General features: G+C 39.3%; 2 protein-coding genes and 1 long non-coding RNA gene across 5 annotated transcripts; 1 reads left to right on the top strand and 2 right to left on the bottom strand.

Annotated features, from left to right (window-relative positions):
* Positions 1-34603: 34603 nt before the first annotated feature.
* On the bottom strand, positions 34604-90694 carry LOC140503333 (uncharacterized). The gene is made up of 3 exons (XR_011966774.1): positions 90598-90694; positions 56247-56453; positions 34604-34950 (listed from the first exon to the last, which is right to left on the bottom strand). It is a non-coding gene; the product is annotated as an uncharacterized lncRNA (long non-coding RNA).
* Positions 43664-44110, top strand: LOC140503330 (ubiquitin-ribosomal protein eS31 fusion protein-like). The gene has a single exon (XM_072607215.1). It carries the CDS (start codon positions 43664-43666, stop codon positions 44108-44110), a length of 447 nt encoding a protein of 148 aa, XP_072463316.1.
* A 2443-nt stretch (positions 90695-93137) lies between the features above and the next one.
* SLC27A5 (solute carrier family 27 member 5) lies at positions 93138-106489 on the bottom strand. Of its 3 annotated transcripts, none has more exons than XM_072607209.1 (10): positions 105879-106489; positions 104100-104309; positions 101572-101730; positions 100524-100648; positions 100038-100232; positions 99692-99782; positions 99329-99527; positions 99067-99164; positions 98249-98379; positions 93138-95583 (listed from the first exon to the last, which is right to left on the bottom strand). In XM_072607209.1, the coding sequence occupies exons 1-10, from the start codon at positions 106456-106458 to the stop codon at positions 95326-95328; spliced, it is 2046 nt and encodes a 681-aa protein (XP_072463310.1). In that variant the 5' UTR covers positions 106459-106489; the 3' UTR covers positions 93138-95325. The 3 variants fall into 3 exon arrangements, with proteins under 3 accessions (XP_072463310.1, XP_072463312.1, XP_072463311.1); XM_072607210.1 differs by lacking the exon at positions 93138-95583 and adding an exon at positions 96015-98125 and having other exon boundaries at positions 105879-106488; XM_072607211.1 differs by lacking the exon at positions 100038-100232.
* Positions 106490-106850: the final 361 nt, after the last annotated feature.

Genomic DNA, 106850 nt, shown 5'->3' with positions numbered 1-106850 from the left:
CGAAAACAAAGGGGAGAAGTGATCACTTCTGCCTAAAGTTTGTGAATAAGGAGAGAGAGCATGAACTTAGTCCAATATCTAGCCAAAAGTTGGGGTCAGGTGGTTTTAAGGCGTTCAGAAGATAGATGGATGGCAACTGGAAGGGAAAAACAACCAGAGAGACATAATATGTTGAAAAACGTGAAGGTCTTCAATGAGAGAGGAAATAATAAGGGGCTCTGTTGCCCAGCTGCTCCTCATAAATTTGAAGAGGGTGCTGGAGCACTGTTAAGAATGGGAATTGAGTCATTAGAGCCTACACCTGAGAGGGCCTGCAGGGGCAGTGTGGGAAGGACACACCCCTAAGTGGACTTTATTTGGACATTTTGTTTTGAATTAAAGAAGGAGAAGCTGGTTGCTCACTCCCCAAAATGCACCGCCAAAGAATGATGTTGCTATGTGTTTGAGAAATGTAATTATTTTGTAGGAACTATGTTGTAATTACTAAAGAAATGTTAATGCCTATTCAGATACAACTTGCCAGTGTGACCTGTTTAAGTCACCTGGATTTGGGATCTCAGTGTATAGTGCCTCTATTTGCTTTGGGGGGATTTATTTTCTTGCAATTCCAGTAGCTATCTCCACTGTTTTGGCAGGTCTTTTTGGATGAGAAGTCTGATTTATTTTCTTATAATTCCAGTACCTTTCAGCACTGTTTTGGCAGGTCTTTTTGGATGAGAAGTCTGGTTTATTTTCTTGTAATTCCACTGTGTCAGCAAAAAACAAGTAAATTGCACACAAACTTTACAACAGAACAAAATACCCTTAGCAAAGTAAAAATAAAAAAACTGAACTGATGAAGTAGCAACAGCTCACACAGTGGTATTCTGACTTTCTAGATGGATAAATTTGTATGCAAAACCTTGAAAATTTAGACAAAGGCAAAATGTTATACTATGGCCAAAATTAAGCTGGAACATTGCTACTTTATCTTTATATAAAGGAAAAATATTTATAAAAGAGCTACGAAGGTTCATATGTCCAGTGTTGGGCCCAAGAAAATGTTTTACATATCTAAAAGTGGTGGTGACAGAGTAAATACACTGCTCTCATGATATCTCTTTCTTCCTTTTGTCTTAATGGTATACAGCTTAGAAACTATGTGGAAGATACAACCAAAGAAGTGCACAAGAGAGAGCGAGTACAATCCATATACGCATGGAGTACACACATGGATGAGATAATGAACACAGTTGGATACTAAAGTTTAAGTCAATTTTGAATTAGACCTTCCTAGACCACAAGTTGAACCTCCTAAATAATTCCCTTCTCTGTGAATCATCATAGCTCTCATCACTTTGTCTCCACAATGAAGTGACAAGTCTTCTGAAGCTTTCAGCTAGGGAGAACTCAACACCTATCTCCAGATAAATGTAGTACATAGCATTAAGGTATTTTAATATATAATTTTAATATTTAATAATTAATAATTAATTTAATAATTAAATTTTAATAGTATTTAATTTAATTACTATTTAATGTTTATTTAATTAATTTAAATTTAATTAATTAATTTAATATTGCTATTTAATGTTGATAAGGTATAATACCTATTTTAATAATACCTAAATTATTTATATAAATAAAAAGCTCAATAGAATAATAAAGAAGGAAAGACTTGTAACCACAATTGCTAAAAAGGATTTTTCCAATGACATTGAACATGCCCACAATCAGCAGAGCAAAATTGGTATGGGCTGTAGGGCCCTAATACACAAAGTCTCATCAAGGACTTGGAGATTACAACTAGATTCTCTAATAATATATTCTACCATTGTGATATTCATTGCAAGAACTGCTATTAGTTAACAAGTGCTAGATCTGTAGAAAGTCAAAGAAAACTACAAAAGAAAATACAACTTAATCAGTTACACAAAAGTCCAATCAAACTAGCCACATCAAAATAGGTACCTGAAAACACAAAATCTAGATGCTTACATTTCTAATTTCAATTCATCTTTTTAGCATGTTAACGCTGACCTATTTATCACAATCCATACAGAATGGAATCTAGAATTTCTACAGTTTTAGCCTTTGCTTTTGCTCCTAGTCACGTCCCCTGCAAAGTCTAGCAGTGACGTAAAAAGACCGGAAGGTTCCATAGCACTCTCACTTCAAAGAAAGGAGAGGAAGTGGACTTGAGGATTGTTTAAAAATCTACTATACCTCTACAGCCTTGTAAATTACCGTTCTGGAAACCAGCAGAATTTACAGTTCTTAGTGGACTCTTTAAATTTAGAGTCCTTTGGATGGCAGACTCTTCAAAGCTAAATCTACAAGCAGGGATACTCAGGGTTCTTCAGATCATTTTCCAAATAAATGCCTTAAAAGACTTTGTGCCATCATTTAAATTTGTTCTGTTGAAATAATATTTGAAATAAAATTCCATTTCTCCTTGTACAGTCAAGCACAGTTCCCAACTACTCAGCTTGCTTACTTATCCACAATGCACTTAAGGTTTAAAGTCCATCTAAAATATACATAGAACAATGAATTTTCAAACACCTAGTACAAAACATTCACATATAATGACATTTTTTCGAATCTTTTCTCACCTGTTTATCATGCTTGAATCCTGAGTATACAGCAGAATTTCAGAGATATAAGGAAATAGAGCAGCTCATTCAAATACTTCAAATTACCCAGCATGTTTATTATGAATACTCTCCCCAACTTATAATTCAATCTGCTCATAAAGCCATTTTCTGTCACAGCAGCATTCAGCTCCACATTTGTTAGAACTACAACTGGGATATGTGTAGAAACACCCCAGGCAATCTGTATTAAGGCAATCACAGGGAACCATTCCATTGAGCATCAGGTGGCTGTGGCTATCAAAGACTTTGGTCTTTGGCGGTATAACTTGCCTGTCTGAATTGGTTGCCTTAGTCTGCCTTCTTTTTACTCTCTTACCAGTTTCTGTAGCAAATTCACTTTGTTTTCCTGGATTTGCAAACTGCAAGGACTGCATTGCTTTAACAATCCTTCCCTTGTCCAGTGCCCATCCCAGCTCCTGCTGTATCATCCCCTGCCACACCAGGCCTTTCCCAGCCATGAAATAATGACTGTAACTCCCCATGCATCAACCAGCAACATGACCAGCTTGCACCATCTGCCTCTGTCTAGAGGTAATGCCTGTATTTGTTCCTGGATCCATGGCCATTTAGAATGTAAGGCCAAGGTTCCTGGAAGGGTGCATTGTAATGGCAAGGAAAATACAACCTTCTGCTATTACTGCTGTAGTTTAATCAAGTGTGTCTGAATGAATCTTGCCTTTATCAACCAAGTAAGTGTCTTTGCTAGGAGTAATGTATAGAAACAAGAATTTCTTTAACTAGAAACAGTATATGTATATGCATTTTTCATTATTTTAATGTTATGAAAAATGATTTTCGCTATCCAGTAATGGGCCTGGGAGGCTATGTAAGAAGGCCCATATATTTTGTTAAGTTTCTAATGAGGCACAGATTCTCAAGAGTTGTGATGCCCTCTGGCTCTAAAAAATGTCTAAATAATCTGAGAGTGAGGTTTTATTTTGGGGCTTAGCTTTGGAAGAATCTTTATGTGCCAATTTCTTTAAAAAAGAAATTGACCTGCAACAGATCATGGAGAAAGAATTTGAGCATCATTAGACACTTTGAATTTGAGAATCATTCTTGGTACAGTTGTGCACTGATCCCTCCACTCTGGAAAGCAATATAGAAGTATATATAGAACTATACCCAAAGAGTTATGCAACTTTGTATACCCAGTGATTCATCAATACCATTTCTAGGTCTATATCCCGAAGACATCATAAAAAAGGGAAAGTCTCCACATGTACAACAATATTTATAAAAGCTCTTTTTATTGTGGAAAAAATTGGAAATTGAGGGAATGGTCATCATGTACAGGGTGACTGAAGAAGTTGTGTCATATGAAAGTGATGGAATACTATTGTGCTGTGAGAAGTGATGAGCAGGCAGATTTTAGAAAAAACCTGGACAGACTTACATGAACTGAAGCAAAATGAAGTGAACAGAACTAGAACTTTTTCCACAATAACACCAACACTTTGTCATGATCAACTATGAATGATTTAACTCTTCTCAGCAATATAAAGATCCAAGATGATTACAAAGGACTAACAACTGAAAATGCTATCCACATCCAGGCAAAGAATTGATGAAGACTAAATGAAGACTGAAGAATAATGCTGTCCCATTCCTTATTTTTTGGCATGGATTTACCCTTTTAGACTTTTTCTTCATTCGCAATATGAATAACATGGAAATGTTTTGTGTGATGACACACGTGATAGGATGGGATTCCCTCAAGAAGTATAGGAGTTTTTCTTGTTAAAGTCTCACATGACATCATGTGAGAAAATGGTGATGAAGGAGATAGTGACAGCAGCCACCTAAGTGATAGGAGATAAGGAAGGGAGATAAAGTGGGAGTTGACAGCAAATGGCTTCAATTTTATGTTTTTCAATATGAATCAGGATTCTTAGCTGAGAGACAGAGGGAGGGGGAAGCTATGGGAGGTGAAGTAGGATGAATAGTTTTGACAGAGCCTCTGGAGAGTAGGATAATGGGTGGATAAGGGAGGTATAAAAGGTTTCACCACAGCAAAGTCCACTTTCATTTTGTCACATCTAATACTAGGGGTCTTTCAGAACAGGTGTGTGGTTTTGACCATCTTCTTTCAGCAGTGTCACAACCCAGTCTAATTCTCTGTTCCTCAGAAGAGTAGCAGAGTTCAGAGTCTGGGGAAGGGGGTAGTAGGATGCAAGTACTTTTGAAAAGTAAAAGAGTCAAAGGAGAGAGTAGAATAAACGGGGGCATGGGGTAGGATGGAGGAAAATGAACTCAGTTTCACAACATAGCTATTATGAAAGTTTTTTGCACAACTGCCTGAATATAACCCATGTTGAATTGCTTGCCTTCTCAGTGAGAGTAGGGAGAGAAGTAGGCAGAGGATGTGGACAATTCATGCCATAAAGAAAGACTTGAAGGTAATCACTCAAAGAGGAAAAGCAGGTAGAGGGGGAGAGGTGGCATTATTGGAGCTTTACTCTCATCTGAGCTCAAGAGGAAACAACGCACATATCTGATGAGCTTTAGAAGTCTTCTGAACTTTATCTGCAAGGTGAAGAAAGAGGGAAGAATGAAGAAAAGAAGAAGGACAGGAAGAGGATGAAGAACAAGAAGAAGAAATACATGACAATTTTGTTGTATATTTGAAAGGAAAACCAAGATGTATTAGTGGATTTGCATTTTTTCTGTACAATCCCATTTTGATTTACAATGACAGGGAAATATTTGTTTTGTTCCATAAATTTAAAAATGAAAAGAAGAAATACATATGAAGGGAATGCTTCATTCAAAAATGGACATGATAGCCAAAAGTGATAAGGACTTGACAGAAATAGAAGAGATCAAGAACAGAGGGCAAGAATGTACAAAATATCTATAGAAGGAAGATCTTAATATCATTGAAAACATTGATTTTGTGGTTACTTCTCTAAATCCAGACATCTTGGAGAAGGAAATCCAGTTGGCCTTAGGAAGCATTGCTAACAGTAAGGAATTAGAGGTGGTGAAATTCCAGCTGAGTTATTTAAAATCTTATAAGATGATGCTGTTTAAAAAGTTGCACCCAACATGCCAGTCAATTTGGAAAATGCATCAGTGGCTAATTTATTGGAAAATAAGTTTCCACCCCAATTGTAAAGGAAGGCAAAGTCAAAGAATGTTCAAATTATCAAACAAGTGGGCTTATTTCATGTGCCAGAAAGGGCATACTTAAGTCTCTCTGCAAGGTAGGCTTCAGAAATACGTAAACTGAGAAATATTAGAAGAGCAGGCTGCTTTTCAAAGAGGCAGAGGAATCTGAGAGCAAATGACCAACATTCACTGGATTAAAGAGAAAGAAAAGGAGGTGCAGAAACACATTAACTTCTGCTTTATTTTATATGTGGTAATCTTTTACCCTGAGAATCAAAAGAAAATATAATTAGTCCTCAAAGAGAGAGTACCAGATCATCTTACTTGTCTCCTGGGGAATCTGTATAAGGTTAAGAAACAACAGAACCAAAAATGGAAGAACTGATTGACTAAAGGTTGGAGAAGATGTACAAGGCTGTATATTGTCACTTAATCCTGTTTGCCTTACTTCCTCATCTGTAAAATGAGTTGGAGAAGAAAATGGAAAGTCACTCCAATATCTTAGCAAGGAAAATTTTAAATCTAGTCACAAAGAATGTAACATGACTGAAAATGACTGAATAAAAGCAATAAAAGAACAAAAATCTAAAATTATCAGCAAGACTTATCTGTAATGAGGATGAGCTAGAAGCCTGCCCAGTAAAGGAAGGATGTCCATCACCAACACTACTATCCAGTATTGTACTACAAGTGCTAGCTGCTGCAATAAGAGAAGAAAACCAAATTGAAGGAATCAGAATAGGCAAGGAGGGAATAATCTATGATTCTTTGTAGAATATATGATGGCTTATTTGGAGAATTAATTGAACAGTTGCTTGAACCAATAAACAAGTTCAGCAAAGTTGCAGGACATCAAATAAACCCATATATTTCATCAGAATGTCTACATATTACAAACAAAGGGAAGTATGATGAGATAGAATGTGAAATTCTTTGTAAAATAACTTCAGAAAGATAAAATATCTGGAGGTTGCCTTGCCAAGAAAAACTCAGTAATTATTAATGAGAGTTGTTTTTCTCAATAAGAAGAGGAAATCTTGGCACAGATGGATGATCCCCCAAGATTTTGTCATAGCAGATTTCAAAATATTCAGAGGCAAGAGAGATAAGAGTAATCCTATGGAGAAAAAAGACTTCAAAACAAATAACCATACGAAGGATGGAAGATACTCAAGGATTTAATTCTCAGGAGGAAAAGGGGAACAATTCCAATGGGGAGGAAAAATGGGATTTTGCCAAAGAAAAGGAAATAGTTTCATGTGGAATTCATCAATTAATTGAGATCCGATTTTTTAAAGCTATTTTTCAATTAATGAACATTTCTTTTTTCTTACTGAAAGCCCCCCAACCCACCCATTAAAAACAGAAAAACAACCTCCTATTAACATGTATGTAATCACATTAAACAAATTCCTACACAGTTTTGCCTCCAATTGAATATCTCATTTGCCATCCTGAGTACATCACCTCTGCCAGGAGGTGGGTGGTCAGGTTTGTAATTGCTCTCATGGATCTTGGTTGGTCACTGCATTCAAAATTGTTTTGAACTCTCTCAAATTTGTTTACTCTTACAATGTTTTAATATTGCATTAACTATTCTCCTGCTTTTGCTCACTTTGCTCTTTTTCAAGTCACACCAGTTTTCCTAGGTTTCACTGAAATTGTCCTACCCAGTACAGTACCTGGTACATGGCTAGTGTTTAATGAATGCTTGTTAAATTGAATAACTTTCTGTTTTTCCACATTTATTTATCTCTCCTTTAAAAATGATCCATTGTGAGGAAACTGATCACTTAGAGTAAGCAATCTCCAACATTCCTTCCAGCTCTGACATTTTGCAACGTTGGTGAACTTGATTCACAGAGAAGGTTAGAGCCAAGATCGGTGAGTAAAAGCAGGTACTTGCATGAACTCCCACCCAAACCCCTCGAAATGCCTGCAAAAATGACTCTAAACTAATTGTAGAAAAGTAGAGCTCACAAAATGACAGAGTGAAACAAATTTGTATCCCAAGACATCCCAGAAATTCAACAGGAAGGGACTCTCTCAACAGTGTGAGAGAAGAACATAGTCCAGCAAGGGCCTCACTGGGACAGACAGGGCCCTAGCAAACCCAGAGCAAGCCTCAGGGCACTTAATCACTGGCAGCCATGGCAGTTTCCAGACATCTCAACCCACAAATCCCAAAGACAACCTAGAAGGTCTGTAGGACCTGGGTGAGAGGAGTGGAGTCCAGCCCCAGCCCCAGTGTGGTGGCAGCAGTGGCTGCAGCAGTAGCGACTGCTTCCAGAACACTTGGCCCACATATAGTGGGTGGATATAGCATGAAATTAGAGGAGGACTGCAGGAAACTCTTTGTTAGTGGTGAGGCAGGATTCTCTTGCTTTGTCCATGCTTGGATCTGGCTCACAGTCCTGGGGGCAATCCTGAAACAAGGAGAATCCCTGGCATGGAGCAGCTTGTGGTAGCAGTGAATAGGGATTCCTCTTCCCAGTTACAAGGCTGAAAAGAGTACTTGTGGTCATTCACAGAATAGAGCACAGAGCAGGAGAGGAGTGAACATCTCACTTTTGATCATACAATTTTGGAAGAATGAAAAATTTACAGGCTCCTAGAAATATTTCTGAAAATAACTACACAAAACCTGTATGATCTGTAGAGCATGGAATAGTACATGCTCTACACTGGAAACAGGGTCCTACCTTACTAAAGAGTGCAAAATCAAGTAATTGGCTGAGAAAATGAGGAAAAAGTTGAGGGGGGTTCAAACTAAGAATATTACTTTGGTGACAAGGAAAAGCAAAGCATACAGCCAGAAGAAGACAACAAAACTGAAAGTCCTACATACAAAACCTCCAAGAAAAAAGATGAATTGGTTGCAGACCATGGAAGAGCTCAAAAATGATTCTGAAAATCAAGTAAGAGAAGGAGAGGAAAAATTCGGAAGAGAAATCAGAATGATGCAAGTAAATCATGAAAAAAAGAGTCAACAGCTTACTAAAGGAGACCTAAAAAATGCAGAACAAAATGACTCCTTAAAAGTACCCTAACCCAAATGACTAAAGTGGTCCAAAAAGCAAATTAGGAGAAGGATGCCTTAAGAAGCAGAAATGGCCAAATGGAAAAGGAGATCCAAAAACTCTCTGAAAACAATAATCCCTTAAAAATTGGAATGAGAAAATGGAAGCTAATGACTTTATGAGAAGTCATGAAATTATTAAACAAAATCAAAGGAATGAAAAAAATAGAACACAATGTGAAATATCTCATTGGAAAGACAACTAGCCTGGAAAATAAGTCCCTGAGTGAGAATTTAAAAATTATTGGAATGTCTGAAAGCCATGATCAAAACAAAGAGCCTAGACATAATAATGATCAAGGAAAATTGCCCTTATATTCTAGGACCACAGGGGAAAGTAGAAATTGAAAGAATCCACTGATCATCTCCTGAAATTCCAAAAGAAAAACTCCTAGGAATACTGTAGCCAAATATCATAGTTCCCAGATCAATAAGAAAGTATTGGAAGCAGTCAAAAGGAAAAATAATCAAGCACTGTGGAAAGACAGCCAAGATGGCACAAGATTTAGGAGCTTCTACATGAGAGAATAGAGTGATTGGAAGAATATATTCTGGAGGCCAAAGGAGCTAGGATTAAAACCAAGAATCACCTATACAGCAAAAATAAGTATATTCCTTCAGGAAGAAAAAGTGAATATTCAATGAAATAAAGGACTTCCAAGCATTTTTGATGAAAAGATCAGATCTAGATAAAAATTTGACTTTCATATAAAAGAATCTAGAGGAGTATGAAAGAGTAAATAGGAAAGAAAAATCATAAGGGACTTGTTAAAGTTGAACTATTTCCATTCTTACATCAAAATAGGATACGGATAATTCATGAGACCTTTTTCAGTATTAGAAGAGTTGGAGGAAACAGACACACAAACAGAGAGAGACAGACAGACAGACAGACAGAGAGAGAGACAGAGAGAGGCAGAAAGAGCACACAGGGTGAGCTGAATATGAAAGATGATATTTAAAAAATAAAATTTGGGGATGAGACAAGGAAGTACCAGGAGACCAAGAAAAGGGAGGGTCAAGAGGGTAAATTACCTCATAAAAAAGAGGCAAGAAAAGAATTTCATACTGGAAAGGTACAGGGAGATGTGAAGAGGAAATGAGTGAACCTTACTCTCATTAGATTTGTTTTAAGGGGGCTATAAGGTACACAGTCAATTGAGTATGAAAACCTATCTTACCCTACAGCAAAGTAGGGGGAGGGGGATAAGAGAGGAGGAAGAATAGAATAGAGAGCAAATAGGAAGAGGGGGTAATCAGAGGCAAACACTTCTGAGGAAAGACAGGGTCAAAACAAAATGTAATAAATGAGGTGCAAGATAGGATGGAGGGAAATATAATCTTTGCAAAATGACTATTATGCAAGGGCTTTGCATGCCTACATAAGTATAACCTATATCAAACTGTTTTCCTTCTCAATAAGGGTGGATGAGGAGGAAGGAAGAAAGAGAATGTGGAACTCAAAGTTTTAAAAAAGAATGTTAAAAACTGTTTCTACATGGAACTGGGAAATAAGGTATGCAGGAAATGGGGTACAGAAATCTGTCTTTCCCTACAGGAAAAGAGAAGGGAAGAGGATAAGAGAATGGGCAGGAGGGGTGAGATGATGGAGAGCAGATTGGCAGATTGAGCTTAGATAATCAGAATGCACACAATCTTGGGCAACTGGGAAATAATTCTTGTGGAGAAAATTTGGAAGTCAATACCTTGTGGAAGTGAATGTTGAAAAGTAAAAATATATTAATAAAAAGAAAAACAGTGAAAGCCAAAACACTACAGGACAGTCATTATGGAATTTTCTCCCAAAACACCTCCCGTGAATCCATCCATGTTTCTTATCTGACTTGTAGTAGGTCACTATAATGACATCGTTATTCTTCATCACAAACTCATTCTGACAAACTTTGAGGCACTTTATAGTGAAACTCCTTGGTAGTAAGAGTCCCTCAAAATTGACATATTCTGATGTCTTGTCCTTGCAGTATAAGGTTTGAGGTTTCTGTACTGTCTTCTTTGCAGTCTCTCCTGAATCCAGCCATCTGGGAATTTTGTCTTCAACTCCTTGTCAAAGGTGGTCCAGTCTTTGACAACTCTTGGAAACACTGTCCTCATCCAACCTGCATTGGGTTCAAAAGCCTGAAAATGAAATATCTTATCATACTGGGTCTTATTGAACCAAAACTGAACTTATAAGGGCAGCAAAAGGACCATGAACTGAGTACCTGGGAAATTTTCCAAGAGAGGGATGGAAAAGATTAGGTAAACAGTTTACATATATTTTCCAAGTTCCAAAATTTCCTTTGTTTTCTATAGAGATAGCAGGATCTTTGAAAATGTAGGTGAATAAATAAGGGGATATACTCTCCCACATTTCATTTGCACTAATAGGAACTACTTCCCAGGGAAGATATAATGAAAACAGAGGGGGTGAAATAACCACTTCTACATAAAGTTTATGACTAAGGAGGGACTAATATCTAGTCCAATTTGGGGTCAGTAGGTTTCAAGAGGTTCAGAAGAAAGATGGGTGACATGAAGTAGGGAAAGTCAACTGAAGAGAGATGATGGATGGCAAACAGTGTGAAACTCTTCAAGGAGAGAGAGAGCATCTTACTTATCATATTCCCTCTGGATGGGAGTGGGGGAAGGAAAGGACACCATATTCAAGTTTTACTCTAATTTAATTGCTATCCTCTCCTGTCCTGCATTTGGCTATATATATGAGTAACACATTCTAACCCACGGCATTTACCTGGCCTCTTCCTGAGATTTGCTTTTCACTAAATTTGTGCAAAATAGAATTGACAAAATAGAATGCAATAACTCCACAAGTCAGCAAAATATATTAAAATGAAATGAAAATATTTTGCAATAAAAGGAAATGTAAAAAAAATCCATTTTGAAAAAATAATTGACCTGTAGCAAAAAATAAAGAGAAAGAATTTGAGACCCTGTGGACATCTTGAATTTCTTGGTTTTTCTTTCAAAGAGTACTGGTTTTGAGGGAATAATAAGATGAAACTGAAGAGATCTATTCAGAAAAGAAAGGGAAAAAAAAGAGATTATATACAATGTTGATTATCTTTTGAATGGAAACTCAAAAGAAGATGTCTCAGGAATGTGATGGTGAAAATGTAAAGCTCCCAAAATGTCATTAAAAGTACTACAAACATAAAGAAAGAAGAAGTCCAGGTATCATGGTAGTACAGTAAAGATGTCAAAAGATCTGGTAATTTCTGTCTTAAGTGAGTGAAGATCTTGGAATAAATACTCTAAAAGGTATAGTGTGTGAATTTACAACCAAAGATGATTTATTATTCCAAGCTGAGCACAATCCTAAAATGATCAACGGAATGAAATTCTTAACACATATGCAAAAAAAAAAAAGCTAGCATCGAGGAGGAAAAAGGGGAATCCTCTTTGTCCTGTTTTTACATTTATCTAAATGCTTCTGTTCCTTATTTTTTATCAGCCCATGACCTACCATTGCATTCATAGCTTAATTTTTTTTAGCTGCTCCACAATCGATGGTTATCAACATATTTTTTTTACCAGAATGAACTTGTAAGAAGACATGTTTTGAATAGGTACATCAGACAACATAAAAGGAAGGAAATGGAAAATAAATGTTTATTAAGTGCCTAGCATGCATTAGATACATTATTAAACATTTTAGAAATGGTATCTCATTTGAAGCAAATGATAATCCTGTGAAGTAGCTGCTCTTGTTCTCTGCATTATAGAGTTGAAGAAATTCAGAGAAAAAGTAGTACAGTGACTTCTTACAGAGGTTAGAAATGTCTGAAGTTAAATTTCAACTCAACTTCTTCAGTCAAGGCCCAACTTTTCAATCACTGTGTCACCTACGTAGCTGACATGAGGACCTGGCCATCTTCTGCTCTCTGACTCCATGCATCAACCCTGTGACTTCCTTGACCAAAGTAATCCTCCGAGATGACCATGGCCCTCTATGTGTTATCTTCACTCATTGATACATAAGGTACTTGAGGGCACAGACTGACTTGTTCTTTTTATACCCAGGGCTTAGCATCATGTTTGGTGAACAGGAAGCATGTAAATGTTTTTTCATTACTTTGGTTCCTTTCCTGAGTCTAGGAAAAGCACTTTCCATCTTCAATCTTCATGATCTACTTTCCTGGTGACCTATGAGTGTAGAGTGTTTCACCCCATGCTGCGTGTTGTGTCACCTTTTCTATCTCTCTTACTTCTCTGGCCCCCTCACTCATCTAATTGATCAATAAAAAATTCTGAAGTGCCACTTATGGGCAAGACATAGTGATAAGCAATGAGGATGCAAAAAGAGAGAAAGACAGTCCATTCCCTCAAGAAACTTAGTATCTAATAGGGAAGACAACATGCAAACAAATAATAACAATCAAGGTAAGTATCAGATGAAAAAGAAATATTTCACAGAGGAAAGGCAATTAAGCTGGGCTGGGGAAGACTTCTTGTAGGAAATAAGATTTCAGTTGAGAAAGAAAGTCAGAGCAGAGTAGGCATGACAAAGTCAAAAAAATAGCTGGAGCTGAGATAGAATGGTTTACTTAGTGTCACAGCATTGAAGAGGACATATTCTGGAACAAAGTGAACGAAGACTGGAAACATAAAAAGGAGAAAGGTTATGAAAGGCTTTAAATAACAAGCAGCACATTGTATTTCTTTGGTTTAAGGCTCTATGAAATGACTGTGGTTTTCTGGGGTTCTGTGGGGAACACAGTTTATAGGACATGACTGCAATAAAGAAGATGAAATTGAAAAATGCAACAAAGAGGACAATCACTTGATGGGGAAGATATATAATGGGTTCTTTCAAGAACTAGACAAGTTATCCTTGTTAAGGAGTCTCACACTTCATCATGTGACACAAGAGTGATGGAGGAGATAGTGACAGAAGTCAACGGAGTGATGGAAGATAAGGACAGGAGTAGAAGAAAGTCCACAGCAACTGGCTTCAAGGTTTTTTTTTTTTTTGTCAAAATGAGGCAGGATTCTTACCTGAGAGACTGAGGGAAGGGGGAGCCATGGAAGTTGGAGGAAGGATGAAAAATTTTGAAAGAGCCACTGGAGAGAGGAATAATGAGTTGATAAGGGAGGTAAAACAGGTTACATCAGAGCGAAGTCCACTTTTACTATGCCACATCCAATTGTAGGGACCATTCAGAACAGGTGTGTGATTTTTGTCCATCTTCTTTCAGCAGTGTCACTGTCCGATTCTCCGTTCCTCAGAAGAAGAGCAGAGCTCAGAGTCTGTGTCAAGGGAAAATCAGACTACAAATCAGGTCAAAATTGAACTATGAGAAATGTCATTTAGGAGAAAGAGACCTATCTTTGGAATCAGAAACAACCCAAAGCAAACACTTCCCTGGGCATTCTTTATCATCTTCTCTCAGCTCAGTTCATATTGTAGGTATTATATAAGAGTGTTCACATTCCTATGTCATCTCCTCCTACTGTCCTCAGAGTTCCTAAGAAGTAAAGATAAAACATATTCCACAATATTTATTGCACTGAATGTAGTAAGGCATGGCTATTTAAAGGTAATGAAAGTTTTCTGAGTACAAGAGGAAGCAACAATATTTGTATAACTATGTGACCATGTGGTTTTGTAAGATCATGGAAACCTTCTAAATGTAACATCCTCATGATGTTTTAAGAAGAGCACAGGATTTGTATTAGAAGACCTGTGTCAAAACCTTTGGTCTGCTTCTGAATCCACCTTGTATAAATCATTTCCACTCTCTCTTCCTTCAGTTTCTCCATTTCTCCCTCTCAAAAATATGGGTATTACATTTGATTGCCTACTGCAATTCTTTTTTAAGATATCTGACAGACATTTGGAGGTGCAAAATGAGAGAACTTCGGGCAGGACAGGTAAATTCAAGAATCATCAGCATTACTATTGATGGAATTCTAAAGCAATCCCTCCACTCTGGAAAGCAATGGAGAACTACGGCCAAAGGGCTATAAAACTTTGGATACACTTTGATCTAGCAGCATCACTTCTGCGCTGGTATCACAAAGAGATCATGAAAAAAGTAGAAAGGATCCTCATGCACAAAAAAATTATAATAACTCTTTATGGTGGCAAAGAATTGGAAATTGAGGGGATGCCCATCAATGAGAGGATGACTGAATAAGTTGTGGCATATGAATGTAATGGAATACTATTTTGTAGTAAGAAGGAATGTGCAGGCTGATTTCAGAAAAACCTGGAAGATTTATGTGAATTGAAGCAAAATGAAATGAGTGGAACTAGAACATTTTTTGTATTACCAGTAACATTGTGTCATGATCAGCTATGAATTAGTTTTTCTCAGCAAAATATTGATATGACATTTACAAAGATTTTGCAACTGAAAATGCTATCCACATCCAGAGAAAGAACTGATGGAATCTAAATGAAGATTGCAGCATATTACTGTCACCTTCCTTATTTTTTTGTTTGTAGTTTTCCTCTTTGAGCTTTTTTCTGCATTCACAACATGACTAACATGGAAATGTTTTACATGATTTCACATATATAACTTATATCCAATTATTTGCTGTTATATGGAAGAGACAGAGGAGGAGGGGGAGGAGAAAAACTTGGAAGTCAATTTTTTTAAAACAATGAATGTGGAAAATGATCTTCACTTGTAATTTGAAAATATATTAAAATTAAAAATAATATTTAAAAATAATTTAATTAGAAACAAAGTTAATTAAACTAAAATAATATCATCAGAGCAGAGACACTAATTAAATATTTGGGAACTGATGAGATCATGATGTCCAACAGTATTGAGGGAGAAGAACAGAGAGACCAGAACAAAATGCTTAGGTATGCCTATAGGTAGATGGTGTGATCTGGAAGAAGATATTGAAAACGACTGAGAAAGAGGGACTTGAAAGGAATGGTAAGAATCAGGAGAGAGGACTGTCCTGAAAACTAAGAGAAAAAAGAACATCAAAGAGAAACTGTGATGCACAACGTCAAAGTCTGGAGTGAGGATGAATAGAATGATGACGGAGAAAAAGACTATTGAATTGTAGAGAGACTTTGATTGTAACAAAGTTGGATGACAAACTGTAAGGTGTTAAGAAGAATGAAAGGGTAATGTAAGTGCAAGAATTCTTATAGAGAGCAAGGATTGATATAATGAGTGAAGTTTTTTCAGTAGACCTTGAACACAGGTAGATAGTAATACATGAAACAATTGAGAAGTTGAAATTGAAAAATGCACCACAGGGAAAAATAGCTTCATGGAGAAGGGATAGAATGGGATTCCTTCAAGAAATAGACAAGTTGTTCTTGTTAACGAGTCCCACGCTTCATAATGTGACACAAGCATGGTGGAGGAGATAGTGAGAGAAGACAGGTGAGTAATAGGGTGTAAGTAATGGGGTAGAAGAGAGTTCACAGCAAATGAGTTCAATTTTTTCTTTCAAAACGAGGCAGGATTCCTAGCTGAGAGACTGAGGGAAGGGGAAGCCATGGAAGTTAGAGAACAAATGAATAATTTCAAAAGAGCCTCTGGAGAGAGGGATAATGAGTTGATAAGGTAGATATAATTGATTTCTTCACAGTTATGTCACATGAAAATGTATGGGTCGTTCAGAACAGCTGTGTGTTTGTGTCCATCTCTCAGCAGTATCATTGCACAGTCCAATTCTCCATTCCTCAGAAGAGGAGCAGAGCTCAGAGCCTGCATCGAGGGAAAATCAGACCCGAAATCAGGCCAAAATGGAATTATGAGAAATGTCATTTAGGAAAAAGGGACCTATCTTTGGAATCAGAATCAATCCAAAGCAAACACTTCTCTGGGCATTCTTTATCATCCTCTCTCAGCCACTCAGTTCAAATTAGAGGCATTATATAAGGGTATTCACATTCCTTTCTCATCTCCTTCTCTTGTCCTCAGAGTTCCTAAGAGGTAAAGATACATGTTCCACAGTATTTATTGCACTAAGTGTAGTAAATCATAACTATTTAAATGTAATGAAACTTTCTGAGCACAACAGGAAACTCCAACTATTTGGTTTTCAAAGATCTTCAAAAACTTGCCATCACCATGATATTGTAAGAAGAGCACAGGACTTGTATTGAAGGACTTGGGTCAAAACCTTAGGTATGCTTCTGAAACCACCTTATAGAAATCATTTCCACTCTGCCTTCAGTTTCTCCATGTCTCCCTCTCAAAAAAAAAGGGTACTACATGCGATCTTCTGTAAGGTCTCTTGCACTGATTATTTCTATGACCATGTGATAACACTGAAATCCTGAATGAGATAACCTCATGGTTTCACTGCATGTTCTGAGTTGACATTCCATTGAAAGGAAGCAATAGGAAAAGACAGAAAGAGAAATAGAGATATGGAGAGGTAGAAAAGCCAGAAAAGAGGCAAAAAGTTCAAGATAAGGAGAGGTTGATTTTTTCCTGAATGGAATAAAAATTAAAAAATAAAAGTTTCAGGAATGTCAAAGCCAAAATGTGAAGCTCACATGATGTAAGAAAAAATAAAAAGACTCCTAATGACCTGGAAGGAGTTCATGTATCAAACAACAAGAGTCAGGATCACAAAAGGTCTGATAGCTTCTATACAAATGAGAGATAATCGGAAAAAATATTCCAAAAGGCAAAGATGTAGGCCTTCAATCCAGAAAAATCTACTTGTTCAAGCTGAGTAGAATCCTAGAAGGAGAAAACCAGATCTTTAATGAAGTAAAAATCTTTCATGCATTACTAATCAAAACTTCAGAGCTAAGTAGAACCATTGGAAGGAAAACACAAAATCTGAGAAATACAGAAAAGTAGATTTATATGAACATTTTAAAGTAAGTGTGTGAAAACACAGGGAAAAGAAAGAAGTGTCCTTGCAGAATCTTAAATATTCAAATGGTATTGATTGCTAAGATAAGCATGAGCAACTAGCTGGTATAGTGGATAAAGAGCTGGATTGCAGTCAGGAAGACTTACTTTCCTGAGTTCAACGTGGCCTCAGACACTTGTGTTGCTTGTGGCCCTGGACAATTCCCTTAAACTTTTTTGGTTAAGTTTCCTCACCTGTGAAATGAGTTGGAAAAAGAAATTGATAAACCCTCCATTATCTGTGTCAAGAAAATCCCAAATGAGCTCATTATAGGTTGGACACAATGGAAAAAATTGAATGGATAACTCCACAAAACAACAAAGTTAAGCAGAGGACTTTTGGAGTAGATAGATGATGTTCTGAGGATGTGAATAAGGGCATGAGAATGGATGGCAAACTGGATAAAAGAGTGTAGAAAAAAAAAGGAAATGTGTAGAATTTTCCAAATTCCAAGATAGAAGTGAGACAATGGATATCAGGAATTAGCCAAGTATGAGTCATCTTAAGACCTGAAGGAAATGAAGAAAATGAATAAAAGACTTCTCCATCCAACACAGGGCTACAAAAGGACAGCCACAATCCTGCAGGAATCCTGTAGACAAGCCAGGAAACATGGAATGAAAAAGGCAAACCTACCCTCATCCTTCACAGAAGGTAAAGCCCAGGCCAGGAGTAGCTAAGTTTTCTGGCAAAATTCTATGTTTTGTTGACCTGAGAAGACAATAGCTGGGGAATGAACAAAGTGAGATCCCAATTGACGCTTGAACAAGAGTCGCATGACTCGATTTGAGGACTAATGCAAAAGAAAGAGGCAGAAAACCATCCACAAGAAAGAAAGTCAGATGATTCAGGGCCCCACCAGAATGATTGAGAGACCTCTGGGATTTCCAGGAACCAAGATGGTGAAGTAAACAATAAGTCACTCTCAATTTCCTGTACTGAACTTGAAAACTCAGTAAATACTGACTTAGGAAAAATTCTGAAACACTGGAGGCAATAGAAAGGTAGGATGCAGCAGATTTCTTCTTAGCTCAGGGGATGATATTTCATAATGCAAAGGAACTTGGAGTACAACAAAAGATCAATTGCCCAGCAAAGTGAGCATAACATTTCAGGCAAGGAGATGGACATTCAGTGAAATAAGGGACTTCCAGATCTTCCTGATGAAAAAGTCACAGATCAATAGAAAATTTGACGTTCAAATACAAGACTCAAGAGAGGCATAAAAAGGTAAACAGAGGAGGAGGGGAATTTTTGTTCAATATGGACAAACTGTTTATATCACTATAGGGGAAGATGATACTTTTAATCTTGAGAATTAGATATTTATTATAATATTTAAAAAAGAATATACATATATAGAGAGAGTGGATATAAATAAATGACATTATGGTAAAAAAAAATATGATTTAAGGGTGCGAAGGGATTGTAACAGGAGATGTGAAAAGGAGGAGGCAGAAAAAAGGTAAATTACATCACAGTAAGAAGCACAAAAACATATTATAGTACAAGGAAAGAGGGGAGGGAGATGAGCACTCTGAGATTTACTCTCATCTGAATTGGGTCAAGGAGGGAACAACAAACGCAGTTAAGTATAGAAACTTAACTTGCTCTATAGGCAAGTAAAAGGGGAAAGGGGTAATAAAAAGGGAGGGGAGGGAAGGAAGGAAAGGAGGGAAGATATAGTAAGATAAAAGGGGGAAAAAAGGAAATGGTCTGATAGAAAGAACAGAAGATTAGGGGAAACGGTGGTCAAAAATTAAAACTCTGTTGAGGATGGGAGGAGAGAAAGGAGAACTAAAAGTATAAACGGGGAATAGGATGGAGGGAAAGACACAGATAATAACATTAACTGTGAATGTGAATGAGATGAACTCTCACATAAAATGGAAGCAGATAGCAGAATTAAAAAACATAATCCAACAATATGTTGTTTCCCAGAAAAACATTTGAAACAGGGGGATACACACAGGGTAAAAGTAAAAGGTTGAAGCAGAATATATTATACTTCAGCTGATGTAAAAAAAATCAGGGGTAGCATCCTCATCTCAGACAACGTAAAAGCACAAATACATTGAATCAAAAGAGATAAGGAAGGAAACTATATCCTGCTAAAACGCACCATAGACAGTCATTACTAAACATATATGCACCAAGTAGTTTAGCTTCCACATTCTTAGAGGAGAAGTTAAAGTAGTTACAGGAAGAAATAGATAGCAGAACTGTAGTAGTGGGGAACCTCAAAGTCCCCCTCTCTGAACTTTATAAAACTAACCTCAAAATAAACAAGAAAGAAGTTAAGGAGACAAATAAAACTCTGGATAAGGTAGATATGATAGATCTCTGGAGAAAACTGAATGGCAATAGAAAGGAATATATCTTTTTCTCAGTGGATCATGGCACATATACAGAAACTGACCATGTACTAGGCCACAAAAACCTCACAATCCAGTGCAGAATGGCATAGATGGTCAATACATCCTTCTCAGATCATAGTGCAATCAAAATTATATGTAATAAAAGACATGCCATGAAAAGAGAGACCAAAAATTAATTGGAACCTAAATGATCTAATTCTAAAGAATGATTGGGTTAAACAAAAAATCATAGAAACAATCAACAACCTCATTCAAGAGAATAACAGTAATGAGAGAACCCACCAAAACTTAAGGGATGCTGCAAAAACAGTTCTTAGAAGGCTTATATCATTGAATGCTTACATGAATAAAATAGAGAAAGAGGATATCAGTGAATTGGGCATGAAGCTGAAAAAGCTAGAAAAAGAAAAAGTTGAATTTCCCCAACTAAATGCCAAATTGGAAATACTGAAAACCAAATTAAAGATTAATAAAAATGAAATTAAGAAAAATGTTGAACTAATAAATAAAACTAAGAGTTGCTTTTGTAAAAAACAAATAAAATTGATAAAACTTTAAGCAACATGATTAAAAAAGAAAGAAGAAAATCAAATTACCAATATCAAAAATGAAAAGGGTGAGCTCACCTTCAAAGAGTAGGAAATGAAAGCAAAAATTAAAAAGTTTTTGGTCCAACTCTATGATCATAAATTTGACAATCTAAGTGAGATGGATGAATATTTTAAAACATATATGAATTGACCAGAATAGCAGAAGAAGAAATTAAATACTTAAATAACTCCATATCAAAAAAAAAATTGAACAAGCCATCAATGAACTTCCTAAAAAAAACATATCTCCAGACAGATGAATTTACAAATGAATTCTATCAAGCATCTAAAGAACAGTTAATTCCAATACTCAATAGACTGTTTGGAAAAACTCGTTAAGAAGGAGTTCTAAGAAATTCTTTTTCTGATACAAATATGATTCCAACACAGAAACCAGGAAGAGCCAAAACATAGAAAGAAACCTACAGTCCAATTTCTGTAATGAATATAGATGCAAAAATTTTGAATAAGATATTCACAAAAAGAATACAGCAACTAGTCATGAGAACAATTATAATGAGGTAGGATTTATACCATGAATGAAGGGTTGGTTCAATATTAGAAAACCTTTCAGTATTATTGATCATATCAACAACAAAACTAAGAGAAACCATATGTTTGTCTCAAAAGGTGAAAACAAAGCTTTTGACAAAATACAACATGCATTGATAATGAAAAGATTGGAGAGCATAGGAATAAATGGAGCTTTCCATAAAATTATAAACAGTGTCTACCTAAAACCATCAGCAAGAAGTGTATGTAATGGGGATAAGTTAAACGTATTTCCAATAAGATCAGGGGTGAAACAAGGATGTCCATTATCAATACTATTATTCAAAATGGTACTACAAATGTTAGCTTTGACAATAAGAAAAAAAAGAAATTGAAGGAATTAGAATAGATAAAGAAGAAACTAAATCATCACTCTTTGCAGATGATATGATGATATATTTAGAGCATCCTAGAGAATCAAGTGAAAAATTACTTGATACCATAAACAATTTCGGTACAGTTACAGGTTACAAAATGAACCCCCATAAATCATCTGCATTACTATTTATTACTAAAAAAGCCCAACAAGAGACAGAAAGAGCAATCCTATTGAAAGCAAGTGTAGACACAATAAAATAACTGGGAGGTTACCTAACAAAACAAACTCAGGAAATTTATGAACACAATTACAAAACACTTTTCACACAAATAAAATCATATCTAAATAACTGGAAAAACCTCCATTGTTCATGTGTAAACCAAGCAAATATGAACAATATGACAATTGTACCTAAATTAATTTATTTATTCAGTGCCATGCCAATCAAAATACCAAAAAAAATTTTCTGAAGCTAGAAAAAAATATAAAAATTCATCTGGAAGAGCAAAAGGTCCAGAATTTCAAGGGAATTAATGAAAAGAAATGTTAGGGAAGGTGGCCTAGACCTACCAGATTTCAAATTGTATGATAAAGCCACAATTATCAAAACCATTTGGTACAGGTTAGGAAATAGAGGAGTAGACTAGTGGAATAGCTAGGTATGCAAGATACACTAGTCAATGAGTGTAACAATCTATTGTTTCATACAACCATGGACCCCAACTTCTGGGAAAAGAACTCACTGTTTGACATAAACTGCTGGGAAAACTGGATAATACTGTGGCAGAACCTGAGCATGGACCCATGCCAGACATCATATACAAGAATAAAGTCCAAATAGATACATACTCTAGGTATAAAGACTGATACTATAAATAATTAGTGGAGCAAGGAACAGTGTATTTGGCAGATTTAAAGAGAATGGAGAAATTTATTTCCAAACATGAGATAGAGAACATAATGAAGAGCAAAATGGGTAATTTTGATTACATATTTGGAAAGCTTTTGCACAAACATACCAAATGTAACCAAGATTAGGAGGGAAGTCAAAAACTGGGAAAGAATTTTTGCAACTAGACCTCATTTCTAAAATATATAGGGAACTAAGTCAAATGTACAATAATACATGTCATTCCCCAATAGAAAATGATCAAATGTTATTAACAGGCAGTTTTCAGAGGAAGAAATTAAAGGTATCCATAATCACCTGAAAAAAATACTCTAAATGACTATTGATTAAAGAGATGCAAATCAAAACAACTCGGAGGTACCACATAAAACCTATCAAATTGGCTAACGTGACAAAATAGGAGGATGATAAATGTTGGAGAAGACATAGGAGAGTTGGAACACTAATTCATTGATGGTGGAGTTGTGAGTTGGTTCAACCATTCTGGGGAGCAATTGGGAACTATGCCCAAAGGGTCAACAAATATGTATGCCCTTTGACCCAGGAATATCACTTCTAAGATTGCATCCCAAAGAAATCATAAAAATGGGAAAGGGTCTCATGAGTACAAAAATATTCATATTAGCTCCCTTTGTGGGGGCCAAGAAGTGGAAATCGAGGGTATATCCATCAATTGGGGAGTGGCCGAACAACTTGTGGTATATGGATGTAATAGAATACTATTGTTTTTTAAGAAATGAACAGGAAGACTTCAGAGAGGTCTGGAAGGACTTATATGAACTGATGCTGAGAAGAAAGGAGCAGAACTAGTAAATCACTGTACACAGTAACAACCACAGTATGCAAGAAATTTTTCTGGTAGACTTACTTCTGCGTGGAAGGACCTACAACATTTCCAAAAGACTCTTGAGGCAAAATGCCATCCACGTGCAGAGAAAAAATTATGGAACTGGAATGCAGAATGAAGAAGAATAATTTCTCTTGTGTTGTGTTTTCTTTTGTTTGGGTTTTCCTCGTGGTTTCTGCCATTCATTTAATTAGCCTCATGACTAATATGAAAACGTGTTTAATAAGAATGTATGTGTAGAACCCATACAAGTTTGCATGCTATCTCAGGGAGGGAGGGGGAGAATCATGAAAGTGATTGAAGAAAACTGAAAACAAATAAATTAATAATTAAAAAACAATTTCATTTCATCTTTTTTCTTACATCACAGCTCATTTTTTCCCTTTCCAATTTTATGTATTCAGATATGAAACTTTCAGGATCTTATTCAGGGAAAAATTCTCAAACAATGGCAAATGTTCTGAAGTGGAATAAGAAAGACAACTCAGAAAAGTTTTGATTTATTGATATCCAGTTAGATTACAAGAAAGATTTCCAGTGATTTGTAAGTATTAATTAAGAAGTTCAAGATGACAGGAACACTGGCAGTCCCTCCTTTCCTATTTCACATTGAAGTGAAGAGAAGCCAAAGAGAAAAAAATTATTTCAAAGTGAACTACTGTTCTGAAAAATGAAATTTGAACTTCTGGATCATAATGTATGATACAGCGTTAACAGGGTATTGGTCACAGATGAAGTAATATTTAAACAGTAAGAGTTAGAATGTACTTTCCAAGCATCTCATGATTTTAATTACAAAGATTTTATACTACAAAAAATGGGAATAGAAAAAGATGTCTCCTATATATCCCTTAAGTGAAATGCTATATGAGTAGCCTTAGAGAAGCATAGCAGCTGAGAAGGCCATAAATCCAGGGGAGATAAAATCCAAGGTTGGAGTTCCCAGTAAATGCCAGGGCCTCATGAGTGTATACACAAATATTCAAGATTCAGTCAACAAATAGGAACGCCTACATGCCATGATAAGGAAGAACAAAATGGACCTCACTGAGGTCCCTGAGATTTGTTGAGAAGAAAACCAGAACAATACCATGTTTCCACATAGGTATGCCTTATTCAAAAGATACAGCTTGGGTAAAATCTGAGGATGACATCGTATTGAATTTTAGGAAGACATAGCAATCAGAGGTGGATTATGGGAAACATGATGAAAGGATTTTGGAGAAAGCCAAGGAAAGTAGAAACCAAATGGATTTGTCACTAAAATCTATATTCTACAGAGGGCCTCAAAAGAGATATGAAATACATAAGGATCTTAAGAAACAGATCCCAAGACTGGTACAAAGACAGGACATAATGGTGATGAGGAATGTCAAATATTCTGTCACTGTTTCATCATCCTCTCTCTCTCTCTCTCTCTCTCTCTCTCTCTCTCTCTCTGTCTCATAGTCTCTCTGTCTCTCTGTCTCTCTCTCTGTCTCTGTCTCTGTCTCTCTCTGTCTCTGTCTCTCTCTGTCTCTCTCTCTCTCTGTCTCTCTCTCTCTCTGTCTCTCTGTCTCTCTCTCTGTCTCTCTCTCTGTCTCTCTCTCTCTCTCTCTCTCTCTCTCTCTCTCTCTCTCTCTCTCTCTCTCTCTCTCTCTCTCTCTCTCTATCTATCTCTCTTCCAAGAGTGAAGTTATCAAATTGCCCTTTGGTAATACCATCCTTTAAAAGATGAAAGAACCAATAGCAGCAATTCCAACCTGGATCCAATTCTAACTAACTGGGAAGAACTAAGTGCTTTCGTAGAAATACTGGAAATTATAGGCAAAGGGAGGTCACCATTTCATCCTAGAGCTTTGCTCAATAAGAAGACGAAATTAGAGTACTGTTGTATTTGATTTTTGCATGGCACATTTCAGAATATTCAGAGGAAAGAGATGCATGATTGACCCCATTAGCTAAATGATTAAAAAGAAATAAGGCCAGTTGCTGTTAAAGATTCTCATGAATTTAATCCTGGAGAGAAAAGGGGGAACAATTTGAATGAAGAGTAAAAATGGGATTTTTCTGAAGAGATGGATGAAGTTTTGCACGGAATCCACCACTAAATTTAGAACTGCTTTTTTAAAAAAAAAAACTTTCATTTTTTTAATCGAGAATTATTTTTCTTTCTCAAACCTCCCATCACTCCCACCTAAAATAAAAAGGAAAACAAACTCTTCATAACATGCACACATAATCACATTCAATAAATTCCCACACAATATTTGAGGCAAAATGCCATCCACATCCAGAAAAAGAACTAGAAAATTTGAATGCAGAATGAATAAGACTCATGTCTCTTGTGTTACATTTTCTTTGGTCTGGGTTTTTATCATGGTTTCTCACATTCTTTTCAATTCTTCTAATCAACATGAATAATGCAAAAATGTGTTTAATATGTGTGTGTTCGTCCTTCATTGTCGAACAGCATGCCATCAGAGAAATGATGACATGACTTACCCTTGCCTTGTTTTTGAGTGAGGGAGGGCTGTGCAGGTCACCAGCCTCACTTCTCCTCCAGAGCCATCTGAATCCAGTGACCAGACATTCATCAGGATGACTGGAGATGACCCAGGATGAGGCAATTATGGTTAAGTGACTTGCCCAAGGTCACACAGCTAGTGAGTGTCAAATATCTGAGGAGAGATTTGATCTCAGGTACTGCTGACTCCTGTACTGGTCCTCTATCCACTGCACCACCTAACTGCCAGTTAAATAAGCTGCTAGTTTAATAAGAATGCATATGTAGAACGCTAATAAGATTTCATGCCATCTCAGAGAGGGAAGGGTTGGGAATGGGAACAAGTCCTCACTATTTATTCATCTTCCTGTGTCCATCACTTCTGCCAGGAGATAGGTAGGCACATTTATAACTGGATGCCTTCGATGATGATTGGTCACTCCATTCAACAGAGTTCTTGCATCTTTCAGAGTTGTTTGAACTTAAAATATTTCAGTATTTTATGATCTATTCTCCTGGTTCTGCTCACTTCACTCACTAGCAAATCATGCAGGTCTTCCAAGATTTTAATGAAATTCCCGTACCTAATGCAAGAGCAAGAACATGGTCAGTGTTTAACAAATGTGTTTTAAATTGAATATCTCTCCTGTTCTCTTGACATGAACTTACTTCTCCCTTCAAATGGGTCACTTCAGGGAAAATTTAATACTTAGGATAAATAGTCTTTGAAACCTCTTCCAACTCTGACATTTTACAACCTAGATTAACTCTGCAGGACATCCATTTTGGGCTTTTCTCCCAAAACACTTCCCCTCAACCCATCCTTGTTTCTTACCTGATTTGGCATAGGTCAATATAATGACATCATTATCCTTGACCACAAACTCTTCTAGACAAGATCTGAGGTCGTCTATATGGAAACTAATGGGAAATAATATCGCCTTGTGAGAAATGATTCATTTGGGACCCCATTCTATTCGAATCAATATTAATCACCTAGATATTTTACATTTATAGGGATAATTAAATAAGAGAGATTCTCACACCAGGCCTTTATAATGGGCCTCAAACTTGAACGTTATCTTAGTACTTGTTTGCCAAGTTATGAGCAACTTAAGCAACGAAAAGAATCCTGAGAAAGATATCTCCATCCAGTTTTGTTCAAATTGCATGTCCAAAGTCGGCCTGGGTGGACTGCCTTGAGTTTTGGGAAAGTGTCCAAACTTATTTTTGTACCTCTAGGCCACCCTCTCTTGTCAAGCATGCACAGATGATCCACTTATGACCATCTTTTGACCTCTTTGTCAGTAGAAATACTTCATGCTTAGCCCAACCTGTGACCTCTCCTGTGTACATGTCATTTTGGGCCCACAAGAGAAAGGTGTACCAACCAATGGGATTCTGTACTTCACCATGACTCTTTGGCATATTTGGTTATGAATATCTGAGGTCCACATCATTAGAGGGGACCATGGATCTTTTAATAAAGTGCCATTGGTTTAGAAGTCTGCCCCTGTGGTTTCCCTTGCAGATTGGGCAATTGTAATCTCAACACCCTCAAACTATATATATTCTGATATCATGTCTGTGTAGCAAGCTGTTTTAGATTTCTGAACTTTCTTCTTCATATTCTCACCTGAATGCTCCCTGCTGACACTTCTGTCCTCAACATCTTGTTAAGAGTGGTCCAGCCTCTGGCAACATTTGGAAACACATTGTTTTAATCCAACCAGTATTCTATCCACAGGGCAGAAAGTATGATAACTTATTGTTGTGTGCCTTAGCAAAGTGACCCAAAATTGAATTTGTCAGAGCAACAAAAGTACCGTGAACTTTGATACCCAGGAAATTTTTGCAAGAAAATGATGGGCAAGGTTATCTAAATAGTACACAAACTACGTCTTCAAATAACTTCTTGATTTGCTATACAGGTAACTTCATTCTTTAAAATGCAAAGGAGCCAACAAGAGGATGCTCTGTCCTCACTTCAAGTCACATAAAGAGGAACTAGTTGCTGGAAAGGAACTGATGAGAACAAAAGAGAGAAATCACCACTTCTGACTAAATTTTGTGAGGAAGGAGATGGAATGTGCACTTAGTGTGCATCAAGTCAAAAGTATTTGAGGGGTTCAAAAGAAAGATGGATGAGATCTAGTGGATGATAGGGAAAATCAAGTAAAGAGATATGGGATATGCTGAAGAATGATGTGGTGATAAAAAGTATCCAATCTACAATTAGAGAAACTGAGGCAGAATTCTGAGCCATAGGTACTTTACGGAATGGTGCATGGTCATGTCTAATGAAGTACACCTCAGATTTTCTTCAAGATCTGAGATGTGCCCCTCCCTCTAGGGTCCTACTTTTATAGGAGGTAAATATCTAGACATACAAGAACAGCTATACCAAATATGGAAGAATCCATTGGTTTAAATGATGCACAGCATAAGACAGTCACAACAATATGTCAGAAAGGTAACAGGTTGTGTGACACATGAGGCACCTCCACTAAGGGATTGTAAGGTGCTCATCTGCTCATGCTGGACAAGAGAAAATGGTACAGAGGCACAAAAACAAAATTGATGGCTGATGAGTCCAGGCTGGGACTCACCTGAGCTCTCCCCAAAACTGCTCCAAATGCATTTTAAAATTGACTCTGGGGAGGCGGAGCCAAGATGGCAGAGTAGAAAGTCACACATATGCTAGCTCTTACCCTACAGCCCATAAAATACCTGTAAAGAAGAACTCTCAACAAATTCTAGAGCAGCAGAAGTCGCAGAGCAACAGAGTGGAGGAGATTTCTATCTGAGAGAGAGCTGGAAGACCAATGGGAAAGGTCTGTCACACACCAGACATGGAGCAGAGCCCAGCCCTGCTTTGGCCACGTGGCACAGAAAGGAACAAATTCAAGCAGGCTTCAGGGACAGAATCTCCAGCTCAGGGCAGATCCCTCAACCCACAGGTGCCAAAGGTCAGTGAGAGGGTCTTTTTGGCTGGCAGAGAGGGGAGCAGGGTGTCCCCATAACTCAGACCTTCTCAAGTGGCATCAGTAGACAGAGCAGCAGATGGGTCTCCCAAAGCAGGCAGTAGCCCTCATCCATTGTTTAAGGTCTCATCGTAAACCTCCTGGGAGAACTGAGCCCTGTGTGGAGGCTCCATACTCTCCTGAGCAGCTGATCTTAATCTCACCCTGAATAGCAGTCCTGGCTTTGCCTAAAACCCCTGAGGCTTAGGAGCAACTCATCTGAATCTCAGCTCCCAGTGCTGGCTTGGTGAAACTGGAGGTGAGGTGGTTGTGGAGAGGTAACTGGCTGGGAAAATGCCAAAAAGAGGGGGGAAAAATAAGACCATAGAAGGTTACTTTCTTGGGGAACAGGTGTCTCCCCCCATCCTTTCAGGATGAGGAAGAACAAGGCTTACAGTAACAGGAAGTTAAGGCCTCTGCCTCCAAGGTCTCCAAAGGTAACTTAAACTGAACTCAGGCAATAGAAGACCTTAAAAAACAAGTTAGCCTCTTACTAAAGGAGAACCAAAAAAATGCTGAGGAAAATAACAGCTTTAAAAAGAGGCTAACTCAATTGGAAAAAGAGGTCCAAAAAGCCAATGAGAAGAAGGAAATTTTAAAAGCAGAATTAGCCAAATGAAGGAGAAGGTTCAAAATCTCACTGAACAAAAATAATTCCTTGAAAGAGAGTTCAGGGAAATGAATGACTATGAGTTAAACCAAGCAGTTAGTAAACAAAACCAAAAATTTGAAAAATAGAAGATAATATGAAACATCTCATTGGAAAAACAACTGACCTGGAGAATAGATCCAGGAGAGACAATTTAAAAATTATGGGACTACCTGAAAGCCATGATCAAAAAAGAGCCTGGACATCATCTTTCATGAAATTATCAATGAAAACTGCCCTGATATTCTAGAACCAGAGGGCAAAATAAGTATTCAGGGAATCCACTGATCACTGCCTGAAACAGATCCAAAAAGAGAAACTCCTAGGAACATTGTGGCCAAATTCCAAAGTTCCCAGGTGAAGGAGAAAATATTGCAAGCAGTTAGAAAGAAACAATTCAAGTATTGTGGAAATACAATCAGATAACACAAGATCTAGCAGCTTCTACATTAAGGGATCGAAGGGCATGGAATAGGATATTCCAGAAGTCAAAGGAACTAGGACTAAAACCAAGAATCACCTACCCAGCAAAACTGAGTATAATACTTCAGGGGAGAAAATGGTCTTTCAATGAAATAGAGGACTTTCAAGCATTCTTGATGAAAAGACCAGAGCTGAAAAGAAAATTTGACTTTCAAACACAAGAATGAAGAGAAGCATGAAAAGATAAACAGCAAAGAGAAGTCATAAGGGACTTACTAAAGTTGAACTGTTTACATTCCTACATGGAAAGAAAATATTTGTAACTCTTGAAACTTCTCAGTATCTAGGTAGTGGGTGGGATTACACACAAACACATGCACACACACAGAGAGACAGAGAGCACAGAGTGAATTGAATAGGATGGGATCATATCTTTAAAAAATGGAATTAAGCGGTGAGAGAGAAATATATTGGGAGGAGAAAGGGAGAAATGGAATAGGGCAAATTATCTCTCATAAAAGAGGCAAGCAAAAGAGTTTTTAGTGGAGGGAAAAAGAAGGGAGGTGAGAGAAAAACATGGAGTTTACTCTCATCACATTCCACTAAAGGAAGGAATAAAATGCACACTCATTTTGGTATGAAAACCTATCTAACAATACAGGAAAGTGGGGGAGAAGGGCATAAGCAGGGTTGGGGGGAGGATAGAAGGGAGGGCAATGGGAGGATGGAGCAATTTGAAGTCAACACCCTTGGGGAGGGACAAGATTAAAAGACAGAACAGAAGCAATGGGGGCAGGATAGGATGGAGGGAAATATAGTTAGTCTTACAGAACACGACTATTATGGAAGTTATTTGCAAAACTACACAGATATGGCCTATATTGAATTGCTTGCCTTCCAAAGGGAATGGGAGGGGAGGGAGGGATGAAGAGAAGTTGGAACTCAAAGTTTTAGGAACAACTGTCGAGTACTGTTCTTGCACTAGGAAATAAGAAATACAGGTAAAGGTGTTGGGACTGGAAGCTCAATTCCGTGTGGACAGTCTCGGGCAGGTAAAAGTGGGACTTCTAAATCTTAGAGTCTTACGAGGCCCTCCATGAACAGCGGGGGTTCGAGAAGGTCAGACTGAGCTAGCTCGGCTAGCTCGGGTATTTCCGCCTCTCCCTCGGAGATACCTGATGGGTGGAGTCTCCCTGCCCTCGAGGTCGTCCCGGATTGGAGCACACCTAGTTACCTAACAGCACGGTATTGAGATGCAAACTGTGTGGCTGAAGATTAAGTAGGACTGAGGAAGCCTAAAAGCTCTCTTAGCACGTGTGGAGCCAAAGAGAAAAGTAGGGCTCCGCTTCTTTTTTTTCCTTTCTCCCCTCCCCCTCTCTCCCCTCTTGTACTTCTACTTCCATTCCCTTAAGCTTAGCCTTCTTAGGAAATCTCCCCCTCTTCGTCCTAAGAAAGAAGATCCCCTGCACTTGTAACCGAAACCCTGTAATAAAGCTCAACCCCTGTTTGACTCTGGAACGTCCTTTCTCTCATACGTGCATCCGGCGTGGCCAGCCGAAGACCTGGACAGGTAAGAAAGACACGGGTAGCCCAATACAGGCCTCTAGGCTTGGCAGTTGTCGCCCCAACAGGGATTGGGAGCGTAGATAATCCTGGGTGCTTTTGGGGTACACCCGGAAGGGGCTGTGAAAGAAGCGAGTCCCAAATCCTAGATTCGGAAGGAGAGAAAGGGGAGAGAAGCTTCCCAAACCCCTGGGAAAAGGGCAGGCATGAGGAATCAATTGCCAGTAATAAAGCCAGAGGAACAGGAGGTCTGGGCTGAGAAACTTCACAGGGAAGGCAGGGAGGCGGGGGTCACAATAGAGTTAAACGACCTCCGAGAATTTTGTAAGGAAGGGCCGGAGAGGCCAGGGCGGGATTGGAATAAGAGTGGAAGCGGAGAGAGGGGAGGGGAGGACCTTGGCGAGCAGAACTCTGGCGAGCAGAAAGTTAAGGAGTGTAGAGAAAAAATAGGTTCGGAGCTCCATCTAGAGGATGGGAAAGGCGAGGCAGGGGAGAATACGCCGTGCCTTCCCTCCGCGCCTCCTTATAACCTGCTCCATTGGTCAGACAGTTCAGGGCCACAGTCCAGTTTGGAAAAAGGAATAAGAAAGGCTATAGAGAATGGAGAAGATGTAGGGACATTTCCTGTGTTAGAAATAGCGGACCCCAGTGTCCCCGGTGGGGTTCGGAGGAGCCACATACCTATAGAATGGAAGAGAGTGGCGACTCTTAAAGAGGCTTGTACCAAGCATGGCCCTAATTCACCCTTTGTTATAGCCATGCTTGAAACTCTCAGCGGTCAGTTCGTTCTGACTCCTAATGACTGGAAGAGCTTAGCCAGAGCCTGCCTTACCCCTGGGCAGAAAGAAATAAGTACAGGGAGGTGCCAGGATCAGCTTCCCATAGCTATTGCCCTTCCCTTAAGGCACTGGAAGCTCAAAGAAAGCCAGAGACCAGTGTGGGGAATAGGAGGGTGCCAAAATACCTTAGAGACAATGCACCCAGTAAAGTGGGAGGCAGAGGATCGCCAAAGGACCGTATGGCCATTGGTGATTCCAGGACTTAGTTTTAACATCTGGGGCAGGGACATTATGAGCCGCCTCGGGATGAAGCTATCAAATTTTTAGTAAGGGCCATTGCAGTTGCACTGGAGTCCCCACCCTTGAATTGGAAGTCAGACACCCCGATTTGGGCCTTGACTCCAGAAAAACTCCAGGCACTACAACTATTGGTTAAGGAGCAATTAGCACCCTGGAATGCTCCTGTGTTTGTTAAAAAGAAAAAATCTGGGAAAGTCAGGTTCCTTACAGATGTTAATGAAGCATTTTGTAAGCACCTGGCAGCAGCTATACCTAAGTAAAGAGCCAGTATGCATTCTTATCAATCTTACCTTAAAGGCGATCCTCGCTAAACAAAGAAGGGGAAAAGGTCGCCTAATACAATCAGAGCTAAGATCAAGAGGCCTAACACAATCAGAGCTTGATACAGCTGTGTATACACACAATTTTTTGCATATCTCAAGAAACTCACATACTACTCCAGCTATGAGACATTTTGTGACTTTTCCAAGACAACCCCGCAAGGAAAGTAATACCCAGGCTGGATATAAAGACACATGGGCCATGGTAAAGGATATGGCCTCAGGGAAATGGAAAGGTCCGTATAAGATACTAATATGGGGTCCAGGGTATGTTTGTGTCTCCACAGGAAAAGGTGATGCGTGGATTCCCATTAGAAGGATCCGTAGGTGGGAACCGAGGTCGGAGACGACGGAGACGCAGGAGGCAGAGACCCCGGAGAGCCCAGAGACCCCGGAGAAGGATCATACACCACCTGAGCCTGCTGCTGACAGCTTTAACCTTGCTGCCCAGAGAGGAAGCAGCCCTCATCACAACCGCAGACACTGCTGCTGACAGTTTCCCATCTAGGCATCCTTTTTTCGCCAGCTGAATGAGGACTTTGATATCACAAACCCAGGACACTTGGGTGGGGAGGAGGTGACCAATTTTCCACCTGTATAGATCCATTTGCAAGATTAAGGGAGTGGTGACGTGTAAGGCGCCTACACCAGCTGCTTCTCTTAAAATATGCTTTGGGATTTTAGTTGATTGCACTTCCCCTGTTGTAACTCAGCCATTTAGTTTCATCTTTGTTTTATTTGATGCCTCCCTTTGTCAGTTGTGCTAGCTGCAGATTTCTGTGTGAATGAAGTCTTGTTGTAAGGTACTCATATGCTAAAGGCCTTCCTTAATCCACTCAGCCTCCAGCCACTGTTTGCTCTAGAGCCAGGTGCGCTCCGCGCATAACAAAGAAGGGGATATGTTGGGACTGGAAGCTCAATTCCGTGTGGACAGTCTCGGGCAGGTAAAAGTGGGACTTCTAAATCTTAGAGTCTTACGAGGCCCTCCATGAACAGCGGGGGTTCGAGAAGGTCAGACCGAGCTAGCTCGGCTAGCTCGGGTATTTCCGCCTCTCCCTCGGAGATACCTGATGGGTGGAGTCTCCCTGCCCTCGAGGTCGTCCCGGATTGGAGCACACCTAGTTACCTAACAGCACGGTATTGAGATGCAAACTGTGTGGCTGAAGATTAAGTAGGATTGAGGAAGCCTAGAAGCTCTCTTAGCACGTGTGGAGCCAAAGAGAAAAGTAGGGCTCCGCTTCTTTTCTTTCCTCTCTCCCCTCCCCCTCTCTCCCCTCTTGTACTTCTACTTCCATTCCCTTAAGCTTAGCCTTCTTAGGAAATCTCCCCCTCTTCGTCCTAAGAAAGAAGATCCCCTGCACTTGTAACCGAAACCCTGTAATAAAGCTCAACCCCTGTTTGACTCTGGAACGTCCTTTCTCTCATACGTGCATCCGGCGTGGCCAGCCGAAGACCTGGACAGGTAAGAAAGACTCGGGTAGCCCAATACAGGCCTCTAGGCTTGGCATAAAGGGGTATAAAAAGTTATCTGGCCCTACAGGACAAAAGAGAAGATGGGGACAAGGGAAGGAAGGGATGATAGAAGAGAGAGCAGATTGGTGATAGGGGCAATTAGAATGCTCGGTGTTTTGGGGTGGAGGGAGGGGACAAATGGGGAGAAAATTTGGAACCCAAAATTTTGTGAAAATGAATGTTAAAAGTTAAATTAATTAATTTTAAAAAACACACACTTGAAGCCAAGAGACACAGAGTCAAAATACAGGGCTGATGCAAAATCTATTATGTTTCAAATGAGGTTTAAAAAAGAGCAGAAGTGGTTGTCTTGATCTCAAACAAAGTAAAAGCAAAAGCATGTCTAATTCAAAGACATGTTCTTCAGTTTTTTCAGTGATCTGCCACTATGTTTGTCCCCATTTAAGGTCATCAAGATACTGGAGCAATTTGGCATTTCCTTCTCCAACTGCTTATACTGGTGAGGAAACTGAGGCAAACAGGGTGAAGTGAACTGCCCATGGTCACACAGCCATTAAGTATCTGAGGTCAGATTTGAACTCTGGAGGATGAGTCTACTTGTTTCCAAGCCCAGTGCTCCACCTCCTGTAACGCCAAGCTGCCCTAAAAAGGAAACTACATTTTACTTAACAGTACCATAAACAGTGAATACAAATGACACCATAAACAGTCAACACTAAAAAATATATGCTCCAAACGCCATAGCATCCAAATTCTAAAAGGAAAATAAAATAGTTACAGGAGGAAATAGACAGGAAAACTATACTAATGGATGGCCTTAACTTTCCCAAGTTTTCTCTAAGACTAGATAAATTTAACTATAAAATAAATAAAGAAGTGGAGGAGATGAACAGAATTTTAGAAAAAAATAGACATGGCTGACCTCTGGAGAAACCTGAATGGAAATAGAAACGCATATCAATTTCCCTCACCTGTACGTGGCACTCTCACAATAACTGACCATTTATCAGGCTATAGAATCCTCACAACCAAATGAGAAAAAAGAAAAAAATGTTAAATGCATCCTTTTGAAATCATAATACAATGAAAATTACATTCAACAAATATTCATAGAAAGGTAGATTAAAATTACTTGGAAACTAAATAAATAATTTAATACAAAAGAATGAGTGGGTCAAAGAACAAATGATAATATCAACAGAGAATTTCGTTAAACAGAATGACATCAGTGAGAAAGTGTACAAAAGTTTATGGGATACAGCCAAAGCAGTACCTAAGGTGAAATTTGTATCTTCATATATTGTGTACAGCAATAAAAAGAGGAAGAGAAGAGTGAATTGAGCATGCTACTAAATGAAATAGAAAAAGGATTAATGTCAAGTTCCCAATTTTAGGACAATTTGAAAATCTTGAAAATCAAAGGAGAGATCATCCTTTATAAAGATGATAAAATTAGAAACTGGCTTTCTGGGAAAAGATTGTAAAATCGGCAAACCACTTGTGAATGTTATTCTTAAAATAGAAAATAAAGTTACCAGTATCAAAAATGAAGAGTGAATGCACCACTGATGAAGATAAAATTAAAGGAATTTAAAAGGATGATGTTTAACAAAATATGAATTGCCCAAATTAAACTGAAGAAGTAATCAAGTATTTAAAGAACCTTATTTTGAAAAAAAAAATTGATCAATCCATCCATGCGCTTCCTAATAAAAAAAATTCTCTAGGATCACATAGATTCATCAGTGAATTCTATCCAACATTTAATGACAAAAAGTCCAATACTAATTAAGCTGTTTAGAAAAATACTCAAAGAAGGAATTCAATGAAATTGCATTTATGATGCAAAATATGGTGCAGATACTTAAAAAAGGAGTAGTAAAATCAGAGAACAAAAAACTCAATCCAATTTAAATAATGAATAATGGTTGGATTTTTAACTCAAATACTAGCAATAAGATTACAGAAATTAATCTCCAAAATCTTCCACCAAGACCAGGTAGGATATATAAAAGGAAATCAGGGCTAGTTCAATATTAGAAAAACTATCAGTACGATTGACCATTTCAATAACAAAACCAACAGAAATAATTTGATTATCTCAATTCAGGTAGGAAAGCCTTTTGTGAAAAAACAACACTCATTTCTATTAAAAACACTAGAAAGAAAGGAATAGATGGAGCTTTCCTTAAAATATTAAGTATTATATACTTAACACTATAAGTACTGATATGCTAGAAGCCTTCCCTGTAAGACCAGGGTTGACACAAACACGCCCATTATCACCATTATTATTCTTTCTAGTATACTATATGTACTAGAAATGCTGGTTATAGCAAGAATAGAATAAAATGTAATGGAAGGAATGAGAACAGGCATTATGGAAAGCAAACCAATCCCCTTGCAGATGATGTGATGGTAGGGTTAAAGACTCATCTACAAAAACTAGTTAAAATAATAAACAACTTCTCTGAGGATATAAAACAAAGCTATGTAAATCATCAGCCTTTCCACCTATTAAAAATCTAGTCTACAAGGAAGTGATATCAAGAGAAATGCCATTGATTGTAATTGTGCACAAGATGAAATACTGTGGAGTTTAGTTGCCAAGGCAAACTAAGAAGATATAGGTACTCAACAACAAAAAGATTTTAACACAAAATAGGATGGAAAAAATGGAGAAACCTTAATTGTTCAGGGGAAGAATGAGCCAAAATGATAAAAATGAAATTTCAGCTTAAATTAATTTATTTATTCTGTGACAGTTGGATCAAATTAAAGAAAATTACTTCATGGAGCTAATAAAAATAATAATAGAAAATTTGACTTTAAGAAAAAAAGGTCATGAATATGTAGGGAATCTGAAAAAAAATTGTGAGGGAATGTGGTCTAACCACACCAGATCTCAAACTGTATTAAAAAGCAGTAATCATGAAAACAATCTGGTTCTGGCTAAGAAATAGATAGATTCATCAGTGGAATAGATTTGGTACACAATTAACAACAGTAATTTGGTCTTTTACAAACCCAAAGGTCCAAGCTTTTGGAACAAGTAGTTATTTAAAAATAAGTGCTGAAAAAACTAGAAAACAGTTTGGCAGAAACTAGGTTTCCACCAACATTGCAAAATGAATAACAAAATAAGGTCAAAATGATTATATGGTTTAGACATGAAGGGGTACACAATCTAATTGAAAGAAGGTGTAAAATTTTACCTCTCATGTCTGTGCATAATGGAAGAATTTATGATTAAACAAGAGACAGAGAGCATTACAAGATTTAATATGGGTAAATTTGACTATATTAAATTTTTTAAGTTTTTTCCAGAAAAAAACCAACACAGGAAAGATTAAGAGGAAAGCAGAAAACTGGGACAAAATTTTACAGCAAGTTTTTCTGATAGCAGCTTCCTTTCTCAAGTACATAGACAATTTAGTCAAATTGATAAGAATATCCAACATTCTTCAGCTGATATTCTAGGAAAATGAACAGGCAGTTTTCAGAAGAAGAAATCAATACTATCCATTTTCATATGAAAAATACTCAAAATCACTATTGATTAGAGAAGTGCACATTATAGACTCTGAGGTATCACCCTACAGCTAGATCAACTAAAATGAAACAAAAAAAGAAAATGACAACAATTAAAGAGGACGTAGGAAAACTGGAATACTATTAAACTGTTGATTGAGTTATGAACTGATTCAACCATTCTAGAAAGCAATTTGAAACTATTCTTAAAGGACTATGAACTGACTATTTATATCTTTTGACCCAGAAATACCACTGCTAATTCTACACCCCAAGGAGATTAAAGAAAAAGAAAAAGGACCTAAATGTACTCAAATGTTTATAGTTCTCTTCTTGAGGTGGAAAAGCATTGGAAATGGAGGGGAATGCCTTGAGGTAGGGAATAGTTCCGTATGTTGCAGTAGATGAATATGATGGAGTATTTTTGTGCCACAAGAAATGATTTGCACAGTGGTTGAAGAAAAGCCTGGAAGACTTTTATGAACTAAATCAAAGTGAAGTAAGCAGAACTAGGAGAGCATTGCACAAAGTACCAGCAATATTGTATGATGATCAATGGCGAAAGACAGCTACTTTGATCAAATCAGTGACCCAAGACAATTCTAAAGGACTAATAATGAAAAATCCTATCTACTCTCTCAGAAAGAAGTGATAAACTCCGGATGTAGATCAAAGAAAACTATTTTTACTTTATTTTTCTTGGGTGTTTTGAGGATGCTTTCTTTTGTATCATCGAAATAGACAACATGGGCATATGTTTTTCATGAGTTCACATATATAATCTCTATTAAACTGCTTCACTTATCAAGGAAGGGATCAAGAATGAAAGGTAAGGAGAGAATTTTTTAATCTATGTTTTTAAAAAAATTACTGTTAAGCTTTCTTATTTGTGAAATATTTAATGAAATACATGAAAATATAATGGGAAAAAAAAACCTCAAAAAAAGAAGAAGTTCAGTGATAAAATGAATCTTTTAATGGAAGTTCAAGAGCCATGGCTTCATATAGATGAATTTGCCATGCAATTCCTGGCCTACACAATTGATTCTGTGAATAGGGCTTTGGGAAATGGGTGCCGCCATCTGGTGGAGATACATCTCAGAACTTTCTTTCCTCCTCTTCCCATATTCCATCCTCCCTTTTGTTTTCTGTTTTGAGAATTGGGTCTATCTATGGTTACTTGTGGTAGCAAGGCAAGCAATGGCTAAAGATCTTTGATTATTTTTCCTATTTCTTGGCAGAAACTGATATTCAATAAATTCTGACCTTGACAAATCTCTTATTAACCATGCTATAGACATGACTGTAAAGCACAAAATAAAACTGAAGTTTTTCCTTTGAATTTGCAGGTGATAAAATGTTGTACAGTATGTATTTCAAAAGTTACTAGTCTTCTCAAAGAGCTCATCTTCTCATTGCGGAAGACAACAGAGTTATGAAGGCCTATCACATGAGAAGAACTGCTTATTTTTTCAGATTCAGCACTAATGGCAAGGCCCCATAATCCTTAAGAGGAAATGAGAATGCTGACCCATGGAAACAATCAGTCATGATGAGAAGGTAGCAAGTATTCAGAAATAATTGGGAATTTTAGGTGCCCTATTGTAAAAATATGTATGAAAGTTCAGTGACCAGTCAGTAAGAAAAAAGAAGAAGGTAGTCAATGGAAATAGGATTGGAGATGGTCTCTGGGCTGAAGGGAAATGAATTCTCACTGGGCATCTGTAGCCAGAACACTTCCAGTACATCCAGATAGGGCCTGCCATAGTCTTCTGACAGAGAGAAAGAGACAGAAACAGATAGAGACAGAGAGAAAGATATGTCAATTGTAGCTACAATCATTAGGTCTTGTATGTAAACTAACAAAATGTCAGTTAATAACACTGAGAAGTCTATAGAAAGGAAGTGCTACAAGGGATTCTCTTCAGGAAGTTCTCTCCACAAGGTAAAAGAGGAATGCTTTGACTCTTGGTTGGGATGTGCAACTGAAGTAATAGAGGAGTAGAGGGAACAAAGGGACAGTATCAGAAGTTTCCTGGAAAGCCTCCGTGATATTGAGTTTGACTTCAACAATTTGCAGAACATTCAGCATTCTGATATCCATGTTGGAAAGCTTACATAGGAAGAACATGCAATTTTCAGATAAAGGCTCAAATGAACAGGAATATTTTGGTCAATTCCTCAAAACTCACTTAAATAGTAAAATCATTATTTTGTGTATGTATATATACATATATATATATTTAATTTATATATTTAATAAAACCACTTGGAACGTCTTCCATTAAAAATAGAATGCTGGTCAAAGGAATAGTGACTGATTGACCCAAGTGGCCGGTTGGTTGGAGAATGACAGCAATTGATCTGGACATTTGTGCATGATTATTAAAAAGGATACTCTATTCGATATCTCAATTGATGACAATGAGGAAGTTCAAGATAAGAATTATGGATATACAAAGAGTTCAGCTATGGATGTAACAAATTTTGATTTCAGATACTTCCACAGGAAAACACTAGCAAAGCCAGTTGACAGACTTTCCCAGATTCATTAGATTTCACCTCAGGAGTTCAGAGTAAGCCTTAAACATGATGACATACTTTGAATCTGCTGGGACAAAGAATTTTGTGACCAGAGGTCATTTCATTCATTATATATAAATATATAAATACATAAATAATATATAAATATTGTATGATTATAAATAAAATAATATAAAAATATAAATATAAATATAAATCTATACAAATATAAAGCATATAAATGCCTTTACCCAAATGCAGCAAATGCAAGAGAAACAGTGACACTTGGGATGGCCTGCTAAGACTTCTGGGAACTAAAGTTCCTGAAAACAAATAGATCTCCTTAAAAGAGTAAATGCATGATAGGTTGCTGAATTACCCTTTCCTCCCATCCATGGGTAAATACTGTGCTCTCTAATATGCAGCATAGGTATAATAAAGATGTTGATCACTTTTTATTCTGTTCTCTAGTAGTGTATTCGGAGCCTCTTGTGTGACTTGCTGTGTTCAGCAAAAGTGTGGAAAGACACTTATCTCTAGGGCTCCTACCCACCCTTTCTCATTATGCTTCCTTGGCTGAGATCCATTATATAGTCAGGTAGGACTGAATGGTTGGACATTTTGTTGTCTTTCATGACAGAAAAGGAAACATTCTTTATCACTAAGTTTATTTCTTCTTCCTTCAACATTGTTCCCAGGAAACGACAAATCTTACCCACATTTCTCCCCATATTCTGTGTAAAGACCGCACAACGTAAGAGAAAGCAGTGATAGAAAAAACTACAATTAACAAGGAAGAATCTAAGTGAGAAGAAATCAGGGGATAAGGTTGTGATAGGAGTAAGAACAGGAAAAGGGAGAGAGGAGGATGAACACAGGAAATGAAATAAATAGAAAAGGAAGAAGGATAGAAACTAGAATTAGAAGGAAAGGGGCAAAGGCAGAAGACTTCAAGGGCTATTGGAAAGGAGGGAAGAGAGGAAGAAGAGGAAGAGGAAGAGCAGCTGAAGTGGAAGGAGAAAAAAGAGTTAAGAAGAACTGGATGGAAGAAAGAAGAGTAGGTAACACATCATCACAGATTGATTAAGCACCTATAGTGTTCGACACTGAGAATAAAATGAAAAACAAAATGGTTTTTAATATGATGGAACTTAAATTCTGAAAGGAATCAGTATAACATTTTGTATACATTTTAGTAATCAAATTGTAAACAAAATAAGAATAATTTTGAAGAGGGCACATTAGCAGCTGAGGAGATCAGGAAGAGTCTCCTGTATGAGAGAGAATTGTGCATGATGGTAGAAGCAATGGAGGAAACAAGATCAGCAGCTTTTTCTGGGAACCTGACTGTGAGACAGAAAACTATAGGAAGAGATTTGAGAATGTTAAAAGAAAAAGGGAGTGCTGGACTTTTCTTCAGTAATGAAGAGTTTCTTCATTAAAAAGAGTTTCTTAAGTACTTTGAATGCTTCTGGGAACAGAAATTCAAAACACCAACTACCCTTTCCTGGCATGCCAGGCCAATTTCAAAATAAGGGAAAGACAATCCTTATAGAAGCATTTTTCTTTAAAAAGGATGATCTAGTGGCAAAACCAAGATGGTGGAGTAGAAGGAGAGACCTGCTACATCCCTTCATCCAAACCCCTCAAAAAAATTGTGAAAAATTACAGTAAACAAATTTTAGAGCAGCAGAAGCCACAAAATGACAGACTGAACCAAATTTCCAACTCAAGAAAATGTGGAAAGTTGATAGGAGGGGTCTATCATACCTGACTGAGAGTGGAGCACAGTTTGGTATGAACTGTGTCAACATGGATGGAGCAGGAACCAGCCTTAGGGACTGAATCACTGCCAGCAGCTTCAGTTTGCAGACTTCAAAACCCACAAAAACCACACAGTTTCTCGGGTCAGTGGGAAGAGTCTCTCAAGTGGCTATAAGGGGAGTGTGGTCAAGTCCTACCCTCAGTTTGAACCCCAGCAACTGCCATGGACTAAGCCACTGCTGCTGCAGCCAGTGCAGAATAGGAGATTGCTTCCAGAGCCCCTCACTTAACAAAAAGCACAAAAGTCAAGTAATTGGATGGGAAAATGAGCAAAAATAAGATAAAGAAACACACTTGATAAAAAATTTTCATACATCATTGGTGACAAGGAAGATCAAAACATACAACCAGAAAAAAAGACAACAAAGCTAAAGCTCCTGCATCCAAAACCTCCAAGAAATTTGTGAATTTGATTCAGGCCCTGAAAGACTTCAAAAAAGATTTTGAAAATCAACTAAGAGAACTAGAGGAAAAATTGGGAAGAGAAATGAGAGTGATTCAAGAAAACCACAAAAATTGAGTCAACAACTTGCTAAAAGAAACCCTCAAAATGCTGAAGGAAAAATACCTTTTAAATTAGATTAACCCAAATGTCAAAAAGAGATCCAAAAAGCCAATGAGGAGAAAAATACCTTAAAAAGCATAATAGGCCAAATGGAAAAAGAGGTTAAAAGTTCACTGAGGAAAACAATTCATTAAAAATCTGAATGGAAGCTAATGACCTCAGGAGAAGTCAAGAAATTATCAAAGAAAAATGAAAAGAATGTAACAATGGAAGACAATGTGAAATATTTCATTGGAAAAACAACTAACCTGGAAAATGGATCCAGGAGAAAGCCATGATTGATTGACAAAAAAAAAAAAAAAAAAAGAGCTTAACTATCATCTTTCAAGAAATTATCAAGGAAAACTGTACTGATATTCTAGAACCAGAGGGTGAAATAGAAATGGAAAGATTCCAATAAACCACTGCTAAAAGAGATCTCAGAAGGAAAAACCCTTAGGAATATTATAGCCAAATTCTAGGGTTCCCAGGCCAAAGAGAAACTAATACAGCCAGTTTAAAAAAAGACACCTCAAGTACTGTGAGAACACAATCAGGAGAACACAGAATTTAACAGCTTCCACAACAAGAGATGAGAAGAATTGGAATATGATATTCCAGAGGTCAAAGGAGGTAGTATTAAATCAAGGTAGTATTAAATCAAGTAGTAAATTGAATTAAAGAATCACTACCCAGCAAAACTGACTATAATACTTCAGAGGAAAATGGAATTTAAATAAAATAGAGAACTTCTTCCATTCCTGTTGAAAAGACAAGAGGTGAATAGAAAATTTGACTTTCAAATAAAAGAAACAAGAGAAGCATGAGAAAGTGTGCACGCATCCCACTCCATGGTGGAGACTCCTTGTTTCCCACAAGCTGCCTTTGACCATCCCTTTTACCTTTCCTTTATCCTCAGGTGTATCTCATGCCATGATGCAGATTTTCATAAAGACTTTGAGGGGGAAGACCATCACCCCTGAGGTCAAACCATCAGATACTATTGAAAATGTCAAAACCAAGATACCAGATAAGGAAGGTATTCCCCCTGATCAACAAAGATTGATTTTTGCTGGGAAGCAACTGGAAGGTGGATGTACTTTTTCTGACTACAACATTCAGAAGGAATCTACCCTTCATCTTCTTCTGAGGCTTCATGGTGGTGCCAAGAATAGAAAGAAGTCTTACACCACTCCCAAAAATAACAAGCATGAAAGAAAGAAGGTTAACCTTCGTCTTCTGAAGTACCATAAGGTTGATGAGATTGGCAAGATTAGCCACCTTCGACGAGAGTGCCCTTCTGATGAATATGGTGCTGGAGTCTTACAGCTAGCCATTTTGATAGACATTATTGTGGCAAATGTTGTCTTAATCTACTGATTCAACAAGCCAGAAGACAAGTAAATGTGTATGTGTTAATAAAAAAGAACAATTATAAAAAATCAAAAAGCGAGAAGCATGGAAAAGTAAGCAGGAAAGAGAAACCATAAGGGACTTATGAAATTTGAACTGTTTACATTCCTCTGTGGAAAAGTGATATTTGTAACTCAGGAGACATTTTTCAGTATTAGGATAGGTTGAGGGAATATGTGTATGTATACACACACACACACACACACACATATGTGTATACATATATTATATATATATATATATACATGTATGGACAGAGACAGAGAGTTATACAGAAACATACAGAGACATAGGGCATAGGGTGAGCTGAATATGAAGGGATGATATTTAAAAAAGAAAATTAAGTGTTGAGAGGAATGTCCTAGGAGAAAGAGAAAGGGAAAGGTAAAATGTAGTAAATCATCTCACATAAAACAGGGAAGATAGAGCTTTTACAAAGGGGGGAAGGAGGGAAAGGTGAGAGGGAATAAGTGAACCTTCCTTTCATCAGATTTGGCTTAAGGAGAGAATAACAAGAACAATCAATTGGGTATGGGAGTTGATCTTACCATAGAGGAAAGCAGAGGGGAATGCAAAAGGAAAGGGGGGGATAACAGAAGGGATGGCGTGTTAGCAGACAGGGTATGTATAAGGAATTGAATGGTGAAAACTGAATACAAATAATTTTTTTTTAAAAAAATAAGAAAGTGCATATTAAAGTATGAAAAATAAATGGAATGGGTTAGCTTAGCCATAGTTTACCCCTTATTGCCACATTATAGAGAAATGAGATTACAGTTAAAGCAATGAAATTAAAGGGTAATTGGCTGTCCTTTTGGATGTTCTGGCTGGCACATAGTTCTTAAGGCAAGCAAGATTGCTAACCATGTGGTTAATCAGGCTCACATAACAAAATTTCAACAGTGTCATGGTAGGATCAATTCATTTTTTTGCTAGTAGAGATTCCCTAGAATGCTTGTAGGAAGCATTATTGATGGTTCAGTTATTCCAGATTGTCTGACTCTTCATGACCCCTTTGGAGTTTTCTTAATAAAGATACTAAAGTGGCTTGTCATTTGCCTCTCCCTATTATTTTACAGATGAGGAAACTGCAGGTAACAGGGTTAAATGACTGGTTAAGTGTAGGAAGCAAAGAATGAATCAGTAGGTAGGGAGAATTAAGATGAGAAAGGCTATGTATTGTGGAAGATGACATCAAGGGCATAAGTGAGGAAGTATATGGCAAGAAGAAACATCAATTCTTCATTTGAGATTAAAGTAAAGGGGGGGGGTGCTCGGGGTCAGGGCCTGAGCCCCCTGGATCCCCTTGACCCACAGGCCTCTAATCTGTGGGCCCTGAAGGAAGGAGACCAGAGACAAGATGATGCAAGCAACAACCCTTTATTCAGCTGAGGGTTAGGGTTTATAAAGGCTGTATCCATCAATCACATACATGCTGAGCTCATCCCATTACTTCACCATCTCATGACTATTCCACATCCTTACACCAGCAGTAAGGAAGGAAGCTTATCTTGTTCCTGCAGCTAGTTCCTGGGTTCCCAGGCTCACTTGTAACTTTACTGTACAGAGCATCAGTATCTGCAGGAACATCAGGTTCCAGGGTCACACAGAGCTTCTGCCAGGGTGTACGTCAGCACCGTTCCCACGGGAACAGGCTTTGCCTCTGACTTGCACCCCCTGGGACCCTCTGGGACCCTTATGGGGGCTGGAAATAATACCAAGGGATTTTTTAGATGCAGAGGAGCGAAAAAAGGAAAGCTTATGGCAAGTGGCTTGCATTTTTCCAGTAAATTACAAAGCTAAGTCTCTTGCTTGACAGTAAGGGATTAGTGAAGGGGAAAGCTTAAGGAGAAAAGTCTCTATGAAGAGTGCCCTAAAGAATCAGTTATCAAAGAATAAAAGAATTTTGACGCTGTAATGAGAGATGAATTGGAATTACATACCATGTATTTCTAGGAAGCAAAAGATGAAAACGAAACCTGACTCGTGTCTGGTAATCCATAAATGACAACAGGACAAGGGCTCATGGGATTTGAGAGTAGAGGACAGTCTAATATCGACTGGTAAATGATAAGTTCAGGATAGGGAAGAGTAGAAATACAAACTGGAGCAAGACTGATGACCTTTTAGAGATCATATAGGTGGAAAGACTTAAGACCCCAACTAAGGGGGAGGATACATTTAGAGGGAATGAGGCATAGTGAATGAGGAATATATTATGATAGGATATTTTGAGTGAATTAAGGAACTTGAGAAGAGAAGGAGAAAGGAAGAAGAGGAAAACATATATTTTCCAAAGAAAGAGAAGAAAAGTAAGTGGAGAAAAGAAAGAAAATGTGAAAGATGAGTACTCCCAGAAAGAAATGAAAGTAAAAGACCAAAGGAGTCCAGGAGAGGAAAAAAGGGGGTTTTGCTAACTAGAAATGATGGGAAGACAGAGCAAAATTGCCTGCAACAATGATTAAAAATTTAAGCAGAGGGAACTGCAATTTACATATATACATGCATAGGCATATGTGTGTATCTATGTACATATGTGTGCATATACATGTACATGTGTGTGTATATACCTGTGTATACATACATATATTTTGTCCATATTGGTCAGCCCCAAAAGAGTTTATCTTTAAGAGAAGGCCTTAATGAATGAATTGGTCTTCTCTTTGATTGACAAAAGTTGATTTGTTAGTGAGAAAGCTATCAAATTGTACCTAAGTGATTGTATTTATTTAATGCTTACTCTGAAATGAAATTTATTAAATTAACTTTATTCTGCTTTTCATTAGCCTCTATGTTTATTATGTTTCCTTCTAAAGTATTTTGTATTTATGGAATTATACTCAAAAGTTAAAACATTCCATCTCCTTTCTTCCATTTCGTTGGATATATGGGCAATACAAGGAGTACTTTACCAAAAATTTCTCTGTTCTAGTGTTTTGCAAGGCAAAGGCACATAAAAGCAGTGAGATGGAGACAGAAAGTAGGAAAGATATGAAAAGGAGAGGGTAGAATCTAAGGAGAGTGAATCGACCAATTCAAGGGAAAGGTAGAAGAAAAAAGCTGACAAGGGTAAAGTAAGATGAAGATGAGGGGAAGAAAAGATGAAGATGAGGTGAATGAAAGGGAAGATTGAGCACCTACATGCAGAAGTTCCTCATAAGTCAAGATTAGGAAGTTGTCATTCTCTCTCAGGGACAGCCAGCCACAGATGTGGTCAAACCAAGATCTATATGGGACTGCAGAGGCAGAAGGAAAGAGAGGTCCCTTGACCATGCATGTTCCTGCATTTATACGTTCAATAATACCTCGTTCATTCACCAAATATTGCTCAGGGGCTACTCAGACACAAAGTTTTGATTGATGCTGACACTGATCAGGTTTTTGTGACAAAATATAAAGATGAGAACATATCTCTATAGCTGCAAAGGATCTCTAAAGCCATACAGCCTAACAATATTTTACAGATTGGGAAACTGAGGGACAGATAGGTAAAATTATTTGTCCAGGTTTTCAGAGTCAATAAATGGCATATGGATTACCAGAGTGACATTTTGATATGTCATGTTAAATGTGGGAAATGGAAAGAAAAACAAGAGACAACTCCACCCTCATGGATCTGGGTTCGAGATGGGGGCAGGACTGAGTGATGAGAAATGTAACAAAAATTTAAAAAAATTGAGGATTTCCACAAGAGAGGCATAGAGTTAGTAATGTGGGAGATCACATTGATTATGTCATGACTTCTACTTAAGGGAAAGAGTCACTGAAAGTTTCCTGGAAAAGGTGACTTTTGATGTCCAGAGCAGGGGTTAGAATTTTAAGTTTGCCATGTTTTAAGTGAAAGAGCCCTAGATTTAAGAGTCATGAGGCATGGGCCTGATTCTACAAGTCTGCCATAATACAGTAGCTTTCGAAGGCAACAAATATTGAAAAGCTACAAAATGACTCTTTTTAAAGCAGAAGTCTGATCAGGTCCAGTTTTCAACAATCCATCATCCTACCTAACACTACCCCATTCAACATGAAACTAGGTCATGATTTTCTCCAGGATCAAACATAAAACACTGAGTTTGGCTTCATAACCTAGGCCCTATCTACCTTCCCAAGTTATTTATGACTTACTTCCACTCACATATTCTGTGATGCAATGACACTGGCCTCCTTGCAGTTTACAGGCAACATCTTCCATCTCCCTATTCCATGCCATTTTAGACTCTGTTCCCAAGGCTGAAAATTCTCCCACTTCTCATCCTTGCCTCCTGAATTTTCTGGCTTCCATCAGGTCCCAGCTGAAAAACCACCTTCTACAACAAACCTTTCCAGATCCTCCTTAAGGGGATGGTGCCTTCCATATGTTGATCATTTCCCATTTACCTTATCTAAAGTTTACTTGTACATAGGTGCTTTCATGTTATCTCTCTCATTTGATTGTAAGGTTCTTGAAAACAAGGATTATCATTTTTTTTTTTTTGCCTTTCTCAGTTTTTTCACTGCTAAGTAGAGTGCCTGGCACATAAGAAGCATTTAATAACTGCTTGCCAAGTTTGAAAGATCTCTTCCCATGGGTAGGCCATGGTCTATCCACATGAAAAATGAGTGAGTTGGACGTGAAGGTCTTTCTCCAGCTTTGAGGTTCTATGGTGCTAAGTCCATCGCCTTCTCTGGACCATACTTTTCTTTCAAGGTAAAGTTAAGTGAATTGATTATTCCAACTCCAGGAAATCTTTCAGCTTCAAGGGCTATTGACTATGATTTTTCAGCCAGAGATGTGTCCCATGTATGTTCTAGACAAGTCATTCCTGATTTAGGGGCTCCATATCCCTAGGGGTCCATGGCTTACAAATCTCTAGGGAGAAACTATGAGAACATATGCTAGGCTACGTGTGCCTGGGGGAATAAACCCACTAGAAAGAAAAATGGCTCTTGTTCTAAAGATGAAGAGCTTCTAGCCCTTGATGTGCTCACCATTTCCTTGAGGGAACATCTCCAACATCTCAGAAAAATTGTCTATGGGCTCCAATACTTTTAACACTTGAAAAATTGTAAAGAGAAACAACGACATCTCTAGGATTGTGCATGACAAAAATTATCTGAAATAGAAATCAGGATCATTATAGGCAGCCAAAGCAATTGCACCTTCTCATACCACCCAATTTAAAAAAAAAATGGATTGGTTCCTTTTAACTGCTTGCTTAGCACCTTCTTTCTGGTTACTACTAGACTATTCCAGTAGGAACTCTACCATCTCTATCTCCACTTCTCATGCATACATTCCTATTCTAAATCCTGGTACAGTGTACTATATTTAATTATTTCTCTGGTTCAGAATTGTCCTTCTCCTAATGGGGTGGCCAATGACCTCATCATGCCCATCTACTTATCTTTTCTCCTTATCTGCTTGTTTTTCACCTTGACTCCACCTACAGCACCTTCTCTCTTCCAGGCTAACTGATTCTACCAAGCTTTTCCTTATTTCCCCTAGTTTCTTTCATCTCTGAAGGAATTGGTAACTTTTCTTACAGCACCCTAGGCACATACATTGGTGTTAGATTTGACATTATCCCATTAAATGGAATCTTTCAGTATTCACTTAGTCTTGAACTTATCTTTTTTTCATTTTATATTTAAAATTTCCTTCCTATTATTATGAATTTGGAAAAGAGCAATAAACACGAACTCTTCCTTGCTGAAATATAAGGCTGGGAATAGCCTCACCCCAATTCATTGAATCATTAATGGATTAGAAATCTCAATTATATCAATGGAATATGTGTAAATAAAGATGTAAAGAAAATGGTATATTCCCTTATATCACTTTATGAGGGTTGAAACTCTGATTAGATTAAGAAAAAATACTGATATGAATGTCTAAGTCATTTCATTCCTTCAATTCCTATCCCTAATTAGGCATACGAGATAAAAAGATATAGGCAGTTAATAAATGCAGTCAAAGAAATGTAAAACCAATACCCTATGTCAGATGGTTGAAGCTCAAGAGTTGGAAACAAGCACTTTCATCCTGAAAAGAAACTTTTTTTTTTTAGCTTTTCCTCCAATTACATGTAAAAACCAATTATGATGGTTGTTTTTTTAAAAATTTGCTGTTACATGGTGTTTACATCCCTCTTTTCCTCCCCTGCTCCTTGACAATGCAAGCAGTTTGATACAGGTTTTATATGTGCAGATATGACAAACATATTTCCATATTAGGCATATTATGAAAGAAAACAAGAAATCAAAGAAAATGAAAGAAAAACAAAGGAAGTGTAGAAAGGTATGCTTCCATCACCATTCAGACTCCATCAGTTCTTTCCATGGAGATGGGTACTATTTTTCTTTGGAAAGTCCTTAGGAATTGTCTTGCTTCATTGTATTCCTGAGAAGAGCTATGTCATACACAGCTGATCATCATACAATGTGGTTATTGCTGTGTAAAATGTTTTACAGGTTCTGTTCACTTCAATTTGCAACAGTCCATGTAAGTTTTTCATTTTTTTCCAAAAGCATCCTGCTCACTATATCTTATAACACAATAGCATTCCATCACAATCCCATACCACAACTGACACAACCATCCCTTAAGTAATGGGCATTCCCTAAAGTTCCAATTATTTGCCACCACAAAAGAAGAGTTTCAGTGAATAGTTTTGTATGTGTAGTTTGTTTCCTATTTGTTTGTTTTTTAATCACTTTGGGACCTTGTAGGGGTATTTCTTGATCAAATGGCATGCACAGTGTTATTGCCCTTTGGGCACAGTTGCAAATCACTCTCCAGTATGTTTGAATCAGTCCACAAATCTACTCATCTTGCTAAGCTATTAGTATCTCAATTTTCCATATTCCTCCAACATTTATTCTGCCATTCCATTATGTTCTATGATATTAGCCAATCTGACAGGTATGGAGAGGTGTCTGAAAGCTGCTTTAATTTCCATTTCTCTTTTCAATACTAATTTAAAGCATTTTTATGATTATACCTAGCTTCAATTACTTCATTTGTCATTTAGGGAATGACTTGTATTCTTATCAGTTTAACTTACTTACGTATCTAAGAAATGAGGACTTAATCAGAGGAACTTATCATTAATTTTTTCCACATTATTGTATATTTCCCCTTCATCCCATTTTCTATTTGTTTAACTTTCTCTCTTTTCACCCTCTCCATCCTCAAAAGTGTTTTGCTTCAGACTATCACTTCCTTCAATCCATGCCCTTTCTATCAGCACCCTTCTTAAATAGTTTCCTTGCTTTCAAACTTTGCAATAAGGCAATTAGATTTCTATACCCAACTGAATGTGTTATTCCTTCTTTGAGATAATTCTGATGACAGTATGGTTCAAGCACTAGCCCCCACCCCACATCTTAGAGCATCATTTCTTCCACTAAAGAAGATATTTTGTGTCATTATTAGTTCAATATTTATGTGAGATAATTTTTATCTCAGTCTTCCCTCTTCTCCCAGTGTATTTCTATTTCTCAAAGTTTAATTTTATTTTTTAAGATATTCAATCATATTCAATTCACACATATGATATCATTCCATCTATACTCCATGTAACTGCCCTAAAATGATAAAATTCTTAAGAATTATGATATCATCTTCCCAAATAGGAAGGAATGTATTTTCACCTACTACCTAGGATAACACCAAGACCACATATAAGAAATACAACAGAGTCATGCACCCAATGTCATCAAGGGGAATGATAGAGTTTCTTTCTCATTAGTTATCCAACACTTTTAATATCTGTAGGCTAACAACTCTGGAGGCCACTGTTGTCGATTCAGTTTCCACAAAGAGCTGCTGTTGGTTTGCTGAGGATGAGCCTGCTGCTCTCTTCCTGGGGTGTTACCTAATCTGCACTCTGCTTTACTCTCATATTTGTTAGATAATCTACTCCTGCTGACCTTTTAAGTTTTCTTGACTACAAAAGTTCTTTCACTTTGTCCTTTTGTTCATTTGTTTTTCAAGAGTTATTTTAAAGTATTTTTGGACAGAAATCTGGGAAAGCTCAGGTCAGTGCCTCCATTTGTTCCATGATCTTAGCTCTGTCACAAAAAGAAATTATTCTTAAGAGGAGTGTGTTGCACTAGAATTTCTATCTCATTCTTTGTCCTCCCACCCACTTCTAATGATCATTTCATCAAAGACATTAGACTAGTACTAAATAATGTACTCCAGTAGCAACTGATAGCATGCACCAGTAGAAAACAATGAATCTAGCTTGGAGTGATGATCATCCTGGGAAAGGCAGCTTCAGGGTCTTCCCCCTCTACCTCACAACAGAGTAGTACTAATTCAGGACTCTCTAAAGGTACTGATCTTTGAAGCCAAGTAGAGAACTACCTTTGAGGGGAACGATAGAAGGAGTTAACAAAAGGTAATACAGTCTTCCAATATCAAATATGTGAGTTACACTATTTGACAAAATCTGCTGGGAAAACTGGAAAATACTATGCCAGAAATTAGGTATAGATGAACATCTCACACTCTATAAAAATATAAGGATAAAATGAGTACATGATTTAGACATAAAGGATGATGTCAGAATCAAATCAGGAGATCAAGGAATAGCTTGTATGCCACATCTATGGAGAAGGGAAGAATTTATGACCAAACAAGAGGTTAAGAAAATTATAAAATGAAAAATGGAAAATTTCAATTACATTATATTAAAAAGATTGAGCACAAACAAAACCAAAGCAACAAAAATTAGAAAGCAAGTAGAAAGTTTGGAAACAATTTTTACAGCAAACATTTCTCATAAAGGCTTCCTGTCTAAAATATATAGAGAACCAAATCAATTTCATGAGAATAAAAGTCAATCTCCTATTGATAAATGGTCAAATGATATGAACATTCACATTTCAACTAAAGAAATTAAAGCTATCTCTACTTGTATTAAAAAATTGCTCTAAATCACCACTGATTAGAGAAATGCAAATTAAAAAATTCTGAGGTACCATCACACATCTGTTAATTGGCTAATAAGACAGAAAAGGAAAATGATAAAAAAAAATGGAGAAGATTAGGAAAAGTGGAACACTAATGCATTTTTGATGGAGTTGTGAAGTGGACCATTCTAACCATTCTGGAAAGGAATTTGGAACTGTGCTCAATGGACATTTAAAATACCCTATCCTTTCATCCAGTAATACTACTACTAGTTTTGTGTACCAAAGAGATCATTTAAAAGGGGGAAAGGACCAACATGTACAAAAATATTTATAGCAGCTCTTTTTGTCATGTCAAAGAATTGGAAAATGAGAAGATGACCATCAACTAGTGAATGGGTGAACAAGGTATATGAATGTAATGGAATTCAATTATTCTCTAAGAAATAATGAGCAGGTCGTTTTCAGAAAAACCTGGAAAGGCTTACATAAACTGCTGCTGAGGGAAGTAAATAGTACCAACAAAACAGCGTACACAGTAACTACAACATTCTGTGATGATCGCCTATGAGAGACTGAGCTAAATCAAGATAGTTGCAAAGACTTGTGATGAAAAATGCAGACTCAATCCAGAGAAATAAAAATGGCATATGAATGCAGAGCAAAGTATATTATATTCACATTCTTTGGTTGTTTTCTTTCTCATGGTTTTTCCCTTTTCTTCAAAATCTTCTTTCCTAATGGGATTAATGTGGACATATGTTTAAAGTGATTGTGTGTATAAGACCTATTTCAGATTGTTTACTCTCTTGGGGAGGGAGAAAGGAAAGAGGGAGCAAATTTAGAACTCAGAATCTTACAAAAATGAAAGTTGAAAGCTATCTTTACAGTTAATTGGGGGGGGGAATATTATTAAGAAAAAAAAAAAGATTTGTGAGTTATCCTTTCCTGTACGACTTCTACACAAATGTCCCTCACTCATTAACGTTGACTGAAATAAAAATGGACATTAAATGAACTGAAAGAGTTTAAAGTATTTGCTTGCAAAAAAAACAGATCTCAATGAGAAATTCTATATAAAAGAACCAGAAGAAAAATAAGGAAATCATAAAAGACTAACTATAAAATACTGATTAAGGTGAAACTGTTTCCCTGTAGAAAATAAAGTTTATTAATATTAGCAATTATTAGTTATTGATATTAATAGTATTCTTAAAACTCTTATCATTTCTAAGGGATTTTGGAAGAAAAGTTGGGGCAACATTGAGTATAAGCAAGTGATACTAAAACACAAAATTGGCTACAAAAAGTGCAAATGGAAACATTTTTCTCATAAAAATGGGACTTGAAGGGAAGAATTCATACAGAAAGGCAAGTAGAGGTGGAGGTGGACAGCTGGTAATATTGAAACCTCACTTTCATCCTGGTTGTTGAGGAAACAACATATATTTCTGAAGAACTTTAGAAGTCTTCTGAACTTCATCTCAGGGGAGCATGGAAAGGAAAGAAGAAAAAAGAAGAAGAAAAAGATAATTACATGATAATTGCATTGTATATTTGAAAAGAATGGCAAATTGTATACAGCAGATTTGCATGTCCATGTACAATCATTCTTTTATGTATTATGTTATGGAAATATTTGCTTTATTGCATAAATTAAAACAAAAAGTATCCAGGGCATACTTCATGTAGAAATTGGCATGATAGCAGACAAAAATAGTAGGGACTTAACAAAAATGGAAGAAATCAAGAATGTATGTCAAGAATGTACAAAAGAACTATACAAAAAGACCTTAATATCACTGGAGGAAAAGGGAATTACTTTGTTTGTCCAAATAGAGTCCCAATTCCTGAATACAGGAAGAGCTGAGTCAAATTTATAAGCATTCAGCTCATTCTCCAGGTGACAAATGTTCACAGGACAGGAACAAGCAGTATTCATAAGAAGACATCAAAGCTATAAATAATTAAAGAAAAAACTGCAGATCACTATTGATTTGAAAATGCAAATTAAAAAAACTCTTTCAAGCAAATTCATACATATCAAGCTAGAAAATATAACAGAAAAGAAAAATAACATGTTGCCATAGATGTGGAAAAACTGAGCTCGTGTTGGAGGAGTTGTGAACTGATTCAACCACTTTGGAAAGCAAATTGAAACAATGGCCAAAGGAAAATAAAATTGTGCATACACTTTGACACAGCAATATCACTATTAGGCCCATATCCCAAAGAGATAAAATAATAAGGAAATGAAACTTTATGTACAAAATTTATAGCAGCTCTTTTTTTGTAGTCTCAGAGACTTAGAAATTTGAGAGGTTGTCTATCAGTTTTGGAACGACTAAACCAGGTGTGGTAGATGAGTGCATTGGAATGTTATTAAGCCATAAGGAATTATGGGCAGAATAGTTTCAGAAAAGAACCTTTAGAGACTTCTAGGAATTAATTCGAAGTGAAGTGAGCTGAAGCAGGAGAACATTTTATACACTAACAGCAACTTTATACAACGATGAACTCTGAGCGGCTTAGCTGCTCCAAATCAACACAGTGATTCCAGACAATTTCCATGGACGACGGATGAATATTTTTATCCAAGTCTATGGAAATAATAGATGGGATCTGAGTGTAGATTGAAGCACTTTTCACATGTTCTTTTTCTTGATCTTTTTTCAACATGGCAATTATGCAAATAAAAACAGCTGTGAACATACAAGGTACGTAAGGATACATTGGAAATGGTTTAATTTTCCTAGAAGATGACAAATGTTGGGGGGGGAAACCAAGTGCTTTAAATGCATTGTTGATGTCACTATGAAGTCCTCAAATCATTCTGGAAAGCTATTTGGAACGATGTCTGGAAGGTCGAATTAATGCATGATAGTGAGTAGAGAGAGTTAACGTGGCGTTCAAAGCCTACAAGTAGATTGTGCATAACTTTTCACGTAACAGTATCTTCCTGTCTTTAAGCCATAAGCAGTGAGGAGCTACAGAGTGGACTTAAATAAAAGGCCAACAGAATTAAAGGGCTATGTTGACATAGGATGGATAGGAAGGTGGGGAAAGAAAATGCATTTGGTTTCTTGTGTGATGTGGCTCCCACTTGCTCTCAGTCCTTGAAAGAAACAGATCAGGCATGCACCTTTGAAACTTGTAGGTATTATCATACCAGTATCGAGGTCCCTGAGTAGAATTCTAATTTGCTCACCTTGGCCTTGCTGTGGAAATAGGATTTGGGGAAGAACTGGAGGGGGAGGTGAGTGCTATAAAACTGGGGTCCATTTTCTTCTTTTGTGTAAATCAAATGCTGGCCACCTCCTATTTCTATCCAAGGGAACCACTCCCAGAAAGGGGTAGATTGAACCAAGCTGCTGTCCCCTTTACAGTGAATCAGGCTGAGGGTCTCATTGGGTTCCTAATGGAGAGAGCAGAAAAGAGAAAGTATGTTAATAGGGGCTCTTTTGCATATGATATCTAAAGTCCAGAGGCTGTTTTCCATGGGAGATAGAGAAGAGTAGTAAGGAATGAAGAGAAATAAATGAATTTGAGCCTCAAGAAATAAACGCTCCATGGGAGAAGGACGTTCTTGTCTTCCCAATATTGTCATCAGAAAGCCACAGGATATCAAGTAATACACAAAGGGGGAGAGGAAGAAGAGAAGACTAATAAAAGTTGTGGATTTTCTGCTCAGATATGTTGAAGCACCTGATTGGAAAACTGAAAGCAAAAGCAAAGAGTACCTGCTTGGGTCACATATGCAGAACCATTACAGAGAACATCCTAAGATTTATCCAATCAGTGATAGATACTCAGTCAATGGATTTCAAGTGGAATTGGGGAATTCTGCCAGAATGAACCTAAACAAGATGCCAAACTGTTAGGAAATCTTAAGCAAGAATATAAAGATAAGAGGAGCACTGGCTGTCCTCCTTTTGCGATTGAATATTTAAGTTAAGAGGTCCTTAAGAGAAAAAGTAATGTGCAAAATGAATTCCTGGCTTAGAAGAATAAAATGTGGTGCTCTGGATTACAGCCTTTAAGATAAAGTTAAAAGACTACAGTCCAGAAATGGAGCATAACTAAACAAAGGGAGTAAGATTGTATTTGCCATGAGTCTCATGAATCTAATTAAAAAGATTTTCTAATAAAGAGGATGGGGAAACAGACTTACTTTATATACCCTTAATGTAAATGTGATAGGAGTAGCATTAGAGAAGCATAGGAGTTGAAATAACCATAAATTCAAAGGATACAAAACCCAAGATAGGAACTAACAGTAAAATACGTGGCTTCATGAGTTCATATACAAATTCTCAAAATTCAGTCAAGGAGCAGGAAGGACCATGATAGGAGAGGCCAAAATGGAACACATGGATGACTTTGACATTTTTTGAGAGGAAACCCAAGATCATATCATGGTTCTTTATGAATATAGGTTAGTTAAAGGAAATAGGGTGTGTAAAATCTGACCATGAAGTAGTAAGATATACTGAGAATGTCTACACATATGAGTTGATGCAGCAACCAAATGTCGAACAGGGGGAAGCATCATCAGGGGCATTTAGAATGAGAAACAGAAATTGTTTCACATTAAATTCTACATTCTATAGACCACCTGCAAAGAGAAAGAAAATAGATGAGATTGTTGAGAAATAGATTCTAAGACTGGCAGAAAGGTAAGATATAGTAGCAACGGGAAATGGGAGATAATCAAACAACTTTTGGTCTCTTTCTGAGAAGAACAGAGACGGGAATAACTTACAAAATTGCTTTTTGGCAATTTTATCCATCAAAAAATAGAAGAAACAACAGGGAGAAAATCTATCTTGGACCCAATTCTCACTAGCTGGGAAGAACTAGTTGTTTTGGTAGAAATTATGAGAATCTTTGGAGGAAAGAAGTGACTATTCTAACCAAGAGGATTTTTTCTCTTCTGTAAGAAGAGGATATCAAGGCACAGTTGGACAAAACTCCTAGATTTTGGCATAGCAGACTTCAAAGTATTCTAAGGGAAGAGACATAAGATTACTCTCATGGAGTAAAATGCTTCAAAGGAAATACAAGAAATGAAGATGTCCATGAATTTAATTCTGAACAAAAGAGGGGGAACAATTGTAATGAAGAGGAAAAATAGGACTTTTCTGAGGAAATTGATATATGTTCCAATGGAATTCACCAATTAATTTAGATATGATTTTTGAAGATAGTGAGCATTGGTTTTTTCTTCCTCAAACCTTCCCTAACCCACACTTGAAGCAAAACAAACCCTTTACAAGATGTATACGTAATCACATTAAACGAATTCCCACACAGTTCTGGCCCCCAAATGGACATCTCCTTCTTCTTCCTGAGTCCATGACCCCTGAACAGAGGTTGCTAGCCAAGTCTCTAAATGATTCCCTTGGATCATGGTGGTCACTGCATTCAACTTTGTTCTGAAGTCTCTCAGTGCTGTATAATGTAACCATGCTTTAATATCATATAAATTATTCTCCTGCTCCTGCTCATTTCACTCTGTGTCCAGCCACACAACTTTCCCAGGTTTCACCAAAACTGTCCTCCCCACCAGGGTACCAGGAAGATGGCCAGGCTGAACGCATGTTTGCTAAATTGAATGTCTTTCTGCTTCTTGTAAATTTATTAATATCTGCCTTAAAACTTATCATTTCAGGAAAAAATTGATCACTGAAAACAAATACTGTATGCCTGTGAAAGCTAGACAGTATGCTAGTGCTATGTCAGGAAACCGAATTGCTTCCCTTTGATTGGTTTTGGGAAGATTCTGAAGATCACATGACAGGAGAAGCTGCTAGACACTGAGATCTGTTCTGGAACTCCACTCCTAAGCATTCAAACTCTGTTGGCCACGTTGTTTGAATGCAAAATGTACAGTTGCCAAAAAGAATATTTGATAGAGAATTCACACAGGTGAAGTGTTCACATGGTGGTCAGAAGAAGTGATACAAGGACACTCTCAAGGTCTCTCTTAAGAATTTTGGAATTTATTTGTGACATGGGGGACACTGGTACAGGATTGCTTAGCATGACATACCCACATCTGAGAAGGTGCTGTGTTCTATGACCCAATGAGAATTGAAAGAACTCAAAAGAAAGGGAGGATGAATAAATTTACAATATGCACCCGAAATGTTCACATGGTCTATTGGTACCTGACCTGCAGGACAGTATTCTGAGCTTGTTTTGGACTATTCAGTCACAGTCAGAAACACTGAAAATTGACTCCAGCATGGTGGTGGGACTTTGGTCTTCTATGAGAACAAAGTACATCATTCAACCCTTGTAAAGATATGGGGATATAAAGGGAGAAGATATAAGGAGAAGAAAGAAGTATCTCTCTAGACTTTTAAACTGTCAAAGGGTATTGACAGTTAAAACAAACATGGGTAGCTAAGTGGTGCAGTGGGTAAAGGACTGGGCCTGGAGTCAGGAACAGTCCTTTTCCTGACTTCAATTCTGGTCACAGACACTTCATAGCAGTGTTACTCTGGGCAATTCACCTAACCCTGTTTCTCTCACTTTCCTCCTCTCTAAAATGAGATGGAAAAGGAAATGACAAACTCCTCCAGTTTCTCTGGGGTCATAAAAAGTTGGACACAACTAAATATTGAACAGATAACTACAACAAAAACAAATGTAAACAAAGGACTTTTGGAGGAGATAGTTGATGGTCTTAGCATCTGAGTAAGGTTCTGAAAATGGATGAGAAATGGGTCATAATAATGTAGGAAAGAAAAAGAAATGTGGAGAACTTCCGATATCCCATAATTATAGTGGATCAAAAGAGCAGACAAACTTGTAAGGCAGAATTAGTGCAGTGAAGGTCCTTATTCATACATATATACATATGCGTATATGCAGAAATATGTGTGTTTATATGTTATATACACATAAATTTATACATATGTACATACATATGTAGACAGAGGACACGGGGTGATTTGAACATGAAGGGTGATATATAAAATATAAAATTAAAGGGTGAGAGAGAGGAATGTAATGGAAGAAGGAAAAAGAGAGGTTCACTATGGTAAATTGCCTCACATAAAAGGGGTAAGAAAAAATTTTAACAGTGGTGGGGTAGAGGGAGTAGGTAACAGGGAATGAGTGAACCTTGTTCTCATAAGATTTGACTTAAGGAGGTAATAGCATACACACCCAATTGGGTATGAAAATCTATCTTACTGTATAGGAAAGTAGGACAGAGGGGGATACGAAAGGGAGGGAAATAGAATGGAGGGCAAATGGGAAGAGGAAGTAATCAGAAGAATGCATTTTTCAGGAGGAGCAGCAGGATCAAAAGAGAATAGAACTAATGGGGGGCAGGATAAGATGAAGGGAAATATAGTGAGTCTTTCACACCATGACTGTTCTGGAAATGTTTTGCATGACTGGATATGTATATCCTATATCACCTTTCCTGCCTTCTCAATGAAGGTGAGTGAAAAGGGAGGAAGGGAGAGGAAGTGGAGCCCAAAGTTTGAAAAATGAATACTAAAAATGGTTTTTACATGCAAATGGGAAAAAAAAGATATATAGGCAACAGAGTATAGAACTGTGCCTTGCCCTACAGAAAAAGAGAAGGGAGGGGTGATAGAAGAGAGGGAAGATTGGGGAAAGGGATAATCAGAATGCACACCATCTTGGAGAGGAGAGAGGTGAAAGATAGGGAGAAAAATGTGGAACTCAAAATTTTTTGGAAGGGAATGTAAAAAACTAAAAATATATTCATTAATAAAAATAAAAAAGCAAAACAGTACAGGACAAGCATTATGGGATTTTCTCCCCAAACACCTCCCCTTGGAGCCATCCTTGTTTCTTACCTGATTTGGGGTAGGTCACTACAATGGCATCATCATTCTTCACCACAAACTCACCCTGACAAAATTTGAGGGACTTTATACTGCAAACTGAGTGGAATTTGATTCACTCAAAATTTATGTACTTTGATGACATGTCTTTGTAGTGTGTGGTTTGAAGTTCCTGTACTTTCTTCTTTGTAGTCTCACCTGAATCCAACCCACTGGGACTTTTGTCCTCAGCTCCTTGTCAAGAGTGGTTCAGTCTCTGACAACCTTTGGAAACGCACTGCCTTCACCCAACCACTGTTAGATACACACAACAGAAAGTGTAATGTCTTATTATATTGGATCTTGCTGACCCCAAACTGAGATTGTAAGAGCAACAAAAGAACCTTGAACAGAGGGCCTTGAAAATTTTCCAGGAAAGGAATGGACAAGTTTAGATAAATAGTTTGATAAATAGACATCCCAAGTTGCAAAACTTCCTTTAATTTCTACAGAGATAACTTCATCTTTGAAAATGTAGAGGAATGAATAAGGTGGCACAGTCTTCTGCATTTAATTTGCACTAAAAGGAATAGTTTGCTGTGGAGGAAATAATGAAAACATAGGGGAGAAGTGACCATTTCTGTTTAAAGTTTGTGACTAAGGAGAGGGAGCATGAGCTTAGTCCAATATCTAGCCAAAAGTTGGGGTCAGGAGGTTTTAAGGAGTTCAGAAGAAATATGGATGGCAACTGGTAGGGAAAATCACACAGAGAGAGATAATGGATGTTTAGAAATGGGAAGCTCTTCAATGAGAGAGGACACAATAAGGGGCTTTGCTGCGCAGCTGCCCCTGATGAATGTGAAGTGGGCGATGGAGCACTGTTATGAATGGGACTTGGCTCATTAGAGCCTGCACCTGAGAGTGACTGCAAGGGCATTGTGAGAAGGACACACCCCTAAGTGGACTTTATTTGGATATTTTGTTTTGAATTAAGGAAGGAGAAGCTGGTTGCTCACTCCCCAAAATTCACCCCAAAGAATGATGTTGCTATACGTTCTGGAAATGTAATTATTTTGTAGGAACTATGTTGTATCTACTACAGAAATGTTAATACCTATTCAGATACAACTTGCCCATGTCACCTGTTTAAATCATCTAGATTTGGGATCTCAGTGTATAATGCCTCTATTTTTGGGGGGAGGTTTTGTTGGATGAGAAGCCTAGTTTATTTTTTTGTAATTTCAGTAGCTGTCAGCATTGTTTGGGGGTTTTGGGTTGTTTTTTTGGATGAGAAGTCTGGTTTATTTTCTTGTAATTCCACTGTCAGCAAAAAACAAATAAATTGCACCCAAACTTTACAACAGAACAAAATACCCTTAGCAAAGTAAAAGAAAAAAACCAAACTGATGAAGTAGCAACAGCTCACACAGTGGTATTCTGACTTTCTAGATGGTTAAATTTATATGTGAAACCTTGAAAATTTAGACAAAGGCAAAATGTTATGTTACGGCCAGAATTAATCTGGAACGCTGCTACTTTATCTTTATATAAAAAAAAATGTTTGTAAAATAGCTATAAAGGTACAAAGGCCCAATGTTGGGTCCAAGAAAGTCTTTTACATATCTAAAAGTAGTGGTGACAAAATAAATATACTGCTATTGCGGTACCTCTTTCTTCTTTTTGTGTTAATGGTATACAGCCTAGAAACTATATGGATGACAGTCCAAAACAAGTGCACAAGACAGTGTAGAATCTATATATGGATGGAGTACCCATGTGAATGAGATAATGAACACAATTAGATACCAAAGTTTAAATTAATTTTAATTACATCTTCCTAGACAACAACTTTAACCTCCAAAACAATTCCGTACTCTGTGAATCACCATAGCTCTCATCACTTTGTCTCCACAATGAATTGACAAGTCTTTCGAAGCTTTCAACTAGGAAGAACTCAACACCTCCCTCCTGATGAATGTAGTACATGGCATTAAGATATTTTAATATTTAATGTACTTCTGATTAAGTATAATACCTATGTGAATAGTACCTAAATTACTTATATAAACATAATGCTCAATAGAATAATAAAGAAGCAAAGACTTGCAATCACAATTGTTAAAAAGGATTTTTCCAATGATATTGAACATGTCCACGATCAACAGAGCAAAATTAGTAGGGACTGTGGGTCCCTAATACACAAAGTCTCATCAAGGACTTGGAGATTACAACTAGATTCTCTAATAATATATTCTACCAGTATGATATTTGTTGCAAGCACAGCTATTAATTAACAAGTGCTAGATCTGTAGAAAGTCAAATAAAACTACAAAAACAATATATAACTTAATCAATTATGCAAATATGCATTCAAACTAGTCACATCAAAATAGGTACCTGAAAACACAAAATCTGGATGCTTGCATTTCTAATTTCATTTCAACTTTTTAACATGTTAACACTGACCTCTTTATCACACTCCTTACAGAATGGAAATTAGCATTTGTACAATTTTTGCCTTTGCTTTTGTTAATAGCCAGGTCCCCTGCAAAGCCTAGCAGTGACATAAGAAGGACCTGTAGGTTCCATAGCACTCTCACTTGAAGCAAAGGACTGGAAGTGGACTTGTGGATTGTTTAAAAACCTACCAAACCTCAGCAGCCTTGCAAATTACTATTCAGGAAACCAGCAGGATATACAGTTCTTGTTGAACTGTAAGTTTAGAGTCCTCTGGATGGCAGACTCTTCAAAGCTAAATCTACAAGCAGGGATACTTACGGTTCTTTTGGTCATTTCCCAAATAAATGTGTTAAAAGACTTTGTGCCACCATTTAAATTTGTTCTGTGTAAATAATATTTAAAATTAATCTCCATTTCTCCTTGTACAGTCAAGCCCAGCTTCCAAGTACTCAGCTTGTTTATTTATCAACAACGTACTTAAGTTTTAAAGTCCATCTAAAATGTACACAAAACAATGAATTCTAAAATATCTGGTACAAAACATTCACGTATAATAACATTTTTTTCAAATCTTTTGACACTTTGTTTATCAGGCTGGAATTCTGAGTATACAGTAGAATTTCAGAGCTACAAAGAAATAGAGCAGTTCATTCAGAGGCCACATCAGCAGGCGGCAGCAGTTCCCACAGCAGCCCCTACAAGAGCCTGCATCCATTGTTGGATCTTAAAAAAGTGGTGCAGTGACTTCCCATTACAGAGGTAATAAGTTACAGAGGTTAAATTTCAACTCAACCTCCTCAGTCTAGGCCCAACTTTTCAATCACTGTGCCACCTATGCACCTGATGTAAGTGAGGACCTGGCCATCTGCTGCTCTCTGATTCCATGCATCATCCCTATGACTTCTCTGATGAAAGTGCTCCTCCCTGACCACCATGACCCTCTATGTGTTGTCTTCACTCATTAATACATAAGCTACTTGAGGGCAGAGACTGACTCATTCTTTTTACACCCAGGGGTTAGCACAGTGTTTGGTGAACAGGAAGCATGTAAATGTTTTTTCATTACTTTTGTCCTTTTCCTGGGTCTAGGAAAATCACTTTCCATCTTTAACCCCCATGATCTACTTTCCTGATGATGGCTTAGTCAAAGGTGACCTATGAGTGTCCAGTGTATCACCATGCAGCATGTTGTGTCACCTTTTCTATCTCTTATACTTCTCTGGCCCCCTCACTCACTCACTTAATTGATCAATAAAAAATTCTTAAGTGCCAGTTATGGGCAAGACATGATGATAAGCAATGGGGATGCAAAAAGAGAGAAAGACAGTTCCTTCCCTCAAGAAGTTTAATATCTAATAGGGAAGACAACATGCAAACAAATAAAAAATATCAAGGTAAGTATCAGATGAAAAAGAAATATTTCACAGAGGGAAGGCAATTAAGCTGGGCTGGGGAAGACTTCTTGTAGAAAATAAGATTTGAGTTGAGGAAAAAAAGTCAGAGCAGAGTAGGCATGACAAAGTCAAAGAAAATGACTGGACCCAAGATAGAATGGCTTACTTAGTGTCATAGGACTGAGGAGGACATGTTGGGGAATGAAATGAAAGAAGACAGGAAAGGTAAAAGGGAGAAAGGTTATGAAAAGCTTTAAATGACAAATAGTACATTGCATTTTTTTTGATTTAAGGCTCTAGGAAACCACTGTGGCTTCCTGGGTTTCTGTGGGGGACACAGTTGATAGGACATAATTGGACATGCACCTTAGGGGAATCAATTTAGCAGTTGTATTGAGGTCAAGTTGCCATGATGAGAGACTTGAGGCAAGAAGATTCAACAGAAAACTATTGAAATAATATAACCATGAGGTGCTGAGGGGCTATACCAGGGTAGTTGCAGTATCCAAAGAGAGAAAGGGAAATATACACAAGGTGTTACAAAGGAGAAAACATCAGGCCACGTACAAATTTTACATGGCTGTGGTAAGAGACAGTAAGGAATACAGGCAGATACTTAGGTTGGGTGTCTGAGAGACTGGGACAATGGTACTGTCCTCCACAGTAATATTGTCGAAGGAAAGAGAATTAGTTGTCTTTGGGATACATTTTTTAACTTGCCTACTGCACTTCTTGTTAAAGATATCTGACAGAGAGTTGGAGACACAAAATGGGAGAGCTTGGGCCAGATAGACAAATTTAAGAATCATCAACATAATTGTTGATGAATTGTGAATGATCCCTCCATGCTGGAGAGCACTAGGCCTAAGGGGCTATAAAACTTTGTATACTTTTCTATCCAGGAATATCATTTCTGTGGCTATGTGCCAGAGAGATGATAAAAAAGTAGAAAGGACTCACCTGCAAAAAAATATTTATATGAACTCTTTTTTTGGTGGCAAAGAATTGGAAATTGAGGAGATGCCCATCAATTGGAGAATGACTGAATAAGTTGTGGCATATGAAGATAATGGAATATTATTGTGTAGTAAGAAGGGAAGAGTAGCCTGATTTCAGGAAAACCTGGAAAGACTTAAGTGAACTGAAGCAAAATGGGATAAGTGGAACCAGAACATGTTACATAGTAACAGCAACATTATATCATGATAAGGTATAAATAATTTAGTTTTTCATAGCAAAATAATGATATGACAATTACAAAGGCCTCAGAACTGAAAATGCTATCCACATTGAGAGGAAGAACTGATGGAATCTATAAGAAGATTGAATCACATTATTGTCACCTTCCTTATTTTTTCATTTTTCCCTTTTGGTCTTTTTCTTCATTCTCAACATGACTAACATGGAAATGTCTTACATGACTGCACATATATAGCTTGTATCCAAATGTTTACTGTTTTACAGAAGTTACAGAGGAGGAGGGGGAGAAAAAAACTTGGAACTCAATTTAAAAAAAATGAATGAGAAAAATTATTTTAACATGTAACTGGAAAATATGATTAAAATTTAAAATAAAATTTAAAAACATTTCAATTAAAAACAAAATCAATTAAACTGAAAAAGAACCTTCAGAACAGAGACAACAAATATTTGGGAACTGATGAGATCATGAAGTCCAACAGTATTGAGGGAGAAGAGCAGAGAGCTCAGAACAAAATGCTTAGGGACACCAATAGGTAGATGGTGTGATCAGGAAGAAGATACTGAAAAGGGAACTGAGAAAGAGGGATCTCATAGAAAGGGGAAGAAGAAGGAGAGAATGCTGTCCTGAGATCCAAGAGAAAAGCAAACATCAAGGAGAAAAAGTGATCCACAGTGTCCAGTTTGCAGTGAGATTGAATAGAATGATGACTGAGAAAAGTCCATTGAATTTTAGAGAGAGTTTGGCTGCAACAAGGTTGGATGATAAATTGTAAGGCATTAAGAAGAATGTAAAAGTCATGAAAGTACAAGCAACTCTTATAGATGACCTTGTCAAAGATTTTGCTATAGAGGGAAGAAGTGACACAGGATGATAGCGAGAATGGAAATATTGAGTGAGGTTTTTTCAGTGGACTTTGGAAACAGACATGTTTGTAGACAGTAATAAATGAAACAATAAAGAAGATGAAATTGAAAATGCAACAAAGGAGACAATCACTTGATGGAGAAGAGATAGAATGGGATTCCTTCAAGAAGTAGACAAGTTATCCTTGTTAAGGAGTCTCACACTTCATCATGTGATACAAGGGTGATGGAGGAGATAGTGAGAGAAGCCACTTGAGTAATAGGAGATAAGCACGGGAGTAGAAGAAAGTCCACAGCAAATGGCTTCATTTTTTTTTTTTTCAAAATGAGGCAGGATTCTTAGCTGAAAGACTGAGGGAAAGGGAAGCCATGGAAGTTGGAGGAAGGATGAAAAATTTTGAAGGAACCTCTGGAGAGAGGACTAATGAGTTGATAAGGGAGGTATAACAGCTTAAATCACAACAAAGTTCACTTTTATTATGTCACATCCAATTGTAGGGACCATTCAGAAAAGGTGTGTGATTATTGTCCATCTTCTTTCAGCAGTGTCATTGTCCAATTCTCCATTCCTCAGAAGAAGAGCAGAGCTCAGAGTCTATGTCAAGGGAAAATCAGACTAGAAATCTGGCCAAAATGGGACTATGAGTAATGTCATTTAGGAGAAAAAGACCTATCTTTGGAATCAGAATCAACCCAAAGCAAACACTTCTCTGGGCATTGTTTTTCATCTTCTCTCACCTTAGTTCATATTATGAGCATTATATAAGAGTGTTCACATTCCTATCTCATCTCCTCCTATTATCCTTGAAGTTCCTAAGAGGTAAAGACAGAACATTGCACTGAGTGTAGTAAGTCATGGCTATTAAAATATAATGAAGTTTTCTGAGTGCAAGAGGAAACACCAATATTTGTTTAACTATGTAACTATTTGGTTTTTTAAGGTCATGGACACCTTTTAAAAGCATGATGTTGTAAGAAGAGCACATGATTTGTATTAGAGGAACTGATTCCAAACCTTAGTTCTGCTTCTGCATCTACCTTATATAAATCATATCCATTCTCTTTTTCTTCAGTTTCTACATTTCACTCTCTCAAAAATACAGGTATTATATTTGATCTTCTGTAAGGTCTCTTGCAATGATTATTTCCATGACCATGTGATACACTGAAATCTGAATGGGAAAACCCATGTTTTTCACTGCATGTTCAAAGTTGACAGTCCATAGAAAGGAAGAATTAGCAAAACAGAAAGACAGAGAGACAAGGAAAGGTAGAAAATCCATTAAAGATGCAAAAAGGTGAAGATAAGGAGAGGGTGATCATTTGCTGAATGGAATAAAAATTTAAAAATAAAAGTTTCAAGAACATCAAAGCCAAAATGTGGAACTCACATGATTTAAGAAAAAAAAGACTGCTAATGTCCAGGAAGGAGTTCCTGTATTAAACAACAAGAGTCAAGATCACAAAAGACCTGGTAGCTTCCATACAAATGAGAGATCATTGGATACAATATTCAAAACGCAAAGATGTAGGCCTTCAATCAAAAATAATCTACTCATTAAAATTGAGTAAAATCCTAGAAGAAGGAAAAAACAGATTGTAATGAAATAAAGTTCTTTCATGCATTACTAATAGAAACTCCAGAGCTAAGGAAACTATATGGAGAAAAACACAAGATCAGAGAAATACAGAGAAGTATATTTATTTGAATATTTGAAAAGAGGTGTGTGAAAATATAGGGAGAAGAAAGAAGAGTCCCTGCAAATCTTAAATTTTCAAAGGATATTGATTGTTAAGATAAACATGAGCATCTAGGTGGTATGGTGGATAAAAAACTGGGCTGGAGTCAGGAAGACTTATTTTCCTGGGTTCAAATCTGGCCTCAGATACTTAGTAGCTTGTGACCCTGGGCAATTCACTTAACCTTGTTTGGTTAAGCTTCCTCATCTGTAAAATGAGGTGGAAAAAGAAATGAAAAACCCTTCCATTATCTGTACCATGAAAATCCCAAATGGGGTCATAAAAGGTTGGACATAACTGAAAAAACTGAATGGATAACTACACAAAGCAATAAAGATAAGCAGAGGACTTTTGGAGTAGATAGCTGACGTTCTGAGGATCTGAATAAGGGAATGAGAATGGATGGTAAATGGCATAAAATACTGTAGAAAAGAAAAAGAAATGTGTAGAACTTTCCAAATTCCAAGATGAAAGTAAGGCAGTGGATATCAGGAATCTGCCAAACCTGAGTCATCTTAAGACCTGGAGGGAATAAAGGGAATGACCAGAAGACTTCTCCACCCACCACAGGGCTTCAAAAGGACAGCCACAATTCTGCAGATATCTTGTAGACAAGCCAGGAAACATGGAATGAACAAGGCAAAGCTGCCTTCATCCAAAACAGAAGGTAAAGTTCAGGTCAAGAATAACTCAGAAGTTTTCTGCCAAATTCCAAGTTTCAGTGACCTGAGAGAACAAGAACTGGGGAATGAGCAACGTGAGATCCCAATTAATGGATGACCAAGAGCCTCATGGCTCGATTTGAGGCATATTGTACAAAAAAGGCAGAAAAACAGTGAACAACAAGCACATCACATGGTCCAGGGCCCCACAACAATGATTAATAGAACTTTGGGACTTCCGGGAATGAAAATGGTCGAGCAAGCAGTAAATCACTCTCACTTTCCTTTACTGACCTTGAAAAATTCAAAAAATACTGACCCAGAAAAAATCCTGGAACAGTGGAGCCAGCAGAAAGATCAGATGCAGCAGTTTTTTTCATTTTAGGAGGCTAGAGGGGTTAATGATGAAGGTCCCTCTTACTTTGGCTGAACAGAACTAGTACAGGAAGGGAGGCATCCAGGCAAGCCAGCAGCAAGCTCCACTTCAGCAAACCAGCAGGAGTTGCTGAACCCCAGGGTGGTGGAGCCACCAAGTACCTAGATCCCCCTCCCCAGTGCCTTTTAACAGCCAGGAGAATAGGCAGGCTAATTTCTTTTTGTTTTCTTTTGTTGTTCTTTCTCATGGCTCCTCCCATTCATTCTAATTGTTCTGTACAACATAACTAATGTGAAAATATGGTTAATTGGAATGTACATGCAAAACCTATATCTGATTGTATGCCATTGTGGGAAGGGAGAGGAAAAAATTTAAAACTAATGCAAGTGAATATTGAAATCTTAAAATAAATGAATTAACTTTAAAAAAGAGAGACCTTTGGCAAAAATTAGATTAAGAATAACATTTCATATCATCTGCAAAGACAAACTCCAAAAGTATACATGAAGTACACTGAAAAAGTGGCATCCTAAACAAATAAAAAAGCAAGGAAGAAATTACCTCTTAGATCTTTGGGCAGGGAAGATACCATTACCAAACACTACACAGAAAGAATCACAAAAAACAAATGAGACAACTAAAATTGTATAAAATAAAAAGGGTTTACACAAACAAATGTAATGCAGTTCAATTTAGAAGAAAAACAGGTAATTTGAAAAAAAATCTTTAAAGCAAGGTTTCCTGTAACACGTTCATTTCCGAGGATGTCAAAAGTAGAGTGTAGAAGTTTGACTTTTATCTGGGATTGGAAAGAAGTCAGAGAAGAGTTGAGGGTGAAGAACTTTCCAAACATAGAGTACAAGAAGAGATAATGTCCAGAGATGACAGATTGAGGGTCTTCTTCAAGGAAAGCAATGAGGCAAGTGTTCTGGGATTGAAAAGTACTAGACCAGATTTGTGGAAGAGTGGTTGGTGTGGAGAAGGATGGAATGTGATGAGAAGCTTGGAAAGAGAGAATGATGAAAGTTATGGTTTATGAAGGGCTTTGAAAGTTACATAAGGGATTTTATAATTTACACTGAAGTTAAAAGAAAGTGCTGGGTGATACCTGAGGTTTAGGAACATCAATTCAATGCCTGTGGGGAGCAATCTGCTCACGAAATCTAAGCAATATTTTCCATACTTCACAATTTCATGGGGGCAGAGCCAAGATGGTGTAGTGAGAGCACATACTCACCTAAGCTCTAACACAAACTTTTTCAGATACCTCTAAAAAGAGAAACTGAGCAAATTTTATAGTGGTAGGATCCACTAGGAGACTGAGTGTGGCAGATTTCCAGCCCAGGACAGTCTGGAAGGTGGAAAGGAAGGCTCTGTTGCATAGGGCTAGAGGAGGGCAGAATGCACAGGCTGTGCCAGCATGGACCCCACCATAGCAAAGTCAAGCAGGAAGTGCCAGGCAGTCTGAAGCAGAAGCAGCAGTGAGGATTCTCAAACAAATCAGCCCACGTCAGGATTCCAGTGGAACTGAGTGAGAGAGAAGTGCAGAAACCCAGGTAACAGCAGCAGCTGCACCTGAGACCATCAGCCTTATGATTAAATTTTTATAAGTCCTCTACTTGACCTTCAAGGAGCCAAGATGGCAGAGTGACCTGTAAGTGCTCTCCCCTTCCCCTTGTTGACTTTGAAAAAAACAGAGAATTTTTGCCCAGGAAAAATCCTGGAATAGTGGGATCAGAAAATCATAAAGGGAGGGCCCATTTGCTGTGGCTGAAGGGGACCAGTGCAGAAACAGAGCTGTCCCAGGTAGCCCCACTTCAGTGAACCAGAAGGAGATCCTGACCCATATGGAGTGGAGCCTGTAAGCACCAACATCAGGACCTCAGACACTCCTTATCACAGCCAGGTGAATCATGAAGACACTAGTGCAGATAGTGGTTCATCAACCTCTGAGTCTGCCTGGCTCTAGCTCAGGAAAGGAGACCTCCTGTGGCCAAACTAACCCTCCATCACACCTAGTGCAATGGGCTCCAGGGTAACTCTGGGGAAACTCAGAAAGACTTCACCTGGCCTCTGCTTTGGCACAGTAGCCAGCTCAGCACCAGATAAGCTGCCACATTCTAGCTTCTAGCAGAAAGAACCAGAGGCCACAATACACAAAGCCTCAAGTTCTAAGCATAGAAGCCATGGGACAGAGCCCCTGTACACCAGAAGCAGAGATTCACTTTAAAAGCCAGGAAAAAGGCAAACATCATGAGCAGGAAACAAACCAGAAAAGAACATAAAATCTTACTATAGGGACAAGGACCAAAACACAAATACCAAAGAGGTCAACAATGAGACCGCACTCCCATCTGAAATCTCAGAAGGGAATATGAACTGGTCTCAAACCCAAAGAGTGTTCTTGGAATAGCTCAAGAAGGATTTTAAAAGTCAAATTAGAAAGATAGAAGAATAATTGGGCAACGATTATGAAAATATGAAAAAAAAGAATTCATGGAAGAATTTAAAATTGGAAAAATGGAAAAAGAGATACAAAACCTAACTGGAACAATTGGACAAATGGAAAAGGAGACACAAAAGCTAACTGAAGAAAACAGCCTATTAAAAATTAGAGTTGGGCAAGTAGAAACTAATGACTCTATGAGACATCAAGAATCAGTCAAACAGAATCTAAAGAATGAAATAATAGAAGAAAACATAAAGTATTTCATTGGAAAAAAACTGACCAGAAAACAGATCCAGGAGAGAAAATCTAAGAATTATTGGTCTACAGGAAAACCATGATGAAAAGAAGGGTCTGGAAAATGTTGTCCAAGAAATCATCAAGAAAAACTGCCCTGAGTTCCTAGATCCAGAGTGCAAAATAGTCATCAAAAGAATCCACTGATCACCTCCTAAAAATGATCTCAAATTGAAAACACCAAGGAATATTGTAGCTAAATGCCAGAACTATTAAGTAAAGGAGGAAATACTACAATCAGTCAGAAAGAAAAAATTCAAATATGGAGGAATTACAGTTAGGATCACACTGAACTTTGCACCTTCTAAGTTAAAAAGATTAGAGGGAGTGGAATATGATATTACATAAAGCAAAGGAGCTTGAACTACAGCCAAGGATCAATTACCCAGCAAAACTGAACATAATATTTCAGGAAATGAAATAGACATTCAATGAAATAAGAGATTTCCAGACCTTCCTGATGAAAAGGCCAGAGCTCAATAGAAAATTTGATCTTCAAATACATGTCTCAAGAGAGGCATAAAAAGGTAAACAGGGAAAAAAGCTTCTTATTCAATATAGGCAAAATGCTTACATCCCTATAAGGCAAAATGATACTTGTTAATCTTGAGAATGGTGTATTTATCATGATATTTAAAAGGAATATACATACATAGAGGGAGTGAGTATAAAGTAAATGATGTGATGATAAAAATGTGATTTAAGGGTGCAAAGTGATTATAAGGGGAGACTTGAAAAAAGAGGAGGCAGGAAAAGGTAAATTACATCACAGGAAGAGGCACAAAAATATATTACAGTAGAAGGAAAGAGAGGAGGGAGATGAGCGCTGTTTGAGATATACTCTCATCTGACTTGGTTTAAGGAGAGAACAACAAACTCAGTTAAGCATAAAAATCTGACTTTCCCTAGAGGCAGTAGGAGAGGAAAGGGGAAAGAAAAGGAAGGGAAGGCTAAAAGCAAGGGAAGAAACAGTAAGGGAAAAGGGGAAATAATGGGATGGGTCTGATAGAAGGGAGGGAAGATTGAGGGATGTGGTGGTCAAAAATGAAGGAGGGGAAGGGAGAAGGGAGAACTAAAAACATAAACAGAGGGGAATAGGATGGAAGGAAAGACACAGAAAGTAAGCATAAATGTGAATGAGATGAACTCTCCAATAAAACAAAGCTGAATAGCAGAATGGATAAAAAACCATAATCCAGCAATACACTGATTAAAAGAAACACATTTGAAACAGGGGGATACACACAGGGTAAAGGTAAAAGGTTGGAGCAGAATATATTATGCTTCAGGTGATTTTTAAAAAAAAGCGGAGGTAGCAATCCTAATCTCATAAAAAGTAAAAGCAGAAATAGATCTAATGAAAAGAGAAAAAGAGGGAAAATATATTCTGCTAAAAGGCACCGTAGACAATGAAGCAATATCATTATGAAACATATATGCACCAAGTGGTATAACATCCAAATACTTAGAAGAGAAGTTAAAGGAGTTACAGGAAGAAATAGACAACAAAACTATACTAGTGGGGGACCTCAACCTCCCCTTCTCTGAACCTGAAATATCTAACTTAAAAATAAACAAGAAAGAAGTTAAGGGGATGAATAGAACTCTGGATAATGTAGATACGATAGATCTCTGGAGAAAATTGAGGAAACAGAAAAGAATATACCTTTTTCTCAGTGATACATGGCACATATCCAAAAAATGAACATGTACTAGGGGATAAAAACCTCACAATCCAGTGCAGAAAGGCAGAGATAGTCAATGCTTCCTTCTCAGATCATAATGCAATTAAAAAAATGTAATAAAAGGCTATGGAAAGATAGACCAAAAATCAATTGGAAACTAAATAATCTAATCCTAAAGAATGAGTGGGTTAAACAACAAATCACAGAAACAACTGATAACTTCATTCAAGAGAATGATATTAATGAGACAACCTACCAACACTTAAGGGATGCTGCAAAAGCCATTTTTAAGAGAAGTTTTATATCACTGAATGCTTTCATGAATAAAATAGAGAAAGAGATCAATGAATTTGGCTTGCAACTGAAAAAGCTAGAAAAAGAACAAATTGATAATCCCCAAGTAAATACCAAATTAGAAATATTGAAAACTAAATGAGAGATTAACAAAATTCAAATTAAGAAAACTATTGAACTAATAAATAAAACTGAGAGTTGGTTTTATGAAAGAAACAATAAAATATATTTGATTAAAAAAATAAAGAAGAAAACCAAATTACCAATATCAAAAATTAAAAAAAATGAACTCACTGCCAATGACAAGGAAATTAAAATAATAATTAAAAATTACTCTGTCCAATTGTATGTCCATAAAGTTGACAATCTAGGTGAGATGGATGAATGTTTTAAAAAGTATATAAACTGCCCAGATTAATAGAAGAGGAAATTTAATACTTAAATAACCCCATCACCAAAAAATAAATTGAATAAGCCATCAATGAACTCCCTAGAAAAAAATCTCCAAGGCCTTCCCATTTATCACCCCACCACATCTTATCCCCGTACACATCACTTTCCTTTAGGGCAAGACTTATTTTTATACTTCATTGCCTGTACAATTTATTTAACAGTTCCATGTTAAAACAATTTTTAATATTTATTTCTGAAGTTTTGGGTTCCAACTTCTCTGATTTCTTCCTTACCCAACCACCCTCACTGAGAATGCAAGCAATTCAATTTAGGTTATACAGGTGTCATTGTGCAAAACACTTCCACTGAAGAAAATAGTTCTTGAAAAATTAGAATGGAGCAAATGGAAGATAATGACTTCATGAGAAACCAAGAAACTACAAAACAAAACCAAAAGAATGAAAAAATAGAAGACAATGTGAAATATTTCACTGGGAAAACAACTGACCTGGAAAATAGATCCAGGAGAGATAATTTAAAAATTATTAGTCTACTTGAAATACATGATCCAAAAAAGAGCTTAGACATCATCTTCTAAGAAATTATGAAGGAAAACTGCCCTGATATTCTAGACACAGAGGGTAAAATAAAATGGAAATAATTCACTGATCACCTAAGGAAAATGCCTAGGAATATTGTAGCCAAATTCCAGAGTTCCCAGATCAAGGAGAAAATATTACAAGTAGCCAGAAATAAACAATTCAAGTATGGTAGAAATACAGTCAGGATAATGCAGGATTTGGCAGCTTCTACACTAAGGGTTTGAAGACTTGGAATATGATATTCCAGAGGTCAGAGGAGCTAGAATTAAAACCTAGAATCACCTACCCAGAAAAACTGAGTACAATACTTCAGGGGAAAAAAATGGAATTTCCATGAAATAGAGAACTTCCAAGTGTTCTTGTAGAAAATGTGATTTTCAAATACAAGAATCAGGAGAGACATGAAAAGGTAAACAGGAAAGAGAAGTCGTAAGGAAGTCATTAAAGTTTAACTGTTCACATTCCTACATGGAAAGATGCTATTTGTAACTCATAAGGCCTTTTTCAGTATGAGAGTAGTTAAAGGGAATATATATATGTGTATACATATATATATATACATATATATATATACATGAGTATATATATATACATATATACATACACATATATGTAGGTGTGAATGAGTATGTATATATGTATGTGTATATCATACATATGTAGGTGTGTATATGTACATGGGTATATGTGTGTATGTATATATATACATATATACATACACACATGTATATTCATAGATGGTATAGGGTGAGCTGAATATGAAAGGAGAATACCTAAAAAAATTTACTGTTCAATGGAGTGTACTAGGAATAAGAGAAAGGGAGAGGTACAATGTAGCAACTCATCTCACAGAAAAAAGGGAAGAAAGAGCTTTTACAATGGAGGGGAAGAGGGAGGAGATGAAAGGAAATAATTGAGCCTTACTCTAGTGAAAATTGACTGAAGGAGGGAATATCCACTCAATTTTCCTATCCACTCAATTGGATAGGAAAGTCTATTTTACCTTGCAGAAAGACAAAGGGAAAGGGGATAGAAAAGGGAAGATAATAAAGGGATTGCAAATTGGAGAAAGGGATAATCAGAAGCAAACACTATTGTGGGAGGACACGTCAAGGGAGAGAATGGAATAAATGAAGGGCAGGATAGGACAGAGGGAAATGTAGTTAGTCTTTTACAATATAGCTATTATGAAAATATTTTGCATTGTTACACATGTATGACCTATATTGAATTGCTTCTTTTCTCAATGAGAGTGGGTGGGGAGAGAGGCAGAGAATGTGGAACTCAAAGCTTTAAGAAAGAATGTTAAAAATTGTTTTAACATGCAACTGGAAAGTAAGCTATACAGGCAATGGAATATAGAAATCTATTTTGCCCTGCAGGAAAATAGAGGGGAAGGTGAATGGAAGAAGTGTGGGTAAGAGAAGGGATGACACACCAGAGGAAGGAGTGGATGGGGTGTATGCTGTCCTGGGGTAGAGGGTATGGAGAGATGGGGAAAAAATTTGAATTCAAATTCTTGTGGAAGTGAATGATAAGAATTGAAATATAAACTATATATTAAAATAAATAAATAGCAAAAAAGAAAGAAAGAAAGACCACTCAGAAAAGTCTTGATTCATGATATCCAGTTAAACTACAAAAAAAGATTTATGAGTCTTCAGGAGGAAGCTGAAGATAACAGGAACAGTGGCTGTCCTTACTTCCCTGTTTCACATTGAAGTGAAGAGAACCTAAAGAGAAAAAAATGATTTCACAGTGAACTGCTGTTGTAGAAGAATGACATTTGAACTTCAGGACCATAACATACGACACAGGGTTAACAGGCTATTGGTCACAGATGGAGTACTATTTAAACAATGGGAGTTAGAATGTAGCTTCAAGGCATCTCACGATATTAATTAAAAAGACTTTATATTAGAAAAATGGGATAGAAAAGATTTCCTCCACATATCCCTTAAGTTAAATGCAATGTGAGGAACCTTAGAGAAGCACAGCAGCTGAGAAGGCCATAAATCCAGAGGATACAAAATGTAAGATTGGAGTTCCCAGTAAATCGCGGGGTCTCATGACTGCATACACAAATATTCAAGGTTCAATCAACAAATGGGAAGTACTAGATGCCGTGATAGGAGAGAACAAAATGGACCTCACTGATGTCCCTGAGATTTGTTGAGAAGAAAACCAAAATGATAACATGGCTTGGCATGAGTATACTTTATTCAAAAGAAACAGCTTGGGTAAAATCTAGGGATGACAGTGTTGACTTCTAGGAAGACATAGCAATCAGAGGTGGGATTATGGGAAGCATGATGAAGGGATTTTGAAGAAGGCCAAGGGAAGTAGAAACCAAATGGATTTGTCACTGAAATCTATATGCTACAGACCACCTGAAAAGGGAGATGAAATACATGAGGATCTTAAGAAATAGATGCCAAGACTGGCACAAAGGCAGGATATAGTGGTGACAGGGAATGTCAAATATCTGTCATTGTTTGGTTGTCTCTCTCTCTCCCAAGAGTCAAATAATTAATAACATATCACATTGCCCTTCAGTAATCCCACCCTTCAAAAGATGAAAGAACGAACAGAGGCAATTCTAATATGGATCCAGTTCTAACTAACTGGGAAGAACTAGGTGCCTTGGTAGAGACATTGGGAAACAGAGGAGGAGGGAAGTGACTATTTTATCCTAGAGTTTTTGTGGAATAAAAAGAGGAAATCTGGGCACTGTTCTATAAGTATCTTGATTTTTGCATAGGAGATTTCAAAATAGTCAGAGGAGAGAGATGTATGATTGATCCCATGAGTTAAATGCTTTAAAGGAAATAAGGCCAGGAGGTGTGGAAGATGCTCATGAATTTCATTCTGAAGAGAAAAGGAGGAACAATTTCAATGAAGAGTAAAAATGGGATTTTTCTGAAGAGATGAAAGAAGTTTGCATGGGATTCACCATTAAATTTAGAGCTGCTTTTTAGAAGAACTTGTACTTTTTTATTGAGAATTTGTTTTGTCTTCCTCAAACCTCCCATCACTTCCACCTAAAAGAAAAAGGAAAACAAACCCCTCATAACATGTACATGTAATCACCTTCAACAAATTCCCACACAGTTCTTGAGGCAAAATGCCATCCACATCCAGAGAAAGAACTATGGAACTGGAAGGCTGAATGAAGCAGAATATGTTGTCTTGTGTTGCTTTCTTTTGTTTGAGTTTTTCTCATGGTTTCTCCCATTCTTCTTAATTCTTTAATGCAGCATGACTAATGTGAAAATGTGTTTAATAAAAATGTATAAGATAGCATGCCATCTGTGGGAGGGAGAGAATGGGAGGTGGAGAAAATCCTCAGTGCTTATTCATCACCATGCATCCATCACTTTTGCCAGGAGACAGGTAGTTACATTTATGATTGGTTCTCCTCAATAATGGTTGGTCACTTCATTCAAAAAGAGTTCTTACATCTTTCGAAGTTGTTTGAACTTACAATATTTCAATGTTGCATGAACTATTCTCCTGGTTCTGTTCACTTCACCCACTATAAAATCATGAAAGTCTTCCCAGATTTTACTGAAATTCTCCTACCTAATACAGTAGCAGGAATATGGTCAGTGCTTAACCAATGCTTTTTAAATTGAATATCTCTCCTGCTCCCTTGATATAAACTTACTTCTCCCTTCAAATGGGGAAAAATTGAGTCACTTGGGGAAAAATTGAACACTTAGTATACTCTTTAAAATCTTTTCCAACTCTAACATTTTGCAACCTAGATTAACACTACAGGACAGCCCTTATGGGCTTTTCTCCCAAAACACTTTCCCTTGATTCATCCTTATTTATTACCTGACTTGGGGTAGGTCAGTATAATGACATCATTATTCTTGACCAGAACCTCTTACAGACAAGATCTGAGGTCCTCTATACTGAAACTAATGGGAAATAATATTGCCTTGTAAGAAATGATTCATTTGGAGCCCCATTCTATTTGAATTAATATTAATCAATTAGATGTTTTACATATGTAGGAATAATTAGATAAGATAGATTCTTACACTAGGCCTTTAAAATGAGGCTCAAACTTGAATGTTATGCTCACTACTTGTTCACCAAGCTATGAGGCTCACTTGAGAAACCATAAGAATCTTAACAAAGATATCTCCATCCAGTTTTGCTCAAACTACATGTTCAAAGCTGGCATGGTTGGGCTGCTTTGAGTTTGGGGAAAGTCTCCAAACTTATTTTTGTACCTCTAGACCACCCTCCCTTGTCCAGCATGAACAGGTGACCATCTTATGACCTCTTAGTCCATGGAGATGCCCCATGCTTAGCCCAACCTGTGACCTCTCCTGTGTACATGTCATTTTAGGCCCACAAGAGTAAGGTTTACCAAGCAATGAGATTCTGTGCTTCACCATGACTCTTTTGCATATTTGGGTTTCAAACTATATAAAAAAAGGTCCTGGAAGAAAGGACATCTGAGATCCTGAGGAAGATCTGAAGTCCACTTCATTAGAGGGGACCATGGATCTTTTAATAAAGTGCCATTGATTTAGAAGTCTGCCCCTGTGGTTTTCCTTGCAGACTGGGCAATTGTAATCTCAACACCCTCAAACTTTATGTATTCTGATAACATGTTTGTGTAGCATGCTGTTTGAGATTTCTGAACTTTCTTCTTCATATTCTCACCTGAATCCTCCTTGCTGAGACTTCTGTCCTTAACTTCTTGTTAAGAGTGTCCCAGTCCCTGACAACACTTGGAAACACACTGTCTTCATCCAACCAGTATTGCATCCACAGTGCAGAAAGTATGATGTCTTATTGCTGTGTGTCTTAGCAAAGTGACCCAAAACTGAATTTGTCAGAGCAACAAAAGTACCATGAACTTTGAGTACGCAGGAAATTTTTGCAAGAGAATGATGGACAAGGTTAGGTATATAGTACACAAACTACCTCTCCAAATAACTTCTTGATTTGCTATACAGATAACTTCATTTGTCAAAATGCAGAGGAACCAATGAGAGCCGTACTACTGCAGTGACATGAAAAGACACTTGCTCCTGGTGGGGTCCATTGTTTGAGTGTTGACTGCCAGGAAAACAGTTTAGTCCTGCAAACAGTGGGCACCTTCCATGGCTATGGGGGTTGCTGGTACAAAGAACAAAGCAATCAAAGGTTGCTGCTGCCCTGTAGGGAGTGTCTGTGTCTGTCAGCTTTGCCTTCTAGCTTTTTTTTTCATATTTGTGAAGGAAAAAAATTGCATATCAGTTTTTCTTTAGTTAAAAATTGGGGTGATGTAAAGGTGCAATTTTGTTTTAACAGGCATATTTAATGCTTTCAAAACTGTTTCAGTGACACACACACATACACACACACACATACACACCTGTGTATAGAGTGATTTACATTCAAATACATTTGTGCAATTTTAATCCCTGTTGACTGGATCTTTCAAACTGTTATAGTAGTACTTGATCAAATCCCTGAGGGCAGTGTGTTAATACTTTGCCAATCAGGAAATATTCCTTAATGAAAAGAGATGTTGGAAAGACTGGCAGCTATTAACATTGCAAAACTGGGCCAGACTCTGGTCAAGAAGAGTGTATTACTGAAGCAGATTTTTTCTAAAGAAAATACACAAACACCTTGCAGTTTGGGTTCTCTTTGCATCCAGATTATCTATGCTGTGAGTTGTGTGTTCTTTCTGTAAGCATCTACTATTTATATCTTCTCAGTTTCTTTGACTATTCAGGATCCAGAACAAGTGGTCATAGTATATTCAGAAATATCTGCACAATATTACTGCCTGACTAGCATAAGCATAAAATTTTTGTCACCCATGGGATGGCCCTGTTTAAGGAAACTGTGATCCTAATGGAAAAGGAAAATGGGAATCATGATATGATTCAGGGCAGCACTTGAATAAAATGCTATTTCTTACAAAAAGCATAGTAGCTACCTTTGACAATATGAAATGGACAACTAGTATGTACCCTATAGTTGTCTCTCCGATCAATGTTCTTCAGGTAGCAGGGATCTCAAAAGATGTGGTTCTGATCAAACACATACACATTTCTTGTACTATTACAGTGTTTAGTTTTTAAGAGAAACAGCCACACAGCAAAAAGTGTTTATTTTGTTGGATAAACCAAATCAATTCTCTCAAAAATGACAGGTGTTTTTAAAAAGATATTCTTCAGGAACTCTAGAGCAAACCACCTGGGACCACCTGAATGTATATGACCAGGAGGAAATAGCCTGTATCTAATACTTACATCTGACAACAATCCACATATTGGTTACTTCTGTGAAAACTGGTGCAGAATTTCCAAAAACTTTTTGCAGTTTTTGATACCTGCTTTTTTTTTTTTGTAAAAACAATGAAGTTCTGAAAACAAATTGTCATTGTTGAGTTTTTAAAAAATGACTCTGGGGGTAGAGCCAAGATTATGGAGTAGAAATAAGGACCAGCTACATCTCTCCCCCCCCCAAACCCCTCAAAAAACCCATAAAAAACTACTCTAAACAAATTCTAGAGCAACAGAAGCCACAAAATGACAGACTGAAGCCAGTTTCCAACCCAAGACAATTTGGAATACTGAGGGTAAGGGTCTATCACACCAGGCTGGGAGCAGAGCAGAGTTCAGCATGGGCCATGCCAGAATGGACATAGTGGGAGCAGGTCTTAGAGGACTGAATCAGTGGCAGCTGCTGTGGATTCCTGACTTCTTAACCCACAAAGGTTAAAGACAGCTTTAAAGGTCAGAGGGAAAGGTCTCTCATTTGGCTGTGATTTGGCACCAAGCCCTGCCCCAGGCCCAGGCCCAGGGCAGCTACAGTCACTGTTGAATTGGGCATTGCTTCTGGAGTTCTCCACATAACAAAGCTCAAAAGCCAAGTGATTGATTGGTAAAATGAACAAATAGGGGGAAAAGAAACAAACTATAGATTCTTACTTTCTCAGTGAAGAGATATCTTCTTACATCATTGGTTATGAGAAAGAGCAACACATATAGCCAGAAGACAATAAAGACAAAACTCCTGCATTCAAAGCCTCTAAGAAAAATATGAATTGGTCTCAGGCCATGGAAGAACTCAAAAAAGATTTTGAAAACCAAGAAAGAGATGTAGAGGAAACATTGGGAAGAGAAATGAGAGAGATTCAAGAAAATCATGAAAAAAGAGATTCAACAGCTGGCTAAAGGAAACCTAAAAAATGCTGAACAAAGTTACAACTTTAAAAGTACACTACTCCAAAAGGAAAAAGAGGTCCAGAAATTCAATGAAGAGAAGAATGCCTTAAAAAGCAGACTGGATCAAATGGAAAAAGAAGTCCAAAAGAACATAGAAGAAAATAATTATTTTTTTAAATAATTTTTTAAAAACTAGAATGGAGCAAAGAGAAACTAATGACTTTATGAGAAATCAAGAAAGTATAAAACAAAACCAAAAGAATTAAAAAATAGAAGACAATGTAAAATATCACATTGGACAAACAAGTGACCTGGAAAATGGATCAAAGTGTGACAATTTAAAAATTACAGGACAATCTGAAAGCCATGATGAAGAAAAGAGCCTAGACAGCATCTTTCAAGAAATCATCAAGGAAAACTGCCTTGATATTCTAGAACCAGAAGGTAGAGTAGAAATTGAAAGAATCCACCAATGGCCACCCCAAAAGGAAAACTCCTAGGAATATTGTAGCCAAATTCCAGAGTCCCCAGGTCAAGGGGAAAATATTACAAACAGCCAAAAAGAAACAATTCAAGTATTGTCAAAACACAATCGGACAACACAAGATTTAGCAGCTTCTTCCCAAAGGGATCAGAAGACTTGGAATGTGATATTCCAGAGGTGAACGGAGATAGAATTAAAACCAAGAATCATCTACCCAACAGAACTGAGTATAACACTTCAGGGAGGAAAAGGTAATTTCAGTGAAATATAGGACTTCCAAGCATTCTTGTTGAAAAATCCAGAGCTGAATAGAACATTTGATTTTCAAATACAACACTCAAGAGAAGCACAAAATGGTAAACAAGGAGAAATCGTAAGGGACTTATTAAAGTTCTATTGATATCACTTACAAACATCTTTCTAAATCTCTGGATTCTCCCTTCTGTAATCTCCATTCCAAGTTTTCACAAAGTCCTAGACTTTTAGTCCATTCTCTCGCCAATGAGGAATAAGGTAAATCCTCCCATCCCAGGATTTCCTTCCCAAAAGCCTCCCTGTCTCCAGGTAGAGGTTTTATATATTGAGATTCCATCCTTATGACCATTTGTAGTGCCCATGTGATACCTACAGCAGCCACTATGAATATGCATACATATTTCCAAGGTAAAATATATACTCCCTCACCCAAAGATGAGACCAAAATATTTATTCAGATACCAGAAAACTAATCCCACCATGGTAAAAAGGAAGTTTATAAACATTACCAATACAGGGAGCACTACCATCCCCAAGCCTTCCCTCCATGAAGCCACCCCATAAACAAACGCCTCTAGGCATGGAACAGAGATCAGAGTCTGGGTCAAGTGAAAATGAAACCAGAAATCACTCCAAATTGAGACTATGAGAAATGTTATTTAAGAGAAATGTATTTGGAATCAGAGTCTACCCAAAGAAAACTATTGCATGGGTCTTCTTTGTCACCTCTCAGTCACTCAATTCATATTATAGAAATTATATAGAGGGGTTCGCATAACTATCTCATCTCCACTATTGTCCTTGGAGTTCCCAAGAGGTAAAGATAGAACATATTCCACAGTATTTATTGCACTGAGTGTAGTAACTTTTGGCTTTTCAAACACAGTGAAATTTTCTGAGCATAAGGGCAAACTCCAATATTTGTTGAATTATGTAACTATTTGTTTTTCAAAGGTCATGGACACCTTCTAAAACTTAACATCAGCATGATGTTGTAAGAAGAGCACAGGGTTTATATCAGAGGACCTGGGTTCAAATCTTAGCTCTGCTTCTGTCTACCTGTACCACCTTATGTAAATCACTTGGGTGTAGGGTGTGTTCAGGGAGAACCAGTACATTGGTGTGATGGCTGCCAAGCCTTTTGGGGGGCTTATTCCACCTTTAGTGCTCACTTGCTCCACCTAACTTTCACCTGTGGCTCCAAGAAGCTGCAGCATGCACAGTGGCCACACCTCGGTAAACTGTTTGGGCAGATGGGCCAAACCAGATTGAGGATAACCAAGGGGTCTCAAACCCATTGCTGAGTTAGGGGAATATCTACCCCAAGCATGTGAAGACTTCCTCCGGTGAAATGGAAGGATGAGAACAATATGTTCCAGTGGCCATGAAAGCAGCTAAAGCAGGCAATGTAGAATGCTTAGAGCTTGGTTAGACACCGAAGATGCTAAGGTCATCCACATTGCAGCTTGACTCATCGCCATCCATCTTGATTCTGTCCTGCCACTGGACTATGAGGGCTCTGAAGGAGAGAGTGAGGCTGAGGACTTCATGCAACTCTGCCTCACTTAAATCCAATTTACACACGAATCAAAAGGCATCACCCATACTGTTTTACTATTATGCCCCAAAGTCCTGTGGTGACAGGCTAGTGATGAAGCAGCAAGTGGGGATATCCTGGGAACTGTAGTTACAACCTTGCCCACAGGTGGCCCATGCCATAGGGGAGTTTCTCACTGAAAGCATCAGTGGGACTCAACAGCCCACTGGGTGTCTGAGCAGCCTTTTGAGAATTGCACTGCTCACCTCCTGCTGTGAGGAAGGGGCTAAAAAAGGTGCCCTAAACATTGTCTGCCTATGTAACCCTTGCCTGATTACTGCAGCAAGTGAGGAATCCCAGTATGAGGTCAAAACAAATAAAATGCACAAAAACATCTGCAAAGATGATTCCACTCACCATCAGCACATGGAACGTGTGCGCACTTATAGACAACAAAAAATTCAGCACACCTGAAAGATGAACTGCTCTTGTTGCAAGAAAACTCAACAGATATCACATCCAAATAACAGCACTGTTTCACAACAGTGAAACAAAGTTGGCAAATGAAGGCCAGCTTACTGAAGTTGGAGCTGGATACACATTTTTCTGAAGTGAGCACAGTGAAAGGAAGCGCTGTGAAGCTGGCATGGGTTTTACAATCAAAACTAATCTAGTCAGCAAGCTGGTATGCCTGCCTAAAGGAGTGAATGACAGGCTCATGACAATGAAATTGCCACTCACAGAAAAATGCCATGCCACCATCATCAGTGTCTATGCTCTTATCATGACGAACCCTGATGAAGTCAAAGAAAAATTTTATGAAGACCTAGAGACCCTTATCATAATATACCAAAAGATGATAAGCTTATAATTCCGGGTGACTTTAATGCTAGAGCATCCTCAGACTACCAAACTGGGCAGGGAGTCCTAGGGAGGAATGGAGTTGGAAACAACAACAGCAATGGTCATTTACTGCTGAAGACTTGTGCATCACATGATCTTCTCATCACCAACACTGTCTTCCATTTACCTAAACACAATAAAACTTCATGGATGCACCCTCGCAGCAAACCCTGGCATCTAATAGATTATGTGATTGTAAGGACAAGAGACAGACAAGATGTGAGAGTGACAAAGGCAATGTGTGGCACAGAGTGCTGGACTGATCATAGACATCCTTTCCAAGTGAAATATTCACATTCATCAGAAGGGCCCCCCCTCCAAGGCAAAATGACTACCAGAAGAATCAATGTCAACAAATTAGAGCACTTCTCTGAGCATGAACAGTTTTTTGCTAACTTTGAGGGAAAGTTGAGCCAACACATAGTTGGCAACAGAGCAGCAGAAAAGGAGTGGGCAGCTTTCAGAGATTTGGTGTACAGCACTGCATTTGCTCATCTAGATCAGAAAACTCACAAACACCAAGATTGGTTTGATGAAAATTATGGGTAAATTTAAAAGCTGCTAAACTCTCATTAAAAAATGAGCACTTGGGAGGAGTCAAGATGGCAGAGTAGAAAGATACACAGATGCTTAGCTCTTACCCCAGAGCCCATAAAACTCCTGTAAAGAAGAGCTCTCAACAAATTCTAGAGCAGCAGAAGCCACAGAACAACAGAGTGGAGGAGATTTCTGTTCCAGATTGACCTGAAAAACCAATGGGAAAGATCTGTCACACCCTGGACCCAGAGCAGAGCCCAGCCCTGCCTTGGCCACACAGCACTGAGAGGAGCAGATCCAAGCAGGTTTCAGGGACAGAATCTCCAGCAGCAGCACAGGTCCCTCAACCCACAGGCACCAAAGGTCAGTGAGAGGGTCTTTACAGCTGGCTGAGAGGGGAGCAGGGTGTCCCCATAACTCAGGCCCCGTTGGGAAGCAGCAGTAGAGGCAGCAACAGACAAGGGCTCCCAAAGCAGGCAGGAACCTGGATCCATTATTGAAGGTCTCCATGTAAACCCCCTGAGGGAACTGAGCCCTGTGTGGCAGCCCTGCCCCCATCTGAGCAGCTGAACTTAATCTCACACTGAATAGCAGCCCCACCCCCCCAAAAAAACCCTAAGGCTTGGGAGCAGCATTTGAATCTCGGCCCCCAAGCGCTGGTTAGGCAGAACTGGAGGTGAGGTGGTTGTGGAGAGGAAACTCAGAAGTCAAGTAACTGGCTGGGAAAATACCCAAAAAAAGGGAAAAAAAATAAGACCATAGAAGGTTACTTTCTAGGGGAACAGGTGTCTCCCCCCATCCTTTCAGGATGAGGAAGAACAAAGCATACTGTCAGAGGAAGTCAAGGCCCCTGCCTCCAAAGGGGATTTAAACTTGGCTCAGGCAATAGAAGACCTTACAAAACAAGTTAGCATCTTACTAAAGGAAAACCAAAAAAATTCTGAGGAAAATAACAGCTTTAAAAAGGGGCTAACTCAACTGGAAAAAGAGGTCCAAAAAGCCAATGAGGAGAAGGAGGTTTCAAAAAGCAGAATTAGCCAAATGGAGGAGAAGGTTCAAAAACTCACTGAACAAAATAATTTGTTGAAAGAGAGAGTTGAGTCCAGGGAAACAAATGACTATGAGTTAAACCAAGAAGTTAATAAACAAAACCAAAAATTTGAAAAAATAGAAGATAAAGTGAAACAACTCATTGGAAAAACAGCTAACCTAGAAAATAGATCCAGGAGAAATAACTTGAAAAATTATTGGACTACCTGAAAGCCATGATCAAAAAAAGAGCCTAGACATTATCTTCCATGAAATTATCAAGGAAAACTGCCCTGATATTATAGAATCAGAGGGAAAAATGGATATTGAAAGAATTCATCATTCACCACCTGAAAGAAACCCAAACAGAGAAACTCCTAGGAATATTTCTGAGTTCCCAGATCAAGGGGAAAATACTGCAAACAGCTAGAAAGAGACAATTTAAGTACTGTGAAAATACAATCAGTATAACACAGGATCTGGCAGTTTCAACATTAAGCAATTGAAGGGCTTGGAGTGGGATATTTCAGAAGTTAAGGGAACTGGGATTGAAACCAAGAATCACCTACCCAGCAAATCTGAATATAATACTTCAAGGGAAAAAATGGTCATTCAGTGATATAGAGGACTTCCAAGATTTCATGTTGAAGAAAAGACCAGGTCTGTATTTAAATATTTGACTTCCCAAGACAAGAATCAAGAGAAGCATGAAAAGGTGAACAGAAAAGAAAAATCATAAAAGACTCTCTAAAGCTGAACTGTTTACACTACTACATGGAAAGAAAATATTTTTAACTCTTGAATCTTTTCTCAGTATTTGAGTAGTTGGAGAGATTGTACACACACACACACACACACACATACACATAGATAGAGAGAGAGTATAAGGTGTGTTATATCAGAAGAGATGATATCCACACACACACAAAAAAAATAAAATAAAATAAAATAAAAATGAAGGGGTGAAGGAGGAAAATTCCGGGAAGAGAAAGGGAGTAATGGAATGGGGCAGTCTATAACTCATAAAAGAGATAAGAAAAATCTTATTCAATAGAGGAGATAAGGGAGAAGGGGAGGGAGGGGGAAATAAAGCTACTCTCCCCACATGTGGCTGAAGGAGGGAATAACATGCTCACTAATTTGATATGAAAATTTATATATACCACAGGAAAGTAGGAGAGGAGGCGACAAGTGGAGTGAGGGGAATGTTAGAAGGAAGGGTAAATGGGAAAAGGGAATCACTAGAAATAAACACTTTCAAGAAGGGACAAGGTCAATTGTAGGGGGGAAAATAAGGGGGGGTAGGGTAGGTCAGAGGGCAATATAATTAGTATTACACAACATAATTACTATGGAAGTCTTTTGCAATATTTAGTTTGTATTGAATTGCTTCCCTTCTCAGTGGGGTTAGGGAGGGAGGTGGGGAGGGAGAGAAGTTGGAATTCAAAGTATTAGAAATGAATGTTGAGAATTTTTATTGCATATAATCAGGAAATAAGAACTACAGGGATAGGGGTATGGAAATTCATCTTGCCCTGCAAGAAAAGAGAGAAGATGGGGATAAGAGAGGGGTGCGGTGTGATGGAGGAGAGAGTACATTGAGGGAAGGAGTAATCAGAATGCAAAGTTCTAGGAAGCAGGGGGAGGGGAGTGATGGAGAGAAAAATTGGACATGTTACAAAGTGAGATAAAAGCAATAAGTATTAAAACAGTAGACTGAATTAATTACTGAGAATAAATCAATGACATCTTTAGTTTGGAAAAAAGAATTTCAGTCTAAATTTCCAAGAGGAAGGTAAACTTGGGTAAAATATGGCATTGATGGATAAGTCAAGGTTTTAATGGTAAATTAGATTTTATGATTGCCATTTAATCAGGAACTAGAACATGTATAGAAAGGCATGTAAGCCACTTAAGACTTACCTCAAAAGATGTTCCTTAGCCAAAGTGAAACTATAATCATATTTGAAACATGGTTATTGGAACTTGCCATTTTCAGATGCTATGGGTCTATAAAGTGACTGTTTGACTGTTCTTCTGAGTCTAACTCGAGGTATGGGAAGCAAGAAAGGCAATCTGAGCCTCCAATACATGATGCCAGTAAGCTGATGAGATGCTGGTATGAACTGCATAGGTGATCTCAAGGGAAGGGTGGGAGAGCAGCTGTTCAGCATGGGCTGAGGTGGGATTCTCCTGACTCAGTTTCCCCACTGCACCTGGCAGATTTTAAGCCTGACTGAATGCAAGTGGATGGTCTAATCCCGCCTGGAGTTGACATGAAGTTGGGGAGACATTGTATCCCTGCAATGTCTTTATTATTGGTGGCAATTTCCTATAGTTAAAAGGTTTGTAAACTTAATACCAGATCTATTCAATTATAGATTATGGATAGGGGAACTTCTGAGGGTGTCTAAAATTAAGCTATTAGGCATAGGACTTTAGACCAACAACATTAAGTTAGGGTCCTTTAATTCTTAGTAATACTGTGGAGACAATTAGGTCAAGAACTTGTGAGGTTAACAACATAAATATTATCTGTGGCTCAGTTGGTTAAGGTTAAAAAAAAAAATTCTTTTGTGATCCATATAGTAAATGCTTTAAAAAGATGTATCACCTAACCAAAAGTTTCAATTGCTTTATCTGTTATAAACTGTGTTAAAAATAAATAAATTTTAAAAATAAAATAAAAAATGAGCGCTCCACAGGAAGTACCAGCAGGATAGTTCACCCACCTCTAAGAAGGCAGCATTTAATTCCATCAAAAGCAAAGTACAAGAAAGCTTAGAGAGATGCAGGATTCCTGGCTCAGTAAGAAGGCAGATGGAATTCAGTTTTATGCTGATAGTAACAATCCAAAGTGCTTTTATGATTCTCAGAAAGCTATTTATGGACCAAAAACCTATGGTCCATCACAATTACTCAGTGCTAATGGAGCCACATTGATTAGTGATAAGGAAATGATCCTAGAGAGATGGGTTGAACATTTTCATAGTGTTCTCAACAGACCATCATCAATCAATGCTGAGGCCATTGACCATTTACCTCAGATTGAAGTCAGTCCCTCCTTAGCTGAACTTCCAACTGAAGAAGACCTTTTGAGAGCCATTAGGCTCCTTTCATATGGCAAAGCACCTGGTGCTGATTCTATTCCAGCTGAGATTGACAAAGTAGGAGGATCATTGCCCATACAAAAGCTGACTGAAATTTTCTAGGTTATATGCCAAGAGGAGGTTATCCCCCACGAGTTCAAGGATGCCTCCATTGTCCATCTCTATAAGGGTAAAGGGAATAGATTGTCCTGCAACAATCACAGCGGGGGTCTCTCTCTTATGCATTTCTGGCAAAATTCTAGCAAGAGTCCTCCTTAATAGGCTGATCTTTCACCTGAAAGATGGACATATACCTGAGAGCCAGCGTGGCTTCAGAAAAGGCCAAGGAACAGTCGATATGGTGTTTGCTGCCCGACAACTCCAGGAGAAATGCCAGGAGCAGAACAGAGGTCTATACACAATGTTTGTAGATGTGACCTGTCAGATTTTGACACTGTCAGTCATGAGGGCTTATGGAAAATTATGTCAAAATTTGGCTGCCCAGAATTCATCAGTATTGTATATCAATTTCATGATGGCATGTTTGTCCAAGTTTTGAATAGTGGACAATGTTTTTGTGCTAACAGAATGAAACTAATGGAATGAAACAGGATTGTGTGCTCACTCCCATGCTTTTTGGCATGATGTTTTCAGCCATGGTGCCAAATGCTTTCAATGAGGAAGAACATGGCATCAAGGTCAACTACCATATTAACGGTAAGTTCTTCAATTTGAAAAGGCTCCAAACCAAGATCAAAGTGGATGGAGTGTTGGTGCATGATTTTCTGTTTGCAGATGATTGTACACTCAGTGCAGCCTCTGAAGCTGAGATGCAACAAAGTATGGATCAATTCTCTTGCTGCCTGTGCTCATTTTGGTCTAATAATTAACACCAAGGAAACACAAGTGCTCCATCAGTCACCACCACATCATCTGTTCATGGAACCATTAGTTTAACAACAAATGGAGAAGTTTTGAATGCTGTGGATAAGTTCACTTACCTTGGTAGTGTACTTTCCAGGGATGTACACATTGACAATGAGGTTGATGCATTCATTGCCAGAGCTAGCTCAGTGTTTGAGAGAAAAAAAGTTTGGAGAGAAGAGGTATCAGACTGACCACCAAATTGAAGGTCTACAGAGCTGTTGTGCTGACCTCATTGTTGTATGCCTGTGAAACTTGGACAGTCTACCAGTGCCATGCCAGGAAACTGAATCACTTCCATTTGAACTGTCTTAGGAAGATTCTAAGGATCACCTGGCAGGATAAGGTACCAGACATTGAAGTCCTTGCTTGAACTGAATTGTCAGGCATTCAAACTATGCTCCAATGGGCTGGTCATGTTGTTCAAATGCTAAATATATGCTTGCCAAAAAGACTATTTTATGGAGAACTCACATGGGGCAGGCAATCACATGGTGGTCAGAAGAAGCAATACAAGAGCACTCTCAAGGTCTCTCTCAAGAACTTTGGATTTGACTGTGCAACATGGGAGACACTGACACAGGACCACTCATCATGGTATGCCCACATCAGAAAGGGTGCTGTGCTGTATGAGCAAAGCAGAATTGAGACAGTACAAAGTAAACATAGGATGAGCAAATTTGGAGCATCCACCCCAAAAATTCATATGGACTATCTGCCCAACCTGTGGTAGTGCATTCCGAGCTCATGTTGGTCTGATCAGCCACAGGTGGACACAACGAAACTTCACTTTGTCATGGTGATCTCATTTTGGTCCTCTTCAAAAATGAAGGATAACAACCATGTAAATCACTTCTATTCTCTCTGACCTCGGTTTCTCCATCTCAAAAACATGGGGGTTCTATTAGATAATCTGTAAGGTCACTTGCAGTGATTATTCCTATAACCATGTGATACACTGAAATGCTGGAAAGCCCCATGGTTTCATTGCACATTCAGAGCTGACGGTTGTAATGATAATTTAAACAGGCCCATGTTACCTGCGTGGGTCACATGGAAGTCTGAGTCACCCGGAGCATGTGGTGAGAGGAGTTTACTGAACAGGTGAAGCAAGAAGGGGTGGAGCAGGAAGTCAGTCAGAGTGGTAAGAACTGGAAAAGAGAGACCAGGCAGCAACTAAAGTGAGTGGGAAAGCTTGTTTGTGATTTGCTTAAAGGAGATGGTTTGTGGAAAGCCGACCAGAGGAAAGGTTTGGGGGTGGTAGTGCCCCCTGCATTGTTATTGTGTACAGATCTTTCTCTTGCTATGATAGATTTGATTTTCTCATATTAGGATCTGGCTTTCTGGTGTTTGAATAAATGTTATGTGATTGTCTTCCATGGGGATAGTCTGTTATATTTTGCTATTCAGAACAGTGCCAGTTTGTTCATAGCCACTGCAGGCACTGTGAATATTGCATTGACACTATAACAATCCATAAAACGTAAGCATTCACAAGTCAAACAAAGAGAGATAGATACAAGGAGAGGTGGAAAAGTCATCAAAGATGCAAAAGGGTCAAGATAAGGAAAAACTGATCCTCTCCTAAATGGAACAAAAATTAAAAAAATTTAAGTCCTAGGAATGTCAAAGGCAAAATATGGAGCTCTCATAATGTGGGGGGGGGGGGGGAGGGGAAAGACTGCTAATGTCTATAAAGGAGTACATATGTCAAACAATAATCAGAATCACAAAAGGCCTGAGAGCTTCTATAAAATAGAAAGGCAAAGATAAAGGCTTTCAATCAAAACCAAGGTATTCTGTCAAGCTGTGTCAAGCTTAGAAGAAAAAAAAGAATCTTTCATGAAATAAAGAACTTTCCATCCCTTTCTAATACAAAGACCAGAGCTAGAGAGACTCTTTGGAAGAAAGACCCAAGAGACCAGAGAAATATAGAAAAGTAGATTTATTTCAGTATTTGAAAGGAGTTGCATGAAGATGTAGGGAAAAACACGTCTCTCCAGAATCTTAAATTGTCAAAGGGTATTGAGAGTTAAGATCAACATTGGCAGTTGGGTGGTGCAGTGTGTGTAGTGTGTAAGGGCCTGGAGTCAGGAAGACATATTTTCCTGAGTTCCAGTCTGGCCTCAGACACTTAATAGCTGTGTGGCCCTGGGCACCTCAGCCATACTGCCTCTAGGCTTCTTGTCCCAGCTCCCCATTTCTTGCTTCCCACCGCACCAGACAACTGTTCCCAGACAACTGGAAGTGGACCTGCTCAGATCTCTATTCCTTTGAAGCCCACTACCTGGTTTCCTCCTGTCATAGCCCCAAATTCTTGGGGGTCCCAAGGTGGAGATTCTACCTGCCTTCTCCCCTCTTTTTCTTCTCCCTTCATCCTGAGATAAGGACTGAAAAAGGAAGCCAGCTCTGCCCTGGCCATCAAGAGGGGATACAGAGATGATTGGGATACATGGAGCCAACCTGTCTTTTCCCCATGAGTGGGAGATGGGCCAAGGAAAGAAGAAAGAAAGGCTTAGTTTGGATCTGATGGGTTGGGTTGGACTTGACTGATGTGGCTCTATGACCCTGGGCAACTGACTTACTTTCTCCAGACCTCAGTTTCCTTTGCTGATTTTCTGCTCCAAAGCTGGGCTTCTGTGAACCATAGCATCTTTCAAGACACTTTCAGCTCTGACCAGCAATCTGATTATATTCTGGGACCTTAGAAAAAGACCTAGCCCTCTCTGGGCCTGCCTGCATTCCCATCCCATAAAAACAGGATGAGATGGAGGTGATGGGACTTGATTTCAATGGTTCTGGGTAAGGCTTGGAGGTAGCTAGGCCTTTGGACCCTGGCTGGCTCAAAATGGAATTCTTTGCTTTGAGACTTTTAGCACAGAGTTAGCAGGACAGTGACAAGCCCAATTACTCCCACACATGAACCTAGGGGCTCATTCTCCAGAGAGTTCATGTAGCATTAGTGGGGCTGGAGTCTCTAGGAGCTGTTCTCCAGTGATAAGAGAAGGAGTGCTTGTAAAGTCAGTGACCTGTGATTGGAGAGAAACAAGACTTGACAGTGCATGATTGGGGAGCTAGAGGGGAAATTGCCTCCTCAATCCCCTTTGTGGGCTTCCCAGGAGCCCCTGGTAACTGAGTCATCTTTGCCCTACACTGAGCAAATGCATTCCGTTTTTTGGGCCTCACTTTCCCTTTAGATGAGATTTGAGCTAGGAATCTCAGGTCAGTTACAGGATCCCAGCTGGGGTGTATAGAACTGCCTAGTCCTCCAGCTTCACCAGTGTATAGGGCATCCTATGAAAGATTCACTGACCTGGGAGCATGACTTTATGGGGGACAAGGGTAGAGGGTTAATGGTGTGGATAGGGGAAACACTATGTACCCTGAAGGAAGAAATCTGATGTCTGTTGAACCATGTAGACTGGGAGGTCTGGTGCAGAGGGAAGAGAGAATCACTGGAGCTGGGACGGAGGGAGGGTAGGGCATGGTGGGACCAGAGTCATAACCCAGAGTCATATTCCCTTCTCCCACATGACCTGTGGTGGTTGTGCTGATTCTGGCTCCAGGGATAGGGCAGGAAAGCTTCCCTGTGCCCATCAGTCCAGCCTTGCCTCTCCTTCCTTTGGCCACTATGAGTTCAGGGCCCTCCGGCATCCTAGATAATTTCCCAACTGTTCTGTACCCCCGGGGCATTCCCAAAGTGGAATGAACTGCTTTGGTCAGTAGTGAGCTGTCCCTCACTGGAAGTCATCAATCAGGGGCTGGTTGTCTACTCATCAAGGATATTGTGGAAGATATTTCTGTTCAACCTCTGGTTGCTCTAGACAGTCTTTGAGAATCCTCTGGCTCTGAGGTTCTTCTGGGTCAGAACCTAAAGCAGCTTCCATGAACCTCCAGGATCAAGGTGGGTACACTGAGGGCTAATGGGATGAAATAGGAACTAGCTGGACCTCTGAGTGGATTACTGGAGGGCATCCACTAATAGAGAAAGATGACCTGCCCAGCCCCCAACATCCATAATCCCCACCATGGGCAGTGGTCACTGCCTAAGGAGACCTCCTTACAGGGGACTGAGATCTCTCTCCTTGAATGGAAAGATGACTGAAGATCACTTCCCTTTATGTATTCACCATGGAAGTTTGGGCACCATTCTTGGGCAAGACAGACTGTAGATGTGAAGGAGCTGGGAGGGAGGGAGGGTAGGGCATGGTGGGACCAGAGTCATAACCCAGAGTCATATTCCCTTCTCCCACATGACCTGTGGTGGTTGTGCTGATTCTGGCTCCAGGGATAGGGCAGGAAAGCTTCCCTGTGTCCATTAGTCCAGCCTTGCCTCTCCTTCCTTTGAGCTCTCCCCTCATTGTAAAGGGTCTGAACTGTAAGGAGAAAAGAGAGGCTTAGGTTTCAATGCCTCTCCTGGTTTGGGAATCCGAGAATCTCAAGTTTTCAAACTGGAAGGGACCTTAGAGAGCACGTGGTCCAACTACCTCATTTTACAGATGAGGAAACTGAGAGCTGGTACATACTGAAGAGGGGTTCTTATTCAGGAGAGGACTAGATTCTTCCTGAAACAGTAGGGAAACCTGCTAGTGACACAGACCCCAAGCCTAGCTAAGGAAGAGAGTTTGAGGCTGGAGGTCACCCTTCATCTGGAACTTTAGTAGGCTTAGAAATAGCAGTGAGATAATTGAGGGAATTAGAACAGCAAATGGCAGGGTGAATTGAGTGAACCACATTGACTCTGCTTTGTGGTTCAATTCTGGAGCTAACTCAGTTCCCTTTCTATTCAATTGTGAGTCTACTCCAATTTATTTCTTATGAGAAAATTTTATTTAATTGTGAGAATTCAGAGAAAACTTTGTTGCATTGTTTGAGGCCATCCCTGTGTGGCTGGAAAATTGGACTCCCCATACCATCACCGTCGCCAAGCTGTTTTCAGTTGTTATTCAGTCTTTTCAATCATGTCTGATTTTGTGAGCCCATTTGGAATTTTCTTGGCAAAGATATCAGAGTGGTTTGTCATCTCCCTCTCCAGTTCATTTTACAGATAAGGAAACTGAGGCAAATAGAATTAAGTGATTTGATCAGGGTCACACATCTAATAAGTGCCTGAGGTCTTTCTGAGTCCAGGCTCAGCATTCTATCCATTGTACCATCTGGCTGCCATACCTGCTGCTTAGACAGAGCTAATGAAGAACCTTGGTTATGCTGACCAGAAACCCTGTCAGATGCAAAGACTGATATAAGTTTTCTCACAATTATACAACGCAAGTAAAATGTCTCATATGCCTTTACTGAAAGTTGTCCCCACATTGGTCAATCTTTTATTGCTTCCATGTTGCCTTGATTGAATACAGACACCTTGGGGAAGGAGAAGCAACTCTTTTTTGGCTTTCAGGGAATAGCACCTGTTTGCTCTCCTCCTCTACACTTGGAAAATCCCTGATCTGTCCTCCAGTTACAAATTGGATTACCTAATATTGTCTCCTGGTTAATTAATTGGTCTATTTAATTAACTGTTTTTAATGCATAAAAGTCTGTCTTCCCCTTTTATGCAGGGTCCAACCCTAAGCTGAGAAGGTCTGGTCCCTATTGGTTAGGTAATTGACATGCATTGCTTAATAAATTGATAGGCTCTGGAGTTCCAGCTGAGGTTTATTCAGTCATTTCATCTTTCACCTGTCACAGTCAGAAAGCCCTTGCAATGTCTTTTGGTATAGGTGAGATATGGAGAACTTTGCTTCAATGGGAATGGTTCTGGCTCAGCTCCTTCATGTGTTCAGAGGCCCTCAGTAAGATCTGAGTTCAAATTCTGCCTCTGACTCTTACTAGCATACATCATTCAATCTCTTTGAGCCTAGGTTTCCTCATAGATAAAATGGGGATATCAATGCCTCTAGTACTCACCTCATGGAGATATGGTGAGGCTCAACTGAGTTGGGTTATAAAAGGTGCTCTCCAAAAATTAGAAGGTTTTAGGCACAGTATGTCATTGATTCCTAGTTTGGCATGGAGGTCAAATGGCATTATGTGCACAAAACACTGTAGGAACATTACCCAGTATGCCTGATATTTAGAAGGATTACATGTCATTCATTGGTAAAGTCATAAATGTGTTCATGCCTGTTATGTATGTGGAGAACTTTGCAACCAAAAGAAAAACCCAGACAAAACAGTACAGAAATCCAAGTTTTAGGAGCAGCAGAATCGTCATCAGCAACACCTCATTACCACGATCTTCATCATTCTTCTTCTCCTCCTCATCCCTAGCATCATGAGCACCACCATCTTCATCACCATGTCATCATCCCCTTCTTCTTCATTCTCCTTTTTTTTCTGAGTATTGGAATACTGGATCTTAAACTTCTTTAGATCAAAGACGATTTTGTTTTTGTTTTTTCTTCCCAGTGTTGTCCACAAACACCGAAACAGAGGCTCCTCTGAGGACATTTGGGGAGCATAGGGAGGTTGCTACCTGAGTGCTCTCACCAAAATGAGGAGAGAGCCAAGGGAGATAAATTTGGTGGATTCCCCCACCAAAGTGACCTAATCCTAGAAAAGTTATCCTCCACCTTATTGCCTGTAAAGTAGTTAAGCATTCCTTCACCTCCCTCCTCCCAACCATACAGAGATAATCTGAGGCAGGAGTTAGGTAGGGAGTGTATGGTCACCTGAATGGAGAGAATTTGAAAGCTTTGGGTCAAAGGTCACTGTGCATGCCTTGGGGTTTAGAGTCAAGCATCACAGCTGGAAGCTTCCATCTAAGATGGCGTGGTGCAAATCTGGGGTCAGTGACTGGAAGGTCTTGGATTTGCTGTCCAACACATACAAGGGGTCAGAGACGGCACTCAAGTCAAAACCCTCCTGAACCAGTCGAGACTTAGTGAGCTTAAATGAGCCTGTGGTCTCCAGGTAGTCCTGGGGAAGGGAAAGGAGAGTTGCTGAGGGTGATCCCAAATCTCTACCCCTTAATCTCAGCTATTCTCTTTCTTTCTCCCATGATTTCTCAGCTCTTCCATGTGTCTCTGGCTAGTTGCTCACCTGGATCCGGATGAAGTGTGGGGCCGCATAGACAGGGAGCACCTTCCGAATGAAGTTGTGTAGTTTCTGGCCATCAAACGCTTTTCCAGGTCTCAGCCGCACAGCTGCCATCCCAATCTTCCCCTCACAACCTGTGGGCATGCACTGGGTCACTGGGACTGAGAAGACAATGGGGCAGACTTGCTCCCATCTGCTTATCTCTTTCCTGTCCTCCCAATCAACCTGGGAGCTAAGATTCTCCAGCTTCTGCCTGTCCAGGCTGACTTTTCTCAGAGGAAGGGGACAGAATGGCAAGGGGGCCTCTCATTCACCTCATCCAGGAAATCCACCAAAGGCAACATACCCTCCACCTCACATATCAATACATTCTCTCGCTTCCAGCTATGGGGACAGAATAGGGTATCTTTCTGGGTCCTTCAGGGGACCCCTGTTGCCAGACAGGAAATGACCCTGGCCATCCCTCAAAAGTGAGCTCTTAACACTATGTCATCATGGGTCTTGAAGACAAACTTTCTTCTCGCAAAAACAAAGCCCTCCAGAGTCCCCACCTATCCTCCCCTTCCCTTCCAAAGATCTGGAGGGGAATTCAGGGAGAACCATGATCACCTTCCCTTCCCTTCAGCCACTGTTTCTCACCCAGTCCAGACCAATCCCTGTTGAAGAAGGGTGAGATACTCCTAGAGCTCCTATGGCAGCCTTAGGCCAGGCTGGAGCACAAGGCCCTCCCCTATGCCCCATAGTCCCTTCTTCCCTTATCCAAGCAACCTTGAGTTCTTGCTTTTCAGAAGATGGTACTTCCCCACTCTAGCCCTTCTCACCAGGTACAGGAACACCGTAGACATTCACCTCCTCCAGGAAGTCCACCAAGGACAACACCCCCTCTACCTCCCGTGTAGACACATTCTCTCCCTTCCAGCTGTGGGGACACAAGAAAATGTCTTTCTGGATTGCTCAAAAGACCACTGCTCCCAGACCAGAAACCATCCTGGACCTGACATCCTCCTCATGGGAAAGAGCATACCTCTCCCCATCAAAACTCCTTTCTCCCCCAGCCCCAGGCCAGAAAGTCTTTTCCCTGACCGGAATGTGTCACCAATTCGGTCTTGGAAGTAGAGGAAGTCATCTGAGTCCCTGGACAACAAGTCCCCAGAATTGAAGTAGACATCTCCTGGCCGTTTTACATCTCGGAGCAGCTTCCTCTCAGTGTGCTCCGCTGAACCAAGGTACCCCAAGAAGGGGGAGAAGCTATGGACGAGTGATACTAGCAGCCCTGTTTCCCCTAGGGAAAGAGACAGAAGTACAGAAGAGAAACAGAGGCAAGGAAGGCATTTGTAGCAATTCTCTGGGACTGGGAATGGAATGGGCTGATGAGCTAAGAGGCAATTATTCGTCTTCCCTCCCATCCCACCTCTGTGGTCCCGCCTCCAGCCCTGGCCCTCCTACCAGGCCCCACTGGGATGCAACGACCCTTCTTGTCCCGAACTGGCTTCTCTGTCTCAGTATCAAACCGGATGAGCTCAAAAGGATGGAGCAGCTGAGGAAATGAAGGAAAAAAGGTATGAGAAAGGAAGACAAGCAGAGAATGCAGATTTCCTAACTGGCTCCTAGGTGCCTAGCACTGAGTAAGAGCTTGAGAGGGGGTCCTCAAGTGTCTGAGAGCCTGGGATCTGCCTCTTAGTCAGGGCTCAAAGGACAGAGGTCTCAGCATACACCATTAGTGGGATCTCAGGGTAGAGAATCTGAGGCGCTTAGAAGTACCAGGGTAGGGGAGTGGAGGGATCCTGCTCACCCCAAGCAGAGGGCTGCTCTTGCCTACAGCCCCCAGACGTCCAGTGTAGTTAATGAAACCAACATTCCCCTCTGTGGAGCCGTAGAACTCACAGATCTGAATGGGTCCAAAGCGCTGCAGGAACTGTTTCCAGACCTCTTTCCGAAGACCATTCCCTATAGCTAGTCGTACCTTGTGTTCTTGATCACAGGGTCGCTGCAGGGAGCAGGCCCAAGGTCACCCAGGGGGGTGAGGTTGGGAAGGTTCCTCCCTTGGGAGACATGTAGGAGAAGGGTCACTAGTGGGCTGATTTGGGGAAGGGTCTCCCTTGGGATAAATAGATAGTACCTAGCCTGGATTTGCCTGAAAGGATTCTTGCCTGGGGTTAATGTGGGCGGAGGTCTTCTTTGTATTTCCATGAGCAAAAGTCACCCTAATTTTATCTGGGGATGATGAGGGATTTGTGATGTCCCCTAGGCTAACCTGTAGAGGGAGAATCTCACTCACCTCGGGGGTGTTGCACAGGTAGCGAAGGACCTCTCCAACGTACTGAACGACCGTCACCTGATACTTTCGACAGTCATCCCAAAACCTTGAAACTGAGAACTTTGGGGCCAGGATACAGGTGCACCCTGGGCCAGGGAGGAGGGCTAGTCAGACTATCAGCCTCTTACAGGGTCTCCAACTATACCCAAGCCCTCAACACCCATCCCACTCCTATATTGCCGGCTTCTTCAACCCATTTTCTTTATGAGGTCTCTGGAAGTTAGGATGTGGGGAGAGGGGGCAGTTAAGGCATGACCCAGTCACTGGAGCAGCAACTAGGGGACCATAGAAACTAAGATTTGGTGTTCCACTGAGAGCTAAACCTGTTAGAGTGGCCAATGGTTTTGCCCTGAACCTGTGGGACAGCCAAACTCCCCCTGAGAGCAGCTGAGGGCAGAGATCAGCTACCTCAAGAGCAGGGAGAAAGACTGAGGGGGGAACCATCTCCTCAGCACCCCCTCCACCCACCTGACAGGAGAGGCACACCAAAAGATCCCATAGAAGTGACAAGAAGTGGTCAGTGTCACACATCAAATGACTTATGTACCTTCTAGTCTTATCTCCCACATAGCCTGGAAAATTCAGTCCTCCTTGGTTTCTCAGGCCTCAGCCCAGGTCATGAGACAGAGCTTCTGTCCCCTTCCCCCTAATCCCAAATGCAGGGGATGAGCCCTAAAGGTCAGCGCTGGGCTTGAGGAAGGGAGCTCTGGACACTGCTTTTGAACAAGGATAGTTCAGAGGGACAGAATGCTGGAAGGAAGCTGTGGCAGTAGTCCAAGTGACCTGGCCCAATCATAGACAGGAACACAGGACTGAGAGCTCAAGGAACTTGGAGACTCTCATATCCAGGCTCCTCATTTGATAAATGGGGAAACTGAGGCCCTCAAAATCCAATACTTGTCCAAAGTAAGCTAGGCTTGAGTCGATAACAACTGGGATTCCTGCTGGGTCCCACCGCCCCTTAGGAGACCAGAGCTGTCACCCCTATAGCTACCCCAGAGGCCCTCACCTCGCTCTAAGCAGCCCATGATGCCGACCAGCAAGGCGGAGACATGGTAAAGGGGAAGGGCCGTGTAGAAGACATCCTTCTGCTGGACCCCACATATCTTCAGGGTCAGTGACATCATCAATACCCGATTGTGGTTCAGGATCGCTGGCTTGGGGAGCCCTGTTAGGTGGGCACATGCAAAGAGAAAGGTCAGCTCAGTCAGGTCAGATGTACTGATTAGGTACTGATGCATGCCAGTCACTGAGCTAAGCACTGGGGATACACAGAGCAACAAAAAACGGACCCCACTGCAAGGCAGCAAGCCTGATAATGGGGCAGCAGCTGGCTGACTTGGGCTCAATTAGAAGTAATCAACAGGGTCGAGGCACTAGTGGTAAGGAAGATCACAAGAGTCTTCCTCTAGAAGGGAGGATTTTAATCATCATGGCTGTTATTCCATCACCATCAGCAGTGCCAACACTTCCTGTCCCCCTTTCAAGTTTTCTTGACAAAGACACTAGAGCACTCAGTCATTGCTTCTCCAACTTATTTTATGGATGAGGAAACCGAGGCAAACAGGGTTAAGTGACTTGACCAGGGTCACAGAGCTAGTAAGTGTCCAAGGCTGGATTTGAAATCATGAAGATGAATCTTCCTAACTCCAGGCCTGGCACTCTATCCTCTGCACCACATACCTGCCCTTTTAAATAATAACAGCTAACATTTATATAGCACTTACTGTGTAGCAGGTGGTGTGATAGTAATGCTTATTCATTACTGTTATTGTTAATTACATAATATATATTAAAATATGTTATCAATAGTATTAATAATTATTATTTGATCTGATTCACACAACAACCCTAGGAGGTAGGTACTCTGCTATCATCCCCATTTTACAGCTGAGGAAACTGAAGCAGGCAGAAGTTAAGTGAATAGTCCAGCATCGCAGAGCTGGAAAGTATCTGAGGCTTGACTTGAACTCAAGTTTTCCTAACTTTTTGCCCAGAGATCCACTGTGACACCTTCATGCCCTGAAACTTGAAAGAAGTCAGGAGGAGAAAATGAAGAGGGGCACAATTCCAGGCATGCAGGGACAGCTGGTGAAAATGCACAAAATGAGTCAGTAGCTGGAATGTCTTGTGCTAGATAAACAGAGGAAGTGAATATCAGTGTTTTGTAGAGGACTTGAAAGGTACAAGTTGTAGGAAGACTGAAAAGGCAGGAAGGGGCCAGCTTGGAAAGGGCCATTCCCAAAAGCCTTTATATTCTATCCTGGAGGTAATAAGGAGTCAATGGAGTTTATAGAGTCCTATAGATAGGAGGTGACAGGATCAAACCTTTGCTTTAGGAAAAATCCCTTTAGTGGCTAAATGGAGAATGGGCTAGAGTGGGGAGAGACTTGAGACAGCCAGACAAACTTCCCAGCAGTTACTGACATAGTCCTGGGATGAGTATATGCCTCAGGGTAGGGGCAGCATTGGAGGAGAGAAGGGTGTATGTGGGAGAGACGCTGCAGAAGGGAAGTCTACCGGTCTTGGCCACAGCTTGGATACAGGGCTGAGAGAGAGTAAAGGGTTCAGAATGACTTCTGGGTTTCAAGAATGGAGGACTGGGAAGAGGGTGATCCCATTGACGGTCATAAGGAAATAAGTAAGAGAGTAGGGCCTGAGAGCGTGGTGCAGCTTGAGGCCACTCATGGGGGTGACCACTGAAAGACAATGGGAGACAGAAGCAAAGAACTGGGTGAGGGCCCAGAGAGAAGCAAGGAGGCAGGATCAAGGATAAGGAGACCTGGACAGAATGACCGGATAGATCAACACAGTGCATCACCTCTGTGCTGAAAACCCTCCCTTCTGCCCAACCTGCCCCACCTCTCTGCTGACCTCCAGTCTTGCATCTCCAATGATCTTTCGGACATCTCCAACTGGATAGCCCCAAGACAGCTTAACCCCAACATATCCAAAACTGAACTTGTCATCTCCTCCCTAACCCCCCACCAAATGCCCATTTAAAAACCTGCTGCCTCAAGTGCCTGTCCACTCTGATCCATGCTCCATTCAGCCACTGAAGTAACCGTCCTAAAGCACAGTTCTCATTGTGTCCTCTGCTCAAGAAATTACAAGGGTTCCCTATTCCCTCCAGGATCAAATACAAAATCTTCTGGCATTCAAAGTTCTTCCCAACCTACCCGCTTGCCCCTCACTTTCCAGTCTGCTCCTCCTTTAACTCCCCCCATATACATGTACACACACTGAGACAAGTGGCAACCCTGGACTCCTGGTCATTTCGCACAGAAAACACTTTTGAGCATTTTCCCTGGCTGTACCCCATGCCTGGATTCCACTCCCTCCCCATCTCTGCCTCCTGGTTTCCTTTAAGTGCCAACTACAACCCCTTTTTCTACAGAAAGCATTGATCAAAGTTTCCCCAAACCAATGGATAGGTAGAAGATGGATAGACCAGGAGGCGGAGAAATGGGTGCTGAGAATTCAAGGTGACAGGTGTAGGGTCACAGGATGAGTATTGGTCAGCGCAGCCTTCCTCACCAGTGGTCCCAGAAGTGTAGATGAACAGAGCCAGGCTTTTGGAGGTGACTCCAGCTCGAACCTGGCGAGGCACTGGATCAGAGGAGGCCGCCTCTATGAGGTCCTTCAGGGGCTCTACACCCTTTGTGGGGGATGTGGAGCTCAAGTAGAAACACCGGACACCCTTGGCCATCAGCTCTGGAACAATGGACTCCACAGCCTCCTGGAGCTCTAGAAAGGAAAGCAGTGTTACCCAGGGAAACTGAGGCACAGAGTTGCAGAAAGAGCCACAAAGAGTCTCAGAGTCTGAGAAAATGAGAGGCAGAGTGTGAGAGAGAGAGAGAGAGAGAGAGAGAGAGAGAGAGAGAGAGAGAGAGAGAGAGAGAGAGAGAGAGAAGGAGGCAAGGAAGGAGGGAAGGAAAAAGAGAGAGGAGTATGGGCAAAGAGACTGAGATTCAGAGAATGAAATGTCTGGGAATCAAGAGCTCCAAAGACCCTGCAAGGCCCAGAATCTCAGAGCTTAAAGGGACATTTCTGGTCATCTAATCCAATCTGTGCCTGAGGATGAGAGCCCTTTACCACATTCTTGCCAAGGCATTACCTTCCTGCTGCTTGAACACCTCCTGGGATGGAGAGCTCAGTACATTCCACTGGGTGACTTCACCTCTTTACCAATGCCCTTCTCCTCACCCCACTTGCTCCTGTCTCTGCCTTCTGGGGGCAGACAAAGTCTGTCCCATGTGCCTGACAGCCCTTCAAAACACAAATGGGGAAAGACTTAGCTGCTCTGATCAGACTGATCCAAGACAGTTTCAAAGCACGCATGATGAAAAATGCTGTCCACCTCCAAAGAGAGAATGGATGGACCCTAGTGCAGATTAAAGCAGATTTTTTTCACTTTCCCTATTTTTCTTCTTTTCCTGCACCGTCTCGAATATGGAAACATATGTTGCATGACTTCATATGTATAATTGATATGTTGCCTTCTCAATGGGCGGAGGAGGGACTGGAGGGAAGAAGACAACTTAGGACTCAAGTTGTTTTTCTTTTTTAAAATTTAAAAAAAATTATATTTTTTTTAATGTGAAACAAGCTCTTATATCTCCCAAATCTTTTCTTCTCCAGGAACTATTTACCGCCACAGTTTCTCCAGCTGATCCGCTGGTCTCCAGGCCCTTGACATCCCCAGGATGCCTTCCCTTGAAGACTCTCCAGCTCATTGGTCTTCTTAGACTGAGGACAGTCTGGCAATGGTGGAGGACAGGCTCAGCTCCCTAGTCCTAGAAGCTCTTCCTGAGATAGCCCAAGAAATTGGGATAGACAGAGACAGAGACAGAGGCAGAGCCAGGGCCAGGGGCAGGGGCAGAGCCAGGGCCAGGGGCAGAGGCAGAGCCAGGGGCAGGGGCAGAGCCAGGGGCAGGGACAGAGGCAGAGCCAGGGGCAGGGACAGAGGCAGAGCCAGGGTCAGGGGCAGGGACAGGGCCAGGGCCAGGGGCAGGGACAGAGGCAGAGCCGGGATCAGGGGCAGGGACAGGGCCAGGGCCAGGGGCAGGGGCAGAGGCAGAGCCAGGGCCAGGGGCAGAGGCAGAGCCAGGGGCAGGGGCAGAGGCAGAGCCAGGGGCAGAGGCAGAGCCAGGGGCAGGGACAGAGGCAGAGCCAGGTTCAGGGTCAGGGGCAGAGCCAGGTTCAGGGTCAGGGGCAGAGCCAGGGCCAGGGGCAGAGCCAGGGCCAGGGGCAGAGCCAGGGGCAGGGGCAGAGGCAGACAGAAGGGCAGGTGGGCTCCATCACACACTGACCTACCTGGGTCAGCCACTAGGATGCAGGACCCAGCACTGAGGACGGCATGGAGGAGGGAAGGCCCTTGGATGTAGGAGTTGATCCAGGCAACCTGGCAGCCCAACTTACTGAGGCCAAACCAGAGACTGAGGGCGGAGATGCCTCGGGGTCCAAGGAAAAAGAGGGCGGCCACATCTCCTTCCTTCAGCCCCACAGATCCATGGAGGGCTGCACCCAGGGCCCTAGCCACTTGGCAGCTCTTTCGATCCATCTCCCCCAGGCTCACTTGGCAACCAGAAACTGCATCCACCACCATCAACCGCTCTGGATTAGCCCTGGCCCGGGCCTCAAGCAAGTCCACAAAGGATGTATAGGAAATCCTGTGGGCCAGGCTGATGTACAGTATGCGGCCTACGTAGGCTATGTCTTCTGGAAGCCAGCGGATCCAGGCTGGGAAGCTCTGGACCAAGGACTTTGGAAGCCATCGAGAAAGCCATGGGAGCCCCATGGCAGGTATTAGCCATAGCCACAGCCACAGCCATGGCAGCAGCCACAGCACAGCCAAGGGCAGAAGGAGGAGAAGTCCTGCGCCCCTCGGCCCCATCCTTGACGGTAGAGAAATGAGGAGAGCACCAGATGCTGGGAGGGGGAGCTTGATCAGCCAGCAATGATTAACCCAGACTGCAGAAGCAGTGGCCACCAGCCCCTGAAGGCCCTCCCCTGACTCTTGGACTTTCTCTGTGCTTCCCTCCCTCTCTGTTTCCTGTCCCTCGAAGTTCATGGATCTCTCTGTCAGTCTCTGACTCTGTTTCTATCACTCTCTGTCTCTGTCTCTCTCTCTGTCTCTCTCTCTGTTTCTCTCTCTCTCTCTGTCTCTGTGTGTGTGTGTGTGTGTGTGTGTGTGTGTGTGTGTCTCTCTCTCTCTCTCTCTCTCTCTCTCTCTCTCTCTCTCTGTCTCTCCCTCTCTGTCTCTATCTCTCCCTCCCTCTCTCCATC

The sequence above is a fragment of the Notamacropus eugenii genome, chromosome 5 (assembly GCF_028372415.1).
Source record: "Notamacropus eugenii isolate mMacEug1 chromosome 5, mMacEug1.pri_v2, whole genome shotgun sequence".
In the NCBI taxonomy this organism is placed as follows: domain Eukaryota; kingdom Metazoa; phylum Chordata; class Mammalia; order Diprotodontia; family Macropodidae; genus Notamacropus; species Notamacropus eugenii.
This window is presented reverse-complemented; position numbering and strand designations above follow the sequence as displayed.

Bases quoted from the DNA above. Each gene is read 5' to 3' on its own strand.
- SLC27A5 (XM_072607209.1), bottom strand. From the start codon at position 106,458: ATGGGGCCGAGGGGCGCAGGACTTCTCCTCCTTCTGCCCTTGGCTGTG. The intron at 99,783-100,037 runs GTGAGCAGGATC...TCATTTCCTCAG, and splicing joins AGAGCAGCCCTCTGCTTGGG to CTGCTCCATCCTTTTGAGCT. The intron at 95,584-98,248 runs GTGAGCAACTAG...TTCTCCTTACAG, and splicing joins CACACTTCATCCGGATCCAG to TTCAGACCCTTTACAATGAG.
- LOC140503330 (XM_072607215.1), top strand. From the start codon at position 43,664: ATGATGCAGATTTTCATAAAGACTTTGAGGGGGAAGACCATCACCCCT.